Consider the following 122,937-nt stretch of genomic DNA (forward strand, 5'->3'; position numbering starts at 1 on the left):
CTGCGGGGACTGTGCGAGGGGATTTATACTACTATCTGTACTTACTGGTGGCACAGACGCTGTTTCATCCTTTCCTACACTGAAATTACTCTTGCCTAACGATTGCGTCTGAAGCTGGGTTTGCAGCACAGCTATCCTTGCCGTAAGGTGATCGTTCTCCTGTATATTATGAGTACAGTGACTGCAATTAGAAGGCATTATGTTAATGTTACTACTTAGCTTCGGCTGGTGGAGGTCCTGATGAACCACGTCCAGATAAAGCATCCGGAGTGGAAAAAATAGATGTGATCAGCATAACAAAGGACATCGGGAACAGGTGAATAATGGGTTTGGGTGTAGGTCACTTTCCCTCCCCCTCTGACCTGTTCATAGAGGAGGATGTAATACCAAATCAGGAGTTCCTTTCTGATTAATCAGGAAAAATCACATCTCATCTCACACTAGAAGACAAAAATGTAATTTATATGTGGATCGAGGGTCGGTTTCCCAAACACATCTCCATTGATCATGCAAGGACTAGGATTAATCTGGGTCCAGAAAAAAGGCTCTATTATGTCGAGATGACAGTGAGTATGGAATCTGTTATCTTTGCACACTTGAGCTGCGTTTACACAGGCAGCCGAATTCTGAATTGGGCAAAATATCTGATCGGTCAAAATACCAATAATTGGGCTGCCTGTGTAAACGCTGCCTAAATGATCTGTAAAGGCCTCCTCTGTGACATACTCCCTTTCATCACTGCTTCAAAGTAATCCTCAGCCATTAGGTTGAAGGTACAGGTTGGTAACATGCAGTGTTTGGGAAGCTACTCTGAAAATATAGTTTACCAAGCTACCAATTACTTCACACTGGAAGTTAAGCTACACTAATGCTACCCTCAATAAAAATATAGTTTACTTGACTAAAGTTACTTTGAAGAAGTAGTTCACTACATCCAAACTACTTCATGAAAAAGCATCATATGTAAATCCAATATGTCAGAGTACAAATTGCAGGAACAGTTCACTTTGGGGTCATGTTAACAATGTGTTATTTAGCCAATTAAACATAAACAGTTTCAAGTGAGAGTTACGCAAGTCTGATGCCGAAAAAGGAACTTATTGCCTACTTCACCCACATTTTATTTTTGCAAAATCAGAAGTGTCTAGTTCCAGTAGTTAGCTACACCGCTACATGGCAAACAAGTTAAAACACTACCTAGATTTGAATTTAGTTCAACTACCACCAAGCTACTGGAAAACTAGTTGAACTACAACAGGATCTTTATTTAATGTTCAATGTTTATTCAATTATTCACATTACATCTACTACTTAGTCAATGTGATGAGTTCTTATTGATAGGACTATGCGATACATCCAACTACGATTCTGGAGAGCTGCTGTGTGTACAGGCTTTTGCTCAAGCCCAGCACTTACACATATCAGTTTCTTGTTGCGGACGTGGAACTGTGGTGAGCTTTGGAAAGAATTTCCTCTTGACGGACATCATAATCACCATCACACACACACTTTCCCATAAAGAAAAAGAGAGCCAGTGGTAGAGTATATGGCATAGTTTTACTTTCACATTATTCAGTACAGAGTAAATCTTAAATCTAACACAGGTATCTCACAGGTTTAACACCGATACACGGGGCTGCATTAGCTAGCGGATACTGCATAGACGTGCACACACACACACACACACACACACACACACACACACACACACAATGATTCTACAGTTTCCACTACAAGGATCAGACTGTTCCACCAATGCTGCATGGGTTAGACGTAGAAGTGACTCCTGCTGAAACTAATATGACCATGTCTCATAAAGATAATTTAGGATATTTTTATCACGTGGTACACCGACACACACTCAAACACACGCGTTGCCCACCCCTGATGACTCGATCCCAGTAGTTGTGATTGACAGTTGGTCTTTTGAGTTCTCTCCTCCTCCCTCTCATCTCTAAGAATGGACATGTGGGTGCGTGTGTCTGAAATGTGAGTTTACAGATAAGTGCTGTCCAGTGTCTTTGTGGTTGGTTGTGTTTTCAAAGATTACAATCAATCTTCTCCCAAGTAATACCATAAGGTAAGTATTTGTGATGTGTGTGTGCACAAGCCTGTGAGTGTTTAGAGATCAAGTTCTGAGGTACTCCTCTTTTTTCAGTCAATCCCGGTATCAAGCAGCACTCTACTCTCCAATCCCATCCCTCTTTTCAATAAGGAAAAAAATAAAATAACGAATACTAGGCCTCTGCTCTGCCTCTTCACTCTTCATGTGAACACGGACTGGCCCACTGCCCTCTAACTCCTTCCAACTACCACCTGAACTCCCCATCAATGAAGCTTGCTCAATGCTTACTTATGCACGACATAAACATTTCATAAGCCATCGTAAAACACCCCATGTCAGCTCTCAACCAATGTTCCCTGCCTCAAGTGTCAAAAAACATTGCTAATCTGAAATAAACAGTTTTCACGACACCTTATCTGTTGTCATACTTACGGTGGTGGTAAGTAGGATTTATGACAGGTTTAAGTCAAGTTTCAACCTCATCGCTGTCCGATTAACATTGTAAACAAGACCAGCTACCCTGCTACTCTCCTTCCATCTCGCTCTCCTTTTAGCTAACCCCTCTACCCTATTCGCAGGGTACACACTGCTGGCCCTACTTTCTCACACTACCTTTCACATACACACACAACAGAAGCAACACAAAATTACACCATTAAAGAAACATACAAAAACTTCAATAACTCCACTACTAATAAAAGGAAAGATGAGACAATAAAAAAAAAAAGATAAAAAGGGGTAATTCATTACACTTTTATATATATATATATTTATATATATATATATATATTCCACGAACAGGTACAGAATCATTTGAGTTTATATATAAAGTATGGTTACAAGCCAGAAAGATGGGGTATGTGTGAGGGGGTGGTGTGTTTATGCGTTTGAGGGGTATTGATGGACTGAGGTCTCTTGGAACCACCTAAAGTGCACTGGCCATTTCCACTGGAATAAAGCGGGAACTGTAGACTTGGGAATGTGCCGGAATTCTTTTATGGAATATTATATCTCAGGGATTATACTGAGAGGCCCTTGGGATGTATAACCAGTGGGGGTCTGGGACAGCAGAGGGTGGAGAAGAGATGGGGTTGGGGTGAAGGTTTAGAGTGTTGTTTTGGACCTTTACACAGAAGAGTCCCATTTCTTTAGTGATTTCATTTTACCCCTCCCTCCCACTAAAGGAGGACCCTATTCAGATACTTTACACAGACACTTAAGCATGTACAAATATACGCATGTATGTGCCTACATGTGAGAGTATCTGGGTGTGTATTAAACATGAATGTGTGTATGTGTATGTAGAACTGGTCCTCCCATGCAACTCCCAGGAATAGTCTAAGGTTGAAATGTCGCGGAATCGATGCACAGAATTCCCCACCCTCCCCCATGCATCACACACGCACGGACACACACCAGCTGTCATCACAAGTCCACAAGTCCATGCTTAAATAGACAGGACGGAGAAAAACAGGACACCCACACCAGCACGATTCTGAAACACACACAGTCATACACTTACGTTCACAGGTAAACACAGAAAAAAACAAGAATTGCAGCGCCGATGATAATAAACAGTAATAATAATAATAAGAATCGGAATTATAATCGTGACAATAGTAATAAATGTCTATGATAGGGCAGTCGTGTAAGTGGCAACGGCTGCTTTTTTTCCCTTATGTAGGTATTTTTCCTTCTCGTTGATTCTTTGTTCTTGGCAACCTCAGGATCGGGGAGTGGGGGGGATGAAGTGGGTGGGGTGAGGGGAATTGAAACGCTAGTCTCGGTGTGTTGGGTGTCTAGAGCGTGATGATGATGATGATGGCCTGGGTCGCGTTGGGTGGGTTCTAGACTCAGGGTTTTAGAACTGTTCTGCCAGGAGGTCACAGACGCGCTGGGAGACAGTGTCCTTGCTGCTGCGCAGAGTCAGCCGGTACATCTGACAGAGAGCAGACACAGATTTAACATGGGTAAAAGTAAACACACACACACACGCACACGCACCCTTAAACATGAATTAACATACAGGGTGGTCAGTAAAGTTCAAACCACATACTATATATACATTGCCTTCAGAAATTCATTCATACCCCTTGACTTACTCCACATTTTGTTGTTACAGCCTGGATTCAAAATTGATTAAATATTGGTTTTTCAAACCTATCTACACACAATACCCCATAATGTTTTTTTATTTTTTATGTTTGCAAATTGATAGAAAATGAAATCTCTCACTTATATAAGTATTCACACCCCTTTGCTATGACACTCCAAAATGAGCTCAGGTCCATTCAATTCCCTTTGATCATCCTTGATGTCACTACAACTTGGTTGGAGTCCACCTGTGGCCAACTCAGTTTGGACATGACTTAGAAATAAACACTCTATACAAGGTCCCACAGTTGACAGTGCATGTCAGAACAGAAACTATACCATGAAGTCCAAGGAACTGTCCGTAGATCTCCGAGATTGTGATGAGGTATATATCTGGGGAAGGGTATACAACTATTTCTTGGGTGTTGAAAGTTTGCAAGAGCAGTGGTCTCCAACATTGGGAAATGTAAAAAAAATATTGAACTACCCAGACTCTGCCTGAGCTGGCCGTCCGACCAAACTGAGCAAGGGAGGTGACCAAGAACCCAATGACCAATCTGAAAGAACTACAGAGTTCCTTGGCTGAGATGGGAGAACCTGACAGAAGGACAACGGTCTCTACAGCACTACACCAATCTAGGCTTTATAGGAGTGGCCAGAAGGAAGCCACTCCTAAGAAAAAGGCACATGACAGCACACCTGCCGTTTGGAAAAAGGCACTTGAAATACTCAGCGCATGAGGCAAAAGATTCTGATGAGATAAAAATGTATCTCTTTGGCCTGAATGGAAAGTGTTATGTCTGGAGAAAACAGACAGCTCGTCGCCCGTCTAACATCATCCCTACCGTGGCAGCATCATGCTATGCGGATGCATTTCAGCGGCATGGACTTTGAGACTGGTAAGGATAGATGGAACAACGAATGGCGCCAAATACAGGCAAATCCTTGATGAGAACCTGCTTCAAGAGTGCAAAAGACTTGAGATTGGGGCGAAGATTTACGTTCCAACAGGACAATGACCCTAAGCATTCAGAGAAAGCAACGCTGGAATGGCTTCAGAACAAGAATGTGAAATTCCTTGAGTGGCCCAACCAAAGCCTAGACTTGAATCCCATTGAAAAGCTGTGGAAAGACTTGAAGATTGCTGTTCACCGCAGCTCCCATTTAATTTAAGAACTTGAGAAAATCTACAAGGAAGAATGGGAGAAAATCCCCAAATCCTGATGTGCAAAGCTGATGACATACCCAAGACGACTCAAAGCTGTAATCGCTGCCAAAAGTGCTACTATAAAGTATAGACTCAGGGGTGTGAATACTTATGTAAATGAGATATTTCTGTATAATATATATATATATTTAAAAAAAATAATAATAATTAAAATCACTTTATGATTTTATGGGGCATTGTGTGTGTATATGGGTAAAAAAATAATATATTAATCCATTTTGAATTCAGGCTGTAACAATAAAATGTGGGATAAGTCAAGGGGTATGAATACTTTCTGAAGGCACTGTATATATTGGATCATCTAAAAGTTTAACACGAGACGAGGGTAGAATGGAGTTACACTGATGACACATTATCAACCTCGAGTCTAACACTGCGCACACAGAGAGAGAGAGACAGAGAGAGAGAGAGAGAATGTGGAGATTCAAGTGTTAAATTTTGGGGTGTCAGTGAGAAAGTGCGGAAGAATCAATGTGGAGGGAAAAGTGAATAAGAAAGTGTAAAAAGGGTGTGAAAGAGAGAAGAGGGGAATGAAAAGAAAGAAAGAGAGCGAAAGAGAACAGGGCCAGTTGTGTGTTACCTGCTCGCCAGGCTTGATTTGCAGCAGCACACAGAAAGACACAGACAGCAGTGAGTGATGCAATGAGAGCAGCACAGAGAAGGACAGACGGACTCTGTGTGTGTATATGCATGTACATTTGTGTGTGTGTGTGTGTGTATATGCATGTACATTTGTGTGTGTGTGTGTGTGTGTGTGTATGCATGTACATTTGTGTGTGTGTAGTTTGTGTGTGCGCGTGCGCGTACCTGGGCCTGCGCATTGGGTTCCAGTCTCAGCAGGCAGCCGACCTGTTGGGCCTTGGTCTGGATGACTCCGGCACACACATAGTTCTCTGGGTTAGGATCCACATTCTCCAACAGGGCTGTCCCCAGGCCCAGCAACTAGAGACAAGAGGGGGGGGGGGGGTTTGGAGTGAGTAGGATGTGGTAGACATTCAGCAGGAAAGGGAATTAAATGAATATGCCTCAAGCGTGTGTGTGTGTGTGTGTCTACCTTGGCCTTGAGCACTTCTGTGTCCATGCCATGGCTGGCCTTGAAGATCTTTTGTGCTTCTTGCTGGGGCCTGAAAAGAGAAGAAAAGTCAGAAACACACACACAACCCCCTTACATGCTCGCACCCAACACACACAATCTCACTCACTGGCTGAGTTGTTTCCAGCGCTGGAAGAAGTCTGCGGCGGCCATCTCTGTGGGTTGGAAGAACTTGTTGATGGTGACAGGCAGCTTGAGAGAGATGTTCTGCAGGGCTCCCCCATACCTGAGAGGAACATACACACCTTTATAAACTGAAGACGACAAAACAAAATGTGTGTGTGTGTATGTTTGGGATACTCCTGATCTTGCGTGCGTGATTGCGAGGTGTTTGTATTGTATGTCCGGTGTAATAATCTGGGTGCGTACGCGCGTGTGTACCTGAACTTGATGTTGAGCAGCGGAGCATCAATAAAGTCAGTCAGACACTCGATGTTGATAACCTGCTGCACCTGTGCTCCTCCCTCCACTAGAGGTTCCACTGTTTTGGTCTGCACGTTGAGCTGTGGGAAAGCCAGTCAAGGAGAGGAACAGAGCCGGGACTAGAGACCACACAGGGGGGACTGCATATTGAATATAGCTATGCGTGTTAAATACATGCAAGTATAGCCTGCAACCCAAGGGACACACATAGTGTTGCACAGTATACGGAAACTTTGATACTAGAACATGAAAAACAGTTCAGTACAAGAATATGTTACTTTACTGGTTAAAGAGACAGCTTATTTTATAAAAAGATGCGCTACTTCTATGCAAATGTTGTTGATCAGTACCATAAAATAAGTCCCAAATGTAAGGGAAACAGATTGTTTATCATCTGTAGCCTCATGAAATCGGCCAAAACAAACTCGACAGCTCAATGCATGCACACACTCATATTGAATACGCATTCCCCTGTATTGTGAATAGGCTAAATCATGATTTATCCAGTTTATCAAATCGAGATTTACCATTCAAATAAATGATAACCATTATGTTGATATGTAGTTAGATTGGTAAAAACAAAGTCACATTTATTGTATGATTGTGTAATTGATTCATTTAAAAGGGGAATGAAAACACTTAGTAAAGCTAATCAAAGAGATCCACTAATACTAAACATCTGCATTTAACACGGAAACATCTCTATTGTTAGGATTTTGATCTTGAACAACGTTTATTAGAGGTATGGGTAGGCCTAGGGCTGTGGCAGTCATGATATTTTGTCAGACGGTGATTGTCAAGCAAAGAACTGCCGGTCTCATGGTAATTGACACCTTCAGCACGAAAAATCTCAAATTTGGACTCATCAGACCAATGGACAGATTTCCACCGGTCTAATGTTCATTGCTTGTGTTTCTTGGTCCAAGAAAGTCTCTTCTTATTGGCATCCTTTAGTAGTGGTTTCTTTGCAGCAATTCGACCATGAAGGCCTGATTCACGCAGTCTCCTCTGAACAGTTGATGTTGAGATGTGTCTGTTACGTGAACTCTGTGAAGCATTTATTTTGCAATTTCAGAGAGGCAGTTAATTCTAATGAACTTATCCTCTACATTTTCCAGATTGACTGACCTTCATGTCTTAAAGTAATAATGGACTGTCATTTGTCTTTGCTTATTTGAGCTGTTCTTGCCATAATATGGACTTGGTCTTTTACCAAATAGGGCTATCTTCTGTATCCCACCCCTACCATGTCACAACACAAATGATTGGCTCAAACGCATTATGGAAAGAAATTCCTCAAATTAACTTTTTACAAGGCACACCTGTTAATTGAAATGCATTCCAGGTGACTACCTCAAAGCTGGTCAGTAAATTCAGGAATTCTTGCCAGTGATGCAACAAAAATGCCAATATGGCAATTTACAGTTACAGTTAGCTGGTGTTCTAACGCCTATTGTTTCCATTCCCCTTTAATGCATACATGTCTGTCTCTGAAAAACGTTGACGTAAATTTTTTAAATGTAATGATATTGATCTTAAAATTTGTCCCCGTTACTGAACAGAGCAGTAGCAGAGTTCATCTGTCTGGATCAACTGCCATTTTGTGACTTTGGCTAATATGCCTTCTTTTTTTAGCTGTGGTATCATTTTGGTATCGAGTATTGTGATGGTATCGCGTATTGTGATACTAAACCTGGTATCAGTATCTAAGTCAAAATTCTGCTATCGTGATAACATTAACACAGTGTGCAAGATAGGTGTGTGTGTGTGTGTGAGAACAGTAAGTGAATGCATTGAAGGATATGAGACTGCAGCTCCCCTGGGCAGCTGACTGTGGTGCTAAAGCTGACAAACTGCACCGAGGTCTTATTGCCATAGAACAGATACATCCTCCCTAGAGAAAACAAAACACACACACACACACAAACGTTAGAAGATATTATGTCAAGTGGACACATTTAGGTGACATTTCAAAAATAACACATACATGTTAAAATGCATTATGTATTGTTATGTATACTCCCTTATTCAGGCTATAATGCAGCATTACACACCAACTCGTTCCAGTTTATAATGCATTATAATTCATAATTCTTCATACCTACAGTACAACATGTATGGATACAGTCGGTAACCCACCCATCCCATCAGTAAAAGCACTATACACACACAGTAGCCAAGTTATGCATTATGCTCACTCACCCACTGAAGCGTAGCTTACCACTGAATAAAACATTCTGTATACTAAAATGGACATGACAAAGCTAGGATGTGAACACAAATACTAAATGACGCCATCTATTACATTCTGTGCACGCTCAGACGTACTTAGCAAAGCTATAGAATAGTACAGACATCAGTTCAATAAGGTTACAGCATATAGGCTAATGTGTTTCACATAGGACTGATCTGCATGAAAAGGGTTAATACTTCAAGGGAAGAATCCTAACTTGAAACCCACACATAATGCAATCTCCCAGAACTCACATCAATGTGACAAATGTGACTTAGGATTCAAGCATCTCCCCGCATTGTCTAGTAGCCCAAACTCACCCAGGTTCTGGCGGTACTCAGACTTGATGCCGATCTGAAGCAGCTGGTTCTCAAACAACACACCGTTGTTCTTACACACAAATCTGACAAGAGAGAGAGATCGAGAAAGTGAGTGTGTGAGCGCGTGCGCGAGGGAGAATGAAAGTGTTAGGATTTATCATCATGTATCATTAGCTGTTTATAAAATGTCAATCATGTGGTGGTACATACACTACCTATAAGTTACTGTAACTCTTCAGTCATGCCATCCTATCGCAATATCAATTCACTTTGCAGGCAAACATATACAGTTGAAGTCGGAAGTTTACATACACCTTAGCCAAATACATTGAAACTCAGTTTTTCATAATTCCTGCCATTTAATCCTAGTAAAAATTCCCTGTCTTAGGTCAGGTAGGATCATCACTTTATTTTAAGAATGTGAAATGTCAGAATAATAGTAGAGAGAATGATTTATTTCAGCTTTTATTTCTTTCATCACATTCCCAGTGGGTAGGAAGTTTACATACACTTAATTAGTATTTGGTAACATTGCCTTTAAATTGTTTAACTTGGGTCAAACGTTTCGGGTAGCCTTCCACAATAAGTTGGGTGAATTTTGGCCCATTCCTCCTGACAGAGCTGGTGTAACTGAGTCAGGTTTTTAGGCCTCCTTTGCTCGCACACACTTTTTCCGTTCTGCCCACAGATGCTGCCACCCCCGTGATTCACGGTTAGGATGGTGTTCTTCAGCTTGCAGGCATCCCCCCTTTTCCTCCAAACATAATGATGGTCATTATAGCCAAACAGTTCTATTTTTGTTTCATCAGACCAGAGGACATTTCTCCAAAAAGTACGATCTTTGTCCCCATGTGCAGTTGCGAACCGTAGTCTGGCTTTTTTATGGCGGTTTTGGAGCAGTGTGTTCTTCCTTGCTGAGCGGCCTTTCAGGTTATGTCGATATAGGACTCGTTTTACTGTGGATATAGGTACTTTTGTACCCGTTTCCTCCAGCATCTTCACAAGGTCCTTTGCTGTTGTTCTGGGATTGATTTGCACTTTTCGTACCAAAGTACGTTAATCTCTAGGAGACAGAACGCGTCTCCTTCCTGAGCGGTATGACGGATGCGTGGTCCCATGGTGTTTATACTTGCGCACTACTGTTTGTACAGATGAACGTGGTACCTTCAGGCATTTGGAAATTGCTCCCAAGGATGAACCAGACTTGTGGAGGTCTACAATTTCTTTTCTGAGGTCTTGGCTGATTTCTTTTGATTTTCCCATGATGTCAAGCAAAGAGGCACTGCTTATCAGCTTCTAAAGCCATGACATCATTTTCTGAAATTTTCCAAGCTGTTTAAAGGCACAGTCAACTTAGTGTATGTAAACTTCTGACCCACTGGAATTGTGATACAGTGAATTATAAATTAAATAATCTGTAAACAATTTTTGGAAAAATTACTTGTGTCATGCACAAAGTAGATGTCCTAACCGACTTGCCAAAACTATAGTTTGTTAACAAGAAATTTGTGGAGTGGTTGAAAAACGAGTTTTAATTGACTCCAACCTAAGTGTATGTAAACTTCCGACTTCAACTCTAGATGTATCTTACCACACGTGAATGACTTACCATAACAGATGTCATTGACATCTACACAGTTTATGTTTTTTTGTCAATCCAGTAGGTTGTTAGATACCTTTGCTCGAGAGTGATAGAACCAAAAACAAGGTAGCCCCGCCGGAAAGAGAGAGATAGGGAGAAAAGAGGAGCGAGCGAGCTAAAGCTCTTACTTGTTGAGAAGCTCGTCTGACTCGGGCAGAGGAGGGGCAGGATCCTCAGAGGCCGCAGAAGGGGGAGCAGAGCTGAGAGGAGGAAGGAGGGATGGAGAAAGGATGAATAAGGAAAGGTGGATGACAGCACCAACAGAAAAGACGGGGGGTGTGAGAGAATGTAAAATGTGTTTGAAGGGGACAAAATGAATTACAGATAGAAAAAGGAATAAAGAGAGAGGGAGGAAGAGAGAGACCCAAAGCAGTGAGGGATGACAAACAAAATGGAGGAGGAAGAAGAGAAAAAGCAGAGGTGGGTTAGTATGAGCACTTAGATCCAATTCACCAAAACTGACAGCATTAACATAAACAATGAGAAGTATTTTGCTGGTAAAAAAAAAGAAAAGAAAAGTGTGGTACATGTATGTTTGAAGAAACACACAGCATAGGTAGGCTACAATAACATAATCCAACAACCCACATGCAATAGAGGGTATGTGTGTCCATGTGACTAGTCTAAGGTTGAGATGCCCATGCAGCCTCCCTAAATAGCTTTAGTTTAGATAAGAACGACAGTGTTCATGTGTGTTTGGGTGCAACATGACAGTCAGCCATCTTATTACTGGCCCCTTACTCCGAGTCACCAGGACCCTCCACCAATGGGGAGTCAGAGGCCTCGGGAGCGTGAAGAGCGCTGCCAATGTCCAATCACAATCGAAGACAAGAGACACACAATCACGCACATTATCGGACCAAGCGCGCACACACACACGCACGCACACATGCACGCAAAAACACAGAGTGGGAAATAGAAAAAGGGAAGGAGAGAAAGTAAGAAAAGAGAAAGACAGTCACATACACAGCAAGATAAAAAGAGAACAGACAAGATTACACATATAAGACACAGAAGAAACAAGAAGAATGACTGATAGAAAGACCAAGACAGAGGACCCGCACATATCACAGACGGCAAGCACCACAAGAATAAAACAACAACACTCATTTTCAAGAGCTAGCTTCATATTCTACTACAGTGCATCGGGATAACTACGAAACATAACCACACCAAACATCAAGTTGCCACTAATCTAAGGTCAGCTTTGAATTTCTCCCCCACAGAGGGGGGGGGGGGGGGTAATCTATGGCAGTCTTCTAGTCACAGGGTGAACATTCACCTCAGGAAGCCGTCGTCGTTCACGCCGGCAGAGGAGGCTGCAGGCCCTGCCTCTGAAAACACATCAACCAATAGGCTGCCTGCACTGGGAGCGGCCCCACTAACGGGAGCGGCCGAACGAAGGCCAAGCAGATCCGCTGAAGGGGATGGGGTGGACTGGAAGACAAAGAGAAAGATGGACAGAGAACAGAAGGAGAGAGAACAGAGGGAGAGAGAGCGAGAGAAACAACAACTGTATAATAGCAGTGCTTTGAGAATATATTGCTCAATATTAAACTAAATCCATTACAGTGATTGTTTTTTCTAAAGCGATCGCCATCTCTTTCAACTGCTGCCAGTTTTTGAATGCAAGTGATTTATGTCATTGTGCTGCGTCTTGCAATTGCTACAAACTTATTTTCCCTTCGTAGAACAACAAAGATGACAAGGGCGAGGGGGTCTACTAAGCTATCTTTTAAGATGGTCAAACAAAGGATCATTTAGCTATTTGATTTTTAATTTTAGGACCCCTTTAGGTATAATTATTATTTTAAATTATTTTTATGAAACATTGAGTTTGGCCTTACTGCTATTAGCCCATAGAAACACATTGAATAACAGATTAATGCATGAAAAAAAAAAAAACATCAAAAAGGAAGTTTGTTTAAAAGTGTCTGTCTTGTATCTAAGAGATAGGTGGACACCTGCTTGTCGAACATCTCATTCCCAAATCATGGGCATTAATATGGAGTTGGCCCCCCCTTTGCTACAGCCTCCACTCTTCTGAGAAGGCTTTCCACTAGATGTTGGAATAGTGCTGCGAGGACTTGCATCCATTCAGCCACAAAAGCATTAGTGAGGTCGGGCACTGATGTTAAGATTTCCCTTCACTGGAACTAAGGGGCCTAGCCTGAACCATGAAAAACAGCCCAGACCATTATTCCACCTCCAACAAACTTTACAGTTGGCACTATACAGTCCGGCAGGTAGCGCTCTACTGGCATCCGCCAAACCCAGATTAGTCCGTCGGACTGCCAGATGGTGAAGCCTGATTCATCAATCCAGAGAACGTGTTTCCACCGCTCCAGAGTCCAATGGCGCAGATTTTTACACAACTCCAGCCGACGCTTGGCATTGCACATGATGATCTTAGGTTTGTGTGCGGTTGCTTGGCCATGGAAACCCATTTCATGAAGCTCCCGACGAACAGTTATTGTGCTGACGTTGCTTCCAGAGGCAGTTTGGAACCCCGAAGTGAGTGTTGCAACCGAGGGCTGACGATTTGTTAGAATGTTTTTGGGACGAACTGACTTGGAAAGGTGGCATCCTATGCCGGTGCCACGTTGAAAGTCACTGAGCACTTCAGTAAGGCCATTCTACTGCCAATGTGTGTCTAATTTGAAGGAGTGTCCACATACTTTTGTATATATAGTGTATAAGAAAGATCTGGTTTTAGTATTTATTTATTTTGACCTATATTTAAGTCTCATCTTTCCGTAGAGTGGTTCGGACGCTACAGATGTTTTCGGGGTGTCTCATGGTCTGACAAACACCGCTGTAGCTTGGCCACCTTCCACTGCAGAAGGCCGCCATTGGCGGATGCAGTGGATTGAGACGCAGCCCATGCAAAAAACAGACGGATTTTGACCGGGATTTTTTTTAATGCTAATTAGATTCCCAGAGAGTGCGCAGACATCAACTCTAGGGGTTTAATGCACTTTTTTTGTAGAGAATAGGTGCCATTTAGGATGTAGATAGAGTATATTGAATTGGATGCTCACAGCGTTAGAGGCGGCGATGGCAGCTTCGCCCCCCCTGTCCCCTCCACCGTTGAGCTCTCCTCTCTCCTTGCCGTCCTCCAGCTCTACCGACACGGCACCCGGACCCTTCTTCTTCTTCAGCTTGGCCAAGATGGATGACTCCCTCTCTGGGAAGGGAGGCATCTCCTCCAGCACAGTAGCCTGAAGAGGGGGAAGGAGGGAGAGGAAGGAGGGAGGGAGAGGGAAGGAGAGAAAGGGAGAGAGAGGGGGAAGGAGAAACAACATTCTTTGACCAGGCAAGTAAATAAACAAGGCTAATGGTAGCTGTTGTTATGTGGTTACAGTTATGACAATGTGACTAAACCAGTCACAGTTATGGTTTACATTTGGAACACAACCACAGCTGAACACTGCAAGGTTATATTGTTGCTGCTCTGTGGCCTGCAGTCAAATCGAAATGTATTCTACAGTGCCTTCAGAAAGTATTCATAACCTTTGACTTTCTCCACATTTTGTTGTGTTACAGCAACATTTTTACAAAATTTATTAAAAGTGAAAAGCTGAAATAACTTGAGTCAATAAGTAGTCATACCTTTTGTTATGGCAAGCGTAATTAAGTTCAGGAGTACAAATGTGCTTAACAAGTCACATAATAAATTGCAAGGACTCACTCTGTGTGCAATAATTGTGTTTAACAAGATTTTTTGAATGACTACCTCATCTTTGTAACCCACACATTTATCTCCAAGGTCCCTCAGTCGAGCAGTGAATTTCAAACCAGGATTCAACCACAAAGACCAGGGAGTTTTTCCAATACCTCGCAAAGAAGGGCACCTATTGGTAGATCTTTAAAAAGCAGACATTAAATAAATGCATTCTGTTTGCAACAACGCACTAAAATAATACTGCAAAATGTGGCAAACCCATAAACTTTTTATACAGAATACCAAGTGTTTTTTGGGGGGGCAAATCCAATACAACACATTACGGAGTACCACTCTCCATATTTTCAGGGATAGTAGTGGCTGCATCATGTCATGGGTATGCGCTTGTAATCATTAAGAACTGCAGAGTTTTTCAGGATTAAAAAAGAAACGGAATGGAGCTAAGCACAGGCAAAATCAAAGAGGAAAACCTGTTTCAGTCTGCTTTCCAGTTCCACCTGACAGGACAATAACCTAAAACACAAGGCCAAATCTACTCTAGAGTTGCTTACCAAGAAGACAGTGGCCGAGTTACAGTTTTGACTTAAATTTGTTTGAAAATCTATGACGAGACGTGTAAATGACTGTCTAGCAATGATCAACAACCAATTTGACAGAGCTTGAAGAATTTTGAAAAGAATACTAGGCAAATATTGTACAATCCAGGAGTGAAAATATCTTACAGACATACGCAGAAAGGCTCACAGCTGTAATCGCTGCCAAAGGTGATTCTAAAATGTATTGACTCAGGGGTGTGAATTTGCAAAGAATGTTTTCACATTGTCATTATGGGGTATTGTGTGTAAATGGGTGAGAAAATCAATTTTGAATTCAGGCTGTAACAACAAAATGCGGAATAAGTGAAGGGGTATGAATACCTTCCGAAGGCACTGTAAGTGCATTTAAAATGCCAACATAATTTGCAGTAAACAATAAAAAGTGAAAGAGATCAGTAAAATAACAAAAACACATGCAGAGCTGTGGTAGCCTGACGCCTCACACTAAATTCTTCCTCTGTTCGCTACATAGTCTGAAACTGCTACCGTAGAAGTCGTTTGTGTATGACTTTAAAATGAAGGCCGTTGTACAAAACAAATTTATCAGCGATTGGATAGTGTAACAAATCTAACCAATCAGAGTATCAAAGTTGATAACGACATCTTGTAGACCGGCTCTGGCCCAACCCATCAGTTTCTGGGATCAATCAATTCACATTCTAGAAATCATCGGGAAGAGTGGCAAATCCAGACTCATTGTGGAAAAGAAACGTCAGTTGGTCAGAGCGATATGGAGGGGTAGCCAGGCAAGAGCTGTGTGTGCAGTGGTAACACTCCCTGGCACAGTCACATATACGTCTCTCCACTGGAGACCAGGGTTCAATCCCCGTGCCCACCCTTCCAAACTGTCTCAATAAACCTGTCTCAAAATCCCCAGTCCTCACCAGGACGTCGGTGCTGGCGATGGAAGAGAGCTTGAGGTACTCCACGGCCCTCTGCTGCAGCTCCACGTCAGAGTTCCTGATCTGGCTGTCGGAGCGAAGCACCTCCTGGATGGTGGCCTTGGTCTCTGGGAACAGGTTGATGAACTTGATGTAAGCGGAGAGCAGCAGGGCGCGCGTGGGCACCGAACACAGGTGGAACTTAGAGTGGAGCAGGTTGAACTGGACCAGAGGGCTGGAGAGAGATGAGAAAGAGGGAGGAGAGAGAGAGAGAGAGAGAGAGAGAGAGAGAGAGAGAGAGAGAGAGAGAGAGAGAGAGAGAGAGAGATGAGAGATGAGAGATGAGAGTACAGTGAAAGTGAGATTGAGAAGAGCGGTAAAGAGTTAAAATTATAGTGGGAAGAGAGGATGAGAATGGAGAAGAGGAGGGAGAGAGAAGGACGACAAAAAGGTAGAACCATAAAAAGAAAAGGGAAAAACCTAATTAATACATCAGAAAATAAGAGCAGCCGCTTATTTGTGTGCGTCTCAGGTTGATGTCACTGATGTGGGAGAGGCCACCACTCACCTGGAGCGGGGGTCCCCGGCAATGAGGTTTCCAAACTCTCCCAGGATGTACCCCCCCACCTTCACCATGTTCTCATGACAGGCTGGGGCCTGTAGTGCCTGATGAGGGGGACAGTTAAAAATGTAAGTAATTTGAACAGATTTTACGATAGCCAAATGCTATGGGTCTTCAGAGCCGTGTTCATTAGGCAACAAACAAAAACAAATTACTCAAACAGGGAGGACTTCATATATATATATATATATATATATATATATATATATATACACACTGCTCAAAAAAATAAAGGGAACACTTAAACAACACAATGTAACTCCAAGTCAATCACACTTCTGTGAAATCAAACTGTCCACGTAGGAAGCAACACTGATTGACAATAAATTTCACATGCTGTTGTGCAAATGGAATAGACAACAGGAGGAAATTATAGGCAATTAGCAAGACACCCCCAATAAAGGAGTGGTTCTGCAGGTGGTGACCACAGACCACTTCTCAGTTCCTATGCTTCCTGGCTGATGTTTTGGTCACTTTTGAATGCTGGCGGTGCTTTCACTCTAGTGGTAGCATGAGACGGAGTCTACAACCCATACAAGTGGCTCAGGTAGTGCAGCTCATCCAGGATGGCACATCAATGCAAGCTGTGGCAAGAAGGTTTGCTGTGTCTGTCAGCGTAGTGTCCAGAGCATGGAGGCGCTACCAGGAGACAGGCCAGTACATCAGGAGACGTGGAGGAGGCCGTAGGAGGGCAACAACCCATCAGCAGGACCGCTACCTCCGCCTTTGTGCAAGGAGGATCAGGAGGAGCACTGCCAGAGCCCTGCAAAATGACCTCCAGCAGGCCACAAATGTGCATGTGTCTGCTCAAACGGTCAGAAACAGACTCCATGAGGGTGGTATGAGGGCCCGACATCCACAGGTGGGGGTTGTGCTTACAGCCCAACACCGTGCAGGACGTTTGGCATTTGCCAGAGAACACCAAGATTGGCAAATTCGCCACTGGCGCCCTGTGATCTTCACAGATGAAAGCAGGTTCACACTGACTACGTGACAGATGTGACAGAGTCTGGAGACGCCGTGGAGAACGTTCTGCTGCCTGCAAAATCCTCCAGCATGACCGGTTTGGCAGTGGGTCAGTCATGGTGTGGGGTGGCATTTCTTTGGGGGGCCGCACAGCCCTCCATGTGCTCGCCAGAGGTAGCCTGACTGCCATTAGGTACCGAGATCAGATCCTCAGACCCCTTGTGAGACCATATGCTGGTGCGGTTGGCCCTGGGTTCCTCCTAATGCAAGACCTCATGTGGCTGGAGTGTGTCAGCAGTTCCTGCAAGAGGAAGGCATTGATGCTATGGACTGGCCCGCCCGTTCCCCAGACCTGAATCCAATTGAGCACATCTGGGACATCATCTCTCGCTCCATCCACCAACGCCACGTTGCACCACAGACTGTCCAGGAGTTGGCGGATGCTTTAGTCCAGGTCTGGGAGGAGATCCCTCAGGAGACCATCCGCCACCTCATCAGGAGCATGCCCAAGCGTTGTAGGGAGGTCATACAGGCACGTGGAGGCCACACACACTACTGAGCCTCATTTTGACTTGTTTTAAGGACATTACATCAAAGTTGGATCAGCCTGTAGTGTGGTTTTCCACTTTAATTTTGAGTGTGACTCCAAATCCAGACCTCCATGGGTTGATAAATTTGATTTCCATTGATAATTTTTGTGTGATTTTGTTGTCAGCACATTCAACTATGTAAAGAAAAAAGTATTTAATAAGAATATTTCATTCATTCAAATCTAGGATGTGTTATTTTAGTGTTCCCTTAATTTTTTTGAGCAGTGTATATAAAAAAGGTTTTGATTTCCTTTCCAATAGTTTTAAAAACGTTTTCACCCTAATGTACTCAACCAGGGAATATGATTGAGGAATTTCCAGGTTGAGACAAAAAGAGCACATTGGATCCAGACGTATCCGGCTTGGGCAGCCCCTACCTCGAAGACGGTCTTGGCGGCGTAGCCCTGCACATCGTCGCGGTTGATGACAATCTGGATGACGCGGTACCACACCTCCTCACTGACGTAGTCCCCGGCAATGCGGATGAGGTTAAGGATGGTGTCAACATACCATGAGTAGTCCACCGCATACTTCTCTGCCAGGATGGCCACCTTCAACACCTGGGAGAGAAGGGAGCAGAGAGGTTACACCAGGGGTTCTCAAACTTTGTTGGTCCACGACTCCATATTGATATCTGAATATTCTCGCAGCCCCACCCACCCATGTGATTTTTTAAAATGTTTTATTAACAGCCAAGTTTACATTTTTATTTGGAACTATGGCAGTCAATTGAAAAACATTCCAACAGTATTTGATTGTCTTCTCAACTCACCATCACACTTTTAATGTTTAGCAGTCAATTGCAAATTAGTCTGACAAAATGCATCTCATATCACCACCACATGAGATGGGTGTGCTTGTTTGTATTTGTATTTATTATGGATCCCCATTAGCTGGCTTCCATTAAAGAAGACCCTCTGTGTTACATGTCGCGTCGGAGCTTCTCAAAGTCAAGGGGCGTGGTCGACAGTGTGCACCTCATCTCTGCTTTCACATCCAACCTGGATCGATATTTGGTTTTAATGCAGACGAGAGCACTCAATCCAGCTTCACACAGATATGAGCTGGCGAAGTGTAGTCTACCATGAGTTTTATGGTGCTTTCAAGACAACTGGGAACTCGGATCATGACGTCAGTGATCTTTAGGTCGGAAAGTCCGAGCTCTAGAAAGAGGCACGAATTCCCGAGTTGGTTGACCGTTCAAAACTATTTTCCCCCAGTCAGTGCATCCCAAAGTGCTCTTCCAAGCTTTGGAGGTGAGCAGTCATCACTTGTGTGGGACACTTACTCATGCTGTTTTCTGTTATTTTATTTTCATTACACAGAAAGTCAACCAAGTCTGTTTCTTTTACATCCATTGTGAAAGACAACAGTTCCTTCTCTCAATGCGAAAAATCTTTCTAACTCTTTCCCTCGATAACCACCAAGACTTGGTGTGAAATTGAACACTGTCATGCACTGATCACATATTTCCACATAGTTTTGCGAACAGGAGTGCAGGCATTCGATATGGTTTGATATAGTTTACAATCAAAGTTACCTGCTACAGTATATCTCAGAGATCTGTGCTTAGCTCTTCTGCCGCCATTTGCGCTCAGTGTATCATACAATGTGTTCATAAGGCAGAGGGAGACACATTACTAACTAGAGTGCAGAGGCCTGCCCCCTGTTCCCTGATAGATGGAGCCCCATCTGTGCAAAAGCTCACCATTCGATCCCATAGGGAATCTGTTTTTGGTCAAAAAACCCACGCAGCACATTGAACATCCCCTATGCTGTTTCATGCTTGGGAATTGAGACAGAAAAAGATGTCCTTGTAAATAGCACCCCATGACATGTATAGCGAACAAAAGTCAATGCATGGGCATCTCGGCCCTCACAGCTAAAGTCCATTTGGAAAGCATAAGCTTGGGAGTTTGAGTCGTTCAGTCAGAGTTTCCTCTTGATTGCTAGCAATAGCATAAATTCTTCATTTAACAGTGTTATCTGACAAAGGTATTGATGTGAGTTTCTGTGCCTCCCCATACACTGTTTTTACTATATCAATTACGGACGGTACAGTTGAAGTCGGAAGTTTACATACACTTAGGTTTGAGTCAATTAAAACTCGTTTTTCAACCACTCCACAAATTTCTTGTTAACAAGTCGGTTAGGACATCTACTTTGTGCATGACAAGTCATTTTTCAAACAATTGTTTACAGAGAGATTATTTCAATTAATCACAATTCCAGTGGGTCAGAATTTTACATACACTAAGTTGACTGTGCCTTTAAACAGCTTGGAAAATTCCAGAAAATTATGTCATGGCTTTAGAAGCTTCTGATAGGCTAATTGAGATAATTTGAGTCAATTGGAGGTGTACCTATGGATGTATTTCAAGGCCTACCTTCAACCTCACTGCCTCTTTGCTTGACATCATGGGAAAATCAAAAGAAATCAGCCAAGACCTCAGAAAAAAATTATAGAACTCCACAAGTCTGGTTCATCCTTGGGAGCAATTTCCAAACGCCTGAAGGTACCACGTTCATCTGTACAAACAATAGTACTCAAGTATAAACACCATGGGACCATGCAGCCGTCACACCGCTCAGGAAGGAGACGCGTTCTGTCTCCTAGAGATGAACATACTTTGGTGCGAAAAATGCAAATCAATCCCTGAACAACAGCAAAGGACCTTGTGAAGATGCTGGAGGAAACAGGTACAAAAGTATCTATATCCACAGTAAAACGAGTCCTATATCAACATAACCTGAAAGGCCGCTCAGCAAGGAAGAAGCCATTGCTCCAAAACCGCCATAAAAAAGCCAGACTACGGTTTGCAACATGGGGACAAAAATCGTACTTTTTGGAGAAAGGTCCTCTAGTTTGATGAAACAAAAATAGAACTGTTTGGCCATAATGATCATCGTTATGTTTGGAGGAAAAAGGGGGAGGCTTGCAAGTCGAAGAACACCATCCCAACCGTGAAGCACGGGGGTGGCAGCATCATGTTGTGGGGGTGCTTTGTTGCAGGAGGGACTGGTGCACTTCACAAAATAGATGCCATCATGAGGAAGGAAAATTATGTGGATATATTGAAGCAACATCTCAAGACATCAGTCAGGAAGTTAAAGCTTGGACGCAAATGGGTCTTGCAAATGGACAATGACCCCAAGCATACTTCCAAAGTTGTGGCAAAATGGCTTAAGGTCAACAAAGTCAAGGTATTGGAGTGGACATCACAAATCCCTGACCTCAATCCCATAGAGAATTTGTGGGCAGAACTGAAAAAGCGTGTGCGAGCAAGGATGCCTACAAACCTGACTCAGTTACACCAGCTCTATCAGGAGGAATGGGCCATAATTCACCCAACTTATTGTGGGAAGCTTGTGGAAGGCTACCCAAAACATTTAACCCAAGTTAAACAATTTAAAGGCAATGCTACCAAATACTAAAAGTGTATGTAAACTTCTGACCCACTGGGAATGTGATGAAATAATTAAAAGCTGAAATAAATAATTCTCTCTACTATTATTCTGACATTACACATTCTTAAAATAAAGTGGTGATCCTAACTGACCTAAGACAGGGAATTTTTACTAGGATTAAATGTCAGGAATTGTGAAAAACTGAGTTTAAATGTATTTAGCTAAGGTGTATGTAAACTTCCGACTTCAACTGTATGTCAGTCTCTGCAATAGTGTGTGGTTTCATAGTAGCGTGCCCAGCCATTCACGGTGGGAATGACTGAAGTGCAACGAGCAAGTGCGGCCTTTTCCCATGATCTAGTTTAATTTTATCTTTTAGATTCTAATCATTTTTATTTAGATTAAGGTTAACCACATTATAATGATTTTGAGACAAAGACGATATCATATATGTATATTTTTTTTGAATTTTACAAATTCTCCCACGACACCATTTTCACATCAGGTGACCCAGTTTTGGGACCGCTGGGTTACACACTATAACACAGACACATAAGCGCAAAGACACACATGCAGGCAGAAACCCAGAGGCACTCAGAGGGGGAAAACATACAATATACACACAAGCAGACGCGTACCATCTCCTCTCTGATGGAGTAGTCGGCTGTCTCCAGGTAGCTGAGCATCTCGGCAACGATCTGCTTGGCGTTGCTACGGTCACACATGGCGTAGAGCAGGTCAGCAGCCCTCTGGCGAACACTCACATCCCTTTCAGTCTGGAGAGAAAAAGTAAAGATATAAAATGTGTTACAAACACCAGCAAAGTACTTAAAACAAAGTGTTAATAAAATAAAAAAAGCAGTGTCTCGTCTGAACAGAGTGTGCGTGTAACGTGTGTTTGACAGAGACAGACCTTGAGTGCGTTGATGACGGTCTCGATGTGGGTCTTGACGGCCTCATGGGAGAACTCAGAGCTGGCCAGGGTACACATGCTCTCCAGAGCCAGGTAGCGCAGGTTGGTCTCTCTGTGCTGCAGGAACTGACCCAGCTGGTTACAGGCACGCACCAGCAGGTTGGGCTCACTGGAGAGGGGGAAGTAGGAGAAGGGAGAAATTAAGAGTAAGCATAATCAAATCAAACTTTATTTGCCACATGCGCCGAATACAAGTGTAGACTTTACCGTGAAATGCTTACTTACAAGCCCTTAACCAACAGTGCAGTTCAAGAAGAGGAAAATATTTACCAAGTAGGCTAAAATAAAAAGTAATAATACAAATTTACCGAATAAGAATAAGAATAACGAGGCTATATACAGGGGGCACCGGTACTGAGTCAGGTTTGCAGGGGTACAGGCTAGTTGAGGTAATCTGTACATGTAGGTAGGGGAAAAGTGACTATGCATAGGTAACAAACAAACAGCGAGTAGCAGCAGTGTACAAGAGGGGGGGGGGGGTCAATGTAAATTGTCCGGTGGCGATTTTTATGAATTGTTCAGCAGTCTAATGGCTTGGGGGTAGAAGCTCTTGAGGAGCCTTTTGGTCCTAGACTTGGCGCTCCGGTACCGCTTGCCATGCGGCAGCAGAGAAAACAGTCCAATTGCCATTCTTTAGGTTTAGGATGAAAAAGAGAGAAAGAGACAGAGAGAGAGAGACACACAGAGAGAGAGGGAGAGAGTAGAAAGAGGAATATACCGTGTGTGTGTGTGTGTGTGTGTGTGTGTGTGTGTGTGTGTGTGTGTGTGTGTGTGTAAAAAAGTATTCCACATTATGTTGTGTTACAGGCTGAAAATGTATAAAATATATTTCTCTCTCACCCATCTACACACAATACCACATAAAAAACAGTGTTCAATAAAGTATTCAAAACATTCAAAACATGTTAGAATCACCTTTGGCATTGATTGCATCTGTTAGTCTTTCTGGCTAAGTCTCTAAGAGCTTTGCACACCTGAATTGTACAATATTTACACATTATTATTTTTTAATTCTTCAAGCTCTGTCAACTTGGTTGTTGATCATTGCTAGACAGCCATTTCCATAAATTTTCAAGCCGATTTAAGGCAAAACTGTAACTAGACAACTCAGGAACATTCAATGTCGTCTTGGTAAGCAACTCCAGTGTATATTTGGACTTGTGTTTAGGTTATTGTCCTGCTGAAAGGTGAATTTGTCTCTCAGCGTCTGTTGGAAAACTGAACCAGATTTTCCTATAGGATTTTGCCTGTGCTTAGCTCTATTCCATTTATTTTTATCCCCCAAAAACTCAAGAGTCCTTACCGATGACAAGCACACCCATAACATGATGCAGCCACAACCATGCTTGAAAATATGGAGAACGGTACTAAGTAATGTTGGATTTGCCCCAAACACAACGTTTTTGTATTCAAATCAAAATTTATTGGTCACATAAACGTGATTAGCAGATGTTATTGCGGGTGTAGCGAAATGCTTGTGCTTCTAGCTCGGACATTGCAGTAATATCTAACAAATTACACAACATATACCCAACACACACAAATCTAAGTAGGAATGAATTAAGACTATCTACACATTGACGAGCGATGTCAGAGCGGAACAAACTAGGATACAGTATATACAGTTGAAGTCGGAAGTTTGCATACACCTTAGTCAAATACATTTAAACTCAGTTTTTCACAATTCCTTTCATTTAATCCTTTAATTCCCTGTCTTAGGTCAGTTAGGATCATCACTTTATAAAAAATAAAATAAATGGCAGAATAATAGTAGAGAGAATTATTTATTTCAGCTTTTATTTCTTTCATCACATTCCCAGTGGGTCAGAAGTTTACATACACTCAATTAGTATTTGGTAGCATTGCCTTTAAATTGTTTAACTTGGGTCAAACGTTTCAGGTAGCCTTCCACAAGCTTTCCACAATAGGTTGGGTGAATTTTGGCCCATTCCTCCTAACAGGGCTGGTGTAACCGAGTCAGGTTTGTAGGCCTCCTTGCTCGCACACACTTTTTCAGTTCTGCCCGCAAATTTTCTATAGGTTTGAGGTCAGGGATTTGTGATGGCCACTCCAAAACCTTGACTTTGTTGTCCTTAAGCCATTTTGCCACAACTTTGGAGGTATGCTTGGGGTCATTGTCCATTTGGAAGACCCATTTGCGACCAAGCTTTAACTTCCTGACTGATGTCTTGAGATGTTGCTTCAATATATCCACATAATTTTCCTCCCTCATGATGGCATCTATTTTGTGAAGTGCACCAGCCCCTCCTGCAGCAAAGCACCCCCACCACATGATGCTGCCACCCCCGTGCTTCACGGTTGGGATGGTGTTCTTCGACTTGCAAGCCTCCCCCTTTTTCCTCCAAACATAACGATAGTCATTATGGTCAAACAGTTCTATTTTTGTTTCATCAGACCAGAGGATATTTCTCCAAAAAGTATGATCTTTGTTCCCATGTGCAGTTGCAAACCGTAGTCTGGCTTTTCGATAGCGGTTTTGGAGCAGTGGCTTCTTCCTTGCTGAGCGGCCTTTCAGGTTATGTAGATTTAGGACTCGTTTTACTGTGGATATAGATAATTTGTACCTGTTTCCTCCAGCATCTTCACAAGGTCCTTTGCTGTTGTTCTGGGATTGATTTGCATTTTTCGCACCAAAGTACGTTCATCTCCAGGAGACAGAATGTGTCTCCTTCCTGAGCGGTATCACGGCTGCGTGGTCCCATGGTGCTTATACTTGGGTACTATTGTTTGTACAGATGAACGTGGTACCTTCAGGCATTTGGAAATTGCTCCCAAGGATGAAGACTTGTGGAGGTCTACAATTATTTTTTTAGGTCTTGGCTGATTCCTTTTGATTTTCCCATGATGTCAAGCAAAGAGGCACTGAGTTTGAAGGTAGGCCTTGAAATACATCCACAGGTACACCTCTAATTGACTCAAATGATGTCAATTAGCCTATCAGAAGCTTCTAAAGCCATGACACCATTTTCTGGAATTTTCCAAGCTGTTTTAAGGCACAATCAACTTAGTGTATGTAAACTTCTGACCCACTGGAAATGTGAAACAGTGAATTATAAGTGAAATAATCCCTGTAAACAACTGTTGGAAAAATGACTTGTGTCATGCACAAAATAGATGTCCTAACCGACTTTCCAAAACTATAATTTGTTAACAAGAAATTGGTGGAGTGGTTGAAAAATTTGTTTTAATGAGTCCAACCTAACTGTATGTAAACTTCAACTGTACATATGAGATGAGTAATGCCAGATATGTAAACATTATTAAAGTGACTAGTGTTCCATTCTTAAAGTCATTTCTAGTCTATGCCTATAGGCAGCAGCCTTTAATGTGCTAGTGATGGCTGTTTAACAGTGTGATGGCCTTGAGATATAAGCTGTTTTTCAGTCTCTTGGTCCCGGCTTTGATGCACCTGTACTGACCTCGCCTTCTGGATGATAGTGGGGTGAACAGGCAGTGGCTCGGGTGGTTGATGTCCTTGATGATCGTTTTGGCCTTCCTGTGACATCGGCTGCTGTAGGTGTCCTGGAGGGCAGGTAGTTTGCCCCGGTAATGCGTTGGGCAGACCGCACCACCCTCTGGAGAGCCTTGCGGTTGTGGGCGGTGCAGTTGCCGTACCAGGCGGTGATACAGCCCGACAGGATGCTTTCAAATGTGCATCTGTAAAAGTTTGAGGGTTTTAGGAGACAAACCACATTTCTTTAGCCTCCTGAGGTTGAAGAGGCTCTGTGTGCCTTCATCACCACACTGTCTGTGTGGTTGGTTCATTTCAGTTTGTCAGTGATGCGTACACCAAGGAAGTTGAAGTTTTCCACCTTCTCCACTGCCGTCCCGTCGATGTAGATAGGGGGGTGCAACCTCGGCTGTTTCCTGAAGTCCACAATCATCTCCTTTGTATTGTTGACGTTGAGTGAGATGTTGTTTTCCAGGCACCACACTCCCAGAGCACTCACCTCCTCCCTGTAGGCTGTCTCGTCATCGTTGGTAATCAAGCATACTACTGTTGTCGTCTGCAAACTTGATGATTGAGTTGGAGGCGTGTTTGGCCACGCAGTCATGGGTGAACAAGTAGAACAGGAGGGGGCTGAGCACGCACCCTTGTGGGGCCCCTGTGTTGTGAGGATCAGCGAAGTGGAGGTGTTGTTTCCTACCTTCACCACCCGGGGGTGGCCCGTCAGGAAGTCCAGGACCCAGTTGCACAGGGCGGGGTTCAGACCCAGGGCTTCGAGCTTAATGATGTGCTTGGAGGGTACTATGGTGTTGAATGCTGCGTTATACTCAATGAACAGCATTCTTACATAGGTATTTCTCTTGTCCAGATGGGATAAGGCAGTGTACAGAGTAGTGGCGATTGCATCTACTCTGGATCTATTGGGGTGGTAAGCAAATTGAAGTGGATCGAGGGTGGCAGTAAGGTAGAGTTGATATGATCCTTGACTAGTCTCAAAGCACTTCATGATGACAGAGGTGACTGCTATGGGGCTATAGTCATCAAGCTCAGTTACCTTTGCCTTCTTGGGTACAGGAACAATTACATTTACATTTAAGTCATTTAGCAGACGCTCTTATCCAGAGCGACTTACAAATTGGTGCATTCACCTTATGATATCCAGTGGAACAACCACTTTACAATAGTGCATCTAACTCTTTTAAGGGGGGGGGGGGGGGTTAGAAGGATTACTTTATCCTATCCTAGGTATTCCTTAAAGAGGTGGGGTTTCAGGTGTCTCCGGAAGGTGGTGATTGACTCCGCTGACCTGGCGTCGTGAGGGAGTTTGTTCCACCATTGGGGTGCCAGAGCAGAACAATGGCGGCCATCTTGAAGCATGTGGGGACAGCAGACTGGGATAGGGAGAGATTGAATATGCCTGTAAACACACCAGCCAGCTGGTCTGCGCAAGCTCTGAGGACGCGGCTTGGGATGCCGTCTGGGCCGGCAGCCTTGTGAGGGTTAATGCTTTTAAATGTTTTACTCATGTCGACCACGGAGAAGGAGAGCACACAGTCCTTGGTAGCGGGCCGCGTCGGTGGCACTGTGTTATCCTCAAACCATGTGAAGAATGTGTTTAGCCTGTCCGGAAGTAAAACGTCGGTCTCGGTGACGTGGCTGGTTTTCCTTTTGTATTCCGTGATTATCTGTAGACCCTGTCTGTAGTCCCTGCCACATATGTCTCGTGTCTGAGCCGTTGAATTGCGACTCCAATTTGTCTCTATACTGACGTTTAGCTTGTTTGATTGCCTTGCGGAGTGAATAACTAGTGGCAAGAAAAAGTATATGAACCCTTTGGAATTACTTGGATTTCTGCATAAATTGGTCATCAAATTTGATCTGATCTTCATCTAAAGTTACAACAATAGACAAACATAGTGTGCTTAAACTAATAACATACAAATGATTGTATTTTGCTTGTCTATATTGAATACATCAATTAAACATTCACAGTGTAGGTTGGGAAAAGTATGTGAACCCCTAGGCTAACGACTTCTCCAAAAGCTAATTGGAGTCAGGAATCAGCTAACCAGTTCTTATAGCCTTCAGCCGTACCCTTATCCTACTCCTCCTCTGTTCCTCTGGTAATGTAGAGGTTGCCCCCAGCACCACACCTATTCCCAAGGTGCTCTCATTTGTTGACTTCTGTAACTGTAAAAGCCTTGGTTTCACGTATGTTAACAGCAGAAGCCTCCTCCCTAAGTTTGTTTTATTCACTGCTTTAGCACACTCCACAACCCTGATGTTCTAGCCGTGTCTGAATCCTGGTTTCGGAAGTCCACCAAAATTCCTGAAATTTCAATCCCAAACTACAACATTTTCCGGCAAGATAGAACTGCCAAAGGGGGCGGAGTTGCAATCTACTGCTGAGATAGCCTGCAGAGTTCTGTCATACTATCCAGGTCCACTGCGACCTGTATGCTCTCGTTGGCTGGCCTTCGCTACACATTCGTCGCCAAATCCACTGGCTCCAGGTCATCTATAAGTCTTTGCTAGGTAAAGCCCCGCCTCATCTTAGCTCACTGGTCACCATAGCAACACCAACCCGTAGAACGCAACTCCAGCAGGTATATCTCACTGGTGATCCCCAAAGCCAACACCTCTTTGGCCACCTTTCCTTCCAGTTCTCTGCTGCCAATGACTGGAACGAATTGCAAAATTCACTGAAGCTGTAAACTCATATCTCCCTCTCTAACTTTAAGCATCAGCTGTCAGAGCAGCTTACCGATCACTGTACCTGTACACAGCCCATCTGTCAATAGCACACCCAACTACCTCACCCCCATGTTATTTTTTGTTGTTGCTCTTTTGCACCCCAGTATCTCTACTTGCACATCATCATCGGCACATCTATTACTCCAGTGTTAATCCTAAATTGTAATTATCTCACCTCTATGGCCTATTTATGGCCTTACCTCCCTAATCCTACATTTGCACACATTGTACATAGACTTTTCCTATTGTGTTATTACTGTACGTTTGTTTATCCCATGTGTAACTCTGTTGTTTTAATCGCACTGCTTTGATTTATCTTGGCCAGGTCGCAGTTGTAAATGAGAACAACTGGCCTACCTGGTTAAATAAAGATGAAATAAATAAATAAAACCTGGAGTCCAATCAATGAGACGAGATTGGAGACGTTGGTTAGGGCTGCCCTGCCCTATAAAAAAAACTCACAAAAAGTTGAGTTTGCTATTCACAAGAAGCATTGCCTCATGTGAACCATGCTTCGAACAAAAGAGATCTCAGAAGACCTGAGATTAAGAATTGTTGACTTGCATAAAGCTGGAAAAGGTTCCAAAATTATCTCTAAAAGCATCAGTCTACGGTAAGACAAATTATCTATAAATGGAGAAAGTTCAGCACTTTGCTACTCTCCTTAGGAGTGGCCATCCTGCAAAGATGACTGCAACAGCACAGAGCTCAATGAGGTTTAGAAGAATCCTAGAGTGTCAGCTAAAGACTTACAGAAATCTCTGGAACATGCTAACATCTCTGTTGACGAGTCTACGTATCGTAAAACACTAAACAAGAATGGTATTCATGGGAGGACACCACAGAAGAAGCCACTGCTGTCCAAAAAAAACATTGCTGAACGTCTGAAGTTTGCAAAAGTGCACCTGGATGTTCCACAGCGCTACACGTGGTCAGTCTGCCACGCAGTCTCCTTGTGGATTGCAATGTAATCGGCGTCTAAAAATCCCAATTGTTATGAAAACTTGAAATCGGCCCTAATTAATCGGCCATGCCGATTAATCGGGCGACCTCTAACGGGGTGTATTGATACACCATCAAAAGTGTAATGAATAACTTTACCATGCTCAAAGAGATATTCAATGTTTGTTTTACCCATCTACCATTAGATGCCCATCTTTGTGAGGCCTTGGAAAACGTCCCTGGCCTCTGTGTTTGAAATTCACTGCTTGACTGAGGGACCTTACAGATAATTGTGTGCGTGGGGTAGAGAGATGAGGTAAAATCATGTTAAACACTCATTGCACACAGAGTGAGTCCATGCAACTTACTGTGACTTTTTAAGCACATTTGTACTCCTGAACATATTTAGGCTTGACATAAAAGGAGTTAAATACTTTTCATTCTGTATTAATTTGTAAACATTTCTAAAAACCTGTGTGTAGGCCAGTGACACGATATCAACATTTAATCAATTTTAAATTCAGGTTGTAACAACAAATGTGGAAAAAGTCAAGGGGTGCGAATCCTTTCTGAAGGCACTGTGTGTGTGTGTGTGTGTGTGTGTGTACACACACACCCCGAGTGTACAAAACATTAGGAACACCTTCCTAATATTGAGTTGCAGCACCACTTTTGCCCTCAGAACAGCCTCAATTTGTTGGGGCATGGACTTTACAAGGTGTACACTGAGTATACAAAACATTAGTAACACCTGCTCTTTCCATGACAAACTGATCAGGTGAATCCAGGTGAAAGCTATGACCCCTTGATGTCACCTGTTAAATCCACTTAAAATCAGTGTAAATGAAGGGAAGGAGACAGGTTAAGCCTTGAGACAATTCAGACATGCCATTTGGAGGGTGAATGGGCAAGACAAAAGATTTGCATTTGAACTGGGTAATGGTAGTAGGTGCCAGGAACACCGGTTTGTATCAAGAACTGCAACGCTGCTGGGTTTTTCACGCTCAACAATTTTCCGTGTGCATCAACAATGGCCCACCACGTAAAGGACATACAGCCAACTTGACACAATTGTGGGAAGCGTTAGAGTCAACATGGGCCAGCATTCCTGTGGAATGCTGTTCTGAGGGTACCTCAATATTAGGAAGGTGTATATATACATACTGAACAAAATATAAATACAAAGTGTTGACCCATGTGTTTCATGAGCTGAAAGAAAAGATCCCAGACATTTTCCATATGCACAAACAATGTTGGGAACAAATGTGTGTACATCCCTGTTAAATTAGCATTTCTACTTTGCCAAGATAATCCATCCACCTGACAGGTGTGGCATATCAAGAAGCTGAATAAACTGCATGATCATTACACAGGTGCATCTTGTGCTGGGGACACCAAAAGGCCCCTCTAAAATGTGCAGTTTTGTCACACAAAAATGCTACAGATGTCTCAAGTTGAGGGAACGTGTTGCCAGAGAGTTTAATGTACATTTCTCTACCATAAGCCGCCTCCAACATTGTTTTAGACAATTTGGCAGTACGTCAAACCGGCCTCACAACCGCAGACCACGTGTAACCACGCCAGCCCAGGACCTCCACATCCGGATTCTTCACTTGCTGGATCGTCCAAGACCAGCCACCTGGACAGCTGATGAAACTGTGGGTTTGCACAAACAATTAATTTCTGCACAAACTGTCAGAAACAGTCTCAGGGAAGCTCATCTGCGTGCTCGTCGTCCTCACCAGAGTCTTGATCTGACTGCAGTTTGGCGTCGTAACAGACTTCAGTGGGCAAATTCTCCCTTTGATGGCCACTGGCACGTTGGGGAAGTGTCTTCTTTACAGAAGAATCCCGGTTTCAACTGTAACGGGCAGATGGAGGACAGCGTCTACGGCGTCGTGTGGGCGATATAAAGGTTGTGAACAGAGTGCCCCATGGTGGCGGTGGGGTTATGGTATGGGCAGGCATAAGCTATGGACAACGAACACGATGGCATTTTATCGATGGCAATTTGAATACACAGAGATACCATCACCTCATGTTTCAGCATGATAATGCACGTCCCCATGTCACAAGGATCTGTACACAATTTCTGGAAGCTGTAAATATCCCAGTTCTTCCATGGCCTGTATACTCAGACATGTCACCCATTTAGCATATTTGGGATGCTCTGGATAGATGTGTACAACAGCGTGTTCCAGTTCCCGCCAATATACAACAACTTCGCACAGTCATTGAAGAGGAGTGGGACAACATTCCACAGGCCACAATCAACAGCCTGATCAACTGTATGCAAAGGAGATGTGTCGCGCTGCATGAGGCAAACGGTGGCCACACCAGATACGGACTGGTTTTCCGATCCACGCCCCTACCTTTTTTTAAGGTATCTGTGACCAACAGATGCATATCTGTATTCCCAGTCATGTGAAATCCATAGATTAGGGCCTAATGAATTTATTTCAATTTTCTGGTTTCCTTACATTAACTTTAAGTCAGTAAAATCTTTGAAATTGTTACATGTTGCGTTTATATTTTTGTTCAGTGTATAAATGTGAGAAAGAGAGAAACAGAGAGAGCGAGAGAGAGAGAATGAAAGAAGAAATACAGAGAGAGAGAGAGAGCTACTGAAAGAGTGAGAGAAAAAGAGATACAGAAAAAGCGAGAAAAAGACAGAGCGAGAAGACAGACACCTAGAGTGACAGACAGCCTCCTCACCTGTCGTAGTGGATGATGAGTGAGATGGCCTCGAACAGGATGGCGTTCTTGGCGTTGGAGTGCTGAACCTTTTTGGACTTGGGTGGTTCCTGGGCCTTGTTCAGAATGGTCTCCAGACACTCCACCAAGCGGCCCTTCACGGCACCATCCTCTGGCGGGGGGTAGCACTGCAGCAGGCGAAGCAGTTTACAGGACAGCCACGGGGCCGGGACAAAGTAGTAGGTGTAGTCCTGCAGATCAGTGGAGGCTGATGACACAATCTGGAGAAGGAGAGGAGGAGAAAGAGAGATGGGTTGAGATCCTGGCGATAGAGACAGTGAGGCAAAGGGAGAATGGATCGCTGGACTGACATGCATGATTTTATAGGTATACACGAACACGTGCGCACACACACACCCTGCTCAGACGAGAAACAGCCAGGGACACACAGGTTTTGAACTCATCTGGGTTCTTCGAGCTGAGACAGGTGATGAGGGAGATGGCTGCCGTGACAACACCCTGCGAGAGAGAGAGAGACACACGCTCATCATCAGAAACAACAGTAACACCTAAACGGCATAAACTTCAACCTTACAGTCTCAATAAAGTCAGTAGTTAGGTTCCAACATCCATACCAGCAACCGGATGCATACAGTTTTTAGGCGAAATGGAAGAGAGCCTGTTGCATTCAACATCAGCTTTTGGACATTAACAAGGCGACACTCCATCTTAACTCCTCCTCCACATTTACTGGATTGTTTGAACAGTGCAGAAGATAACCTCCCCTAACAAGTTTTTTCTCTCTCGTCAAGGCCAGTATCTGAGGCATCTATTTTCAGGCATTTACTTTACGTTAGGTTACTCTGGCTGCGTTTAGACAGGAAGCCCAATTCTGCTATTTTTTTCAGCAATTTGTCTTTTGACCAATCAGATAAGCTCTGAAAAAGATTGGATGTGGTTGGTAAAAAGAGTAATTAGTGGGGGGGAATCTGAATTGGGCTGACTGTGTAAACACAGCCTAATAGTGGTATTCTAATCAAGTGTGGATATTGTAACAGAGCTAGCTAGCGCCACCTAATGGCCTGGAAGATAAATGCACTAGCATACCTGATAAATCAGGGGTGTATTCCTTAGTGCAACAAACTGCTTTGCAATGGAAAACGTATTGCAATGAAAGCAAATGTTTCGCTACAAAAGCAAATGTTTCTAATTAGACAATTCAGTTTAGTCGCTCCCCGTTTTTACTGTTGGCTTCCTAGTGAATACACCCCAGGTGTGCTAGTGCTGGATTAGAGCAGAAATGTATGGCCTGTCTCTCACCATGTGCTGGTCGTTGAGGAGGTGCACTACCCGGGAGGTCCACTCCCCCATCAGAACCAGGTCTGGGGAGGCCTTGTACAGACGCAGAAGACACAGGGCAGCAGACTGCTTCACACTGTCCATGGTGTCCCTGGCAATCACATCACAAACAACCCAATGCTCACTATAAAGGACTACCAGTCTCCAACAACTCTGGTCCTGGAAAGATATTGTCTGTACCGCAGATTTTGTCTAATCATGCTGTTATAGCATATTAATACAAAGAAAATCATGTCCTATCCGTGTCCTCAGTTCCCCTCCCCTTTCCTCCAATTCCCTCTCCGGTCTCCTCACCCTCCCTTCCCTTCATCCATCCTTCTCTTCCCAACCTCTCCCTTTGACAAATGTTGTTGTAAAAAGGCCTATAAGAATACAATTTGACTGACTAATTGCTCTCTCCCTCTCCCTCATTACTCCTCCCTCCGCAACCCCTCCATTCTTACCCGGCCACCAGAATGCGTGGGATCTCTCCAGCAAAGGCCTCGGCCATCTCACGGCTGCCCACGTTGGCGATGCAGTGCAGGGCCAGGCACATGAAGGTGGGGTTGCGGCTAGACAGGTCGTTCTTGATGGCGTTGTTGATGAGGCGGATCAGCTCGCTGTTGCTGTTCACCAGCACCGAGATGAACAGGTAGCCCTGAGAGGGGAGAGGGAGGGAGGGAGGGAGGGAGGGAGGGAGGGAGGGAGGGAGGGAGGGAGGGAGGGAGGGAGGGAGGGAGATCAGGCAATCATATTGTATTTGTATAGCCTTTTTACAACAACATTTGACACAAAGTGGTTCACAGTAACCCGACAAGCAGCAGCACAGTGGCAAGGTAAAATGTGTTAATTCCTAAAAGGAAGAAGCCTTGAGAGGAACCAGACTCAGATGGAGGGAGGGAGGGGTTGAGGCGATATATTGAAGGGATGAAGTGTAGGGGACAGAGGATGCAGGATGGAGGGAAAGGAGGGAGTTGCGTCATCGGAAGAGAGGTGAATATGATGAAAAGTGGAGCGGGCGGGGGAGTGAAAGAGGAAACGTGTGTTGGGAAGCAGAGACAGAAAGAAGGGAAGGAGGGGAAGGGCGGAGAAAAAGGAGAGAGAAAGTGAGCTGTAGGGAGTGATGGCAGGACGCATTGTGGAGGGTTCAACCCTCCCTACAGTATTCGGCTACGTCCCAAATGGCACCCTATACCCTATGGGCCCTGGTCAAAGGTAGTACACTATATAGGGACGCATTTGAGACACTCTTTCATGTGGCTGAGACTCATAGACGGACTGGGCCATCATTACGATGCAGTCTCACAGCCTGAGCCTGAATCGTGGCTGCCTTCCACTACCTCTCACATCATATTCCTTCCATAACACACTCATTCCCTTCGGAAAGTATTCAGACCCCTTTACTTTTTCCACACTTTGTTACGTTACAGCCTTATTCTAAAATGGATTTTAAAAATAAATCCTCAGCAATCTACACACAACACCCCATCATGACAAAGCAAAATCAGAAATACCTTATTTACATAAGTATTCAGACCCTTTGCTATGAGACCCAAATTGAGCTCAGGCGCAACCTGTTTCCATTGATCATCCTTGAGATGTTTCTACAACTTGAATGGAGTCCACCTGTGGTAAATTCAATTGATTGGACATGATTTGGAAATACCTGCCCATATAAAGTCCCACAGTTGACAGTTCATGTCAGAGCAAAATCCAAGTCATTAGTTTGAAGGAATTGTTCTTTCGAGCTCCGAGACAGGATTGTGTCGAGGCACAGATCTGAGGAAGGGTACCAAAAAGATTCTGCAGCATTGAAGGTCCCCAAGAACATTGACTTCCATCATTCTTAAATAGATCAAGTTTGGAACCACCAAGACTCTTCCTAGAGCTGGCCCCCCAGCGAAACTGAACAATTGGGGAGAATGGCCTTGGTCAGGGAGGTGACCAAGAACCCAATGGTCACTGACAGATCTCCAGAGTTCCTCTGTGGAGATGGGAGAAAGGCACTTAAAGGACTCTCAGACCATGATAAACAAGATTCTCTGGTCTGATGAAACCATGATTGAACTCTTTGGCCTGAATGCCAAGCGTCACATCTGGAGGAATGGACATCGGGTGGTGTAGGTGTCCTGGAGGGCGGGTAGTTTGCCCCCGGTGATGCGTTGTGCAGACCTCACTACCCTCTGGAGAGCCTTACGGTTGTGGGCGGAGCAGTTGCCGTACCAGGCGGTGATACAGCCCGACAGGATACTCTCGATTGTGCATCTGTAAAAGTGTTTTTGGTGACAAGCCGAATTTCTTCAGCCTCCTGAGGTTGAAGAGGCGAAGCTGCGCCTTCTTCACCGCGATTTCAGTTTGTCCGTGATGTGTACGTTGAGGAACGTTAAACTTTCCACCTTCTCCACTACTGTCCCGTCGATGTGGATAGGGGGCTGCTCCCTCTGCTGTTTCCTGAAGTCCACGATCATCTCCTTTGTTTTGTTGACATTGAGTGTGAGGTTATTTTCCTGACACCACACTCCGAGGGCCCTCACCTCCTCCCTGTAGGCCGTCTCGTCGTTGTTGGTAATCAAGCCTACCACTGTAGTGTCGTCTGCAAACTTGATGATTGAGTTGAAGGCGTGCATGGCCACACAGTCAAGGGTGAACAGGGAGGACAGGAGAGGGCTGAGAACGCACCCTTGTGGAGCCCCAGTGTTGAGGATCAGCAGAGTGGAGATGTTACCTACCCTCACCACCTGGGGGCGGCCCGTCAGGAAGTCCAGGACCCAGTTGCACAGGGCGTGGTCGAGACCCAGGGTCTCGAGCTTAATGACGAGTTGAGGGTACTATGGTGTTAAATGCTGAGCTGTAGTCGATGAACAGCATTCTTACATAGGTATTCCTCTTGTCCAGATGGGTTAGGGCAGCGTGCAGTGAAGAATGGGAGAAACTCCCCAAATACAGGTGTGCCAAGCTTGTAGCGTCATACCCAAGAAGACTCGATGTTATAATCGCTGCCAAAGATGCTTCAACAAAGTACTGAATACTTATGTAAATGTGATATTAACTTTTTTTTTTTTTGCAAATATTTTCCAAAACCTGTCTTTTGCTTTCACATAATGCTGTATTGGGTGTAGATTGATGCGGGGAAAATATTATTTAATCAATTTTAAATTCAGGCTGTAACGTAAGAAAATGGGGGAAAAGTCAATGGTCTGAATACATTCCGAAGGCACTGTATACAGCAGTTTTCAAAGGAAACAGCCTTAAACTTAAACTAACCAGTTATATAAAATAAAACTTGTTCCCAAATGTGTTACTTGATAGAATTAAGTATTTCTACATATCTATACACCCATCTATCCATTCACCCATCCCTCCCTTAATTAGCCAGACACCCTCTCCTCAGACAGAAAACACTCTCAGCCATTACACAGCAGAATAAGCTGCAGAGGAGAGGCATTTCATTTTGTTGAGCAGCAGCATAGAAAGACGTGACCCAGAATGTTTGGAGTGTATTGTGACTGTAGGCTAATGTACTCAAATGCTAAATATGGTCCTGATTGAGTGAATTGCTATGCTGTTGGGGGCCTAATGCTCGTCTCTTGTGTCACTATGGCTACGTCCCGATTCTCCACTCTTTTCCAGAAATGTGCCCTTGCTTAATACTGTCATTGGAATGACAGTGTGTTAGGGGCCTACATATATCGTCACTGAATTGATATTGGCCCAACCTTATGCATCTGAAGGCCTTATTACAAGGCTTCATTATGCCTCATAAGATATGCTTTGTGAGTCTTTACATGCAACCACAAATGATCATTATCAAGGTTATTCACTTCGATTATTGATCAACTTGAGTGATGCTTTGATAAAGATTTGATAAAGTTGAGTATTGTGCACTCTAAGAAGGTTCTGACTGACCTACTTGGATGCAAATTATTAGTCATATTTTCCCTAGGCTACATGATGACAGATATTTGCATAGCTTTATTAACAGAAGAAGGATTCTCTGCCACTATACTCTCTTCTCTCTCAAATCCCCCTCCTCTCTTCCTCTTCCTAATATACAGTGCACTACTCTTCACCAGGGCCTCATTTCCCAGAGCCTTTGTGGCGTTAAGATCATCGTTAGAACCTTCGTACGATGTATATTTAGTACCGAAGGGGTTTCCCAGAGCCTTCGTTAGTAACTTTTTGGTAAAATTCCGGAAACTTTCCGGTAAATTTTCCGAAAAAGTTAAGCCCGGGAATTTTGTTTAAATTCATCAAAAAAGTTAGCTTATAACAGTGAACCTTTTTTGAGGCAATTCTAGGTCTTGTGGCATATTTTGGTTAAACTATCCCCAATTCAATAGAATTGCAACTAGAGGTCGACCGATTAAATCGGCATCGGTCGAATAATTAGGGCCGAGTTCAAGTTTTCATAACAATCTGTAATCAGAATTTTTGGACGCCGACTATGGCCAATTACATTGCATTCCACGAGGACACTGCGTGGCAGGCTGACCACCTGTTACGCGAGTGCAGCAAGGATCCAAGGTAAGTTGCTAGCTAGCATTAAACTTATCTTATAGAAAACAATCAATCTTCACATAATCACTAGTTAACTACACATGGTTGATGATATTACTAGGTTAACTAGCTTGTCCTGCGTTGCATATAATCAATGCTGTGCCTGTTAATTTATCATCGAATCATCGCCAAACGGGGGATGATTTAACAAAAGTGCATTCACGAAAAAAGAACAATCGTTGCACAATTGTACCTAACGATAAACATCAATGCCTTTCTTAAAATCAGTAGACAGAAGTATATTTTTTTAACTGCATATTTAGTTAAAATAAATTAATGTTAGCAGGCAATATTAACTAGGGAAATTGTGTCACTTCTCTAGCGTTCATTGCACACAGAGTCAGGGTAATGACCAATGGCTCGTATTTCTGTGTTTATTATGTTATAATTAAGTCTATGATTTGATAGAGCAGTCTGACTGAGCGGTGGTAGTCGGCAGCAGGACCGTAAGCATTCATTCAAACTTTACTGCGTTTGCCAGCAGCTCTTAGCAATGCTTGCTTCACAGCGCTGTTTATGACTTCAAGCCTATCAACTGCTGAGATTAGGCTGGCAATACTAAAGCGCTATTAGAACATCCAATAGTCAAAGGTATATGAAATACAAATGGTATAGACAGAAATAGTTGACGCGTCAACATTCCTATAATAACTACAACCTAAAACTTCGTAACTGGGAATATTGAACCACCAGCTTTCATATGTTCTCATGTTCTGAGCAAGGAACTTAAACGTTAGCTTTTTTACATGGTACATATTGCACTTTTACTTCCTTCTCTAGCACTGTGTTTTTGCATTATTTAAACCAAATTGAGCATGTTTCATTATTTATTTGAGACTAAACAGATTGTATTTATGTATTATATTAAGTTAAAATAAAAGGGTTCATTCCGTAACTTCTGACCCACTGGAATTGTGATACAGTGAATTATAAGTGAAATAATCTGTCTGTAAACAATTGTTGGAAAAATGGCTTGTGTCATGCACAAAGTAGATGTCCTAACCGACTTTCCAAAATGATAGTTTGTTAACAAGAAATTTGTGGAGTGGTTGAAAAACGAGTTTTAATGACTCCAACCTAAGTGTATGTAAACTTCCGACTTCAACTGTACACACCAGAGCACGAAACTACCTGACCAATACAAGAGTTGAAAAATTGGTGGCCATCCGGGCAAATTTGAGGCTTTTTGAACCTGACAACGAGCCATCCTCAACAAGGTTGGAAAGTGACAGTGAAGATGAGGCCGCAGAGTCTGATGTTCAAGAGGTGGACATAGGTCCAGGGAGAAGACATGTAAGCCTGAGAGGAAGACAACCAAAGCTTTAGTTTCTAGACAATCATTTTACAGATGTATGTTGAAAATGTTTTTGGGAGATGCAATGGATCACTGGGCATCATTCAATATTCCCTTTCTTTTGTTGTTCAGTGAAATCATCCCATGTGAAGAGTCAACTCATTTAATTAAAGTTCGATTCGAAACTAAATTGTTTTTTGTATTTCTATTGGAAGGATTTAATCATTTGCAATTATGTCTACTTATGATAAGGTAAAAGGTTTATGTTTCTGTCTCCATATGATATGGTAAATATAACCAATGCAAAAAACATCTACATTCAAATGGTATTAATATTAATTTGCATATATGTCGATTAATCCCCATATATTCCCATTAATTCCCACAGAAAGTTTCCACCTCTGAATATTCCCCAAAATGTGCAACCCTAAACGTGGCTCTTAACTTTTGCAAATCTATGCGTGATCCAGACCACTCGTAGAGCAGCAAAAGTGCATTGTTACGCCTCGAACATACCTACAGTGTCATTGCGGAAAATGGTACACAGCATCATCTGGATATGTGTGCAACAAAAGTTTAATATTCACTTTCTGCTGCCAGTTCTGTCAAGCCGTCTACGCATACAATTTGAGTTGCCAAAGTATTTACAATTGACAAACAAGGATACAATTAAGCTTCAAATGAAAACCGAGATGACTGCATTAAAAGACAGCCTATATAGGCCCATGTAGCCTATTTCAATCATATTGAAATCAAATGAGTTTTATTTTGCAACTAGGCTACAGTCAAATGTTTTGCCTCAATGTGTTTCATGATGTGTGACATGTGCACAATGATGTGACCTGTATCTGTGATTTAGTGCATCATTATTGGGTAAGCATAATGAAGGTGCCTCAATAGCCTATTTGCAGTCATTGGTGGTAAAATCTCCATAGCTGTGGGAAGTAGGGGTGTAGTAGTGCACTGGGCATTTACTAGTCCTTTATTAGCGGACCGATATAGCAGTCTGTACTGCGGGCAAAAAAGAGAGTAGCGTTGCTTTTCTTTCGATCCTATCAGTATCGACACATGGTCTAACGACAGTGTAGAGAACGTTCTCTATACGTGCTTGTTTGGGAAACACTTAAAAAGTTGGCTCGTAAATAACAACCTGGCCTTCACAATCACCCGACCTCAACCCAATTGAGATGGTTTGGGATGAGTTGGACCGCAGAGTGAAGGAAAGGCAGCCAACAAGTGCTCAGCATATGTGGGAACGCATTCAAGATGGTTGTTTAACACTTGTTTTGTTACTACATGATTCCATATGTGTTATTTCATAGTTTTGATGTATTCACTATTATTCTACAATAATGAAAATCATGAAAAACCCTGGTATGAAAAGGTGTGTCCATCTTTTGACTGGTACTGCATGTAATGGGGAATTGAGACACTAAGGCAAACAATTAAGTTATGAAACAATGAACGTGCACAAATTGGCAGGAGAGAGCGCATTCTAGCCACACTGACCTTCTTGGACTGTGCCATCCATGCGGCCTCCGCAATGGATTAGTCTCAGCCTTCGCAATGGATTAGTTGTGTGAATCAGACAGGTGTCTCGTGTGCCATAAAAAAAATACATATATATTTGCTACTGCTCGACTAAAAACAAATATCGGTCGACTAACAGCCCATCAACCAAACAATTGACCAGTCGACTAGTTGGGATCATCCCTAAAACGTTCACACCCGTAATTTGAGACGTAAACATTGTTTTGTCTTAAGGTGTATTGGAGAGTTCCTCCACCCAACACTAAAGAGGCATGATATAATCATTTAAATTATATCCCCCTGAACCTGGGATGTGTTAGTGAATAGAGTTAGAGTGACCACCTTCTGCCTCCAGCTGTGCCCTGGACACCATCTGTGAATTGATCGCCCCCCATCTATCTTCAGAGCCCGTGCTGTTAGGATATTGATCTCATTCCGTCAGTAGAAGATGCCTGGTTATTCTTTAAAAGTGTTTTCCTCACCATCTTAAATAAGCATGCCCCATTCAAAAAAATTGAAACCAGGAACAGATATAGCCCGTGGTTCACTCCAGACCTGACAGACCTTGACCAGCAAAAAAACATCCTGTGGCGTACGGCATTAGCCTCAAATAGCCCCCGCAATATGGAACATTTCAGGGAAGTTAGGAACCAATATACACAAGCAGTTAGGAAAGCAACGGCTAGCTTTTTCAAACAGAAATTTGCATCCTGCAGCACAAACTCCGAAAAGTTCTGGGACACTGTAAAGTCCATGGAGAATAAGAGCACCTCCTCCCAGCTGCCCACTGCACTGAGGCTAGGAAACACTGTCACCACCGATAAATCCACTATAACTGATAATTTCAATAAGCATTTTTCTACGGCTGGCAATGCTTTCCACCTGGCCACCCCTACCCTGGTCAACAGCCCTGCACCCCCCACAGCAACTTGCCCAAGCCTCGCCCATTTCTCCTTCACCCAAATCCAGATAGCTGATGTTCTGAAAGAGCTATAAAATCTGGACCCCTACAAATCAGCAGAGCTAGACAATCTGGACCATCTCTTTCTAGAATTATCAGCCAAAATACACTTCTCAAAAAAATAAAGTGAACACTTAAACAACACAATGTAACTCCAAGTCAATCACACTTCTGTGAAATCAAACTGTCCACTTAGGAAGCAACACTGATTGACAATAAATTTCACATGCTGTTGTGAAATTGTTGGGTGTCTTGCTAATTGCCTATAATTTCCACCTTTTGTCTATTCCATTTGCACAACAGCATGTGAAATGTATTGTCAATCAGTGTTGCTTCCTAAGTGGACAGTTTGATTTCACAGAAGTGTGATTGACTTGGAGTTACATTGTGTTGTTTAAGTGTTCCCTTTATTTTTTTGAGCAGTGTAGTTGCAACCCCTATTACTAGCCTGTTCAACCTCTCTATCGTATTGTCTGAGATCCCCAAAGATTGGAAAGCTGCTGCGGTCATCCCCCTCTTCAAAGGGGGAGACACTCTAGACCCAAACTGCTACAGACCTACAGTGGGGAGAACAAGTATTTGATACACTGCCGATTTTGCAGGTTTTCCTACTTACAAAGCATGTAGAGGTCTGTAATTTTTATCATAGGTACACTTCAACTATGAGAGACGGAATCTAAAACAAAAATCCAGAAAATCACATTGTATGATTTTTAAGTAATTAATTTGCATTTTATTGCATGACATAAGTATTTGATACATCAGAAAAGCAGAACTTAATATTTGGTACAGAAACCTTTGTTTGCAATTACAGAGATCATACGTTTCCTGTAGTTCTTGACTAGGTTTGCACACACTGCAGCAGGGATTTTGGCCCACTCCTCCCTACAGATCTTCTCCAGATCCTTCAGGTTTCGGGGCTGTCGCTGGGCAATACGGAGTTTCAGCTCCCTCCAAAGATTTTCTATTGGGTTCAGGTCTGGAGACTGGCTAGGCCACTCCAGGACCTTGAGATGCTTCTTACGGAGCCACTCCTTAGTTGCCATGGCTGTGTGCTTCGTGTCGTTGTCATGCTGGAAGACCCAGCCACGACCCATCTTCAATGCTCTTACTGAGGGAAGGAGGTTGTTGGCCAAGATCTCGCGATACATGGCCCCATCCATCCTCCCCTCAATACGGTGCAGTCGTCCTGTCCCCTTTGCAGAAAAGCATCCCCAAAGAATGATGTTTCCACCTCCATGCTTCACGGTTGGGATGGTGTTCTTGGGGTTGTACTCATACTTCTTCTTCCTCCAAACACGGCGAGTGGAGTTAGACCAAAAAGCTCTATTTTTGTCTCATCAGACCACATGACCTTCTCCCATTCCTCCTCTGGATCATCCAGATGGTCATTGGCAAACTTCAGACAGGCCTGGACATGCACTGGCTTAAGCAGGGGGACCTTGCGTGCGCTGCAGGATTTTAATCCATGACGGCGTAGTGTGTTACTAATGGTTTTCTTTGAGACTGTGGTCCCAGCTCTCTTCAGGTCATTGACCAGGTCCTGCCGTGTAGTTCTGGGCTGATCCCTCACCTTCCTCATGATCATTGATGCCCCACGAGGTGAAATCTTGCATGGAGCCCCAGACCGAGGGTGATTGACCGTCATCTTGAACTTCTTCCATTTTCTAATAATTGCGCCAACAGTTGTTTCCTTCTCACCAAGCTGCTTGCCTATTGTCCTGTAGCCCATCCCAGCCTTGTGCAGGTCTACAATTTTATCCCTGATGTCCTTACACAGCTCTCTGGTCTTGGCCATTGTGGAGAGGTTGGAATCTGTTTGATTGAGTGTGTGGACAGGTGTCTTTTATACAGGTAACGAGTTCAAACAGGTGCAGTTAATACAGGTAATGAGTGGAGAACAGGAGGGCTTCTTAAAGAAAAACTAACAGGTCTGTGAGAGCCGGAATTCTTACTGGTTGGTAGGTGATCAAATACTTATGTCATGCAATAAAATGCAAATTAATTATTTAAAAATCATACAATGTGATTTTCTGGATTTTTGTTTTAGATTCCGTCTCTCACAGTTGAAGTGTACCTATGATAAAAATTACAGACCTCTACATGCTTTGTAAGTAGGAAAACCTGCAAAATCGGCAGTGTATCAAATACTTGTTCTCCCCACTGTATATCCATCCTACCCTGCCTTTCTAAGGTCTTCGAAAGCCAAGTTAACAAACAGATCACCGACCATTTCAAATCCCACCGTACCTTCTCCGCTATGCAATCTGGTTTCTGAGCTGGTCATGGGTCCACCTCAGCCACGCTCAAGGTCCTAAACGATATCATAACCGCCATCGATAAGAGACAATACTGTGCAGCTGTATTCATTGACCTGGCCAAGGCTTTTGACTCTGTAAATCACCACATTCTTATCGACAGACTCAACAGCCTTGGCTTCTCAAATGACTCCCTCGCCTGGTTAACCACTACTCAGACAGAGTTCAGTGTGTCAAATCAGAGGGCCCGTTGTCCGGACCTCTGGCAGTCTCTATGGGGGTGCCACAGGGTTCAAACCTCGGGCCGACTCTTTTCTCTCTATTCATCAATGATGCCGCTCTTGCTGCTGGTGATTCTCTGATCCACCTCTACGCAGATGACACCATTCTGTATACTTTTGGCCCTTCTTTGAACACTGTGTTAACTTCACTAGGGTAGGGGACAGCATTCGGAATTTTGGATGAAATGCATGCCCAATTTAAACTGCCTGCTTCTCGGGCCCAGAAGATATGATATTGTCACAGGCTATGAGCCGGCTTGTCACAAGCCGGCTCATAGCCTGTGACAAAAATGAGGGGACATGAACAACAGGTATAGGCCAATTAAAAATGTTCTTTATTATAAACCAAACTATTAACTTTAAACTAAGAAAAAGGAATGAGGTGTGGAAGTATCATAATGTAAGGTGTATGTAAAGTGCATGGATGCGTGAATATGTGTGTGTGAACATGACTGAGTGAAAACTATGCAAAACTACAAAGGAACAAACAAAACATGATCATACCTGGAGGAGCAGAGAGAGAGAGCGAGAGAGAGGTGATTAGTGAAGCAGTTTTATACCCTGAGCCCAGGTGGCTCCAATCACTAACGACCCGCCTCTGCCTGCAGGAGGAACCGCCCCCTGCACTGCAGAGGAGGAGCCGTGACAATATGCATATAACTGGTAGATTTGGATAGAAAACACTCTGAAGTTTCCAAAACTGTTAAAATAGTGTCTGTGAGTATAACAGAACTGATTTGGCAGGCGAAAACCTGAGAAAAATCCATTCAGGAAGTAGTTTATTTTTTGGTTTTGTAGTTTTCTATTCAATGCCATTACAGTATCCATTGACTTAGGACTCAAACTGCAGTTTCTATGCCTTCCACTATATGTCAACAGTCTTTAGAAATAGTTTCAGGCTTGTATTCTGAAAGGAATGTCTGGACGCTAAAGTGTCGCAGAGCTTTTTCATGCGCTCGACAGAGAGAGAGCAATTCTTGTTTACCTTTTAAATTGACGACGTTATTGTCCGGTTGAAATATTATCGATTATTTAGGCTAAAAACCAGAGGATTGAATATAAACATCGTTTGACATGTTTCTATGAACTTTACGGATACAATTTGGATATTTTTGTCTTCCTGTTTGACTGCGTTTCAGCCTGTGGATTACTGAAGAAAAGGGTTTTGTATATAAAGAGACTTTATCGAACAAAATAAACATTTATTGAGTAAATGAATGTCTGCTGAGTGCAACCATATGAAGATCATCAAAGGTAAGGGATTCATTTTATCTCTATTTCTGACTCTGTTCTGGTTACTGTTTGTAATGAATTGTCTAGTGGGCTATGTTCTCAAATAATCGTAAGGTATGCTTTCGCCGTAAAGCATTTTTTAAATCTGACACCGTGGTTGGATTCACAAGACGTTCATCTTTAAACCTATGTAAAATATGTTTTGTTTTCTGAATTTTTAGAATGAGTATTTCTGTATTTGAATTTGGCGCCCAGCAGTTTCACTGGCTGTTGAAGAGGTGGGACGCTAACGTCCCACATACCCAAGAGAGATTAACTAACCTCAAGACGAGCTTCAATGCCATAGAACTCTCCTTCCGTGGCCTCCAACTGCTCTTAAATGCAAGTAAAACTAAATGCATGCTCTTCAACCGATCGCTGCCCGCATCTGCCCGCCCTTCCAGCATCACTACTCTAGACGGTTCTGACTTAGAATATGAGAACAACTACAAATATCTAGGTGTCTGGTTAGACTGTAAACTCTCCTTCCAGACTCACACTAATTCAAATATAAATCTAGAATCTGCTTCCTATTTCGCAACAAAGCATCCTTCACTCATGCTGCTAAACATACCCTCGTAAAATTGACCAATCTACCGATCCTCGACTTCGGCGATGTCATTTACAAAATAGCCTCCAACACTCTACTCAGCAAATTAGATGTAGTCTATCACAGTGCCATCCGTTTTGTCACCAAAGCCCCATATACTACCCATCACTGCAACCTGTATGCTCTCATTGGCTGACCCTCGCTTCATATTCGTCACCAAACCCACTGGCTCCAGGTCATCTATAAGTCTTTGCTAGGTAAAGCCCCGCCTTATCTCAGCTCACTGGTCACCATAGCAGCACCCACCCGTAGCACACGCTCAAGCAGGTATATTTCACTGGTCACCCCCAAAGCAAACACCTCTTTGGCCGCCTTTCCTTCCAGTTTTATGCTGCCAATGACTGGAATGAATTTCAAAAATCACTGAAGCTGGAGACCCATATCTCCCTCACTAACTTTAAGCATTAGCTGTCAGAGCAGCTCACAGATCACTGCACCTGTACATAGCCTATCTGTAATAGCCCATCCAACTACCTCATCCCCATAATGTTATTTATTTTTTTGCTCCTTTGCGCCCCAGTATCTCTACTTGCACATTCATCTTCTGCACAGCTACCACTCCAGTGTTTAATTGCTAAATTGTCATTATTTTGCCACTATGGCCTATTTATTGCCTTACCTCCCTTAACTTACCTCATTTGCACACACTGTATATAGATTTTTTCTCTCTATTGTGTTATTGTTGTTTGTTTATTCCATGTGTAACTCTGTGTTGTTGTTTGTGTCGCACTGCTTTGCTTTATCTTGGACAGGTCGCAGTTGTAAATGAGAACTTGTTCTCAACTAGCCTACCTGGTTAAATAAAGGTGAAAAAAAAATATTAAAAAAATAGATGACATATTTCTTACTGTAAACAGAGGCAAGTCTCCACAGAATTTTTCTATGAGAATGTTCCACAATGTTGTACCCCACTAAATGTGCAATGTGGCATGTAAAAATTAAACCACTAATCTGACATGGCTAGAGTGAATGTGTGGTTTCCACGAGATTATCAAGGAAGAAAAGGTAGGAAAGAGGACGCATTTTCAAAGTATTCAAACCAGACCAAAGGCTACCATTGTGAAAGAATTTGTACTGAAACACGCCCTGTCAGGTCAACCTTAGACTTAAATCTTTTTATATACATATCGTATAACCCAATAGTCATACAGTCATACATACCGTGACATATATAAGACTACTTATAAGACTTTTAAAGTCTTTAATCTGACAATTGAATGTTCCGGTCAGAATAGCTGAATACCAAAGCAGAGCTTGACATTCGAATGAATGACACTAAGTTCAATGATCTATTGTACTGCAAATATAGACAGACTAGGACTCCAGAATGGGTTAAGTAAATGCACCAGTGTAGGTTTAGTATCAACATTGAAAGAACAGTTTAAGAGAAAAATAAATACAGTGGCAGGCAACCAGTACAACCAACTGACAAAACAGAGACTGGGATATCAAGATAGAGACAAACAGACAATGAGAAATGGAGTACCACAAACTGAAAATATACAGACAACCCACACAGAGAGACATAGCCACAAGGGCACAGCACAAATACCTTTTTCATTCATACAAGTTGGTTGCTCTCTCTCACACACATCACTTACGATCTGTTTCTCTGTATACTTGTTGGAGCTGAGCAGGTTGACAGCCTCCATGTGTCCAAAGTCGATGTCATGTCCCAGCAGGAAGATGAAGAGCAGCTTGCAGACATACTTCTTCTTACTATAGCCATCCAGTGCCTTGTCCCCCTTGAACTTGGAGCGGATGTTGGCCAGCTCCTTATTGATCCGCTTGATCTCCGCCTCCTTGCTCTTACCTGGGGAGGAAGTGGAGCAGCAATTTAAGTTTGGATTCAAGTATTAATACTTTATTACCATACCAACCAAAGTTGTAAGGAATTAGATTTAATGCAGCTAATTAAAAACAAGGACAAAAAAATACACATATACATTCAGGTAAATTTGCCAGTGGCACACCACGAGAATGTGAATGACGCGAGTAATTTCAATAGCAGGTGATTTTAATCTTTAATTTCTGGGCTGATCAAGTAGTCTATAGAGTTCATACAGACATTGGCAAGTCAAATTGAAGGACTTTTTCAAGTGCTTCATTGTAATTTTCAAGGACCTAAATTGTATATTTAATTGTTGTAATAGCCTAGAGTAACCACCCCACCTACATTCGTATGCATTACAACTAAAAACAATGCATTTTTTATTAGGCCTTCCCAATGGCATAATACGTTGACATTCACATTATTTTTTATATTCTAAAATATGTCAGAATAATATGGGCATGGCCTGGCTAAATAAACAGTAGGGCTGGCCCCATTTAGTCGACTGGTCGATTGTTTTGTCGATAGGCTGTGGATCGAACGAGATTTCTTCAGTCGAGCAGGCCTAATTGATTATATTTTTTTATTGGCCAGATACAAATACACCGGTATGATTTCCGCCTGTCTCAGTGTACTAATCCATTGCTGAGGCCACGGGGATGGCACAGTCACTCGAAGTCATGTGATACTGAAATTGTATTCGGTTATTATGTAAAAATAATGGTGCAACACTAATCAATCTAATATTATTCTATAACAAATGCGCTTTCTCCCGAGTTGGATACGGTCGCTGTTCGCGATTCTGAAACAATCTTCAGTGCACCGTAGAATTGCTGCCTTTCCCTATGTTGCTATTTGCATAATAGCAAAGTTAACCATCATATTGGAATTGAGAACAATGTGTCGGAGGCAGCAGCAGCAGAAACGAGTTAACAGCCCTTGCCTTAGCCTAATTGTCTAAGAAAATTCAGGAGATAGGAAACCCCAATTGAATTAGGTCTATAATCAATAGCCTAACAGTTAAATGTGCCTGGCTTTATAAATCATCCACATACAGCGTATTTGGAAAGTATTCAGACCCTTTCGCCACATTTTGTTACATGACAGCCTTATTCTAAAATGGATTAAATTAGATTTTTTCCCTCATTAATCTACACACAATACCCCATAATGAGAAAGCGAAAACAGGTTTTTAGACTTTAGAAAATAAATATATTTTTTACATAAGTATTCAGACCCTTTGCTATGATACTCAAAATTGAGCTCAGGTGCATCCTGTTTCCATTGATCGTCCTAGAGATGTTTCTACAACTTGGAGTCCACCTGTGGTAAATTCAAATGATTGGACATGATTTGGAAAGGCACACACCTGTCTATATAAGGTCCCACAGTTGACAGTGCATGTAGAGCTCCAAGACAGGATTGTGTTGGGGCACAGATGTGGGAAATGGTATCTAAACATTTCTGCAGCATTGAAGGTCCCCAAGAACACAGTGGCCTTCATCGTTCTTAAATTGAAGAAGTTTGGAACCACCAAGACTCTTCCTAGAGCTGGCCAACCGGCCAAACTGAGCAATCAGGGGAGAAGGACCTTGGTCAGGGAGGTGACCAAGAACCTGATGGTAACTCTGACAGAGCTCCAGAGTTCCTCTGTGGAGATGGGAGAACCTTCCAGAAGGACAACCATCTCTGCAGCACTCCACCAATCAGGCCTTTATGGTAGTGGCCAGACAGAAGCCACTCTTCAGTAAAAGGCACATGACAGCCCGCTTGGAGTTTGCCAAAAGCCACCTAAAGACTGATACCAAGATTGAACTCTTTGGAATGAGTGCAAAGCGTCAGGTCTGGAGCAAACCTGACACCATCCCTACGATGAAGAATGGTGGTGGCAGCATCATGCTGTGGGGATGTTTTTCAGCAGCAGGGACTGGGAGACTAGTCAGGATCGAGGGAACGATGAATGGAGAAAAGTACAGAGAGATCCTTGATGAAAACCTGCTCCAGAGCGCTCAGGACCTCACACTGGGGGGCGAAGGTTCACCTTCCAACAAGACAATGACCTTAAGCACACAGCCAAGACAATGTAGGAGTGGCTTTGGGACAAGTCTTTGAATGTCCTTGAGTGGCCCAACCAGAGCCCGGACTTGAACCCGATCGAACATCTCTGGAGACCTGAAAATAGCTGTGCAGCGACACTCCCCATTCAACCTGACAGAGCTTGAGAGGAACTGCAGAGAAGAATGGGAGAAACTCCCCAAATACAGTGTGCTAAGCTTATAGCGTCATACCCAAGAAGACTCAAGGCTGTAACCGCTGCCAAAGGTGCTTCAACAAAGTACTGAGTAAAGTGTCTGAATACTTACACTACCGTTCAAAAGTTTGGGGTCACTTGAAAATGTCCTTGTTTTTTAAAGAAAAGCAATTTTTTTGCCCATTAAAATAACATCAAATTGATCAGAAATAGTGTAGACATTGATAATGTTGTAAATGACTAGCTGAAAATTGCAGATTTTTTATGGAATACCTTCTAGGCAGAGTTGCAAAGAAAAAGCCATATCTCCGACTGGCTAATAAAAATAAAAGATTAATATGGGCAAAAGAACAAAGACACTGGACAGAGGAAGTGCCAGTTGAGGACTTGTGAGGCGTCTGTTGGTCACACATAATATGCACTCAGCTCTCGCTCCTATACCGTCCCTTTTCTTGATCTCCTTCTAATTGTTATTATTAAAACGGTTTATTTTGATCATTATAATAATAAGTAATGTCCCTAGTAATTGTATTTAAGAGATGTAGTTGAGGTTTAGGGTTTAGTGAATAATTTGTCCCAGATACAACACCTTAAGTTTTGGAAATATTTAGGACTAACTTATTCCTTGCTACCCATTCCAAAACTAACTGCAGAACTTTGTTAAGTGTTGCAGTCATTTCTGTTGCTGTAGTAGCTGACGTGTAGTGTTAAGTCATCCGCATACATAGACACACCGGCCTTACTCAAAGCCAGTGGCATGTCATTAGTACAGTAGCCTTGCATAACCACCATCGAGCTGTAGGCCTAAGAGTGCGTCCTGTTTAGTATTAATACCATAACTTACTTAGGCATATATTTAAATATATAAGCTACTGTATCAATGAATCGTTCATTCATGGTCAGAACATTTTTTAATATTGTAATCTAACAGCAACTGTTTGGTACACACAATACTTTTAAACATTTCGACCTAATGACGAGGACGACTTCTTTTAGTTGGGGACATCCCTAATAGACATCTTGCCCTCAACACAGACACACTATTGAAGTCTGTCCACGTGGTGGCTAGTCAATCTCTCCATTTTAGATGTTGAAGAGTTATTGAGGGGTTATTGTATCATGTTTTTAAATGAGAAAGCAAACAAATCGGATTACCTTTGTAATGGAACGCTTTGTATGGAAAACCTAGTTATTTTATTGGTCACATACACATATTTAGCATATGTAACTCTTGGTAAAGCGAAATGCTTGTGTTCCTAGCTCCAACAGTGCAGTAGTATCTAACTATTCACAACAGATAAACACAAATCTAAAAAATGAAATAATTAAGAAATATATAAATATTAGGACGTGCAATGTCGTAGTGGCATTGACCAAAATACAGTAGAATAAAGTATATACATATATGAAATGAGTAAAACCGTATGTAAACATTATTAAAGTGGCCTGTGTTCATGGATTCCGATTGGTCAGACCAGCGATGAATAGACCTTAGCACGGATACTACCTGTTTGAGTTTCTGTCTATAAGAAGGGACGAGCAGAATGGATTTGTGATCTGATTTTCCGAATGGAGGGCAGGGGAGGGCCTTTTAGCCATCTCGGAAGGAAGAGTAACAATGGTCCAGAGTTTTTGAATGGCGAGTACTACAGGAAATGTGTTGATAGAACTTTGCTAGCCTTTTCCTCAAATTTGCTTTGTTTAAAATCCCCAGCTACAATAAATACATCCTCAGGATATGAGGTTTCCAGTTTGCACAAAGTCCACTGTAGTTCCTTGAGGGCCGTCATGGTATTGGCTTGAGGGGGAATATACACGGCTGTGACTATTACCGAAGAGAATTCTCTTGGGAGGTAATAGGGTCGGTATTTGATTGTGAGGTATTCTAGGTCGGGTGAACAAAAGGACTGGAGTTCCTGTACGTTATCACAATCACACCATGAGTAGTTAATCATGAAACATACACAACCGCCCTTCTTCTTCCCGGAGAATTCTTTATTCCTGTCTGCTCGATGTACTGAGAACACAGCTGGCTGTATGCACGGGGACAGTATATCCGGAGAGAGCCATGATTCCGTGAAACAGAGTATGCTACAGTCCCTGGTGTCTCTCTGGCAGGAGATCGGAGCCCTGAGCTCATCTACTTTATGGTCCAGGGACTGAACATTAGCGAGTAATATACTCGGAAGCAGTGGATGGTGTGTATGCCTCCAGAGTCAGACTAGAAGTCCACTCCGAATACCTCTTCTCCGCCGGCGGCGTCTTGGAGCAGCCTGGGGGGTACGAACAAAGGATCCAATTTGGGAAAGTTGTATTGAGTTACCACCGCTCTGATATCAAAAAGTATTTTCTGACTGTATGTAATAACACAAAAAATGTCTGTCAGCTCCATCTTCTGATGTTGTCTTGCTCATAATAACCGCACATGGTTAACGCAACAGAGTAGCGTAAAAAACTCCAATTGAAATGCCTGGAAACAAACGAAAGCGGCTACATCGCTCATAAAAACTCATCAGAAATGAAAATCACAAAACAATTATACTGGAGCAGTAGAACTTCTAAATCAACTACGATAACTTCAAGGACTTTACAAAGACCAAATATGATATGGAAAAGTTAGATTTTCAAGATAGGCTATTCCATGATGACAATTGCACATCGCAAATATTCAACCAAGACTTTGAACTTTTAAAATACCTGGTTTGCGTACCCATTCTTGCCTTAGCATTTACTGCTAGATATCACTTGGAACATCTTTTATTCCGGTGTTGGTCTTCGGTGAGCTGCTCCTTGCAACAACCAGCTGTTTGAGAGCTGTGTGCTCTCTTTGTCCAACAGATTAGCTCAAACAAGGCTGTGTGTGCAGCGCGTGTGTACACAATCAATATAACGAACTACCGGCTTCGGGAATTCATTATTCATTTTTCTTGCTCATTGTAGAAGAGCTCAGAAAGTAACCTTTTGGACCTGAATGCTAAAACATTAAAGAGATAAATGTTACTCAAATTTGACCCATTTTGCATACCCCACCATACCATACCATAGATGTCTTCATCACTACAAAATATAAAAGGTTGAGACTGATCTAATTTAAAAGCTTACAAACAGGGTTGCGAAACTATTTTATAATTTCTGTATAAAATTTAAAAAATTGAAGTGAATGTCGTTTTTAACCTTTAACTTCTTATGGCTGGGGGCAGTATTGAGTAGCTTAGATGAATAAGGTGCCCAGAGTAAACAGCCTGCTACTCAGTCCCAGTTGCTAATATATGCATATTATTTGGATATTTGGATAGAAAAAACACTGAAGTTTCTAAAACTGTTTGAATGATGTCTGTGAGTATAACATAACTCATATGGCAGGCAAAAACCTGAGAAAAAATCCAACCAGGAAGTGGGAAATCTGAGGTTGGTCATTTTTCAACTCATTCCCTATTGAAGATACAGTGGGATATGGGTCATGTTGCACTTCCTAAGGCTTCCACTAGATGTCAACAGTCTATAGAACATTGTCTGATGCTTCTACTGTGAAGTGGGGCCGAATGAGAGGGGAATGAGTCAGAATGCTTTGAGCTCGTGACGTTCATGTGAGAGCGAGCTCTGTTCCATTTGCTTTTCTGAAGACAAAGGAATTCTCCGATTGGAACATTATTGAAGATTTATGTTAAAAACAGCCTAAAGATGGATTCTATACATCATTTGACATGTTTCTACGGACTGTAACTGAACCTTTTGACATTGTCTGCTCCTAGTGAACGCGCTTCGTGACTTTGGATTTGTTTACAAAACGCGCTAACAAAAGTAGCTATTTGGACATAAATGATGGACATTATCGAACAAAACAAACATTTATTGTGGAACTGGGATTCCTGGGAGTGCATTCTGATGAAGATCATCAAAGGTAAGTGAATGTTTATAATGTTATTTCTGACTTCTGTTGACTGCACAATATGGCGGATAACTTTTTGTCTTGATTGGGCTCTGAGGGCCGTACTCAGATTATTGCATGGTTTGCTTTTTCCGTAAAGCTTTTATTTTATTTTATTTTAAATCTGATACAGCGGTTGCATTAAGGAGAAGTGGATCTAAAATTCCATTTATAACACTTGTATCTTTGATCAACGTTTATTATGAGTATTTCTGGAAATTGATGCAGCTCTCTGCAAAATCACCGGATGTTTTCGAACTACTGAACATAACGCGCCAATGTATACTGAGATGTTTTTATATAAATATGAACTTTACCGAACAAAACATACATGTAGTGTGTAACATGAAGTCCTATGAGTGTCATCTGATGAAGATCATCAAAGGTTAGTGATTAATTTTCTCTATTTCTGCTTTTTGTGACTCCTGTCTTTGGCTGGGGAAAAGGCTGTGTTTTTCTGTGACTTGGCGGTGACCTAACATAATCGTTTGTGGTGCTTTCGCTGTAAAGCCTTTTTGAAATCGGACACTGTGGTGGGATTAACAAAAAGATTACCTTTAAAATGGTATAAAATACTTGTATATTTGAGGAATTTTAATTATGAGATTTCTGTTGTTTGAATTTGGCGCCCTGCACTTTCACTGGCTGTTGTCATATCGATCCCGTTAACGGGATCTCAGCCATAAGAAGTTTTAACGTCAATTATCGAAAAAAACATTTAAAAAACACATTTGCATATGTTGTAGCTTATACCCTATTTTACATCATCTAATAGGGCTGCACGATTTGGACAAAATATCTAAAATATCAATTGCGATTACAAAATGTGACAAAATCAGACATGGTTAAAACAATTGAAATTATAAGTCAGTGCCATCACTTCTAAAATGTAATCCTATGAATGAATACATACTGTGCTTACTGAATACAAAACTAAATTAAATAAAGCTTTTCCAACACTTTAATAAGCTACATATGATATGATTACTACACCTACATATTAACAAACATACTTTTTTAACATGGTCATCAAAATATTGAGTGCTATAAGCACAGGACTTAATAAATTGCATGAGTTCCTATTTTACCATTATGAGTTCTTAAATAACCTAAGTTAATTATTTAGTCAGGCAGCCATTGGCTGCAGGTGGAATAGGAAGCTTATGATTGTGTCATTATAAGTAGGCTCAATCATTATTATAATTGAAATTATAAGTCAACGTGCCTTAAAATCATGTAATACCGATTGCAATGTGCAACCTGTGTCCAAAACATTGGAGTCTGGTCCAGTCATTCAACGCAATATTTCACCTTCTCCCTTAGTTATTTTTATTCAGTGTTGGGATTTCGACTTGGAAGAAATATGTGCGAGATGGAATCTTCCATCGTATGGCCAGCTTGCTCATCATTTTCTTGAAGCAGTCTTTGCTGTGTGTGTAAATATGAACCATGTCTTTGGCTATGTGATAGCCTCTGATTTCTTTATTTTTTTTACCCCCTTTTCTCCCCAATTTCGTGGTATCCAATTGGTAGTTACAGTATTGTCTCATCGCTGCAACTACCGTACGGACTCGAGAGGCGAAGATCGAGAGTCGTGCATCCTCCGAAACACGACCCAACCAAGCCGCACTGCTTCTTGACACAATGCCCACTTAACCTGGAAGCCAGACGCACCAATGTGTCGGAGGAAACACTGTGCACCTGGCGACCATGTCAGCCCGGACCACCACAGGAGTCGCTAGTGCGCGATGGGACAAGGACATCCCTGCCGGCCAAACCCTCCCCTAACCCGGGCGACGCTGGGCCAATTGTGCGCCGCCCCATGGGTCTCCCTGGTCACGGCCGGCTGCGACACTGTCTGGACTCCAACAGCTTCTGTGATTTCTACGTGAGCAGGATGTTTTTCGTAGGGAGTTATACTTGCAAACGTATGGGCAATCAATGCCTGTTTAAGAGGGCAACTCCACCACTAATTTTCATTATCTCAGGACAATACCAGTGTCAACATATGCAACAAAAAAAAATTGTAGAAAAAAGCAAAGTTAAAAAAGTTCTACCCAGTTACATCATCAAAAGTTTAAACATTTTAAAAACAGTGATTTTCAAACACTATGAAATTCGTGGTGACTTTGGGAGCAAGAAAATACCCCCCTTCGGCGAGAAACTCATTGCAAGTTTTGAAAATCCTACCCTGTGATGTCACAGAAGCATTTTTTTAGGACCTCTCTGCTTATATTTTTAGCCACAGATCATATAAAAGGTTTTCACATACAGTATGCAGACACTTGTTTGGTGCTGGAGGTGATGAATATTAGGTTGAAATGTGGTGGAATTGCCCTTTAACCTAGGTGGCTGGTTGTGGCTCTAGGGCTTTGCTGCTGTCAGGCGCTTTTTCTTACCATGCAATCATCGTAAAGTAGGGGATGGTTATTCTTCAAATGATTTAATAAAATGTGTCGTGTTGGCTCTTGTTATCGCCACAACTCTGAAGCACTTTTTGCACAACACTTGCATTTGGTTAACATCGGTCTGCCTGTAGCCAAAATACTGCCATACCACTGAAGATGAGCCCTTTTTTGGCACCAAATCAACATTCTTGTTAGCACTAGAAGCACTCATGTTTCTGACACACCCTATCATGTAAAGCCACATAGTTTCTAAACCTCATACAGTACGGTCTTTGGTAAAGCGCTTTCTCTCCTCACCAGCATGCGCTTTAAGCGGGGATGCTTGTGATTGGCCAGCATGTGCATGCAGTGTCCACTTGTGATTGGTCAGCGTCCTCTGTGCATGCAGAGTCTAGCGGATCTCATTGGAGGTACCGCAGTCTAGTCTTTGTTGTATTAACAGTGTCAAAGAAGAGAGAAAATTGCAGATTCTTGCGATATGGTTATTGCACGTCAATATCCCAATTTCAATCTGAATTCGATTAATCATGCAGCCCTATAATCTAAGGTTGTGTTGTGCCCATAAATGTACTAACATTTGAATAAAAATGTACATTTCAACTGGTACCACAAAGATGGTTGGAGGTCCGCACATCAGAGAATGTTGACATGAATGGGAATATCTGTCGTTTTAAATTATACAGTCAAGCCTCCATAGGAATCCTATTGAAATCATAGAAATATAGATAATTGAATAGATATGACCATTAAGTTAACATTCGAAGGTGGGTGGACCGGCAGTTTGTGGTTATAATAAAAAGTTAAAATGTCAGTTCAATTTAAATGTCAATGGTGTACCAGCTGAATTGCAGTGGTCTGAAAGGATAGGTCCATTCTATGAATTACATTTCTATGACCAAAATGACACCCACCCTGTATTCAAGAGCACGTTGCGTCTCAACCGATGGCAGGCACAACACAAAAACCTGAGTTTACGCTTTTTTAGATAATTATTAAATTAATAATTGTTTATTTTAATGATATCAAACTCAAAAGTTTATATTTTCCAGGGATGAAGACATGGATGTCTCATGGTATGGTGGGGTATGCAAAAGGGGTAAACTTCAAGCACTTTTAACTGCTGAATGTTTTGGCATTCAGGTCCAAAAAGTCACTGACCACTTCTTCCATGGGCAAACATGTACGGAAAGTTTTGTTTAAATCAAAAGGGGTGCTGTCAAAAAGTGATTGAATTCAATTGGATTTATGGTTTATTGGATTCATCTTAATATGCTCCTGAACTAAGGCTAAATTTTGGCTAACAGATGCAAGTCACAGAATCTGCAATTTAAATAGTAGGCCTATATAATCCAAGGTTAATCTAAAGGTTTAGCCTACATTATTTGACTAAAACTGAAGAAAAAAAAGCCTATTCTCTGGATTGGTCTAATCTGAGTCTGTTAAACCAGCCCTCAACAGAATAGCTTTACACTTACTTATTTCAGATAATCTGTTCAGTTTGCACAAAATGTCTGGAAACAATAATAATATGCTGCATAGGACATAAGCAAGTGGACACAAATATGCAGATCCCATGCATGACCAATTAGGTTATGAGGAAACCACACCTTTCATAATTTGAGACATAAATTTAAGGAACGCTAATAACAAGAGAAAAGTTGTGTGACGTTGTGTGTCAAGAGGCGACTGTTTTCAAGAGTGAGGGAAGGGGTAAAATGCTCTTGGAGCCTCTTCACACTTCCTACAATGTTCGTAAAAATAACATCGGCTACACATATTACTCAAATGTAAACTTGCATACTTGCTACGTCTTAACCTCTCCCTCCAGAGGTAGCGCACGGCACTCGCCCGATAGTTGCCCCCTTGAAGCAGGGCAGTGTAAACATTGTTTCCTTGAGCCAACACTCCTACAGTCTAAATGGTAATAGCAGAGCAATATTTTTGAAACTGTTGAAATGTAAAGACATTTTCCTAATATGAGACTTGTTCTACTGAGTTTTACCTGAAATTTCAGTAACAGCCCATTACATTTTTTAAATTGTCGCAGCAGCCACCAGCTGCACTGAGCCACATAAAACTATCAAAGCCCATCCCCACCACCAATGTGCGTAGATCATACAAACAGGATGTTTTTTCATTTGTAACATTGTGTGATGATTTTAGAGGTGGCACCATAGGTCCCAGGGTGGTTGGGGGGGGAATTGTTTTCCTTGGGCCCAGTTTTTACTGATCTGGTGAATGAATTACATTTTATTTTGTGTCAATTTGCCAATTGGCAACCCATCCCTTATGGGATTAATTGACACAAACAAACATTACAATAATTCAGTGACAATTATTCGTCCGGTGTTCTCTGCAGTGTGCATCGCATAAAGAGTGAAAAAATGTAAGGTATAAATCAATACATTATAGTAAATAAGGCTATCCAAACAATAGTTATATCCCTAGAGCAGTAAAAGAATATACATACATAAATAAATACAGAAAAATTAAACAGAAGGCATTTGAACCCAGTAGGCTAAGATAACCAACTCTGGACAGTACTTGTAGCATATGTCATAGTAATAAATCAGCTGTAAAAAGTGGTTTTATATGAGCTATGATGGGACCAGATTTTTTCTAATTAGGTCATATGGTAAAACAAAAACGTGGACAAACTCCTGGCCCTAGGGAGGATGAAAACATTAAAATCCTTTACATAGACAACAACTGCGATTGGACAATAAAACTATCATGGCTGAGCTAGCTTTATACAGGGTTGCATCGTGTAGGCCTTTGCAGCTGTAATTAAAAAGATACTCATACACCATGTCATTACTATTGTGTTGATTGTGTTGACGAGAGAAAAGCCATACTGTACAAGTCAGGGGGACTGATGGGAAAAGGACAATAGGTGTGACAGAGGAGGGACGGGGAGGGTGTGAATAAGGGTGAAAGTCAAGATATTAGTGTGTGACTGTGTGTCCATTTCAAATAGAGGCAGTCCTTGCCATTGCAGTTTAGACACTAGACTAAGGTAAGGTGTGTGCTGTTTTGAGTTGTCCAACTTTTCGATCAAGACTACTATGATGTCATATTGTGATCTCAGACAGCAGTCTATTCCAAATCAATCTCTTGTTAACCCCACATAAACACTAGCAGTCTTGCAACCTTTTCAAGTCCTGTTTTTGGTTTTCTGTTGTTTATCATGTCTGAAAGAGGAGGGGCAAGGTACCCTAAATGCTCCCTTACAAAAAAAAAGATTGCAGTCAGAGCACAGTATAACAGAAGTACACCGCAGTATAACTGCAGTATACCACATCCAAAATAACATTTTTAATTACTGCAATAATTTCGAAGTGTAACTGCAGTTAGACTGCAGTATAACTGCATCCAAAATACCACAGTTGACTGCTGTCACTGCACTTTTTTTGTAAGGGCCAGCTTTACATGAAACAGTTGGAGGCTGTAAGCGAGACACTGTCTAGTATTCTAAACGCTTGCATTTTCCCTTACAAAAAAAATATTGTCGGTTTGAAACTGCAGTAAAAGTTCACTAACTGCAGTCGACTGTGGTATTTTTATTGCAGAATAACTGCAGTAAAAAAAGGTATATTGGACCCAGTGTTTGCAGGATAATGCAGTTATACTGCACTCTTACTACAGTTATACTGCAATCTTTTTTCATAAGGGTTAATGTGCACACGGTGTGTGTGTGTGCTGTTTGTGTGTGTATTTTGAGTGAGTGAGAAAGAGTATTCTGCCCTATCATGACAGTGGCTATGAAAAATGGCAGTGTCACGCACAATAAATGTATAATGTATGGATCATGTGTGTATGTGTGCGCTATGACAGACAATGCACTCAGCATAGGCCAGGCCTATAATTAGAAAAACTGCATTAGCAACATGTGTATATTATTCCAACTATTAACAATACATTAATGGAATTAAACTAGGTAGGCGCAAACACATGATCGACTACTATGCTGCGAGTGGCAACCAATTATAATCGACCCAGTCGTTCAACTGGTTGGTTAGCTACTGTAACGTTATATCTGAACAGCGATACAACATAACTGTCCATCCAGTCCTGCTTCATTTCGCCCTATGCGACTGCCTGATAAGTGTATTATCACAAAAAAAAGAACAAAATTGACCCTGGTGGCCCGTCGCGATATCAACAGTCAGCTACCCTGCTTCTGTTCTGGTGCAGGTGACGTGAACAGCAGTGGCAACATCTAATGAGTAGCGGCCTAGTAGTATGCTACGAGTCGGACACACAACACATAATCACGGTCGACCGTGTATCATCACAAGTACACTAGTAGGCAGCGCAAATGGAAAAGGGATGCCGTGCAGCAGCAACTGTGACCGCGAATGACCTCTCCATAGCTATAACCTCCTATCTCCTTACCATCTAGGTTAGCTAGATGTTTCACTATACACCAATACATTTCAGGGCACAAATGTTTATAATAACATGGCACGTTGAAAAGCTAATTAATGATGGAAAAAAATACACTTACAATTCCGTATGTCCGAAATGAACACCGCTAATCCGCGCATCCCATCTCCCTTCGACACAGCCGGCATTTTTACTCGTTTCTCTGTCCTCACTCCGGCCTTTCTCGTAGAAAATGAATTGTCGACGGTCAGCTATCAAACGTCAGCTGGCGTTAAGGTGTTACAGTACAGTGTATGTTACCTTGTTTCCTAGCTAGTTAGCCAGCTAACCAACTTTTAACAGTTTCTTTCCCTTGGCGTTTTACCAAAGATAGCACGTTTATAATAGCTTGCTAGCACATTTGCTAGCTATGTAGATTAGCTAGTTTGGATGGCAATGCCGTGGATCAACTCAGCAAGTTAGCAGTATTGGTTACTCCAAGTGTATCCGTGTTAACTAGCCGACGTTTCCGCTGGCTAGCAAATTCATTCAAACCTTCCCTTCGTTCACGACCAGATGACCGTTAAAGTACACTCAGTTGTAACTAACTATATTTACCCGCTAAATATATTAAAAAGTTATATATACAGGTATCAGAGAAAAAGCAGAATGCCAAAAAATAGCGACTCGGTCTGATCTTTGGCTGTCAGTGAGTCACGCACGGCAAGCTAGCTAAACAGCTAACGTTAGCTGGCTAGCTAGCTATATCAAATGTTGGAAAACATCACCAGTTGACCGTGATCAGTCAGCACACAATCTTATTTCCACGATGTATCTATTCCAATAATGACGTGTGTCTGATGGCTAAACGAAGACAATTCGATGTCGTCAATAATTTATGTCAATTCGCTACTCGGTAGCCTTGAACAAGGCTCGTGACAGCACAAGCAGCGCGACCACTAGACGTGTTCGTTTTGCGCAGACTCTGGCACTTCTTTTTCCCTAGTCTCGTGCTCACCAGTGTGTTGTGAACAACATTCGCGTGAGCAACAATAATGGAATCGGCGGTTCGCCTTCAAAATAAAAGTCCCCCCATTGAAACTGATGAAAACAAATAAAAAATTGTGAAATCATGCCTCAGTTATGGACTAGATAATGCTAAACAAGGTTGGAATGTTGTTATATAAATTCAACAAAATACAATTATTAGTTAATTTGACCCCAAAAAGTTTACACAAATATTAGCATCTTAGCTCTTATTGCGGGACTCTGAAACCACTGAAATGAGCAATATTAAGCTCACCAGTCAGCCTGTATATTGACAATTCATATTTCACTGTGCAGCCTAACCTATGGATTGTACACCCATGAAATGGGGTATCACCATAGTGCCCTCTAAGCTCACCACAAAGCTCACAGCCCTGGGGCTGAACTCCTCACAATGCAACTGGGTCCTGGACTTCCTGACGGGCCGTCCCCTGATTGTGGTCTTCAGAAGGAACCAGGCTGCTCCATCCTCATCAATGAAGCCACCTGGAGATGGTCAAAAATGTCAAGTTCCTTGACGTACAAATCTCAGAGGAACTGAAACGGTCAAACCAGACTGACATCGTGGTTAAGAAGGCGCAACAGCGACTCTTCAACCTCAGGAAGCTGAAGAAATTTGGCCTGTCCCGAGGGCCCTCGCAGTTTTTTACAGGAGCTCCATCGAGAGCATGTCGGGCTGCTTCACAGTCTGGTAGGGCAACTCTACCGCTGTTGACCGCAAGGCTGTACAGAGTGTGGTACGCTCAGCCAAATGCACCATTGGGTGCACATTGCCTGAACCTCCAAGACCCCAACAACACCAGGTGTCGCAGGAAGGCAAAGAAGATCATCAAGGACCTCAAAACCCGAGCCACAGCCTATTCCATTACTCAGACGTGGGCAATATAGTAGCATCATGGCAAAAACTGTGAGACTGGCCAATAGCTTCTACCCCCAGACCACCAGGCTGCTGAATAGTCACCACTAGGCAGCTACATAATCTCCCTGTCCCCCTCCTGCCCCCCAGACTTCCTACCTCTGCAACCCTGTGCATCTGACTAATAAACTAATGTAATCTAATCTATCAGCCTATTCAGTGACACTCACAAATATTAGCATCTTAGCTCTTATTGCAGGACTTTGAATGTGGGAAATCGACCTCCCAGTCTGTCTATTGTGTGTATTGGACATTCATATTGCACTGTACAGCTGAAACCAGTGGTCATCAATTACCTTATCGATCTTCAAGGCATTCCTAGTCGATAATCAAACATTTCTGTAGAAAAGCCAATGATAAAGGCTTGCGCTCCTTCGTTTTATTATTTGTGTTGCACTGTTGGCGGTCGGTGCACTTGATTCAGAAGCCCTGGCACCGGGTAGGCAAAGTGTTACCATTATTTAACCATTTAATTTGTCTGAAAAGACTAACTCTGCCTGCCTGGAGGACCGGGAGATCTGTGTGTAAATCGAGTGTGCCTACTGCGCAGGCCAATCGGATAGCTCAAATCACACTGTCTACAGCTTTTAAAACAATGACCCGTGGAGAGACTGTCAAAGAATACAGTAAGAGCTGCTGTTTTTATGAGTGAGTTCATGTTTGTTTCTATTCAGCACTGTTTTTATTCAACACTATTACAAAACCTAAAACGCTCATGTCCTTACTTCCACTTGCGCTGCAGCTGCATTGAATGAGTAGCCAAGTGTATCAATAGCCATGCATTTTTATTATCATTAGCAGCTCGTCATGTCTATTTTAATATTGAAGAATATTCACATTCTTTGGTTGTAGGAACAACATCAATTTGTGCATGAGGCAGATGCAGAGCCAGAACGACTCGAGTTTCGCCATCAGGTGAAAAACGGTCTTCCCTCTCTCGCAATCCATATGTTAGGCTGTATAGTGTAATATGATTGTCCAATACACACAATAGACTGACTGGAAAGGTGATTTCCAAAAGACAAAGTCCTGTAATAAGAGCTAAGCCACTAATATTTTTGTAAATTCTACATAGTTGTGTTCTGTGCATGTCACTGAGTAGGCTGATACCCCATTTCATGGGTGCAAAATATAGGTTCATCTGTACATCGCAATATGAATGTTCAATAGACATAGGTTGACTGGTGAGCTTAATGTTGCTCATTTTAGTGGTTTCGGAGTCCTGCAATAAGAGCTAAAACGCTGATATTTGTGTACTCTTAACAGTTGTGTTCTGTAAGTGTCACTGAGTAGGCTGATATCCCATTTAATGGGTACACAATCCATAGGTTAGGCTGTACAGTTCAATGTGAATGGCCAATACACACAATAGACCGACTGGAAAGGGGATTTCCCACAATCAAAATCCTGCAATAAGAGCTAAGATGCTAATATTTGTGTAAACTCTACATAGTTGTGTTCTGTGGGTGTCACTGAGTAGGTTGATACACCATTTCATTGGTGCACAATCCATAGGTTAGGCTGAACAGTATATATATTCTGAATTCTGAATTGCAATTATTTATTTATATTATTTATATATATATATATAACAGAGGCCTCCCGAGTGGCGCAGTGGTCTAAGTCACTAGCTGTGCCACTAGAGAACCTGGTTCGAGTCCAGGCTCTGTCGCAGCTGCTTCCGGGTTAGGGGAGGGTTTGGCCGGCAGGGATGTTCCTGTCACATCGTGCAATTGGAACTCCTGTGACGGGTCGGGCGCAATGCACGCTGACACGGTCACCAGGTGTAAGATGTTTCCTCTGACACATTGGTGCTTCCGGGTTAAGCGGGTGTTGTGTCAAGAAGCACTGTGACTTGGCTGGGTTGTGTTTCGGAGGACGCACGGCCATCGACCTTCGCCTCTCCTGAGTCCGTATGGAAGTTGCAGCGATGGGACAGGACTGTAACTACCAATTGAGGAGAAAAAGGGGTAAAAAATAAATACAATTAAATATATATATATATATATACATAACAACATTCCAAACTTTTTTTGTTGAATTATCTAGTCCAATTGTGCCATGACTATACTATTTTTATCAGTTTGAATCAGTTTCAATGGGGGACTTTTATTTTGATGGCGAACCGCCGATTTCACTTTTGTTTCTCACACTAATGTTGTTCACGACAAACACAATAACTGATTGGTGGAATGTTGACGATTTGCTCATCTCAAAGTTGGACCCTTGGGTGGCACAAAATCTGCCATATTTAAATCAGTTTAAGTGCATTTTTTACATGGCATATTATTTTAATGACAAAGACAAAGATTTGAGAGAAATAATACAATTGTTTTATAAATGGAGTCTGGCTTTTTAACTGAAGTAAGTTGGTTTCTTGCCCCCCCATATAAATGTGTCCATCCTTTGCCTTTCACCTTTCTTTTAATCTTATTTAAGTATTTAAGTTTTATTTAACTAGGCAAGTCACTTAAGAACAAATTAATATTTACAATGACGGCCTAACTTTTCTCTAGTCAATGCTCAATTTTACTAGCTAGTTCTACTGCTAAGCCTCATCAATAATGTCTGCTCTGCACTTTCTGCAAATATTTAACAAATGAAGCGCTTGACTAAATTGAAACTAAAGCCTAATATTGAGCATACCAATGAAACCCAGTTTTTAAAACTTATTTATTACCAATTGTAATGTGAAATACATTGATTTGATGATGTGTCATGGTCAGGTTAATTATCTATTTTTGTGAGTGTTATCGTCCTCTGGTGGTCAATATTTCCATCTTTCAGAGGAGACCTCCAACTGAAGATCTGTTCTGACTCTTTTAGGGCCAGTTTTCCAGAGCATTGGTGGATTTAAAATCCCTTGACACCCCTGATACCATATTTGCTTCAGTGTCCCTAGCCTGTTGGCTCCACTGCAACGCTTCCCTGTTCAAATAAAGGTGCATAAGAACATTTGCAATTGCAAGTGGGGCTCCGGAGTGGCGCAGCGGTCTAAGGTACTGCATCTCAGTGCTAGAGGTGTCACTATAGACCCTGGTTCGATTCCAGGCTGTATCACAACCGGCCGTGATTGGGAGTCCTGTAGTGCGGTGCACAATTGGCTCAGTGTCATCTGGGTTAGGGTTTGGCTGGGGTAGGCCATCATTGTAAATGATAAATAATTTGTCCTTAATTAACTGACTTGCCAACAACTATGACATACGTGACTAACAGAAATTGAATAATGTGTCCCTGAACAGAGTACAGGCCTCGGTGTAACGCTAATTCCTTAAACGATAAACGTGAATTTGACCATCACCCCTGGTGAGACAAAACCATGCACTTTTTTGCCAGTCCCGTCTGGTCCAGTTGACGGTGATGTCTGGTGAGGACCTGCCTTACAACAGGCCTACAAGCCCTCAGTCCAGCCTCTCTCAGCCTGTTGCGGACAGTCTGAGCACTGATGGAGGGATTGTGCGTTCCTGGTGTAACTCGGGCAGTTGTTGTTGCCATCCTATACCTGTCGCGCAGGTGTGATGTTCGGATGTATCGATCCTGTGCAGGTGTTGTTACACGTGGTCTGCCACTGCGAGGACGATCAGCTGTCCGTCCTGTCTCCCTGTAGCGCTGTCTTAGGCGTCCCACAGTACGGACATTGCAATGTATTGCCCTGGCCACATCTGCAGTCCTCATGCCTCTTTGCAGCATGCCTAAGGCACGTTCACGCAGATGAGCAGGGACTCTGGGCGTCTTTCTTTTGGTGTTTTTCAGAGTCCGTAGAAAGGCCTCTTTAGTGTCCTAAGTTTTCATAACTGTGACCTTAATTGCCTACTGTCTGTAAGCTGTTAGTGTCTTAATGATTTTTCACAGGTGCATGTTCATTAATTGTTTATGGTTCATTTAATAAGCATGGGAAACAGTGTTTAAACCCTTAACAATGAAGATCTGTGAAATTATTAGGATTTTTACGAATTATCTTTGAAAGACAGGGTCCTGAAAAAGGGACGTTTCTTTTTTCTGGGTTTATTTTGCGCAAATGCACTGTCGGTGTGTTCGAAGCGTACGACCGCTGCGCCACTCGGGAGCCCCTAGTGGTCATATACTTAGTTATTGACGAGCATTGCCTACATTTTGTTTGTTTGATAGATTAAGCAAAGATCTTAATCCAATAACCTTTCCTTAGACAGAATTGCAGCAGTTTTAGCCAACCACAATCATAGCTGAATTTGAGGTTAAAGTGTGAACCAATGAGAAATATTTATGCGAAACTGGGGCTGTCGTTTGGGAGGTGCCATCAACACGGATCCAATCAGGAACCGTATTTTGCGTCAAAGGGTGGGGGCTCAAAGGTGTGCGTTTTAATACCACTGTACGTCTGCGTCCATGCCCACACGGAATTGAAATGGCGGAGACTACGGACAGAATGGAGGTAAGCGCAGTGGTGTGGTCGAGTAGCGGTGTAACACATTTTAAACCACGTATAATTTGTTTCTGTAGCTTGAAATGTACGTATTTTCACAAAGCTAAAGTAACTATATTTCCAATGTCATTGTAGGCCGCGGAGCCTGTTAGTTCAGAGAACACACGCACTTCACTATCAAAGCATCCATTTTAGCCAGGCACCCTACACGGCGAGGCTCATTCATTTTGTCGTCACGTGTTTGCTAGCACAGCGAACTCTTAATGTCTATACGCGGTTGTCATATAATTCTAGTCACTGAATTATGAATACATTTGGGAAATTGATTAGTAATGACAGAAGTATATGTTGTGAGCCATCGCTAACTCGCACTTCGGGGTTAGACCGCATGGGTGCTAGGTTAGCAATGCTAACTAGCGTTTCACAAAGCAAATCTGGCTCAATTTGCCGGCATTTTATTTATGTAGCCCAAGGTCCGTTTTAATCCATCAAATGCGTTTCGATAACTACATACATTAATAATTGTTAGTCATTGGTGTTAACTAGGTATTTCTAATCTGTGCTTCTAACGTTACCTAGCCGGCAGCCCAGGATGAGTTAACTATTTTAACCAGCTTTTTTTTAATGGCTGTTTGTCCTGCCAATCCTTGAATAAAGCATAGCTCATTTAATTAATTAGTCGAGCTCGCTAGTAACGTTATGTTCAGTGCGCGCCATTCGATTACCCGTTTCTACCTTTTTAGTTGCTGTCCCAACGTTACATGTAAGTAAGTGAAGGCCTAAATCACCATGTGCCTTCTCTCCCCCTTTGTGCTCGGAGAAAATAATACTTCATGCACCGCACTGAACTTGGGCTTAGCTACAACTACGCGAATTGAACACCCGTACTCGCAAATCTAACTAACTCGTTTGAAGTATTGTCCCATGAACATTTATTTTGAGCAACTTAAAGTCATTACTAAACACCATCTATTCAATGGTCATTTTATATCGGCATGTTCTACCTGGCTTTAACTGGTTTGGCTGGACAACCTTCATACATCTCAAATGGTCATTGCCAGTCTGGGGTTGGTTGTGACTGGTATCTCTTTTGGTGAGATTTCTCAGGGGGAGAGCTCGGCCAAGCCTGCAGCAGAAGACATGACTTCTAAGGACTACTACTTTGACTCATATGCCCACTTCGGTATCCACGAGGTAGGTATTTTCAGAAAAAGGAGAATTGTCATTTAAATGTTTGTTTGGTGAGGAAATTGGTACCACAAGATGGTTGAAATGTAAAGACCCATGCCACACTGCTATAAACTGAATTGTGGTCATCACATCTGAAAAATACAATGAGGCTATTGAGATGGGTGGTACATTGTCAAATGTTCAAGCATATGTATATATCCCAGTTGGAGTGACTCACCTCGGTAAGCGTTGCCTTAACTAATCTCATGTCCTGCTCTGTAGGAGATGCTGAAAGATGAAGTGCGCACCCTGACCTACAGGAACTCAATGTTCCACAACAAGCACCTGTTCAAGGATAAGGTGGTGTTGGATGTGGGCAGTGGGACTGGCATCCTCTGCATGTTTGCAGCCAAAGCTGGTGCTAAGAAAGTCATAGGTGTAAGTAACCCTACCTTGTTTGTTAACGGGGAGGAGACTCATACCTCATTTACTGTCATGTCTTTAGTACTTTCAGAACTTGTGATGCACCTTCACATTTCTTTGTGTGATATGTCCCCATTGTCATACCATATTGTGTAAGGCATACCTGTTTTTATCTCACAGATGTGAATGCTTTGCATCAAGACCTGTTTTATTTGCTTTGAAATGAACACATAGAAAAGCTCATGAATTCCCAGTAGGCTACAGTTGCTTTGATGGGTTCACAAAAGGACACCATGGTTCTGGTTAGTTGTCATTACTTGATACACTCAAAGGCCTGCTCTCTAATCTCTGCTTTTGTGTTTTCAGATTGAGTGCAGCAGTATTTCTGACTATGCTGTGAAGATCGTCAAGGCCAACAAAATGGACCACAGTAAGTCAATACTTTCCCCCTGCCACTTCAGATTTCAGTCACCCTTGTCCTTTACAATGGTTCAACCTGGCTTGAGGTAATGTTATGGCTATTTAGTTGTAACTCATCCCTATTTTCTCCCCATTCAGTTGTGACTATCATCAAGGGGAAGGTGGAGGAGGTGGACCTACCTGTAGAGGGAGTTGACATTATCATCTCAGAGTGGATGGGCTACTGCCTCTTCTATGAGTCAATGCTCAACACTGTCATCTACGCCAGGGACAAGTGGCTGGTATGTTCCTGTCAGTATATTTAATTAGTACATTATGGAATGGACTTAAATGCTTGTTTGAATGTCTTAATTGCTCTCTATATTGAAATCTTCAGGAACAAGTGGCATGTGTTAAACTGTTTGGTCATATACCAAGGCTTTTAGGAGATCAAGTTCCTGACTTGCTGTGGAATTGACCATAAAGTAAACCTCATTCCAGTGGGTCTCGTCAGCACCATGCTGGGTTGACCTATTGGGAACATTTCAGATATTATAGCACTGGTGTGAACTCTAAAACTCAACTGTTTTCCTTACCATGGATAAATGTGTGCTGTATCAATTTTCAGTCAGATCAAATTATGCAATTTTGAAGTGTATTGGATTAGTTACTTTCTGTTTGGAGTTGGCTTCCCTCTTTGGAGACTCAACACCCCATGCAGAGTGACGTGCACACACCACAAGCAGTCATTGTGCCATGATTCCACAGAGCCACTAAATGTCAGGCCTCTGAATAGCCTGCTAAGCTGTCATTCCTAAGTGTATTAACATGCCATGCTCTTTTCCCCTCTCCCTTTCGGTCTCCCAGAAACCAGAGGGCCTGATTTTCCCAGACAGGGCTACCCTGTATGTCACAGCCATTGAGGACAGACAGTACAAGGACTATAAAATCCACTGTGAGAATTCCTCTAAATTTTGGGGTAATGTAGTTGGTGCGAATTGGCCAGCGTTGTACCCATGTTTTTGGTTCAAGAGGAGATAGTAAAGGGACTTTGTCATTCGTTTCTGTGGTGAAGGACTGTCGAAGCAGATTCAGATAACGCTCACGGTTGAGTCAAAGGAGCCAAAAGCATATTTTACAGACCCATCAGCAATAATTCGGGAAATAACATTTACTTGTACCGTGCTTTTATTAAGATCACTGTATTGGTCGATTGCACAAGGTCCAACCCAAATTTCACTATTGCTTTTAATCCAATTGCTCCAAAAGATGCATAGGTTTTGGATAGGTGCGGGAGATGCCACACTGGGTCCCTGGGGAGTTAAGTGCCTTGTGCAATGACATCTAGGATTTGATACCAGCAACTCTCCAGGAATCGAACTGTCAACCCTCCAGTTGCTGGTTTGCCTCTAATCGCTAGGCTACCTGCCACCCTTGTTATAGTTATCCATATCAGCTCTGCTCTAGCTAGCTAACAAGTCTGGACTTTGAAGTGTGCACTTCTAGACCTAGCAAAGCCAACCATGTTTTTTTGTAAGGAAAGACTAATGCCCAGACGATAATTTAATATCAAGTACATTTTTAAACTTTTCATCTGCCCAGGTGTGGTGGTAACCCCATATCTTCTCTGTAACAGGGTGGGAGAATGTGTACGGTTTTGATATGTCCTGCATCAAGGAGGTGGCCATAAAGGAGCCCCTGGTGGATGTGGTGGACCCCAAACAGCTGGTCAGCAGCGCCTGCCTCATCAAGGTGATTCAATCACACTCAGCAGCCTCCCCCAATACACACAGTTCTGTGACCCCACTTGGAATCTGATTACTTGACTGAACCTATTGTGACTTTTCGTGTCGGCACCACATCTCCACTTAATCCCACCAGTTCAAACAGGATTTTGCATTTCTTGTCATCGGAGTCTCATGTTGTCGTCTCCCCCCCTCTACATTGTCCCCAGGAGGTGGACATCTACACAGTGAAGATCGACGACCTGTCCTTCACCTCGCCCTTCTGCCTGCAGGTGAAGAGGAATGATTACATCCACGCTCTCGTCACCTACTTCAACATCGAGTTCACGCGCTGTCACAAGAGGACGGGCTTCTCCACCAGTGAGTCTAGGCTCAGTCCCCCCCCCCCCAGTAAACCGTCTGCACCACAGTAATAGATTTGTTCACTGAATCCTCATAAATGAAGTCTATGGTAAATGACAGCGCAAGTCATCAATAATTGAGAATAAATGTACGACCGTTTCTGCACTGTAGTTTCTATCTGATTTAAGGGATATTTTTTGTTACCTGAAGTCATATTAAACCTGTCCTGTTTCTCCTCCCCAGGTCCAGAGTCCCCCTATACCCACTGGAAGCAGACTGTATTCTACCTGGACGACTATCTGACTGTGAAGACTGGAGAGGAAATTTTCGGAAACATCAACATGAAGCCCAATGTCAAAAACAACGTAAGAGGAAAAACCTCCCTGTCTAAGTTTGTTAGCACACCTTTTTTTAGTCTCCAAGCTCACCCTTTTTTTTTTTATACCATCTGTTGGTTTGAGTGTCTTGTAAGTCTCTGTACCCCTCCTATTTTTCCTGGGTATAGTTTTCCGAAACAAGAAATGATTACTTTTCTCTGTTCTGTCTCATGGTGTTCCGTACTGTTCTTTGGTTTAAAAGCTGGGTGTTTATCTGGTGTCCTGTTTTTAACCTGTTTCTGTATGTATTTTTTGTTTGCAGAGAGACCTGGACTTCACCGTTGACATAGACTTCAAGGGTCAGCTCTGTGAGGTGTCCAAGACCTCCGAGTACAGAATGCGTTAGGTGCCCTCTTCTCCCACACCCCATTGTGTGTTTGTGAACGGGGGAGTGCTGAAGGAAGATCAGGGGTCAGTGTGTCTGTATGATCACTTAATTCTCATCCTCCAGAACTTGACTAGTACTCCTAAGCAATGTTTGAAATATTCTGTCTTGCTTTCTTGTAATGTTTGATCAGTTCTGAGGTTTAAAATGACTAAAAGACCAGTGGAAAGACATGATGACTCATTGTGCAATAGTCACTGAAATCATGTTTTTACATGTGCTTATGTCTCAGTTCAGCTCGTGATTTTAGCATGTGCTTAAACTCAACGCACACACACTGACCCCCTCACCTGCCTGTACATAGTGTTATTGTTCAGTCACATTGGCCTCTGTTGTACAGTCACGGATCTTGTTGACATGGCAGACCCCCCCCCCCCCCCCCCCTCCCTGTTTTCATAAGAAGCGCCTCCTGTGACAGGTTTGTCCCCCCCCCCCCGCCAGCCAATTATATTGTCTGTTGGGGGGGTGCAAGTCAGCCATTGGTGTATTTTAAATTCCAAATAAGCGTAATTGGAGGAAATCCTCTCCAGGCTGTAAAAAGCAGTTGTAGCTGTGATATCTGACTACCATTCAGCTTATCTTGAATCATGTCTGATTGGATAGCTCTGTGCCGATGACCCCCTCCCCCCCTTTCACTAGACTGACCGTAAGCAGTTTTTTTCTCATCCAGCAGGTGTGGGTGATGTAGTCTAACCATGGAGCAGTTATAATTTCCCCAATTCAGATCGGTCTTTGCTCAAGCTGTTCCCTGTTCTAGCAATCAGACTTCATTAGAGCCCCCTACTAAGAAAAGCAAACATGTTTTAATTAGAGGGGAGTTAAGCCCAGTGTACCTTAGTGATAGACCTGAAGATGTATGGTTTATTGGGACCACAAAGCATCCACTCTTGCCAGTGTTGGAATAAACGAGATCCCTCTAACCTGTTGTCGTCCCTGCCTGCATTCAGTAGCATTGGTTTAGCCAATCCCAGGGGCCCTTGTTTGCTGGATTATCTGCCTGGTTTGCCCTCTAGCGCAAAGTGCAGCACACCTGAAACAAATGTATGGCCAAACCGCCAGCCAGAAGGGGCCGATGTCAACCTCAGATTGGTTATTTCCAGTGTGGGCTATGCAGGGTGGAGATGAGTTAGACCGGACTGTTTCATGTTATGTTTTTTGTCCTTGCTGCTTTGTGACGTTTTGAGTGTGGACCATCACTTATTTTTTTTTCATCTTTTTAAAAAATAAATAAAACTGGAAAATATTATTTGTCTTGTCCTATATTTTTGCACTTATGTTCAGGTAAAATTGACATTGTCTTTTTGGCAATTGGAATACCGTTGGCTCTGAAGAAACATTTTCATAAATAGTCTTGCTTAAACCTTTTAGGCTTCGTATAGTCACTGATTTTAAACTACTTGGCTTATCTGAGTCCATTTGTCATCAAACCAGTGTTGATTTGTATGAGAATAAGTTTGTTATTGAGTCTTTAGGCAGTGGATGTCTAAACCTGCTCTTGTAAGCAAATAAATGCAATAACTTCAAAAAATTACTCTGGGTTACAGTTCATTGAAGGAAATCAGCCAATTGACAAATTGTTTAGGCCCTAATCTATGGATTTCACATGGGTGTGCCTGGGAGTGCACAGGCCTACCCACTGGGGAATTAGATCCAGCCATCAGAATGCGTCTACCCCCACAAGGGCTTTATTACAGACAAATACTCAGCACCGATGATCCCGCAGGTGAAGAAGCCAGATGTGGAGGTCCTGGGTTGACTTACTGCCAAATTCTCTAAAATGTTGTTGGCGGTTTATGGTAGGGTAATGAACATTCAATTCTCTGGTGGACATATCTGCAGTCAGCATGCAAATTGCACACTAACTTGATCTGTCACTATTGTGACAATTGCACATTTTAGTGGCCTTTCATTGTCCACAGCGTAAGGTGCACAGGTGATTTTAGCATGTCAATCTGGGTGGGGCAAATGTTTTTTATTGCATGCCACTAAATACATTAATTGCACTGTAATGATAAACGGTGCACACACATTGTTAGGGCCTACATAAAGCTGTCCCAACAGCAGAGCTTTCTTTTCGGCACCGTGGAGTGAATGCTTCCCACCGCTTCACCTGGCTATTAGCGGAGCCTTGTCTGGCAGCGAAACAGTTCATTCAGCCTCATCTACTGCCTTTAGAAAAAAAACGGCTGACAAATGTGGTTTCTTCTGACTCCTTGTGGATTTGTGTAAGTCGATAAGAACCGCATTCTCGTTCAATAATAAATGCCAAAATGAGTGAGTTTTGAACCATACACAAACATGTTCAGTAAATTCATGTTTATTCTTATTAACAATTAGCTCAAAGTATAAGCAAGAGAACGAGCTGCGACAAGGTAGGCCTATTAATTCAGCACTTTCAAAATGAAGACTGACAGAAATTCAGATGTTAGTTCAGATAAATTCAGCTTTACTCTTAAGTTACCACAGAGAGAGACTCAGCTTACCATTTGAAGTATTTTATTAGGCCTATGTGGTCTTAAAAGGCAGGAAAATACAAATCTTGAGGATACACTTTTATATAAAATATACCAACCAACAGCGCATTGCGGAAACTCAACAACCCTTGCAATACAGTATTAATAAAGGGGGCATATAAGCAGACAATGAAAGCTCTTACAATATTCGATGACATTTCTCAGGCTCTGGGCTACATGTGCACCACCAGGTATGCTAAGTTATAAGGGGGAAAGTGACCAAATTATTAGGGTGAGAGACATGGGCTACTAAAAGCTTACTACACAACATACATTTAGTATTACTTTCTTAGCTACAGTATACATATCTCCCTGGCATATTACATAATTGACTTAGTTATCAAAGTCTGACATTCTCTGGATTTATGGTGCTTTCAAGACAACGGGGAACTCAGAAAAAAATAAGATCGAATCATGACGTCAGTGATCTTCAGGTCAGAGCTCTAGAAAGAGGCCAGAGTTCCCAACTTGGAATTCTGAGTTGGATGACCGTTCAAAACCTATTTTCCTAGTCGGAGCTCATTTTTTCCGAGTTCCCAGTTGTCTTGAACTCACTGAAGTCTGAGATTTCCCAATTCTGAGTTTCCAGTTGTTTTGAACGTGGCAAAAGTCATGCTGGATTGATAGCATGGCCAATGTATTCAACATTTTCTGGCCCATGGTGTTGCATGTGAATGTTTATTCTTTTAAGCTTGGAAAAGAAACCCAGACTTCGACCACACACCCTCTCCACTGAATAGCAGGTAGGGGAAGCAAAATAGTGATTGCTTTGCATCACTTGCAGTTAGACACTGATTCCTTCCAAACCACTCATTGTTGAATTTGTGATTCCCTTGGAGAGTTCATCAATGAGCTTGACGCCCTGATAAGTTCCTTTCCTGAGGATGGCTCACCTCTCACAGTTCTGGGTGACTTTAACCTCCCCACGTCTACCTTTGACTCATTCCTCTCTGCCTCCTTCTTTCCACTCCTCTCCTCTTTTGACCTCACCCTCTCACCTTCCCCCCCTACTCACAAGGCAGGCAATACGCTTGACCTCATCTTTACTAGATGCTGTTCTTCCACTAATCTCATTGCAACTCCCCTCCAAGTCTCCGACCACTACCTTGTATCCTTTTCCCTCTCGCTCTCATCCAACACTTCCCACACTGCCCCTACTCGGATGGTATCGCGCCGTCCCAACCTTCGCTCTCTCTCCCCCGCTACTCTCTCCTCTTCCATCCTATCATCTCTTCCCTCTGCTCAAACCTTCTCCAACCTATCTCCTGATTCTGCCTCCTCAACCCTCCTCTCCTCCCTTTCTGCATCCTTTGACTCTCTATGTCCCCTATCCTCCAGGCCGGCTCGGTCCTCCCCTCCTGCTCCGTGGCTCGACGACTCATTGCGAGCTCACAGAACAGGGCTCCGGGCAGCCGAGCGGAAATGGAGGAAAACTCGCCTCCCTGCGGACCTGGCATCCTTTCACTCCCTCCTCTCTACATTCTCCTCTTCTGTCTCTGCTGCTAAAGCCAATTTCTACCACTCTAAATTCCAAGCATCTGCCTCTAACCCTAGGAAGCTCTTTGCCACCTTCTCCTCCCTCCTGAATCCTCCTCCCCCTCCTCCCCCCTCCTCCCTCTCTGCTGATGACTTCGTCAACCATTTTGAAAAGAAGGTCGACGACATCCGATCCTCGTTTGCTAAGTCAAACGACACCGCTGGTTCTGCTCACACTGCCCTACCCTGTGCTTTGACCTCTTTCTCCCCTCTCTCTCCAGATGAAATCTCGCGTCTTGTGACGGCCGGCCGCCCAACAACCTGCCCGCTTGACCCTATCCCCTCCTCTCTTCTCCAGACCATTTCCGGAGACCTTCTCCCTTACCTCACCTCGCTCATCAACTCATCCTTGACCGCTGGCTACGTCCCTTCCGTCTTCAAGAGAGCGAGAGTTGCACCCCTTCTGAAAAAACCTACACTCGATCCCTCCGATGTCAACAACTACAGACCAGTATCCCTTCTTTCTTTTCTCTCCAAAACTCTTGAACGTGCCGTCCTTGGCCAGCTCTCCTGCTATCTCTCTCAGAATGAACTTCTTGATCCAAATCAGTCAGGTTTCAAGACTAGTCATTCAACTGAGACTGCTCTTCTCTGTGTCACGGAGGCGCTCCGCACTGCTAAAGCTAACTCTCTCTCCTCTGCTCTCATCCTTCTAGACCTATCGGCTGCCTTTGATACTGTGAACCATCAGATCCTCCTCTCCACCCTCTCCGAGCTGGGCATCTCCGGCGCGGCCCACGCTTGGATTGCGTCCTACCTGACAGGTCGCTCCTACCAGGTGGCGTGGCGAGAATCTGTCTCCGCACCACGTGCTCTCACCACTGGTGTCCCCCAGGGCTCTGTTCTAGGCCCTCTCCTATTCTCGCTATACACCAAGTCACTTGGCTCTGTCATATCCTCACATGGTCTCTCCTATCATTGCTATGCAGACGACACACAATTAATCTTCTCCTTTCCCCCCTCTGATAACCAGGTGGTGAATCGCATCTCTGCATGTCTGGCAGACATATCAGTGTGGATGACGGATCACCACCTCAAGCTGAACCTCGGCAAGACGGAGCTGCTCTTCCTCCCGGGGAAGGACTGCCCGTTCCATGATCTCGCCATCACGGTTGACAACTCCATTGTGTCCTCCTCCCAGAGTGCTAAGAACCTTGGCGTGATCCTGGACAACACCCTGTCGTTCTCAACTAACATCAAGGCGGTGACCCGTTCCTGTAGGTTCATGCTCTACAACATTCGCAGAGTACGACCCTGCCTCACGCAGGAAGCGGCGCAGGTCCTAATCCAGGCACTTGTCATCTCCCGTCTGGATTACTGCAACTCGCTGTTGGCTGGGCTCCCTGCCTGTGCCATTAAACCCCTACAACTCATCCAGAACGCCGCAGCCCGTCTGGTGTTCAACTTTCCCAAGTTCTCTCACGTCACCCCGCTCCTCCGCTCTCTCCACTGGCTTCCAGTTGAAGCTCGCATCCGCTACAAGACCATGGTGCTTGCCTACGGAGCTGTGAGGGGAACGGCACCTCCGTACCTTCAGGCTCTGATCAGGCCCTACACCCAAACAAGGGCACTGCGTTCATCCACCTCTGGCCTGCTCGCCTCCCTACCTCTGAGGAAGTACAGTTCCCGCTCAGCCCAGTCAAAACTGTTCGCTGCTCTGGCACCCCAATGGTGGAACAAACTCCCTCACGACGCCAGGTCAGCGGAGTCAATCACCACCTTCCGGAGACACCTGAAACCCCACCTCTTTAAGGAATACCTAGGATAGGATAAAGTAATCCTTCTAACCCCCCCCCCCCTTAAAAGAGTTAGATGCACTATTGTAAAGTGGTTGTTCCACTGGATATCATAAGGTGAATGCACCAATTTGTAAGTCGCTCTGGATAAGAGCGTCTGCTAAATGACTTAAATGTAATGTAAATGTGATTTCCAACTTGTGTGATGTTTAATGCAAGAGGACCGATAAGTTTTATCTATAATTTCTCTTCATATGACAAGGATTGAAAAGGATTTGCAGGTAGATTGTCGATGTGATTCATGATGATAACTACTTGTCTAGCTTGCTAGCTAATGTTGACATGATCAGCCAAAGCCATGACCTGAACCCGATCGAACATCTCTGGAGAGACCTGAAAATAGCTGTGCAGTGACGCTCCCCATCAAACCTGACAGAGTGAGAGGATCTGCAGAGAAGAATGTGAGAAACTCCCCAAAATACAGGTGTGCCAAGCTTGTAGCGTCATACCCAAGAAGACTCAAGGCTGTAATCGCTGCCAAAGGTGCTTCAACAAAGTACTGAGTAAAGGGTCTGAATATTTATGTAAATGTGATATTTCAGGAATTGTATTTTTACGAAATTTGCTAAAATTTCTAAAAACCTGTTTATGCTTTGTCATTATGAGCTATTGTGTGTAGATTTGGGCTCCCGAGTGGCGCAGCAGTCTAAGGGACTGCATCTCAGTGCTAGAGGCGTCACTACAGACCCTGGTTCGATTCTAGGCTGTATCGCTGTGGTTGGCAGTCCCATAGGGCGGCGCATAATTGGCCCAGCGTCGTCAGGGTTAGGGTTTGGACGGGGTAGGCCGTCATTGTAAATAAGAATTTGTTCTTAACTGGCTTGCCTAGTTAAATAAAGGTTAAATACATTTATTAAATAAAAGATTGATGAGGGGGAAAAAATGATTTAATCCATTTTAGAATAACGCTGTAACGTAACAAAATGTAGAAAAACTCAAGGGGTCTGAATACTTTCCGAATGCACTGCATATATACAGTTCCAGTTAAAAGTTTGGACACTGGTGGCTAATTTCTGTTTTATCAAATGAGGAGAGACAAACTTATCACACAAGTCAGTTATACTTAAACTGAATCTTTATTAGTGAGAGCTTTGCAATAGCGATGGCTGGTCGACCAATCACCTTCTCTGATGATTCGTTGAGAGCCCCGAGACAAAAGTACAAAGGTATTTTATAGCCAAGATACACCCCTTTCAATCTACATGACGAACAACAGATATACAGTTGAAGTCGGAAGTTTACATACACTTAGGCTGGAGTCATTAAAACTCGTTTTTCAACCACTCCACAAATTTCTTGTTAACAAACTATAGTTTTGGCAAGTCGGTTAGGACATCTACTTTGTGCATGACAAGTAATTTTTTCAACAATTGTTTACAGACAGATTATTTCACTTATAATTCACTATCACAATTCCAGTGAGTCAGAAGTTTACATACACTAAGTTGACTGTGCCTTTAAACAGCTTGGAAAATTCCAGAAGATTATGTCATGGCTATAGAAGCTTCTGATAGGCTAATTGAGATAATTGGAGTCAATTGGAGGTGTACCTATGGATGTATTTCAAGGCCTACCTTCAAACTCACTGCCTCTTTGCTTGACATCATGGGAAAATCAAAAGAAATCAGCCAAGACCTCAAAACAAATATTGTAGATCTCCACAAGTCTGGTTCATTCTTGGGAGCAATTTCCAAACGCCTGAACGTACCACATTCATCTGTACAAACAATAGTACGCAAGTATAAACACCATGGAACCACGCATCCGTCACACCTCTCAGGAAGGAGAGGTGCTCTGTCTCCTAGAGATGAATATACTTTGGTGCGAAAAGTGCAAATCAATCCCAGAACAACAGCAAAGGACCTTGTGAAGATGCTGGAGGAAACAGGTACAAAAGTATCTATATCCACAGTAAAACAAGTTCTATATCGACATAACCTGAAAGGCTGCTCAGCAAGGACGAAGCCACTGCTCCAAAACCGCCATAAAAAAGCCAGACTACGGTTTTCAACTGCACATGGGAACAATGATCGTACTTTTTGGAGAAATATCCTCTGGTCTGATGAAACAAAAATAGATCTGTTTGACTATAATGAGCATCGTTATGTTTGGAGGAAAAAGGGGGAGGCTAGCAAGCCGAAGAACACCATCCCAACCGTGAAGCACACCATCCCAACCGTGGGGAACGGGGGTGGCAGCATCATGTTGTGGGGATGCTTTGCTGCAGGATGGACTGGTGCACTTCACAAAATAGATGGCATCACGAAGATGGAAAATTATGTGGATATCTTGAAGCAACATCTCAAGACATCAGTCAGGAAGTTAAACCTTGGTTGCAAATGGGTCTTGCAAATGGACAATGACCCCAAGCATACTTCCAAAGTTGTGGCAAAATGGCTTAAGGACAACAAAGTCAAGGTATTGGAGTGGCCATCACAAAGCCCTGACCTCAATCCTATAGAAAATGTGTGGGCAGAACTGAAAAAGTGTGTGCGAGCAAGGAGGCCAACAAACCTGATTCAGTTACACCAGCCCTGTCAGGCGGAATGGGCCAAAATTCACCCAACTTATTGTGGAAAGCTTGTGGAAGGCTACCCGAAACGTTTGACCCAAGTGGCTGCTTTTCCCTCACTCTGCGGTCCAACTCATCCCAAATCATCTCAATTGGTTTGAGGTTGGGTAATTGTGGAGGCCAGGTCATCTGATGCAGCACTCCATCACTCTCCTTCTTGGTCAAATAGCCCTTACACAGCCTGGAGGTGTGTTTTGGGTCATTGTCCTGCTGAAAAACAAATGATAGTCCCACTAAGCACAAACCAGCTGGTTAAGTGTGCCTTGAATTCTAAATAAATCACTGACTGTGTCACGTTGGGAACCACACATGCAGAGATCATCCGTTCACCTACTCTGCGTCTCACAAAGACCCTGGCGGTTGGAACCAAAAATCTCAAATTTGGACTCATCAGACCAAAGGAGAGATTTCCACCGGTCTAATGTCCATTGCTCGTGTTTCTTGGCCCAAGCAAGTCTCTTCTTATTTTTTTGTGTCCTTTAGTAGTGGTTTCTTTGCAGAAATTCGACCATGAAGGCCTGATTCACGCAGTCTCCTCTGAACAGTTCATGTTGAGATGTTTCTGTTACTTGAACTCTGTAAAGCATTTATTTGGGCTGCAATTTCTGAGGCTGGTAACTCTAATGAACTTATCCTCTGTAGCAGAGGTAACTCTGGGTCTTTCTTTCCTGTGGTGGTCCTCATGAGAGCCAGTTTCATCATACCGTTTGATGGTTTTTGCGACTGCACTCGAAGAAACTTTCAAAGTTATTGAAATGTTCCGTATTGACTGACCTTGATATCTTAAAGTAATGATGGACTGTCGTTTCTTTTTGCTTATTTGAGCTGTACTTGCCATAATATGGACTTTGTCTTTTACCAAATAGGGCTATATTCTGTATACCCTCCCTACCATGTCACAACACAACTGATTTGCTCAAACGCATTAAGAAGGAAAGAAATTCCTCAAATTAACTTTTTACAAGGTACACCTATTAATTGAAATGCATTCCAGGTGACTACCTCATTAAGCTGGTTGAGAGAATGCCAAGAGTGTGCAAAGCTGTCATCAAGGCAAAGTGTAGCTACTTTGAAGAATCTCAAATCTCAAATATATTTTGATTTGTTCAACACCTTTTTGCTTACTACATGATTCCATATGTGTTATTTCATAGTTTTGATGTCTTCACTATTATTCTGCAATGTAGATAATAGTGAAAATAAAGAAAAACCCTGAAATGAGTAGGTGTGTCCAAACCTTTGACTGGTGCTATATATATATATATATGCAGTGCATTCGGTAATGATCATGCTGTTTAAATCAGCTTCTTGATATGCCACACCTGTCACGTGTATGGATTATCTTGGCAAAGGAAAAATGCTCACTAACAGGGATGTAAACAAATTTGTGCACAAAATTTTATAGAAATAACCGTTTTCTTGCATATGGAACATTTCTGGGATCTTTTATTTCAGCTCATAAAGCATGGGACCAACACTTTACATGTTGTGTTTATATTTTTGTTCAGTATATATCTTCTGGGCGAATAAAATACACTACAGCAAGCTATACAGGACCGGTTGCCAAAATGTAGTGAAGGGGATACACATTTCTTTTTTGGTGGGCATTGCATACACTCCCTTAATCCCCAGGATGAATTATCAAAGTAGTGTAGTGGAGGTATCAGTAAGGCTGGCTGATAGAACAGATTAGAATGTTTAGTGTTTCAGTGCAGTGCAGCAATGTGCACACAGCAGAAGGCCTATAACTGTGCGTGTAAATTCACATGTATTTATAAAGCCCTATTTACATCAGCAAATGTCACAAGGTGCTATACAGGAACCCAGCCTAAAACAACCAAAAACCTGTCTAAAATGTGAACCTCACATGTGAGTGGTTTCATGGACAGATGGAAATACCTGTCCGAAATTTAGAGAGGGGAGGGAGATCTAAAGATGCAACAACTCTCACAGGTTGCTAATATGACTAGGATAATGCCTTTGCCTGCTAGATAATGAAAGAAAGCTGAAAGAAAACCAATAGGAAGTTTTTACAAAATAATTGCCTCCATTGTTTGAAATGTTCAGGTTTCAAACAATTACGGAACAGGAAAAATATATAGCGATGCTAATGAAAGGCCTAACCATCTTCTGGTTGATAGAAAGGCTTTCCCAAACAACTTCTCAATTAAATGTTAACTAGCTACAAAGTAGCCTATGCCTACCTGGCTAAATTACATGATTATTTGCATCAATTCAGTGGCCATTTATTTTGCAAAAGCCATCTCATGCTACACAAACACCACTAACCAAAAAAAAGTGCTAGGTTCCTGCAGACTTGATGGGTAACTCCACAATTAAAAAAAATATATTCTTAGATTTTTCCCAGACCCCAAAGGTGATCGATCTCCTGATATGAACAATTTTGTTGTTTTTCTATTAAAATGGTGTGACTTTGAAAGCGAAAACCTGAAATGAATTGGGCAATTCAGAAACCTGTGAAAATCTTACTCAGTTGACATCCTCATTGATCTCTTTCAATAGTAGGCCCTACCAAATAGGCCGAATACAACAGCATTTCACCTTACAGTGAAATGCTTACTTTCAAGGCCTTAACCAACAATGCAGTTTTAAGAAAAACTAAGTGTTAAGTAAAAAATTTAAAATTTAAGTAACAAATAATTAAAGAGCAGCGTTAAAATAACAATAGCGAGGCTATATACAGGGGGTACCAGCACAGAGTCAATGTTTGGGGGCACTGGTTAGTCGAAGTAATTGAGGTAATATGTACATGTAGGTAGAGTTAAAGTGACTATGCATAGACTGCACTGAAATGCTTACTTAACCAACAATGCAGTTAAAAAAAGTGTTAAATAAAAGATAGATAAGTAAAAAATAAAAGGGTAGCAGTAAAATAACAGTAGTGAGGCTATATACAGGGGGTACCGGTACAGAGTCAATGTGCGGGGGCACAGGTCAGTCGAGGTAATTGAGGTAATATGTATAATATGTATTATTTTGGGCCTTCCTCTGACACCACCTGGTATCGAGGTCCTGGATGGCAGGAAGCTTGGCCCCAGTGATGTACTGGGCCGTACGCACAACCTTCTGTAGTGCCTTGCGGTCGGAGGCTGAGCAGTTGCCATACCAGGCAGTAAAGTACCAGTCAGGATGCTCTCGACGGTGCAGCTGTAGAACCTTTTGAGGATCTGAGGACCCATGCCAAATATTTTCAGTCTTCTGAGGGGGAATAGGCTTTGTCATGCCCTCTTCACAACTGTCTTGGTGTGTTTGGACCATGATCGTTTGTTGGTGATGTGGACACCAATGAACTTGAACCTCTCAACCTGCTCCACTACAGTCCCGTCAATGAGAATGGCGGCGTGCTTGGTCCTCCTTTTCCTGTTGTCCACAATCATCTCCTTTGTCTTGATCATGTTGAGGGAGAGGTTGTTATCCTGGCACCACACGGCCAGGTTTCTGACCTCCTCTCTATAGGCTGTCTCATCGTTGTCGGTGATCAGGCCTACACTGTTGTGTCATCGGCAAACTTAATGATGGTGTTGGAGTCATGCCTGGCCATGCAGTCATGAATGAACAGGGATTACAGGAGGGGACTGAGCAGGCACCCCTGATGAGCCCCCATGTTGAGGATCAGCGTGGCGGATGTGTTGTTACCTACCCTTACCAGCTGGGGGCGGCCCGTCAGGAAGTCCAGGATCCAGTTGCAGAGGGAGGTGTTTAGTCCCAGGGTCCTTAGCTTAGTGATGAGCTTTGAGGGCACTATGGTGTTGAACACTGAGCTGTAGTCAATGAATAGCATTCTCACATGCTTTTTTGTTGTTCTTGTCCAGGTGGGAAAGGGCAGTGTGGAATGCAATAGAGATTGCATCATCTGTGGATCTGTTGGGGCGGTATGCAAATTGGAGTGGGTCTAGGGTTTCTGGGATAATGGTGTTGATGTGAGCCATGACCAGCCTTTCAAAGCACTTCATTGCTACAGACGTGAGTGCTAAGGGTTGGTAGTCATTTAGGCAGGTTACCTATGACGGGTAGCCCATCATTGTAAATAAGAGTTTGTTTTAAACTGACTTGCCTAGTTAAATAAAGGTTACATTTAAAATAATAAAAAAATATTAGTGTTCTTGGGCACAGGGACTATGGTGGTCTGCTTGAAACATGTTAGTGTTACAGACTCAGTCAGGGACAGGTTGAAAATGTCAGTGAAGACACTTGCCAGTTGGTATTTTGATATTTTATTAGGATCCTCATTAGCTGTTGCAAAAGCAGCAGCTTCTCTTAGTGGGGTCCCCTCAAAACATGAAACATAATACAGAAATACATAATACAGAACATCAATAGACAAGAACAGCTCAAAGACAGAACTACATAAACAATGCTAAAGGCACACGTAGTCTACATATCAATGCATACATACAAACTATCTAGGTCAAATAGGGGAGAGGCGTTGTGCCGTGAGGTGTTGCTTTATCTGTTTTTTGAAACCAGGTTTGCTGTTTATTTGTGCAATATGAGATGGAAGGAAGTTCCATGCAATTAGGGCTCTGTATAATACTGTACACTTTCTTGAATTTGTTCTGGATTTGGGGACAATGAAAAGACCCCTGGTGGCATGTCTGGTGAGATAAGTGTGTGTGTCAGAGCTGTGTGTAAGTTGACTATGCAAACAATTTGGTATTTTCAACACATTAATGTTTCTTATAAAAAGAAGAAGTGATGCAGTCAGTCTCTCCTCAACTCTTAGCCAAGAGAGACTGGCATGCATAGTATTTATATCAGCCCTCTGATTACAATTAAGAGCAAACGTGTCGCTCTGTTCTGGGCCAGCTGCAGCTCAACTAGGTCTGTCCTTGCAGCACTGGACCACTGGACAATAATCAAGATTAGACAAAACTAGAGCCTGCAGAACTTGCTTTTTGGAGTGTGGTGTCAAAAAAGCAGAGCATATCTTTATTATGGCCAGACCTCTCCCCATCTTTACAACCATTGAATCTATATATTTTGACCATGACAGTTTACAGTCTAAAGTAACGCCAAGTAATTGAGTCTCCTCAACTTGTTCAACAGCCACACCATTCATTACCAGATTCAGCTGAGGTCTAGAACTTAAGGAATGATTTGTTCCAAATACAATGCTCTTAGTTTTAGAGATGTTCAGGACCAGTTTATTATTGGCCACCCATTCCAAAACAGACTGCAACTCTTTGTTAAGGGTTTCAGTGACTTCATTAGCTATGGTTGCTGATGCATATATGGTTGAATCATAAATATACATGGACACACATGCTTTGTTTAATGCCAGTGGCAGGTGGCATTGGTAAAAATAGAAAAGAGTAAAGGGCTTAGAGAGCTGAAATCTAACAGTACAGCTCCCACAATCTTCTTATTATCAATTTCTTTCAACCAATCATCAGTCATTTGTCAGTGCAGTACATGTTGAGTGCCCTTCTCTATAAGCATGCTGAAAGTCTGTTGTTAATTTATTTACAGAGAAATAGCACTGTATTTGGTCAAACACTATTTTTTCTAACAGTTTGCTAAGAGCTGGCAGCAAGCTTATAGGTCTGCTGTTAGAACCAGTAAAGGCCGATTTACCACTCTTGGGTAGCGGAATTACTTTGGCTTCCCTCCAGGCCTGAGGACAGACATTCTTCTATATGACAGATAGGAGTGGCTATAGAGTCAGCTACCATCCTCAGTAGCTTTCCATCTAAGTTGTCAATGCCAGGAGGTTTGTCATTATTGATTGATAACAATAATGTTTCCACCTCTCACACACTAACTTTACAAAATTCAAACTTGTAATGCTTTTCTTTCATTATTTGTTTTTTTATGCATGAATACAATTGCTCACTGTTCGTTGTTGGCATTTTCTGCCTAAGTCTGCCCACTTTGCCAATGAAATAATCATTCAAATAATTGACAATATCAAATTGTTTCGTGATGAATAAGCCATATGATTCGATGAAAGATGGAGTTGAATTTGTCTTTCTGCCCATAATTTCATTTAAGTACTCCAAAGTTTTTTCTCTCTTTATATTATTGATTTTAGCTTCATAATACAGTTTCTTCTTTTTGTTGAGTTTAGTCACATCATTTCTCAATTTGCAGTAAGTAAGCCAGTCAGATGTGCAGCCAGACTTATTAGCCACTCCTTTTGCCCCATCTCTTTCAACCATACAGTTTTTCAATTCCTCATCGATCCATGGAGCCTTAACAGTTCTAACAGTCAGTTTCTTAACAGGTGCATGTTTATCAATATTTGGAAGAAGCAATTTCATAAATTTATCAAGTGCAGCATCTGGATGCTCCTCATTAATCACATCAGACCAACAAATATTTTTAACATCATCCACATAAGAGTCACAGCAAAATCTTTTGTATGATCTCTGACACACTATTTTAGGCCCAGCTGTTGGAACTTTGCCTTTCCTGGATATAGCTACTATATTGTGATCACTACATCCAATGGGTACGGATAAAGCTTTAGAACAAAGTTCTACAGTATTAGTAAAAATGTGATCGATACATGTGGATGATTTTGGTTATGTAGTGTTTTTAAACACCCTGGTAGGTTGATTAATAACCTGAACCAGATTACAGGCAATGGTTACAGTAAGGAGCTTCCTCTTGAGTGGACAGCTTGATGAAAACCAGTCAATATTCAGGTCCCCAAGAAAGTAGACCTCTCTGTTTACATCACATACACTATCAAGCATTTCACACATATTATTTAGATACTGACTGTTAGCACTTGGTGGCCTATAGCAACACCCCAAAATATAAGGCTATAGATCTACCAAGTGAACCTGCAACCACAACACTTCAATAAAACTTGACATAAGATCTTCTCTAAGCATTACAGGGATATGGCTCTGAATGTATAACAGCAACACCTCCCCCATAAGCATTTCTGTCTCTTCTATATATGTTATATCCTTGTATTGCTACTGCTGTATCATAAAATTAATTATCTAAGTGAGTCTCAGAAATGGCTAATATAGGAATGTTATCTGATGTTAGCAAGTTATTGATTTCATAAACCTATTTCTAAGGCTACATATATTAATATGGGCTACTTTCAGCCCTTTCCTGGGTAGCTTATCATAGATAGACATAATACTGAAAATAGCAAACAAAGCAAGAGAAACAAATATACTGTACATTCAGCAGTCCATTAATCAATTGGTGTGTGTGTGTGTGTGCTGCGGGGTTGAAGCTACGAACCCATAGGCTTGGCTCCCTCATCCCTTCCAGGCTTCTGGGAGGGAGGGTGGACAATGAGCTTATCATAGCGGATGTAAGCAATGTCCCCACACGCTCAGGCAGCTTTCATGGCTGGGATCAGTTCTTTCCTCTTCTGGCACACAGCTTCAGGATAGTCCTCATTGAGGAAGATATAAGTTCCTCTCAAGTTCTTGGCTCTTTCCAGAATAGCTACCTTGTCCTTGAACCTCAGGAACTTGACCACTATTGGCCTGGGCCTATCACCTGGGCCGGTGCTGGGTTTTCCAGTCATGTGGGCACGCTCTACCTCAATCTTCCTGTGGTCCATCTTCTATTCCTCAGAGATAATTTCCCTCAATTTGTCCTCAGACTCCATCCAGGTCTCATGTGGAGATTCTGCAATTCCGCCAACAACCATGTTGTTCCGCCTTGATTGTCCCTCAAGATAGTCTGATTTATCTGTCATTGTTATCATGGATTCACACACAGAACTGATATCCTCTCTCAATGACTTACAGATTGCTGTCATCTTGCCATTCTACTGTTTCAACTCATCGAGCGGACCCTGGGAGAACTGCGAACTGTTCTTCAGGTCCTGGACCTCTCTGGTCAGGTCCATTCTTTTATTAGTAGAATCCACGAGTATTTGGATAAAACACTTGAAGCTACTTTCTTGTTGTTGTAGCAACTGCTTGTAGGTCTCTTTCTGTTCGTTTAAAAGATCCTTCACGTGTGATAGAGAGACACCGCAGTCCTCAACGGTACTCCCGCCGGCTTTGGTCTTTGTCATGGTAGCTAGCAACGTAGGTTACGTGGTTACTCCTCGCAGTTCCAGACAGGGCAGGTCACAGGGAAGATTGAAAACAACAAACAGCAGGGATCTAGATAGCCACAAACTCAGAACAATCCGCTGTCCCAGCTACAATGGCTAAGCGCATCGCGGTGCTGCGTTCAAGAAAACCCTGCTAGCTTGATATGCAGCTAGCTAGCAGCTAGGTTAGCTGCGACACCAAATAGTTCCTCAGACCCATCCTTGGTCGGCAGGATCACTGGAAAGAGACTAGCAGTCCCAGCAACTGATGCCAACTGCGTCTCGGGATCCAGTTGGTCAGCGCATGCACAGAGTACATGTCCTGGTAATCCGTCTGGCCCTGCGGCCTTGTGAATGTTGACCTGTTTAAAGGTCTAACTCACATCGGCTACAGAGAACGTGATCACACGGTCGTCTGGAACAGCTGATGCTCTCATGAATGCTTCAGTGTTGCTTGCCTTGCATAGAGCATAGAAGTAATTTAGCTCGTCTGGTAGGCTTGTGTCACTGGGCAGCTTGTGGCTGTGCTTCCCTTTGTAGTCTGTAATAGTTTGCAAGCCCTGCCACATCCGACGAGTGTCGGAGCCGGTGTAGTACGAATCAATCTTAGTCCTGTATTGACGCTTTGCCAGTTTGATGGTTCGTCGGAGGGCATTGCGGGATTTCTCATAAGCTTCCGGGTTAGAGTCCCGCTCCTTGAAAGCGGCAGCTTTATCTTTTAGCTCAGTGCGGATGTTGCCTGTTATCCATAGCTTCTGGTTGGGGTATGTACGTACAGTCACTGTGGGGACGTGGTGTACTCCTTGTCACGTTCCTGACCTTATTTTCCTTTGTTCAGTATTGTTTAGTTGGTCAGGACGTGAGCTGGGTGGGCATTCTATGTTATGTGTTTCTATGTTGGGTTCATTGTATTAGCCTGATATGGTTCTCAATCAGGGGCAGGTGTTTTACGTTTCCTCTGATTGAGAACCATATTAAGGTAGGCTGTTCTCACTGTTTGTTTGTGGGTGATTGTTGCTGTGTCTGTGTTTTTCGCCACACGGTACTGTTTCGTGTCGTTCGTTTGTTCCTTCCTGTTCGTGCGTTCATGTTGTATGTTCTCAAGTTCAGGTCTGTTCACGTCGTTTATTGTTTTGTAGTTTGTTTAAGTGTTTTCCGTCTTGGTTTACATAATAAATAAGTATGTATCCAAACCACGCTGCATATTGGTCCGATCCTTGCTCCTCCTCAGACGAGGAGGAAGACGAGCGTTACAGAATCACCCACCACAAAAGGACCAAGCAGCGTGGTAACGGGCAGCAACAGCAGCAGCAGCAGCAGCGGCCAAAATCTCAGGACTCCTGGACATGGGAGGAGATTTTAAACGGAGAAGGACCCTGGGCACAGGCTGGGGAATATCGTCGCCCCAAAGCTGAGCTGGAGGGAGCGAAAGCTGAGCGGCGGCGATATGAGGAGGCAGCGCGACAGGTACGAGAGGCAGCCCCAGATTTTGTTTTGGGGGGGGGGCTAAAGAGGAGTGTGGCTAAGCCAGGTAGCAGACCTGAGCTCACTCCTCGTGCTTATCATAAGCAGCGCGTTACTGGTCAGGCACCGTGTTATGCGGTTAAGCGCACAGTGTCGCCAGTGTGTGCCCATAGCCCGGTGCGCTATAGGGCAGCCCCCCGAAAGTGTCATGTGAGTGTGGGCATCCAGCCAGGGCGTATTGTGCCTGCTCAGCGCGTCTGGTCTCCGGTACGCAGTTTCGGTCCAGGGTATCCTGCGCCGGCTCTGCGTGCTGTGTCTCCGGGGCGCTGGGAGGGTGCAGTGCGTCCTATGCCTGCGCTCCGCTCGTACCGGGCAAATGTGGGAGTGGAGCCTAGGGGAGAGGTGCGCGTAGTAGGCACTAGATCTCCAGTGCTCACCCACAGCCCGGTTCAACCTGTGCCTGCACTCTGGAGGGTCCGGGCTAGAGTAGTATTCCAGCCTGGGGGAGTGGTGCCAAGGCTGCGCACCAGAGCTCCAGTGCTCCCCCACAGCCCGGTCCTTCAGGTGCCGCCTCCTAACACCAAGCCTCCTGTAGGTCTCCCCAGCCTGGTGGGTCCTGTGGCAGCCCCACGCACCAGGCTGTCTCTCCGTCTCCTCCCTACAGGTGTGCCCGTCTGCCCAGCGCCGCCTGCACTGTCCGTCTGCCCAGCGCCGCCTGCACTGCCCGTTTGCCCAGCGCCGTCTGAGCCGCCCATCTGTCCTGAGCCTTCAGAGCCGTCCGTCAGTCAGGAGCCGCTAGAGCCGCCCGCCAGACAGGAGCTGCCAGAGCCGCCCGCCAGCCAGGAGCTGCCAGAGCCGCCCGCCAGCCAGGAGCTGCCAGAGCCGCCAGCTAGCCAGGAGCCGCCAGCCAGCCAGGAGCTGCCAGAGCCACCAGCCAGACAGGAGCTGCCAGAGCCACCAGCCAGACAGGAGCTGCCAGAGCCGCCAGCCAGCCAGGAGCTGCCAGAGCCGTCAGCCAGCCAGGATCTGCCAGAGCCGTCAGCCAGCCAGGATCTGCCAGAGCCGTCAGCCAGCCAGGATCTGCCAGAGCCGTCAGCCAGCCAGGATCTGCCAGAGCCGTCAGTCAGCCAGGATCTGCCAGAGCTACCTGTCACGCCGGCGATGCCGGAATTCCCCCTCAGTCCGGAGCTGCCCCTCAGTCCGGAGCTGCCCCTCAGTCCGGAGCTGCCCCTCAGTCCGGTGCTGCCCCTCAGTCCGGTGCTGCCCCTCAGTCCGGTGTTGCCCCTCAGTCCGGTGCTGCCCCTTAAGCCAGTGGGGTTAATATGGAGGGTCGACATTAAGAGGAGGCCACAGAAGCGGGGATTAACTATGGTGGGGTGGGGGCCACGTCCAGAGCCAGAGCCAGAGCCGCCACCGTGGACAGATGCCCACCCAGGGGGGGGGGGGGGGGTACTGTCACATTCCTGACCTTATTTTCCTTTGTTCAGTATTGTTTAGTTGGTCAGGACGTGAGCTGGGTGGGCATTCTATGTTATGTGTTTCTATGTTGGGTTCATTGTATTAGCCTGATATGGTTCTCAATCAGGGGCAGGTGTTTTACGTTTCCTCTGATTGAGAACCATATTAAGGTAGTCTGTTCTCACTGTTTGTTTGTGGGTGATTGTTGCTGTGTCTGTGTTTTTCGCCACACGGTACTGTTTCGTTTCGTTTGTTTGTTCCTTCCTGTTCGTGCGTTCATGTTGTATGTTCTCAAGTTCAGGTCTGTTCACGTCGTTTATTGTTTTGTAGTTTGTTTAAGTGTTTTCCGTCTTGATTTACATAATTTACATTTACATTTAAGTCATTTAGCAGACGCTCTTATCCAGAGCGACTTACAAATTGGTGCATTCACCTTATGATATCCAGTGGAACAGCCACTTTACAATAAATAAGTATGTATCCAAACCACGCTGCATATTGGTCCGATCCTTGCTCCTCCTCAGACGAGGAGGAAGACGAGCGTTACACTCCTCAATGCCATCGGAAGAATCCCGGAACATATTCCAGTCTGTGCTAGCAAAACAGTCCTGTAGCTTAGCATCTGCGTCATCTGACCACTTTTTATTGACCGATTTAAGTTTCCCTGCATTAAAGTCTCCGGTCACTAAGAGCACCGCCTCTGGATGAGCGTATTCCTGTTGCTTAGGGCCGTATACAGCTCATTGAGTGCAGTCTTAGTGCCAGCATCGGTTTGTGGTGGTAAATAGATAGCTACAAAGAATTTAGATAAACTCTCTTGGTACTGTGGTCTACAGCTTATTATGAGATACTCTACCTATTACCTATTAGATTTTGTGCACCAGCTGTTGTTTACAAATATACACAGACCGCCACTCCTTGTCTTACCGGAGGCGACTGTTCTATCTTGCCAATGCAGCATAAAACCCGCCAGCTGTATGTTATTCATGTTGTCGTTCAGCCATGACTCGTGAAACATAAGATATTACAGTTTTTAATGTCCCATTGTTAGGATATATGTGATCGTAGTTCGTCTATTTGTTATCCAATGATTGTACGTTGGCTAATAGGAATGATGGTAAAAGCAGATTACCCACTCGCTGTCGGATCCTTACAAGGCACCCCGACCTACGTCCCCGATATCTCCGTCTCATTCTCCTGCAAATGACGGGGATGAGGGCCTTTTCGGGTGTCTGAAATAAATAGTTTGCGTCCGACTCGTTAAAGATTTTTTTCTTCTTCCAGGAAGGGGTGAGTAATCGCTGTCCTGATATCTAGAAGCTCTTCGGTCATAAGAGACGGTGGCAGAAACATTATGTACAAAATAAGTTACAAATAGCGCAAAAAAACACACACAATAGCACAATTGATTAGGAGACCGTAAAACGTCAGCCATCTCCGCCGGTGTCATTGCATGAATATACTTGCACAGTACAGCTCGGGTTGGCATGACTGTGAAAGACCAATATGGGATTTATCATTTTAGGTAATTCAGAGTGTATGTCACTGTTAGTCATAGAAGCTTTCACACAGGACACATTTTCTTTGCCGAGAAGGCCGTTTGGAAAATGTTTGGCAAAATTACAGTATATTCACTTCTCCAGGCACCACTACACCACAGTACATCAAGAGACAATGACTGATGGCTTCGCCATATTCTCAGAATGCCCAGATATAGACTCATTATGGACTTAGCTCCCAATGTGGATGAAGTGGATTGAGTAATAGAATATTAGATATTTTTCGGCCTATGTGGACAACTCTGGCTAGAGGGTCTTGTATACTCTGATCTAGTATGCCATGAATCTTGGTCATATATACTCTACCATACTCTTTTGCCTGAATTGACAACTTGTCTGGCCTGGATGGTCATATTATCCAGGTAGGTTAGAGTGCATATGACCCAAAGGAGGCTGGTGGGAGGAGTTATATGAGGAAAAGCTCATTATAATGTCTGGAATGGAATGAATGGAACGTTATCAAACATAATGAAACCACATGTTTGACTCTGTTCCTTTTATCAATGAAATGTATTTATAAAGCCTGTTTTACATCAGCAGATGTCACAAAGTGCTATACAGAAACCCAGCCTAAAACCCCAAACAGCAAGCAATGCAGATGTAGAATCATTCCAGCTATTACAATGAGCCTGTCCTTTTATAGCTCCTCCCACCAGCCTCCTCTGTGTCATTTTATAAATGCCCCTCCTAATTTCACTGCAAATAATTAGGCTGATTAAGCTTGTGCACATTTACCTGAGTGTTTCATTAGTTAGCTAAGTTACTGACTGACTAGGCTCATTCTTATTCATGTTTTTGTTGTTGTTGCATTTCAGGTGGGGAGTGAGTTGGATCACAGAAAGCAGCATGCTGCTGACAGACCAGGGCCCATATTCATAAAGCATCTCAAGAGTAGGAGTGCTGATTTAGGATCAATTTTGCCTTCACACGGAATACAAACACAATGACAAGGGGGAGCTGATCCTAGATCACTGTTCCTACTCTGAGACACTTTGTGGATATTGGTCCTGGAAGAAAGCTGCTGCCCAATACTTTGCACAGCAGTCGTTTCTCCACAGTACCCTCGAGGTATTACAGTCAATGATTATTAACTGAATATTGTATGTAAATTGTCATATATTTGTTGTTGAAATATAAAGAAATGTTACAAAACACGCTTGAAGACTTAGTTAAGTCTCAAGGTTCCTCGGGTCTCCACCCGAATTGGTGGAACAATCTGCTGCTGGAACAATCTGCAGATCTCGTTGAAATTGGATGTTGTGGTGACCACTCAGGCAGTTTAGTCTATTGATTGAAGACCTGGTAGCTGAGATATGTAGATGTCATCTATGACTGTATTTTTGATTAGTGTATTTTAACTATTGCTTGTATTCTATAAAATGTGTAAATTGTAAAATGCAGGGCTCCCTTGTAAAAGAGACCTTGGTTTCAATGGGAACCACTGTTGAAACAAAGGTCAAATCAAAATAAATATATCAATGACACTAAAGAAAGGGTTGGATTTTCAGTAACGTGCAATAAATGCTAACACGGCTTTTGTGATGAAAGGTACATTATGTATTTATTGTGATCTCCCTATCAGGCTGTATGCTGTGACATGGGCCTGGATGGTGAGACACATCTTTTTCATGCTGCCTGACTGAATACTGGGGCCTTCAGCACTACCGAAAGCAAGGACCTTACCTGGGAGTACAGCAACACTCACTCTCTGTCTCACAGCCATTCTGTCAACATGTATTGTACGTAACCATTCAAATTCATACAAACTTCTACGGGCGAAAGCACTGACTTAAATTCACTGTGTCTATTTGTCCCATTCTTCAATCTTGACTGGGATATATATTTTAGTTCATACACCTGTGTGATGTGTCTGTTCTACAGTACCAGTCAACAGTTTGGACACACCTACTCATTCTAGGGTTTTTCTTTATTTTTACTATTTTCTAATAATAGTGAAGACATCAACACTATGAAATAACACATATGGAATCATGTAGAAACCAATAAAGTGTTAAACAAATTCATTGTCTATGAATTCTTTACATTTTTATTTCCATTCGCTATAATGGGGGATCCTGTTTTCTGTTAACAATGCCTGCAGTACAGTACCTCGGTCGACTATTAACTTCCCCAGCTCCAATGAGTGCGGGCAGTCGATCTCCCCTTGTATGCACGGACAGAGACAGATACACAGTTTCCTCCCCGATTATATCATGGGTACAAAAAGAATGGTCATCACTAGCATTTCTATAATTTCTCTTCTTAAAATTGTATTTGAAACCTAACCTTAACCCTAACTTTAACCACACTGCTAACCTTATGCCTAACCCTAACCTTATTTTGACTTTATGGCTGTGGAAGTTAGTGGAAACAAGAGATATCTCTGGTGGAAACCTATGCCACTTTGATTACTATGTCACTTTTGTTGCTATTTCACTGTGTGATAATTCTGTCAATAAAAATGTAAATGTGTTTTGAGTGGATTTGGTTCTTAGTACACTAAAGTGATATAATAAGAACCAAATACAGTCAAATCACATTTTTTATTGACAGGCTTCTCACACAGTCAAATGGCAACAAAAGGAATCAAATAAGTTGCATTGTAAATACACTATACAGTACATTCAGAATATATTCAGACCCCTTGACTTTTTCCACATTTTGTTACGTTATAGCCTTATTCTAAAATGTATTCAATTGCTTCTTTTCCTCATCAATCTACACACAGTACCCCATAATGACAAAGCCAAAACAGATGTTTCGAAATGTTTGCTAATTTATTAAAATTCTAAAACTTAAATTTCACATTTACGTAGGTATTCAGACCCTTTACTCAGTACTTTGTTGAAGCACCTTTGGCAGCGATTACAGCCTTGAGTCTTTTTGGGTATGACGCTACAATCTCGGCACACCTGTTCAAGTCCGTGCTCTGGCTGGGCCACTCAATGACATTCATAGACTTGTCCCAAAGCCACTCCTGCGTTGTCTTGGTAGTTTGCTTAAAGTTGTTGTCCTGTTGGAAGGTGAACCTTCGCCCCAATCTGAGGTCCTGAGTGATCTGGAGCAGGTGGGTTGTCATCAAGGATCTCTCTGTACTTTGCTCCGTTCATCTTTCCCTCAATCCTGACTAGTCTCCCAGTCCCTGCCACTGAAAAACATCCCCACAGCATGATGCTGCCACCACCATGATTCACCGTAGGGATGGTGCCAGGTTTCCTCCAGACATGACGCTTAGTATTCAGGCCAAAGAGTTCAATCTTGGTTTCATCAGACCAGAGAATCTTGTTTCTCATGGCCTGGAGTCCTTTAGGTGCCTTTTGGCAAACTCCAAGGGGCTGTCATGTGCCTTTTATTGAGGAGTGGCTTCCGTCTGGCCACTCTACCATAAAGGCCTGATTGTTGGAGTGCTACAAAGATTGTTGTCCTTCTGGAAGGTTCTCCCATCTCCACAGAGGAACTCTGGAGCTCTGTTAGAGTAACCATAGGGTTCTTGGTCACCTCCCTGACCAAGACCCTTCTCCCCCGATTGGTCCCTTTGGCTGGGCGGCCAGCTCTATGATTGGTCCCTTTGGTGGTTCCAAACTTTTTCCATTGGAGAACGATGTGTTCATGGGGATCTTCAATACTGCAGAATTTTTCTGGCACTCCTCCCCAGATCTGTGCCTTGACACAATCCTGTCTCGGAGCTCTACGGACAATTACTTTTGCTCTGACATGCACTGTCAACTGTGGGACCTTATATAGACAGGTGTGTGCCTTTCCAAATCATGTCCAATCAATTTAATGTACCACAGGTAGACTCCAATCAAGTTGTAGAAACATCTCAAGGATGATCAATGGAAACAAGATGCACCTGAGCTCAATTTCGAGTCTCATAGCAAAGGGTCTGAATACTTATGTAAACAAGGAACTTATGTTTTTTATTTTTAATAAATTTGCAAACATTTCAAAAAGACTGTTTTCACTTTGTCATTAAGGGGTATTGTGTGTAGATTGATGAAGAAAATACATTTTAGAATAAGGCTGTAATTTAACAAAATGTGGAAAGGGGGTCGGAATACTTTTCAAATGTACTGTATATAACATTCTACTGGTTGCATGTATTTTGTATGAAAAAATTTGACGTTTTAAATCCGGCGTTGTTTTGCATGTAAGTTCATAAACCATGTGCTATGGAATTGGTACATCAAAAATCTCTGCCCAACTATTTTGCTGTCACGTGTGCTCCCTCACCGGCCTCTTGGTCACCAGGCTGCTCGTTAGGGCATACACCTGTCACCAGCATTACGAGCATAATGACACTCACCTGGACTCCATCACCTCCTTGATTACCTGCCCTTTATATGTCACTCCCTTTGGTTTCTTCCCCAGTCGTCATTGTTGCTGTTTCATGTCGAGCTGTTTGTGTTTCTTGTTTTGTTCATTTATTAATTAAATGTATTCACTCCCTGAACTTGCTTCCTGACTCTCAGCGTACATCGTTACAGAATGACGACTCAACAAAGGGAAGGATCAGCTAGTGTTTTTTTTGTGTTTGGGGTGATGTCGGGTCCGGGTGTTGGAGCCGGAGCTACCTGGGAGGCCTCAGCCGGTTTGTAGGCCCTCATGCCTCAGTGGGTTCGATAGGCTCCCATGCCTAAGCTGGGTGAACTGGTTCCCGTGCCTCAACTGAGGCAACCGGGGAGGTCTCAGCGGCTCATCAGGCTCTCACTCCTCAGCCGGTTCGTCAGGTTTCTGCACCTCAGCGGAGGTGACCGGTTCGCTCCGGATCCCCGGGGTCATCCCTGTGGTTGGTGTCTTGCTAGGTTGTCTTGCTCCCGCGCCTCATCCAGATCGACAGGTTCCCGTGCCTTAGCAGAGGTGACCGGTCTGCTCCTGATCCCCGGGATCATCATCTTGTTCGGTGTCCTGCGGTAGGAGTCACACGTCGGGGAGGGGGTACTGTCACGTGTGCTCCCTCTCCGGCCTCTAGGTCACCAGGCTGCTCGTTAGGGCGTACACCTGTCACCAGTGTTACGCGCATAATGACACTCACCTGGACTCCATCACCTCCTTGATTACCTGCCCTTTATATGTCACTCCCTTTGGTTTCTGCCCCAATCGTCATTGTTGCTGTTTCATGTCGGTGCGCTGTTTGTGTTTCTTGTTTTGTTAGTTATTTATTAAATGTATTCACTCCCTGAAGTTGCTTCCTGACTTTCAGCGTACATCGTTACGTTTGCAATCTATATGGCACAGCTTTAAATTTTGCGGTCCTTTAAATTAAACTGGTACACTTATCACAATTTCCTTTAACCAATTTGGTCTTTAATGCAGGGCCAACAGATAAGTTTCTTACTTTTTCCCCCTTCCACTTGCCTTCCATTTGAAGTAATGCTGCAATTAGTTGGTTGTAAATTTGTGTAGTGCAGACATTTCCATATATTTTTGTTAGCTGCATGTGTGACATAACTCCACTGGTCCTATTTATGATATAATTGACAAAGATTACATCTTTTTTAAACGTTTTATTTTTATCAATTAGTTTATTTGAGTTTAACCACAATATTTGTTCTGCCTTTTCTGGTGGATTAAATTGAATTTGCAACCAACTTTCTATGGCTTGTTTTAAAGATAGCGATATTGTCACGTTCTGACCTTAGTTCCTTTGTTATGTCTTTATTTTAGTTTGGTCAGGGCGTGAGTTGGGGTGGGCATTCTATGTGTTTTCTATGTTTTGTTCTATTTCTATGTTTGGCTTAGTATGTTTCTCAATCAGAGGCAGGTGTCAGTCGTTGTCTCTGATTGGGAGCCATATTTAGGTAGCCTGTTTTTCATTGTGTTTTGTGGGTGATTATATTTTCTGTTCAGTGTTTTTTGTATTCACCGTTCAGGACTGTTTCGTTTCGTTCTCGTTATTTTGTTTTGTGTTCATGATAATAAATTATCAATATGGACACTTACCACGCTGCGCATTGGTCCTCCTCTTCTCATTCCAACAATGAGCGTGACAGATATTTTGGATATTATTTCATTTTCAAATATCCGAAAGTGAGAGGTTGTAAGCTGAATAAAGGGAAATAGGCCATTCTTGAACATGGGGTGAGACATTCTTACTAATCTGCTCGAGAACCAGTTTGGATTTAAATAACTTTTGTATGACTGACACCTTTGGTGAGAGGTCCAATGCTTTAATATTTCATAATTTCTGCCTTTGGAATTCATATTCATTATATAAATAGGCCCGTTTAATTTTGTCTGGCTTGCTGTTCCAAATAAAATGTAATATTTTTTGCTCATATAATTCAAAAAACAGGTCGCTATGTATAGGCAAGACCATAAGCAAATAGGTAAACTGATATGACTAACGAGTCCTCCAGGTTGATTTTTCCACAAATAGACAGGTATTTTGCTTTCCATGGTAGAAAAATCTTAAAATGGCACTGCATTTAACCATGGAAAGGTGACTGGGAATATGTCCAAATACAAACAGTGTAGTTATTCCCTCCGTAAGTCAATCAAACAGGCAAAACGTCAGTACAGAGACAAAGTGGAGTCGCAATTCAACAGCTCAGACATGAGACGTATGTGGCAGGGTCTACAGACAATCACGGACTACAAAGGGAAAATCAGCCACGTCGCAGACACAGACGTCTTGCTTCTGGACAAGCTAAACACCTTCTTTACGCGCTTTGAGGATAACACAGCGCCACCTATGCGGCCCGCTACCAAGGACTGTGGGCTCTCCTTCTTCCTGGCAGAAATGAATAAGACATTTAAGCGCGTTAACCCTCGCAAGGCTGCCGGCCCAGACGGCATCCCTAGCCGCGTCCTCAGAGCATGCGCAGACCAGCTGGCTGGAGTGTTTATGGACATATTCAATCTCTCTCTATCCCAGTCTGCTGTCCCCACTTGCTTCAAGATGTCCACGACTGTTCCTGTATCTACGAAAGCAAAGGTAACTGAACTAAATCACTATCGCCCCGTAGCACTCACTTCTGTCATCATGAAGTGCTTTGAGAGGCTAATTAAGGATCATATTACCTCTACCTTACCTGACACCTTAGAAGCTGTTTTTCAAATTGAAATTGGTCTATCTCAAGGCCATCAGACTGTTAAAAAGCCATCACTAGCATATTAGAGGCTGCTGCCTATATACATAGACTTGAAATCACTGGCCACTTGAAGAAATGGAACACTAGTCACTTTAATAATGTTTACATATTTTGCATTACTCATCTCATATGTACATACTGTATTCTCTTCTATTCTACTGTATCTTAGCCTATGCCGCTCTGACGTTGCTCGTCCATATATTTATATATTCTTAATTTCATTTCTTTACTTAGATTTGTCTGTATTGCGTATATGTTGTGAAACTGTTAGATATTACTTGTTAGATATTACTTCACTGTCGGAGCTAGAAACACAAACATTTCGCTACACCTGCAATAACATCTGTTAACACATGTATGTGACCAATAAAATTGGATTTGATTTGCTTACCGCTCCAATAGACCACAGACGATGCCATCGCACTGCACACTGCCCTATCCCATCTGGACAAGAGGAATACCCATGTAAGAATGCTGTTCATTGACTATAGCTCAGCATTCAACACCATAGTAGACTCCAAGCTCATCATTAAGCTTGGGGCCCTGGGTCTGAACCCCGCCCTGTGCAACTGGGTCCTGGACTTCCTGATGGGCCGCCCCCAGGTGGTGAAGGTAGGAAACAACACCTCCACTTTGCTGATCCTCAACACAGGGGCCCCACAAGGGTGCGTGCTCAGCCCCCTCCTGTACTCCTTGTTCACCTATGACTGTGTGGCCACGCACGCCTCCAACTCAATCATCAAGTTTGCAGACAACACAACAGTAGTAGGCCTGATTACCAACAATGACGAAACAGCCTACAGGGAGGAAGTGAGGGCCCTGGGAAAGTGGTGCCTGGAAAATAACATGTCACTCAACGTCAACAAAACAAATGGGCTGATCGTGGAATTTAGGAAACAGCAGAGGGAGCCACATCGACGGGACTGCAGTGTAGATGGAAAGCTTCAAGTTCCTCGGCATACACATCACTGACGATCTGAAATGGTCCACCCACACAGACAGTGTGGTGAAGATGATGCCACAGCGCCTCTTCAACCTCAGGAGGCTGAAGAAATTTGGCTTGGCCCCTAAAACCCTCACACACTTTTACAAATGCACAATTGAGAGCATCCTATTGGGCTGCATGAAATCCTGGTATGGCAATGGCACCACCCGCAATCGCAGAGCTCTCCAGAGGGTGGTGCGGTCTGCCCAACGCATCACCAGGGGCAAACTACCTGCCCTCCAGGACACTTACAATACCCGATGTCACAGGAAGGCCAAAAATATAATCAAGGACATCAACCACCCGAGCCACGGCCTATTCACTCTGCTATCATCCAGAAGGCGAGGTCATTACAGGTGCATCAAAGCTTGGACAGAGAGACTGCTTCTATCTCATGGCCGTCAAACTGTTAAATAGCCATCACTAGCCAGCTTCTACCCGGTTACGCAACCCTGCACCGTAGAGGCTGCTGCCCTATATACATGGACTTGGAATCACTGGCCACTTTAATAATGGAACACTAGTCACTTTAATAATTGTCATGACTCTCCTGGGTGAGGATCAAAGGCCTCACATCAGCTTGGTAAATAGCTGACAACTACCAGACCCTCTTACCCACAGAAGAGGGGAAGGGGGATGGACCGGTTTTGACACCTTAACACTCTGTCGTAAATTAGGCAGGAGGGAAATCACTCCTTTTTTTCCTCAGTATTAAGAAATAACTATCCCTTCGTTACAGAAGGTTTTGCCGCCCAAAAACTTCAACATCCAACAATGGACACTGGGACAATATATTTCAACATCCAAATGGGGGGATTTATTTTTATTTTTTAATTTAACCTTTATTTAACCAGATAGGCAAGTTGAGAACAAGTTCTCATTTACAATTGCGACCTGGCCAAGACAAAGCAAAGCAGTTCGACACATACAACAACACAGAGTTACACATGGAGTAAACAAAACATACAGTCAATAATACAGTAGAAAATTAAGTCTATATACAATGTGAGCAAATGAGGTGAGATAAGGGAGGTAAAGGCAAAAAAAAGGCCATGGTGGCGAAGTAAATACAATATAGCAAGTAAAACACTGGAATGGTAGATTTGCAGTGGAAGAATGTGCAAAGTAGAGATAGAAATAATGGGGTGTAAAGGAGCAAAATAAATAAATAAATACAGTAGGAGGAGAGGTAGTTGTTTGGGCTAAATTATAGATGGGCTATGTACAGGTGCAGTAATGACAGCTGGTGCTTAAAGCTAGTGAGGGAGATAAGTGTTTCTAGTTTCAGAGATTTTTGTAGTTCGTTCCAGTCATTGGCAGCAGAGAACTGGAAGGAGAGGCGGCCAAAGGAAGAATTGGTTTTGGGGGTGACCAGAGAGATATACCTGCTGGAGCGCGTGCTACAGGTGGGTGCTGCTATGGTGACCAGCGAGCTGAGATAAGGGGGGACTTTACCTAGCAGCGTCTTGTAGATGACCTGGAGTAGATGACCTGGAGTGGGTTTGGCGACAAGTATGAAGCGAGGGCCAGCCAACGAGAGCGTACAGGTCGCAGTGGTGGGTAGTATATGGGGCTTTGGTGACAAAACGGATGGCACTGTGATAGACTACATCTAATTTATTGAGTAGGGTATTGGAGGCTATTTTCTAAATGACATCACCGAAGTCGAGGATCGGTAGGATGGTCAGTTTTACAAGGGTATGTTTGGCAGTATGAGTGAAGGATGCTTTGTTGCGAAATAGGAAGCCAATTCTAGATTTAACTTTGGATTGGAGATGTTTGATGTGAGTCTGGAAGGAGAGTTTACAGTCTAACCAGACACCTAGGTATTTGTAGTTGTCCACATATTCTAAGTCAGAACCGTCCAGAGTAGTGATGTTGGACGGGCGGGCAGGTGCAGGCAGCGATCGGTTGAAGAGCATGCATTTAGTTTTACTTGTATTTAAGAGCAATTGGAGGCCACGGAAGGAGAGTTGTATGGCATTGAAGCTCTTCTGGAGGGTTGTTAACACAGTGTCCAAAGAAGTATACAGCCAGAAGTATACAGGATGGTGTCGTCTGTGTAGAGATGGATCAGAGACTCACCAGCAGCAAGAGCGACATCATTGATGTATACAGAGAAGAGACTCGGTCCAAGAATTGATCCCTGTGGCACCCCCATAGAGACTGCCAGAGGCCCTGACAACAGGCCCTCCGATTTGACACACTGAACTCTATCAGAGAAGTAGTTGGTGAACCAGGTGAGGCAATCATTTGAGAAACCAAGGCTATCGAGTCTGCCGATGAGGATGTGGTTATTGACAGAGTCGAAAGCCTTGGCCAGGTCAATGAATACGGCTGCACAGTATTGTTTCTTATCGATGGTGGTTAAGATATCGTTTAGGACCTTGAGCGTGGCTGAGGTGCACCCATGACCAGCTCTGAAACCAGATTGCATAGCGGAGAAGGTATGGTGGGATTCGAAATGGTCGGTAATCTGTTTGTTGACTTGGCTTTCGAAGACCTTAGAAGGCAGGGTAGGATAGATATAGGTCTGTAGCAGTTTGGGTCAAGAGTGTCCCCCTCTTTGAAGAGGGGGATGACCGCAGCAGCTTTCCAATCTTTGGGAATCTCAGACGACACGAAAGAGAGGTTGAACAGGCTAGTAATAGGGGTTGCAACAATTTCGGCAGATAATTTTAGAAAGAAAGGGTCCAGATTGTCTAGCCCGGATAATTTGTAAGGGTCCAGATTTTGCAGCTCTTTCAGAACATCAGCTGACTGGATTTGGGAGAAGGAGAAATGGGGGAGGCTTGGACGAGTTGCTGTGGGGAGCGCAGGGCTGTTGACCGGGGTAGGGGTAGCCAGGTGGAAAGCATGGCCAGCCGTAGAAAAATGCTTATTGAAATTCTCAATTATAGTGGATTTATCGGTGGTGACAGTGTTTCCTAGCCTCAGTGCAGTGGGCAGCTGGGAGGAGGTGTTCTTATTCTCCATTAACTTTACAGTGTCCCAGAACTTTTTTGAGTTTGTGTTGCAGGAAGCAAATTTCTGCTTGAAAAAGCTAGCCTTGACTTTTCTAACTGCCTGTGTATATTTGTTTCTAGCTTCCCTGAAAAGTTGCACATCACGGGGGCTGTTCGATGCTAATGCAGAACGCCATAGGATGTTTTTGTGTTGGTTAAGGGCAGTCAGGTCTGGAGAGAACCATGGGCTATATCTGTTCCTGGTTCTAAATTTCTTGAATGGGGCATGCTTATTTAAGATGGTGAGGAAGGCATTTAAAACAAAAAACAGGCATCCTCTACTGACGGGATGAGATCAATATCCTTCCAGGATACCCCGGCCAGGTCGATTAGAAAGGCCTGCTCGCTGAAGTGTTTCAGGGAGCGTTTGACAGTGATGAGTGGAGGTCTTTTGACCGCTGACCCATTACGGATGCAGGCAATGAGGCAGTGATCGCTGAGATCTTGGTTGAAAACAGCAGAGGTGTATTTAGAGGGCAAGTTGGTTAGGATGATATCTATGAGGGTGCACATGTTTACGGCTTTGGGGTGGTACCTGGTAGGTTCATTGATCATTTGTGTGAGATTGAGGGCATCAAGCTTAGATTGTAGGATGGCTGGGGTGTTAAGCATGTTCCAGTTTAGGTCGCCTAGCAGCATGAGCTCTGAAGATAGATGGGGGGCAATCAGTTCACATATGGTGTCCAGAGCACAGCTGGGGGCAGAGGGTGGTCTATAGCAGGCGGCAACGGTGAGAAACATGTTTTTAGAGAGGTGGATTTTTAAAAGTAGAAGTTCAAATTGTTTGGGTACAGACCTGGATAGTAGGACAGAACTCTGCAGGCTATCTTTGCAGTAGATTGCAACACCACCCCCTTTGGCAGTTCTATCTTGTCTGAAAATGTTGTAGTTAGGGATGGAGATTTCAGAATTTTTGGTGGTCTTCCTAAGCCAGGATTCAGACACAGCAAGAAGATCCGGGTTGGCAGAGTGTGCTAAAGCAGTGAATAAAACAAACTTAGGGAGGAGGCTTCTAATGTTAACTTCTCTGGGATATGTGGGACGCTAACGTCCCACTTGGCCAAAAGCCAGTAAAAATGCAGATCGCCAAATTCAAATAAATTACTATAAAAATCAAACTTTCATGAAATCACACATGCAATACACCAAATTAAAGCTACACTTGTTGTGAATCCAACATGTCAGATTTCAAATAGGCTTTCCGGCGAAAGCAAACGATGCTATTATTTTAGGATAGCACCATAGTAAACAAAGAGAGTAATAGTAATCCAAATCTACTAATAATATGCATATCTTATCTTCTGGGGATGAGTAGCTGGCAGTTGAATTTGGGTATGCTTTTCATCCAAACGTGAAAATGCTGACCCCTATCCTAGAGAAGTTAACATGCATGAAACCAAGACTATTACGGTTACAGAGGTCATCAAAAGAGAGCGCCTGGGGAATAGGAGTGGAGCCAGGCACTGCAGGGCCTGGATTCACCTCTACATCACCAGAGGAACAGAGGAGGAGTAGGATAAGGGTACGGCTAAAAGCTATGAGAATTGGTCGTCTAGAACGTCCGGAACAGAGAGTAAAAGGAGGTTTCTGAGGGCGATAAAATAGCTTCAAGGTATAATGTACAGACAAAAGTATGGTAGGATGTGAATACAGTGGAGGTAAACCTAGGTATTGAGTGATGATGAGAGAGATATTGTCTCTAGAAACATCATTGAAACCAGGTGATGTCATCGCATCTGTGGGTGGTGGAACTGAAAGGTTGGATAAGGCATAATGAGCAGGGCTAGAGGCTCTACAGTGAAATAAGCCAATAAACACTAACCAGAACAGCAATGGACAAGGCATATTGACATTAAGGAGAGGCATGCTTAGTCGAGTGATCATAAGGGTCCAGTGAGTAGTGAGGTTGGTTGGCGTAACAGGGATTCAGACAGCTAGCCGGGCCATCGGTAGCAAGCTAGCAGAGGATGGAGGTCTGTTTTTAGCCACCTCGTGCGTTTCTGTCGGTAGATTAGTGGGGTTCTGTGTGGTAGAGGGGATCAATCCAATTGGCAAAATAGATATAGTTATAGTGACCCAAGAAAAATTGTCCGATAGACCTATTCAGATAGCAGCCGATAAGACAGCTAACGAATAGCGGGTCGCAGATGGGCGTTTAGGTAACGTCGCGACGGAGGGGCCAGTTGGATAACTCCCTCGGGCAGATAACGTCGGTAGTGCAGTTGTGAAGGCCCGGTGGGGCTCCGCATCGGCAGTAAAACGGGTCCGGATAGGTGATTGTAGCCCAGGAGTGGCTGATGGAACTCTTCAGCTGGCTAGCTCCGGAATAATTGATGTTTACTCCGGGATCGACGTAAGCCAATAGTCACACGGATAGCAGCTAGCTAGCTGCGAGATCCAGGTGTAAATGTCCAGAGCTTGCGGTTGAAATCCGGGGATATGGAGAGAAAATAGGTCCGGTATGCTCTGGTCTGAGTCGCGTACAAAACTGTACAAAACTGCCAATAGCTTTTCGAGCTAAAGGATAGCTGATGACCACAAACCGTGGTTAGCTGAATACTAACGTTAGCCAGTAAACTGGTTAGCTTCTGGTTAGCTTCTGGCTAGCTTCTGGTTAGCTTCTGGCTAGCTTCTGGTTAGCTTCTGGCTAGCTTCTGTTTAGCTTCTGGTTAGCTTCTGGCTAGCTTCTGGTTAGTTTCTGGCTTCTGGCTATCTTCTGGCTAGCTTCTGGTTAGCTTCTGGCTAGCTTCTGGTTAGCTTCTGGCTAGCTTCTGGTTAGCTTCTGGTTAGCTTCTGGCTAGCTTCTGGTTAGCTACTGGCTAGCTTCTATTGTGGATTTCAGATTTGAGGTAAATAATACTTTTTAAAAAAATTGGTGAGGCGGGTTGCAGGAGAGTGTTTTGAAGTTGAGTTGAGAATGATTGAGAATGATGAGAGATGGAAGATGGAAAAGTAATATCTATTTTGTGATGTCATTAAAAATGGTATAAAGAATTATAACAAAAACATTGTAACTTGAAGAGCTTTTACACGGTGTATATCAGGTTTACATCCTTTACATTGTGTAGAAAATATGAAGGATGAAGAGAATATTTTTGTGACGATAGGAATATGATTTTAGTTCTCTAATGATACTTTGCCTCGTAACTAGCCACGCCCCGGGGAGCTCAGAGAGCGTGTCAGCATGATGAAAACGCCCATTTTTACCCAAGGGTATAAAAGATTGAGTTAATAATGAACATACCAGACTAAAAGGATCACAAGCTGCAGCTAGGTTTACATTAGTCACGACCATGAAAATCAACATGAGGTTGAAGAAGACGAAGTAGCCTCTAACAGTCAATGTTACGGTTGAGTAGCTGTTCTAAGTACTGTATCTAAGAAAGGGAATTTAAGTAGGACCATCCGGTTACTGTTTTCAATCATCGCAGACTACACTGCTTTCATCATCACTCTGTGGATCATCGACACGGCTGATTAGCCGTGCTCAGAAGACCACTCTTCCAGAACGAGTGCAAGTAAACACAGACAACTAAGAAGAAGGATATTGTGACCTCTTGTGGACAATCAGAGCCTTACACCTGAGAACGAAGCAGAAGGCCCATCCGAAGGAGAAGGCACAATCGAACCCTTTTCACAAAGCGGAACCCTTTTCACGAAGGCCTGGGTGCAACAGAGATACACGACGAAGACCTTCAAAACGTAAACACATGCATTACTTCTTACCCAAAAAGGCGGCAGTTCGGGGCAAGGTATTAGGATTACTGTGAGCATAGTTCCCAAATGTTTTCAAGTGTGGTTTCTCTTTCTCTCTCGCTTTCTCGCTTTCTCTCTCTTTAACTCTCTATCTTTTGTAACAAGTGTCATATTGTGTTAGTCCGCTAGGGACCTGTTTTCATCGTATTAAGTTTCTAATCAATAACCGATACCGTGTGTGTGTGTATCCTGTGTTATCATTTAGTTTGTTATTGAATAAATAATCAAATATATTTGTGTGGTACAGAATGATCAGTAAGACTCATGTTTGTGCAGATTCAAGAAGTCTGTGACTTTCAGAATGAGACTGATATGAGACACAGCAGGGGTTCAAACTGTAGAACTCAGTTCCTACATTTGAAAATAAAAATGGATGTTATCAAACAAAACTCTGCTACATTTTATCTCTGGGACCCTCAGGATGACAAATCAGAGCAAGATTACTTAATGTAAGTACATTATTTACCTTCAGAGGTGAATGTATCAAACCAGTTGCCGTGATAAAGGTTTTTTGTTGTTGTGCATTCTCCTCAAACAATAGCATGGCATTTTCTCACTGTAATAGCTACTGTAAATTGGACAGTGCAGTTAGAGTAACAATAATTTAAGCTATCTGCCCATATAAGACATATGTCAAACATTTTTTATATGTCAAACATGTATCCCAACTTCATTTACTATTTGGACCCTATTGCCCACGTTGGTTTGCCAATCTCGGCACTCCGAGAGCTTGCGAGCACAGCTTTTGAAGCATCAAAAGCAAGCCGAGCTAAGAGCCCGGACAACTCGGTTTTCAAGCTTGGGGGGGAACAATCACTCCAGTTGGAAGTTGCAGCATCAGGGACAGGAGCGGCAAAAGATGAAGCACAAGTTGGGTGGCTACCAAGTAACCATCACACCGATAACCACCGCAGTAACGATAGCTATAAAGAACGTCCCCAACAGAACAGCTCCCATAGAGATCGATCTGGCCGCTACGTTCCTGCACCTAACCCTCACAAAGGGTCAGGGCACAAGGGTAACAAGTGTAACAAGAGCAACAAAAGGTTCAATGACGATCAAAACTTTCTAGAAGTTCTGATAAGAGATGTACAGCAGCGGAAGAAATTTGAGAAAGAGGACAAGGATAAGTCACCATGACTAGGCATAAAATTTCCGGAGAACGAGTCCGCTGAAATTTACTCCGTTCGCAAGGACGTCAACGTTCACATTACCCCGCCCTCACTCAAATCTCTGTCCAGGGCCCGCTCGATCTAAACACAAGCCCACAGGTTTTGTCTACAGACTCTGATACAGATGTGGAGACAGTCAAGGTAAGCAGTTTTGCAACAGCTGAGTCCTCTCTCATTCCGATAAAGGACCCACTGGGTCACGAAGGTGGGTTATCTGTCTTGAAAATCGACACAGATGACCCACTGCTCCGTTCTTCCAACCCACTCCACTTTGTTGGGGAAATTACGAGAAAGAACAACTCAAATAGACCATACCGCAAAGCAGTCTTAGAAGACTGTTTGACCTGTGATGCACTGATAGAGTCGGGTTTGACTAATTCCCTCATATCTCAAACTTTGCTGGGTGAACTCAAAAGGGCAGTGGACCCAGCAAAAGGCTAATTAAAAACGGAACGTTGCGACACTACACTTCGAGGTTTCACTCAGGCGACCTCGTCTCTAACCAAGCGTCTCCTACTAAAACTGAACTTCAAAAGCGCGTCACTTATCTACCCTGTGTAGGTGACTAGCATTGACACCGAACAGATGCTGATTGGGATAGATTTAATTGACAATTTGGTACCACTAATGGATTGGAACACCAACCAAGTCTGGTCACAAATAACTATGCCAACTCCGTTGACTTCACCGCCTTCGTCAAAGGATACATGCAATATATTATGCAACGACGAGGGTTCGACGTCATCAACTGACATACCCCAGGTGAACTTAGTCACGAGTCCGCCATTTGTGGCAAATGACAGGGTGACAAGTTCAACTCGGAAATGAACCGAACATGAGGTTTTCCTGTGTGGCTTGGGTGAATCACCAGCCGACACATACCGCCCTCCACTGATAGATGGCGTGTGCCTAAGCGGCACAATGGTTGAGGATGCCATACTTGAAACCTGGTCCGAAAACGTTCAGATTCCCACTGGGAACGATTCCCCAGACGACACTCACTGCTTTAGGGGTGTGTGCGCTATTACTCCGCATTGGAACCAAGGAAGTATTTCACTAGTGGATATTTTGGTAAGATTGGGTGTTAAACTCGATACCATACACCAAGATCTTTGGTCTTTGGCGCAGCCAGCCCAACACACCTTTTCTTTCGACCCTGTGCGGATGGCATCCGGGCAGACTATTTCTGAAGCTTGCAAAGTGATAACTGAGTCCGCCGTGGTGATACTGGCAAGAACAACAGAGGTTTCTGTAAGACTGTACCGGGCGCCCGGCTACCGGATGGAAGGCACCACTGCGTTCTTCCTATCCTCTCCACGACTATTCGACTTGGGGCTAACTATCAATGGTAACCCGCTGTTGGAGCTAAATGCTAGATCCACTTACCTTTTGGTGCAGAATCTGACTCAAGCGGACATTTCCATTCCTCGGCACACTCAGCTAGGAACATTGATTGATTACTCTTTCCATGATTTTGAACTTGTTGTTCCCGTGATTGGGCCTCTTCCTTCCTCCCTAGACCTATGGTGAGGGAGGGATGCTTTTTACTTGTCTGTCAAAGGCAATCACAATAAGTCCCTTATTGCCACTTGACGACACATCGACGTTCAGGCTGGATGTCGATTCTGACAACAAGCTGTTGATATACTCCATTGTCACAGAGGATGATACCGCATCTCCTTCTGCATGTGAGGTACACACTGATGAGGTAACAGCCGATGATTCCCCCACCACTGACATGCAGTCACCACCTGACGAAGACCTGTACAATGTCGCCAAACCATATTCTGGTTTCCATGCACAGGTACTACAGCTACTGCCAGAGGCAGACTCACTTTTCAATGACACTAAACAACATCAGTTGTGGGAATTGTTTAACCTCTTTGGGGTACCCCCCCTTCTTCTCAATTTCCGCCTAAAGACATACCCTCATCTAACTGCCTGTAGCTCAGGCCCAGAAGCAAGGATATGCATATTCTTGGTATAATTTGAAAGGAAACACTCGGAATCTTGTGGAAATGTGAATTGAATGTAGGAGAATATAACACAATAGATCTGGTAGAAAAAAATACAAGGAAATAAACATACGTTTTCAGTTTTTTATTGTTGCTGCATCATCTTTCAAATGACCAAGAACAGCCAAACATACAGATAGGATGCTGTGGATGATTTTAATGAAGAATATAAGATGGCAACAATAGCTGAGCAAAGTTTTAGACAGATAACTTCAAAAATGAGCGAGCTACATGACATTGAGCATGAAGTCACCCACGGTATCCCACACAAATGTACCCAAATGTACCCAAGTGGCCGAATTGGTACAGTGATACATTTTGAAGGAAAGAACTATATACAAAATACATAAATGCTATTCTAACACACCCCCCCCCAAAAAAATTCTAATATACGTATATAAAAATAAAATAATAATAAACAAACAAATAACAAGGGTAACTATTTACACATTTTCTATTTACAATATTGTGAAGACCCTCAGTCCTCTACACAATATTGTGCTGCTGGTGCCATGGCCCATAGCAGTCTCTTTCTGCTGTAAAGCAGAGGCTTACTGAACAGGTGGTGCAGGTGATGGGGCATTTCCTGTGACAAAGGGCACAACGACGTCTCCCTACTGTGCCCTTTCTGCCCTGAGGCACATTCATGCCTGCAGAGATGAATCTGGGCAGGTGAACACCACTGGTTGGAGCAGAAGGGACATAAGGTGCTGCAGTGGACTTGCTGTAGCTAGCAAGCTCCTGGATGAGCAGCTCCCTAAAGGCTAGCTGTGAGATGGGGGGCTGTCCACAGCTCTTGGCCATTTCCTTCTGGAGGATGAAGGAATTCACCACAGCAATTTCATGGTCTTGTGGAGAACACTGTAGTATCCTATCAGCGCATCTGACAGGTCCACACCTCCCATGCCCTTGTTGTCGTCCTTCACAGCAACTGGAATGGGGACATTTTTTGTGGTCCATGCCCCGGCAACGTCCTTCACACGCCTGACGACGTGATCGCCACTGAAGGACTTGTGGATAGTTGTGCACATGACCACCTCTCTGGTATCCATCCACTTTACAAAGAGCAGGCCATCTTCACGAATCCATCGTATGGTACCCCGCTCAGTCCGTTTAGGCATGTCGTTCACCTTTGTTTTTGGAAAGCCCACTCTGTTGGTCCGAATGGTGCCACAAGCCCACACATCCCACACATATGTAAACAGGGTAGGGCTTGTGTAGAAGTTGTCCACTAACAGTTTGTAGCCCTTCTCCAGCAGTTGAAAATCCAATAACTCAGTCCATTACCGGTAGCAAAACTGTTTTTCCCCTCATAAACAAAAATATTGCAAGTGTAGGCACACACAGAATCAGCCAAAACAAACAGTTTGTAACCCCATTTGGTTGGTTTGTTATGCACGTATTGTTTGAGGCTGATTCTGGCCTTTGAGGCTACCATCCTCTCATCGATGGACAGGTTCTGGGCAGGCTGAAAATAGGTCTTGCAGGCCTCAGCGATGTTGGGGTAGAGAGGTTTGATTTAGCAGAGCCTATCAAACCTTGGTGTGCCTCTCTTCTTGTTATTCTCCCCATCAACTTCTGGGTCACTGATGTAAAGCGCCCGTGAGATAGTCAGAACAGGGCTCCGGGCAGCCAAGCGGAAATGGAGGAAAACTCGCCTCCCTGCGGACCTGGCATCCTTTCACTCCCTCCTCTCTACATTCTCCTCTTCTGTCTCTGCTGCTAAAGCCACTTTCTACCACTCTAAATTCCAAGCATCTGCCTCTAACCCTAGGAAGCTCTTTGCCACCTTCTCCTCCCTCCTGAATCCTCCTCCCCCTCCTCCCCCCTCCTCCCTCTCTGCGGATGACTTCGTCAACCATTTTGAAAAGAAGGTCGACGACATCCGATCCTCGTTTGCTAAGTCAAACGACACCGCTGGTTCTGCTCACACTGCCCTACCCTGTGCTTTGACCTCTTTCTCCCCTCTCTCTCCAGATGAAATCTCGCGTCTTGTGACGGCCGGCCGCCCAACAACCTGCCCGCTTGACCCTATCCTCTCCTCTCTTCTCCAGACCATTTCCGGAGACCTTCTCCCTTACCTCACCTCGCTCATCAACTCATCCTTGACCGCTGGCTACGTCCCTTCCGTCTTCAAGAGAGCGAGAGTTGCACCCCTTCTGAAAAAACCTACACTCGATCCCTCCGATGTCAACTACTACAGACCAGTATCCCTTCTTTCTTTTCTCTCCAAAACTCTTGAACGTGCCGTCCTTGGCCAGCTCTCCATTTATCTCTCTCAGAATGACCTTCTTGATCCAAATCAGTCAGGTTTCAAGACTAGTCATTCAACTGAGACTGCTCTTCTCTGTGTCACGGAGGCGCTCCGCACTGCTAAAGCTAACTCTCTCTCCTCTGCTCTCATCCTTCTAGACCTATCGGCTGCCTTTGATACTGTGAAACATCAGATCCTCCTCTCCACCCTCTCCGAGCTGGGCATCTCCGGCGCGGCCCACGCTTGGATTGCGTCCTACCTGACAGGTCGCTCCTACCAGGTGGCGTGGCGAGAATCTGTCTCCGCACCACGTGCTCTCACCACGTGCTCTCACCACATCTCTGCGGGTCTGGCAGACATATCAGTGTGGATGACGGATCACCACCTCAAGCTGAACCTCGGCAAGACGGAGCTGCTCCTCCTCCTGGGGAAGGACTGCCCGTTCCATGATCTCGCCATCACGGTTGACAACTCCATTGTGTCCTCCTCCCAGAGTGCTAAGAACCTTGGCGTGATCCTGGACAATCAATCAATCAATCAATCAATTTTATTTTATATAGCCCTTCGTACATCAGCTAATATCTCGAAGTGCTGTACAGACACCCAGCCTAAAACCCCAAACAGCTAGTAATGCAGGTGTAGAAGCACGGTGGCTAGGAAAAACTCCCTAGAAAGGCCAAAACCTAGGAAGAAACCTAGAGAGGAACCAGGCTATGAGGGGTGGCCAGTCCTCTTCTGGCTGTGCCGGGTGGAGATTATAACAGAACTATGCCAAGATGTTCAAAAATGTTCATAAGTGACAAGCATGGTCAAATAATAATCATGAATAATTTTCAGTTGGCTTTTCATAGCCGATCATCAAGAGTTGAAAAACAACAGGTCTGGGACAGGTGGCGGTTCCATAACCGCAGGCAGAACAGCTGAAACTGGAATAGCAGCAAGGCCAGGCGGACTGGGGACAGCAAGGAGTCACCACGGGCGGCAGTCCCGACGCATGGTCCTAGGGCCCAGGTCCTCCGAGAGAAACACCCTGTCGTTCTCAACTCACATCAAGGCGGTGACCCGTTCCTGTAGGTTCATGCTCTACAACATTCGCAGAGTACGACCCTGCCTCACACAGGAAGCGGCGCAGGTCCTAATCCAGGCACTTGTCATCTCCCGTCTGGATTACTGCAACTCGCTGTTGGCTGGGCTCCCTGCCTGTGCTATTAAACCCCTACAACTCATCCAGAACGCCGCAGCCCGTCTCCTGTTCAACCTTCCCAAGTTCTCTCACGTCACCCCGCTCCTCCGCTCTCTCCACTGGCTTCCAGTTGAAGCTCGCATCCGCTACAAGACCATGGTGCTTGCCTACGGAGCTGTGAGGGGAACGGCACCTCCGTACCTTCAGGCTCTGATCAGGCCCTACACCCAAACAAGGGCACTGCGTTCATCCACCTCTGGCCTGCTCGCCTCCCTACCTCTGAGGAAGTACAGTTCCCGCTCAGCCCAGTCAAAACGGTTCGCTGCTCTGGCACCCCAATGGTGGAACAAACTCCCTCACGACGCCAGGTCAGCGGAGTCAATCACCACCTTCCGGAGACACCTGAAACCCCACCTCTTTAAGGAATACCTAGGATAGGATAAAGTAATCCTTCTAACCCCCCCCCTCCCCCTTAAAAGAGTTAGATGCACTATTGTAAAGTGGTTGTTCCACTGGATATCATAAGGTGAATGCACCAATTTGTAAGTCGCTCTGGATAAGAGCGTCTGCTAAATGACTTAAATGTAAAATAGTCAGAAACCTTTTACAAGACATGACAGTCATGGGGAAAGGCAGTTGATAGAGAGCTGACGCTTTCCAGTAGTCCCTTAGAGTTTTCAACTTCACCAGCCCCATGTAAATGACCATTGAAAAGTAGCAGAAAAGGTCTGACATGGAAATGGTCTTCCATGCCTCTTTCTTTCCTGCCTGCTTCTTAGCCCCGTACTTATTGGTGTTCGACACCAGGGAATCAACAACTGACGAGGTGAAAAACAGTTGGAAAAAGTTGAAGGGGGCTGTACTTTGCAGCCATGTCTAGTTGAGGTCCTGGCTGCCTTTTGGGTCTAAAAATGGGTGGATTTGGTTCCACATCATCTTCTAACACAGAGTGCCAACGACCCTCTGGCCCTCTGTCTGCAGGTTTCTCTCTTCCCCACCTCCGCTTCTTTGTCACTGACTTCACACCTCTAGATGGCCGGGTAGGTGTGGAGCCGGAGACAGCAGGGTTCCGGCTGGATGAACCAGCTTCAGAGGGAGATGGACACCTAGACATTGGCGGCTCATAATCAGAATCACTGCGACTGTGAAAGATTTAAAAAATCTTAATGTGATTTTCTGGATTTTTGTTTTAGATTCCGTCTCTCACAGTTGAAGTGTACCCATGATAAAAATTACAGACCTCTACATGCTTTGTAAGTAGGAAAACCTGCAAAATCGGCAGTGTATCAAATACTTGTTCTCCCCACTGTATATACTGTATATATAAAAATAAAAATAAATCCCTACCATGGATAGTATTGGGTGTTCCATTATTCGACTCCACTATGGGAACTTTGTAATATTTAGAGGAGCATGGAGTACTCTTGGTGTCTCGGAACATTTGGTTATCAATATACAGTTTATCGACTATGAGAGCTATACATTTCCCCTTTAATCTATTCTCCTTGAAAAGTGGATACAGAACTTTTCTCGTTCTGCAATTTCTTTCTGGAACTGATCATTCATGCTTATTTTCGTGCCAGTGAGTCTTTTACCCAGGGTTTTAACCATTATTTTATCTTTAAAGAATGAAAATTTGGCAACAATTGGGCGCTCATATCTCTGTCATCTCTGTCCTAAACGGTGTACATGTTCAGTTGGATTTTGTTTACAACATCGCCTGGGATCTGTAGTTAAGTAAGAAATAATTATTTCACCACGATTTCAGGATTTTCGCCTTCTTTTTCTTCGATACCAGTAAGTACCAGATTTTACCTCATAGATCGAGTCTGTATGTCAAGTAAGGCTTCACTTGAAAACATGTTTTCCTTTTTAAGTTCATTAACGTCCGTTTCCATCTTATTGACTGTACCTTTTAGCTTGTTTGTTTCCATCGCCATTGTCGCAGTTTTTTCGTCACTAATCTTGAGGCTTTTTACTGACTTTACTGACTAATTCAAGTATGCCCAGTTTATCATTTATCGACATTAACAGATTGGTTTCCACCCTTACAATTCTGGGTGGTGAAAACCATAAATTATTTGTCTCCGCCAAGGAGTCACATTTTCTTTTGGGGATTAGTTCTCCATGTTTACTCTCTGCCATGTTTGGTTATTGTTTGTAATATTGGTCAATACATTTCCCTAGCCTTATAATTTGTTTTGTGTTGTTATCCAGATTGAAGGTTATTACCCACAAGTATGTGGAGTGAAGTGCTAATATATAGTCAAACTTACAGATATTGAATATTATGTTTTATGAGGCGATCTGCACCGCTGTGTTCAGTACGCCATCTTGCCCTGTTAATCAATTCTAAATAATCAATAGTCTGTATGTTAACATGTAACACAAGAAGGAAAACTGTAACGTTACAAACAAACAAGATAAGTCACAGTAAAAAACTATCTGTAGTAGAGAAGGGTTTTTTCCCCCATCCAACAACAATGACAATTAATGGATTGGCCTTGATGATAAAGTAGACGCGACAAGCCCACTAACCAATCCCAGTATACTTTTTCCTTTCTGCGTGGTAACATGGGTGGGGGTTTTGCTCAAGAACCAATGGAATCGCTCTACATGATTCAAAATCCAGGCCAACAAATTAATGCATAATCTATCTTGTGCCACTAGTGTATATTTGATATTTCAAAATGTTCGGTGGTGGTAAATACAAACAATTAAACTGTTCTTTAGTTTCAAAATCCTACTGTCGCCATTTTCTACAGCTACTACCACATTCGAGGGAGGATGGAAGCCCTTAACCAACAGTGCAGTTCAAGAATAGTTAAGAAAATATTTACCAAATAAACTAAAGTAAAAAAAATTAAAATAAGAAAAAGTAACACAATAACATAACAATTACTAGGATATATACAGGGAGTACCGGTACCGAGTCAGTGTGCGGGGGTACAGGTTAGTTGAGGTAATTTGTACATGTAGGTAGGGGTGAAGTGACTATGCTTAGATAATAAACAGCGAGTAGCAGCCGTGTACAAAACAAATGGGGGGTAGGGGTCAATGTAATAGTCCAGTGGCCATTTGATTAATTGTTCAGCAGTTTTATGGCTTGGGGGGTAGAAGCTGTTAAGGAGCCTTTTGGTCCTAGACTTGGCGCTCCGGTACCTTTTGCCTTACAGTAGCAGAGAAAACAGTCTATGACTTGGGTGACTGGAGTCTCTGACACTTTTATGGGCTTTCCTCTGACACCGCCTATTATGTAGGTCCTGGATGGCAGGAAGCTTGGCCTTAGTGATGTACTGGGCCATTCGCACTACCCTCTGTAGCACCTTATGGTCAGATGCCGAGCAGTTGCCATACCAGGCGGTGACGCAACCGGTCAGGATGCTCTCGATGGTGCAGCCGTATAACTTTTTAAGGATCTGGGGACACATGCCAAATCTTTTCACTCTCCTGAGGGGGAAAAGGTGTTGTCGTGCCCTCTTCGTCAGCAAACTTAATGATGGTGTTGGAGTCGTGTTTGGCCACGCAGTCGTGGGTGAACAGGGAGTACAGGGGGGGACTAAGTACACACCCCTGAGGTGCCCCAGTGTTGAGGATCAGTGTGGCAGACGTGTTGTTGCCTAACCTTACCACCTGGTTTAGTTTTTGCTTGTAAGCAGGAATCAGGATATGTACGCTGACTGTGGCTTCGATTTGAACATAGTTTGAAGCAATACACTGGCCAATATACAAGGCTGTGTATTAATGGCGTCAATACAATAGAGTAGAATGGGTTTCATGACCACAGACATTTTCACCCTTAATGACAGTGATCAACACTGTTTGAAGCGGTTTAGGTAATGGCATCTCTTTAAGAAAGCAACTGTAACAGTTGATAGGAACAGTTGGTATTGCCTCGACAATATAGCCTAGTATATAAAACGAATGAAAAGATGTAGGCTTTTAATGGCTATAAACTATAAATGATTATAACTTTTGTGTCAAACTCAATTATTGTTAATGCATTGTTTCCTTGTGTGTGGTTATTTTGTTTTTAAATTGGAAAATAAATCAAATCTAATTTAAATCACAAAAATTTTTGGCTAAAGTTTATAGAAAACAACAAAAACAGCTTGTAGCCTAAGGCCGGCTGGAAGGTGGCAGGCTGAATTTGAGATTAGAGAATTTCTGGCTATTGTCTTTCAAATTAACTCAGGGCTGGATGGCTTTCCTAGGATGTATAAGCGGTCCTCTGAGTGGGGCTAAATGACAGAAATGCAAAAGCGGCCTGCGGAGGGCTTATAGCGGCCCTCTGAATGGGGGATACCCGCCAGAGATGCAAATCACGTCTTGATGACTAAAGTGTCTTATTAGGAATGTTCTCTATGTGGCCATAGGACTGTTTTGCTAGCACAGACTGGAATATGTTCATCTGATTCATCTGATGGCATTGAGAAGTATACCACCTCAGTCACCGGCTTCATTAATAAGTGCATCAATGACATCGTCCCCACAGTGACCGTACGTACATATCCCAACCAGAAGCCATGGATTACAGGCAACATCAGCACCGAGCTAAAGGCTAGAGCTGCCGCTTTCAAAGAGCGGGGCACTAATCCGGACGCTTATAAGAAATCCCGCTATGCCCTTAGACGAACAATCAAACAGGCATCAATAAGCGTCAATACAGGACTAATATTGAATCCTACTACACCGGCTCTGACGTTCGTCGGATGTGGCAGGGCTTGCAAACTATTGCGAACTACAAAGGGAAATCCAGCCGTGAGTTGCCCAGTGACGCAAGCCTACTAGACGAGCCAAATGCCTTTTATGCTCGCTTCGAGGCAAGCAACACTGAAGCATGCATGAGAGCACCAGCTGTTCCGGGACGACCGTGTGATTACGCTCTCCGTAGCTGATGTGAGTAAGACCTTTAAAAAGGTCATTCACAAGGCCGCGGGGCCAGATGGATTACAAGGACGTGTACTCAGAGCATGCATGGACCAACTGGCAAGTGTCTTCACTGACATTTTCAAACTCTCCCTGACCAAGTCTGTAATACCTACATGTTTCAAACAGACCACCATAGTCCCTGTGCTCGAGAACGCCAAGGTAACCTGCCTAAATGACTACCGCCCCATAGCGCTCACGTCTGTAGCCATGAAGTGCTTTGAAAGGCTGGTCATGGCTCACATCAACACCATCATCCCAGAAACCCTAGACCCACTTCAATTTGCATACCTCCCCAACAGATCCACAAATGACACAATCTCAATTGCACTCAACACTGCCCTTTCCCACCTGGACAAAAGGAACACCTATGTGAGAATGCTGTTCATTGACTACAGCTCAGTGTTCAACAGCATAGTGCCCACAAAACTCATCACTAAGCTAAGGACCCTGGGACTAAACACCTCCCTCTGCAACTGGATCCTGGACTTCCTGATGGGCCGCACCCAGGTGATAAGGGTAGGCAACAACACATCTGCCATGCTGATCCTCAACACGGGAGCCCCTCAGGGGTGTGTGCTTAGTCCCCTCCTGTACTCCCTGTTCACCCACGACTGTGTGGCCAAGCACTACTCCATCATTAAGTTTGCTGACGACATGACAGTGGTTGGCCTGATCACCGGCAACAATGAGACACCCTATAGGGAGGAGGTCAGAGACCTGGCATTGTGGCATCTCCCTCAACGTGATCAAGACAAAGGAGCTGATCGTGGACAACAGGAAAAGGATGTCTGGACACGCCCCCATTCACATCGACGGGGCTGATGTGGAGCGGGTTGAGAGCTTCGAGTTCCTTGGTGTCCACATCACCAACAAACTATCATGGTCCAAACACATCAAGACAGTCTTGAATAGGGCACAACAATGCCTATTGCCCCTCAGGAGACTAAAAAGATTTGGCATGGATCCCCAGATCCCAAAAAGGTTCTACAGCTGCACCACTGAGAGCATCCTTACCGGTTGCATCACCGCCTGGTATGACAACTGCTTGGCATCTGACCGTAAAAAAAGGTAGGCTAGTCTTTGACAATTTTTAATTTGATGAGGGTTGTTGACATCAGCCGCCTGTATTTAATGGAGAGAGATGCTATGCTACTAGCCCCATACCATGAATATGCATATCCATCTCGAGACAACCCCGATATAAAGTGTTTTTTCTCAAAGTTGTCAGGATGTTACGTGTCCTACTTATATCAGTACACTCGTAACAACTTAAGCATTACAAAACATCTATTAGATCAAATAAACCTCAGGTAGAAACTAAGCAACTATTTTTTATTGTTGACCAAATTCGACACTCTCTCATTGACCTCCATACAAAAACTCCTTGCTTGATGGGCGAAACAACGAAAAAACGCCACCTGCTGGAGGGAGACATATTTCCCTCCGAGTTGGGCCTCTCTCTTCCCTTCTTAATATACAGTATATATTTTTTTTAAATGACAGCAGATTTTTAATTTTTCAATTTTTTATTAACAGTAACATGCAAAACAAAAACATAACAGCCAGAGGGATTCCACAAAGAAATTAGATTTTTTCCTTTTTACTAATCCACATCAAATCAAATCAAATCAAATTTATTAGTCACATACACATGGTTAGCAGATGTTAATGCGAGTGTAGCGAAATGCTTGTGCTTCTAGTTCCGACAATGCAGTAATAACAACAAGTAATCTAACCTAACAATTCCGCAACTACTACCTTATACACGCAAGTGTAAAGGGATAAAGAATATGTACATAAAGATATATGCATGAGTGATGGTACAGACGGCATAGGCAAGGTGCAGTAGATGGTATAGAGTACGGTATATACCTATGAGATGAGTACTGTAGGGTATGTAAACATAAAGTGGCATAGTTTAAAGTGGCTAGTGGTCCATGTATTACATAAGATGGCAAGATGCAGTAGATGATATAGAGTACAGTATATACATATACATAAGAGATGTGTAATGTAGGGTATGTAAACATTATATTAGGTGGCATTGTTTAAAGTGGCTGGTGGTACATTTTTACATAATTTCCATCAATTCCCATTTTTAAGGTGGCTGGAGCTGAGTCAGTTTGTTGGCAGCGGCCGCTAAATGTTAGTGGTGGCTGTTTAACAGTCTGATGGCCTTGAGATAGAAGCTGTTTTTCACATTATATCAATTCAAATATATAGCGAATATTTTTTTGGACATTTTGTTTTGTATATGTTTTAAATACTCTAAATAGTTTTCCAAATCAGATAAAAATATTAAGAAAAGGGGCTTTTTCTTCATAAATGTTGATTTGTGTATGAAAATGTTTCCGAATAAAATAAAGAGATTTATGACATACTCACGTTCAATTGTGGAATCAGTGTAGTAAAATAATATGTCAAACTTAGAAATGTCAATGGTTGTATGCAATTTGAGGCCAAGATATAGTTTTACATCAGTCCAGAACACTTCACTATATAAACAATGACAGAATAAGTGTTCAATAGATTCAGTTTCTAGTTCACAAAAACTGCATTCACTGGTAACATCAGGTATATATTTAGAAATCAAGCTATTACATGGATAGAATCTATGGATAATCTTAAAGGAGATCTCCTTTACTTTATTGGTCACCATAAATTTGTGTGGAGTGAGCCAAGTTTACATCAAACGATGAAGCTCAACAAAATATCGCAGAGGGAATAGACTTCCTGTAGAAAATATCCCTTAATAAACGATTGTTCAATTTCGTATCTAGTAGACCAATGCCATTCACCTGGATATCGCTTACAATCGGAGATATTCCAAAATATGC

General features: G+C 43.3%; 2 protein-coding genes across 7 annotated transcripts; one reads left to right on the top strand and one right to left on the bottom strand.

Moving 5' to 3' along the window:
* Positions 1-1,538: 1,538 nt before the first annotated feature.
* LOC139581854 (AP-2 complex subunit alpha-2-like) lies at positions 1,539-62,558 on the bottom strand. Of its 3 annotated transcripts, XM_071412082.1 has the most exons (22): positions 61,705-62,558; positions 48,381-48,592; positions 34,481-34,674; positions 33,999-34,128; positions 33,096-33,197; positions 32,700-32,959; positions 22,760-22,928; positions 22,485-22,622; positions 18,816-18,998; positions 16,829-16,926; positions 16,264-16,495; positions 14,140-14,319; positions 12,381-12,535; positions 11,840-11,899; positions 11,227-11,298; positions 9,457-9,539; positions 8,707-8,797; positions 6,862-6,984; positions 6,590-6,706; positions 6,442-6,511; positions 6,195-6,329; positions 1,539-4,004 (listed from the first exon to the last, which is right to left on the bottom strand). In XM_071412082.1, exons 1-22 carry the CDS (start codon positions 61,769-61,771, stop codon positions 3,927-3,929), a joined length of 2,949 nt encoding a protein of 982 aa, XP_071268183.1. In that variant the 5' UTR covers positions 61,772-62,558; the 3' UTR covers positions 1,539-3,926. The 3 variants fall into 3 exon arrangements, with proteins under 3 accessions (XP_071268183.1, XP_071268185.1, XP_071268188.1); XM_071412084.1 differs by lacking the exon at positions 11,840-11,899; XM_071412087.1 differs by lacking the exons at positions 11,227-11,298; positions 11,840-11,899.
* A 5,248-nt stretch (positions 62,559-67,806) lies between these two features.
* Positions 67,807-74,011, top strand: LOC139581878 (protein arginine N-methyltransferase 1). 4 transcript variants are annotated; one of them, XM_071412093.1, is made up of 10 exons: positions 67,807-67,936; positions 69,035-69,121; positions 69,380-69,535; positions 69,887-69,950; positions 70,079-70,221; positions 70,787-70,898; positions 71,556-71,671; positions 71,874-72,024; positions 72,250-72,371; positions 72,646-74,011. In XM_071412093.1, the coding sequence occupies exons 1-10, from the start codon at positions 67,910-67,912 to the stop codon at positions 72,727-72,729; spliced, it is 1,062 nt and encodes a 353-aa protein (XP_071268194.1). In that variant the 5' UTR covers positions 67,807-67,909; the 3' UTR covers positions 72,730-74,011. The 4 variants fall into 4 exon arrangements, with proteins under 4 accessions (XP_071268194.1, XP_071268200.1, XP_071268193.1 ...); XM_071412099.1 differs by having other exon boundaries at positions 70,787-70,874; XM_071412092.1 differs by having other exon boundaries at positions 67,834-67,936; positions 69,026-69,121.
* Positions 74,012-122,937: the final 48,926 nt, after the last annotated feature.

This window comes from Salvelinus alpinus, chromosome 1 (genome assembly GCF_045679555.1).
Source record: "Salvelinus alpinus chromosome 1, SLU_Salpinus.1, whole genome shotgun sequence".
NCBI classification, from domain to species: domain Eukaryota; kingdom Metazoa; phylum Chordata; class Actinopteri; order Salmoniformes; family Salmonidae; genus Salvelinus; species Salvelinus alpinus.

Coding starts and splice junctions, on each gene's coding strand:
- LOC139581854 (XM_071412082.1), bottom strand. CDS start 61,771: ATGCCGGCTGTGTCGAAGGGAGATGGGATGCGCGGATTAGCGGTGTTC. Junction 6,985..8,706: donor CCAGGGGAGCTGCAGTCTCA/TATCCTTCAATG, acceptor GGCTTTCCCACA/GCTCAACGTGCAGACCAAAA. Junction 6,330..6,441: donor CAGAAGTGCTCAAGGCCAAG/GTAGACACACAC, acceptor TCTTGTCTCTAG/TTGCTGGGCCTGGGGACAGC.
- LOC139581878 (XM_071412092.1), top strand. CDS start 67,910: ATGGCGGAGACTACGGACAGAATGGAG. Junction 67,937..69,025: donor AGACTACGGACAGAATGGAG/GTAAGCGCAGTG, acceptor TCTTTTGGTGAG/ATTTCTCAGGGGGAGAGCTC. Junction 72,372..72,645: donor AGCCCAATGTCAAAAACAAC/GTAAGAGGAAAA, acceptor TTTTGTTTGCAG/AGAGACCTGGACTTCACCGT.